The 144,179-nt window shown below is 43.7% G+C and overlaps 1 protein-coding gene across 1 annotated transcript; it reads right to left on the bottom strand.

Annotated features, from left to right (window-relative positions):
• Positions 1 to 25,338: 25,338 nt before the first annotated feature.
• On the bottom strand, positions 25,339 to 99,345 carry Zbtb38 (zinc finger and BTB domain containing 38). Its single transcript, XM_026385077.2, has 5 exons — positions 99,074 to 99,345; positions 97,712 to 97,794; positions 80,365 to 80,430; positions 65,410 to 65,514; positions 25,339 to 31,658 (listed from the first exon to the last, which is right to left on the bottom strand). Exon 5 carries the CDS (start codon positions 31,656 to 31,658, stop codon positions 28,074 to 28,076), a length of 3,585 nt encoding a protein of 1,194 aa, XP_026240862.1. The 5' UTR covers positions 65,410 to 65,514; positions 80,365 to 80,430; positions 97,712 to 97,794; positions 99,074 to 99,345; the 3' UTR covers positions 25,339 to 28,073.
• Positions 99,346 to 144,179: the final 44,834 nt, after the last annotated feature.

The raw sequence follows: 144,179 nt of genomic DNA, 5'->3' as shown, positions 1-144,179 counted from the left end.
AGGAAATTAATTTCTATGATTCAGCTGAGATCACTATTAGGTATGTGGTGCTACTTTCACAAATGTGGGGAAAAAAAAGAGAGAGAGAGAATGTTTAAAGTGAGAAAAAGCTTTTATTTTGTCATTAGAAAGGCTTGATGTAAGGAAGCAACTGTCTCTTCCTCCATTTTTCTCGCTCGTGGTTTCTTGAGTAGGCACTGCTGACATTTAGGCTGGGATACCAATTGTTGTCAGAAACTGTCCTATGCATTACAGGGTGCTCAGCAGTATCCCTGGCCTCTACTTTCTAGATGCCACTAGCATCTCCCAGCTGTGACAATCACAAATGTCATTGCCAGAAGGCCTCTGGGAGACAAAGTCACCCCCAATTGAGCATCCCTGCTCTGTATTAATGCATCTGTATAATGGCAGGGTCATTGGTCTTGATGGGAATTCTACTCTTAAATCTCAAGGAATGTAAATAAGACCCATGTAGGTAACTTAGGGCAGCCTTTGTTAAAATACTTTTCTTCTTATTTCTTCTACTATCCAGCAATGCCAGGACCCCATGTTCTCTTTCCCCAGAGAAATGCCCTTTCCTTCCTCTATCTCTGTCCTCCCACTGCCTCTAGATGCCTCTGGACACATCATGTCCCTTGCTTGCTACCTCCTCTTAAAAAGAGAAGCTTGTAATTTATTCTTGCCCTTTAGAATCTACCGGTGTGGCTTTGCCATTTCTACTCCTCTCATTCTCTTGATTTTGCATATAAAGTCCCACAGATCCGGCCTGGACCCTGCGAGCTCTTCTGTGCAGTTGTGTGTGGGTGGGTGGGAGGAACCGAGCAGCCCAGGCAGCACCCAATTTAGCAGTGGGGAGGAGGCTGGGAAAGGCTCCAGCACTTGCATATGAGCTACAGATTTTTTTTCAGGCTGCTCACAGATGTGCAAGAAGATGTAGCATCTTCATTTCTCTAAAATTGTTCTTCTCTTCCTCTGAGCTTCCAGCCACTGAATAGAGGGGAAACAGTTGGATGAAACAATTTAAACAGACAAGTTAGGTAAATGGTCCATCTTTTTAGGTAGAAAAAAAGAAAAGGAAAAAAAAAACTTAGTCTTTCAGATTTTTCCATCCTCTTTTTCTGTATTTTGGAGATGGTGTCTGGGTCTGCAATGGAGTTTTGGCTGATGGACTGTGTAGAGACAAAGACAAGATCCTCAGAGCCACTCAGTATCTTCTGCATTCCTTTGATGGGTGCTGTGGTGGGTGGTGTGGATTCTCCCTAGTTGCGCCTTTGAGGGTGAGACTGGTCCCATCCCTGAGAGTTTTGTGTGTACCTGCGTTAAGGCTATAGCCACCATATCTGTGATCTGGGCCACTTGGCTTGGAAGGACCTGCTTGTGTTCCCTGATGTCTGGGTCCCTGGTCTGACGCTGCTCCAGACCCTGCATCCTCCAACTGGCTCCTCCTTAGAACATTGACCTGACCTGACTCACCTTTCCCTCAGGATGGCCAATGCATGGAGGCCTGTTGGCCTCTACTTTGGTTCAGGGGGGAACTCCTGGGTCCAGTCTATTCTATAGGATCAGTGAGCAGCCTGGAAATTATATTCAGCCCTTGTCCCTACAAAACCATGCTTCTGTCACTCCCAGGATGGTGCCAGGTAACAGGAAGGGGAACTCCCAAGTCCCAAAGTCGAGGTCTTCAAGCCTTTGCCTTTCCTCACACACTCACCCATTCTCCTGTGGCTGAGGATCAGTAGGTGAGATGAGACTCACCTCTCAGAGCTGGCCTATCCCTTCTCTCCTCCTTCTTTCCCAGACAGATCACTAGGCTGGATGGGGTGGGTTTTATTCTTTCTCTTCCCATCTATTTCAGGACTTCCCTTCATAAAGCTCCCTGATCAAGGTGGCTCTTGATATGCAAACAAAAGGGGTACATAAACCTAGAACATTTCTCTCTGTGTCTTAGAAAGCCTAGCTTTGAAAGCTACTCTCTGGCTGAGAAGCCAATCCTATTTAGAAGCAGATAGTTTGCTCCCCCGACTTCTCTTTCTTTGACACTTCGATCTTTACATTCCTTCTGAAACAATTCTCAGCCTCCCTGGAGAAGTAGCAGAGAGAGTCGATATAAAAAAAAATTAAAATAGAGGCAGCCTGTTTGGATATTTCAAAATTCTATTGCCACCATGACATGCAGTGATAATTTATCTACCATGTATCACATTGCAATGTGGTTGCTCCATTGAGGCTACAGCCTGAGACCACATCACTGTGGGTAGATCTGTCTGTCCAGTCAATGGCCAGAAGAAGTGTAGGTCCACAGAAAGGAAACCAGAACTTTGAGGGCAAGCCTAATAAACAGGTGAAAGAGCACTTTGACATCCTGAAGGTCTGGAACATCAGAGGGAGGACAGTCACCCAGATGTGGGCTGATTTTCTCTCCCAATGAGAGCCAGGCCAGACTCTTCAAAGGGCATTTCTTCATTGGGTCATGCTTCCCCGACTCTACAATCTGAGAGATTGGTGTAATAAAATCTTTGTAATGGGAAGACCAAAATAGGAATAGAAATCTTTTATTTTTGCCAAGTAAGAATGCTTACAACAAACATCATTTATCTGTTTGTATCATCTATGTATCTTAGTGATTTTGCTTTAAGGAAGGCATCATTTACTGACAAGAGGGAAAGCCACTTGGGATGCCTGAAATGGCATGAGCTACAATCCGGATCAGAAGCAGGGAAGGAGACACACAATGTCTGTTCTTGAGGTGGTAAGTGGTATTCTCCTTGGCCTACAGGGGCTATGGGAGACAGGACTGAAAGGAGGTTGTAGGATGTCATGGGATCCTTGAGTGGCAGGTGAGAAATTAGAACATCATCTTAGAGCGAAGCTTCTTGTGCTTTCTAGCAAAGGAAACTGGTACAAAGAAAACAATGCTTGGGAATTTAAGTCCGAGGTTCTGTACAGCTTCTGATGGAATTCCTGCATTTTGAAGAAGAGAGGTTAGAAGAAGGAAAGCCATCAAGGAGAGAAAGTGTGGAACCTATTCCCACCTTGAGCTGAAGGGTAATATTTGGTGGGAGACAAAAGAGCCACTTTTTCTGTATCTGTTTGCTACTTCATCAATTGATGACTGCAAAGAAAGGGGTGATTTTAAGACTGCCACAAATATGTGTAGTAAACTAACAGACTTTTTAAACAGCTTAGACAATTTCTATGTCATCTTCACAGAACTTAGTGCCTATTTATGCAGGCCTTTGGCCTTGAGTTACCTTGTCTTGTGTCTGTAGTCTTATTTGGCTTGTATTTACCCTTCCTCTGGATCACTTACCACAAATTGGTTATTCTATTATCTTGAGCATTTCAATAATGTCTGTTCCTCACCGCCCCCCCCCATCAAACTGTAATGTGCATAAGACCAGGATCCACTGTTTTCCTCACTAGTATATCTCCTGCACCAAGCCTGGACCCCACATGTAGTAGGTACTCAATACATATCTGTTGTCTGAGTAAATCAGTAAATGAATAAACTCAAGGACCTCCAGCAGGAGTAATCGACATCATCCTCATCGAGTACTCCTTACCGCTTGTCTTCCTGTCGGCGGTCCTGCAGGGCAAGCTTCTTAAAGCCTCAATTAAACACAGACAGATGGATGCCCAGCACTGCTACCGGAAGTGGTCTTGGAGGTTCCTGACAGCTTGCTTTCCCCTGAAGCATGGTGCTAGCACAGTGCCACCTGTTGGATAAAACAGAGAATCCAATTTTTTGTACAATGTCATTTTCTCTTTACAAATAAACAAGAGTCCCATCGACATTTTGCAGATCTAGAATCTTCTTTGGCATTTAAAAATATCTACATTTGGCTTCATTTCCTCTGTTAAGCTTACCGTTTTCTTATTTTTTTGTCTCTAAAGCCCTAGTCTTATTTCACATCATTTCAGATAAAGGAATCATGATAACCTGTCAAACTTCTGTTACATAAAGTAACTGGTTAATGGAAGTATTAATAGACATACCTTATGTGCCACATAGGGACCTCCTGAAGACAGTTATTTATGACAGAAAAACTCTCTATGGCCAGGCGGGATTGCACACACCTGTCATCCCAGTGACTCAGAGGCTAAAGCAGGAGGATTGCAAGTTCAAGGCCAACCTCAGCAACTTAGGGAGACCCTGTCTCAAAAATAATAATAATAATAATAATAATAATAAATAAATAAATAATAAAAAGGACTGTGAAACTGATTCAGTAGTAATGCCACTCTGGTTCAATTCCCAGTACCAAAAAAAGAAGCACACTATTCAGTAATGGCATCGCAATGCTTTCATTGATGAGATTATTGAGAAGAAACTTCTAGAACATGCAGCTCAATTGCCATTATTGCAAAAATTTGTTATACTGGGAAACATGAAAATAATGGTCAGTAGACATGTGACTGAAGAGGCTACTGATCCTGCTTTTATGGGGCACATGCATTTTTAACATTACACATGAAATGCACAGGCCCATTTTAGGAGGAATGTTCATTAAACCACGTTGAATTCTCCCATCTCTCACGGTAGTCCCCTCCTGTCAGTGTTAAGGTGGAGTTTTTGTTGGCTTGCTCGTCTCCTCTTTTGGACAGATTACCAAACGGCTTAAAGTCCTGTGTTTTGGTTTTTGATATTTTACTTTTGCTTTTTCTCTGATTACTGGTTCCCTGTTGGCAGTGGAATCGCCTTATGATCCTTTTATCTGAGAATGTGGGGGACACTGTTTTCTTCTTACAGATTTCCAGGAAATATTTATATATCAACTACGGGACCCATTTGTATGTATTGTAACGTGCTGATATTGTCTCCTAATCGTGTGTGTGTGTGTTGGTGTGTGTGTAGCCTTGTGTGTGGTGTTTTAAACACCACAGAGATGTCACATTTTACGCTTCCATGCTCTGTCTTTGTCTTTGTGATAATTTCTATCATCACTCTGTGCTCAGAATACCCTTTTTGTTTTGGGTAACAAACACAGATATACTTGGTTTTAACTTTGTTTTTCTGATGTTTTGTTTCCAGACTTTCTAATTCATTTTCAGATGGATGTTTATATATTTGAACCTTGCATCACGTGTTGGCTCCAAGTAAGCCACAACCTTAATACCATTTGCTAAAAGGACTGTTCACTTTCCCTAGCTTTCTGTCTTTTCCTTTAGTACCAATGAATTAGTGTATACATGAATATAAATTTTATAGCTTTCTTTTTTAATCAGCTTGCTGATTATTGTTGCAATACCACATGTTTTTAACCACAATAACTACTTAATAACTTTCAATGTTCAAGTCTTCCTTATTACTGTTCCCTTGGGAATTTCTCATACCTATTCTTATTTGCTTTTTGCTTTTCTTTCCAAATAAACTATTAAAATCATTCTGCCATTTCCAAAATTACAACTTTTAGGATTTGATTCACCCCTTTCCATTCTATTCAGTAAGTGATTTTTTAAAAGAATTTAATGAAGAAGCTAATAATATTGACCAAATAAAAATGACAGCAACATTTAAAAATGAATGATTTCTTATATTTGCAAGGCACCTTAAATTTTAATGGATTATCTCTGTTTTTAGTATCCATCAAGGATCTTCAGAATACTTGAACCTAAGACAGCGAAGGCAGGTACAAAGAAAGGAAAAAATATCTCTAGTACAAACCAGGAGGGGATCAGGATGGTTTAGTACAGTGGAGGTTCAGAATCTCCTTAATTCAAATCAGAAAATTAAATGTTATGTAAAATGTTAAGGCAGAGATTGGGAAAGGGGAACCTGGGCTATTTAAAAAGTTATGGGCTTAGACTGCTTCATACTCTATAATAGGACACAGAAGTGTCCACATCTAATAGGCAGCAGTTTGGCATCTCAGTCAACTGTATCTGGTTCTGGGCCTATGCTCCGAGGATCTGAGAGCCTCTGGGTTGGATAACTAACAGCCTTCACAGAAAAAAAGTTTGGACATGATAAAGTAAATCTGCCATACTACTAAAAACTGCAGTTAAATATAAATTTTATGATCATAATGATAATCTGTAAATGTCTATCATTTACATTACTGGAAATAATTAATAAATTTTAAATAAAAACTATTAAGGTCCTTTAAGTTGGTGAAGAGTTTGAATATTGAGTGAAATCAGTTTGTTATATCTATAAGTTGTATTTAACATTTATTATTTCTTAATGAATTCAGCAGGACTTTGCATTAAATTTACAACTATTCTGTGACACAGGAATGCTTAAGAGGATCCAACATTAAATTTGTAAATGTTATTTAAATGTTTAAAGGAATTTTAGCTACATCAATTTGTATGAAGAGTTATTTGGTTGGGGAACATAATCTTTTAAATTTACCAGCTAAATTTAAAAGGATGGGACAAAATGATCATTCTTATTTTTTAAATATATATTATAAACTTTTTTTTTTTTAGATCAGTGCAGGGATTGAACCCAGGTCCTCATGCATGCCAGGCAAGAATTCCACCCCTGAACTACATCCCCAGCCTGATAACATACTTTTATATACACTTTGGAACAAATGTACTTATGAATAAAATAACTATATCTGTAGGTTGACTTTCTTTTCATGCTCCAAGGTCATGTTGGATGTTAGCTCTATTGGCAGCACGATGACTAACTCATTCAGATTGTCTCAAGACTGTTTCAGTTTAAAAACTGAAAGTCCTGACTCCCTGGGATCTTGGCAAGCTGGATGTTGGTCACCCTTACTGACCGACACACAGTCCCATCTGATCTTCAAGGAGCCTGTGGCAGCCTGCTGTGGAATGTGTAGGTCGAGACATCCTCCTCACTAACAGAGCAGCAGAGGGCTTCAGAGAAGTCAAGATGGCCTGGCCCATGCCATCCATTGGCTTTGGTTACCCTCCTTCCTTCCATTCTTTATCCACTCTGATCAGTTGATTTATTTCTGAGATTTTTCCCACCACCCATAGAGAGAAGAACTTCTTTTTGGAATGAATGTGATCATTTCTACTTTTAGGTTCTTGATCCCACCAGGCCCATGGCCCAGGATTAACTTTAGGAGAGATTCTCTATAAACTCCTGTGTAGAATCGTCCAGGCGGTGTGCCACAGCTGGTGCAAAATGCATGGAACTGGAAACTATGAGGAGGCTCGGGATGAGGATTACTGGACATTGTTATAATTTTTCTGATTATTTGAAATATGCTTCTTACCATTTCACTTTTATAACAGCTTTATTGAAAGATAATTCACATTTTAAGGTATGTAATTCACGATTTTTATACCGTATATTCAGAGTTGTATAATCATCACCATGATCAATTTTATAATATTTTCCCCATCCCCCCGCAAAACCTCTAGACCCATGAAACCACCCTCCATTTCCTTTACCCTCCTCTTGCCCCACCTCAGCCATAAGCAATCAATAATTTACTTTTTGTCTATGGATTTGTCTTTTCTGTAGCTGAATGTTATTCCATTATGTGTACATATCACATCTGATCTTTTCATTAGTTTATGGACACTTGGGTTGCTTGCATATTTTCATCATTATGAATAATGCTGCTATGAATACTTGTTTTCAAGTTCATTCGTCATGGGTATATACCTAGGAGTGGAATATCTAGGTCATGTGATAACTGTTTAATCTTTTGAGGAACTGCCAGGCTGCTTCCAAAGCAACTACACCATTTTTACATTGGCACTAGCAATGCACGAGATCTCAATTACTCTACATCCTCTCTCGCTCCTGATATTATCTGTCTTTTTTATTACGGCCTCTCTAGTGGATGTGAAGTGACATCTCATTGCAGTTTTGATTTGCATTTCCCTGATTGCTAATGATGTTGCACATCATGCGCTTATTAGCCATTGTGTATCTTCTTTGAGAAAAAAAAAGGTTTAATTTAGATTGTTTGCCCATTTTAAAATTGGGTTATTTGTCTTTTTATTTGAATCCTAACAGTGCTTTATACATCTAGATATGTCTTCTATCAGATATGTGATTTATTAAATGTTTTCCACCCTTCTGTGGTGGTCTTTCCATTTTCTTCATGGTGCCCCTTGAAGCATAAAAGTTTTGATTTTTGATGATGTCCAATTTATCTAATTTTTTTTCTTGTGTTGCTAGTGCTTATGGTGCTTAAGATTTAATTTGCTTTTAGAAGTTATCCTGAGCTGGGCGCTATGGCGCACGCCTGTCATCCCAGCAGCTTGGGAGGCTGAGGCAGGAGGATCGCCAGTTCAAAGCCATCCTCAGCAACAGGGAGGCATTGAGCAACTCAGTGAGACCCTGTCTCCAAATAAAACACAAAACAGGGCTGAGGATATGGCTCAGTGGTCGAGTGCCCCTGAATTTAATCCCCAGTACCCTCTCCAAAAGGTTATCCTGAGATGAAAATATTATTATGTGATACAAAACGAATATATTACTTATAGATATATAGAGCAATTTAAATACCTGGAAAATAGACATACACTCTAGAACATGTACACACACATAATTTTTTTTTCTCCTTAGCAACAAGAAGTCCAAAAACCAAGGAGCACTCCTAGATTCACCCCCACTGAAGGATAGAGGGACATCTTTACTGGACAGATTGCTTTAAAATGTCAGAGGAGGGTGAAGTGGGGCTGAAGGAGGAATTTCATCCATGTGAATCACACCCTGTTCCAATAACAAATACCATAAATGTGGAAAACATTTCATGAAGTTCTCTGATATGAATTTTTTTTTCCACTGGGGAAAGAGGTAGGAGTCCAGAAAACCCCATGAAGACATTTCTCAGGATTGGAGGTCAGGGGAGGAATTCATTGTCTTACTCAGAGGCACCATAAAACAGATTTGGGGAATTCTTTCAACCCCAGAAATTAGTGGAAGTTTGTTTTTCTGAAGACCGAACACTAGATGTCTCAATTTCATTACGTTCGTCATGAGAAATGCAGAAAATTACACACACGCACACACACACACACACAGGCACAGAAACATGGGCTATGCAGTGCTATATATGATGTAGCTTTTACATGGTTGTTAGAATTTAATTCCAATCAAACCTTCTTAGAAACTAGGATAATCTCTTTGAAATTCTTAACTAAAACCTCATTGAAATAAATATCCATAAGGTCCTGTCATTTTCTGGACGAGGAAATAGAAAAAATAATATTGAGAGATTTTTTTTTCTAAGCCATAGATTAAAGCACCATTAGAAATCAGGTTAGAATTCAAAACCTACCTCTAGAAAGCAGCCATTGCCAGTGAGTAATTTACAAGAAAACTTGTGTTAATGAAAAAATAGAAAGTGCACCAGATGATACAGATAGACACATGGTACAGAGAGAAAAGCATGGATTAGGAGCCTTAGGACATGATTTAATCCCCGAACCACTGCTTTGCTGCTGCATGATGCCATTTAAGACCCGGATCCACCCCCACATCCCATTCCCACCCCTGCTCTGCTGGGTCTAGGGTGGACTTGGTCCTGCCTGGATAACTACCGAGAAAGGACAGGAATAAAAGGCTCATTGTTAGTCCAGGAACCTCTTAGGTACATTTTTTTGGTACTTCCTGGGAAATCACCCTTTGCCCCCACCTCTGGCCCATTCAGGGTCATTGTCCACCCCCACAGCCCTCCTCACAGTGCAGTGCGTCCAGGCTCATGTGGGTGTGCTCTCGAGGTGGAGCTACAAGAGGAGTTGAAGGGTCCTCGGTTCTGTTCCCAGACTGCCTGGTTTCATTGAGAAGGAACAAATGACGCCTGTTTGCAGAGCCACACAATGAGCTGCTTTCTCCTAGACCCTGACCTTTCCCCGGGAAGAGGCCAAGCACACTTGTCAACTCTGCCTATGTGGTAAACAGAGCAAGAAGGCTCTCCTTGTTAGTGAGGGCATCTAGAAGCCACTGGAGCTCTTCGCACAGGGCCCTGGGTTGCCGGGTTGGTGGCCGCATTACAGTTTTACTGTAGAAATGGAATACTTAAAGTTAAAATGTAATTTGTTTAGTTGGATTTGGATTGGCCTAGATGATGGCCAATGACCGCCAACATGGGAGTCCTTCTGCCCTGATTATATATAGCCATTGAGTGACTGGGAATCCAGTATCCTTTTAGTGGCCACCCTCTGCCCCTTTGCCAGGAATTGGTCTTTGTGGACTGCTGAAGGCCTTTGAGGAAGGCAGAACATCCTTCTATGCTTTCTTGCTGTTTTTAGCCTTGTGTGAAGGTCTGAGGCTTGGACTGGTGTGGAATCTTCTGACCTGGAAGGTGGACATTAAAGACAGAGTTAACAGGGTGAATAAAGGCCCAGGTCCTTGTGGATACAACTGAGCTTCAGACTTGCCTGCTTTGGGATTCCTTGTATTTTTTCCTGTGGATTTCAGTCCAAAGCATCCTGACTGATATATAAGCTTCTTTCCCAGGTGATCCAACACTATCAGGCATGAGACAAATTTTCAGCCAACAATTTATAAAACACTCTGGCTTTATTGAGGTTTCAAGAAAGACTCGGGAGGATTTCTGAGGAAGTTTGTGTCATTACAACACAGACAAACTGGAAATTGCATCAGGCTGGAGGGCTAGGGAATCTTACTTCCTGTCAAGACAATCCTGTGTGCTTCAGAACAGACTTCCTTTCTTATTTAGTTATTTCTCTCCCTAGAGGATTTTAAACTGAGATCCATCCATCCATCCATCTATCCATTCATTCATCCATCCAGTAAATATCTATTAAACCCCATTCATGTGATCATCTACCAGAGTGGCCCTGATGGGGTCTCTGGGTCCCCTTAGCAGGGTCCCATCAGCATTGTGGTGACTGGGCAATGATGTGGGTCATGGGCTATGAATTCTTTGGTTCACAGCCTCCTCCTTTCATAGCTGGGCTTTCATGAAGGTGGTGTCGGAGGAAATCCTTGGGGGAACCCAGCCTAACAAAGGCTTATCCAGTGCCAATTATGCCAGGGCCACATAGTTGGGTGTGGGGTCAGAGACATACTGCCATTTTGATTCAGGAATTATTTCATCAAAACACGTGGAATGGGTGCTGCTGGCTTAGAAGAAAGTCTCTGGAAGAAGACAAGAAATTCTGTTTTACCAAAGTTCATTTGACAATGAGGACATAGACCAGAGAGGTTAAGTCACTTGACTGATGTATGTTAAAATCCATCAAGCTATACACAAGATTTGCACACTTTACTGTGGACATGTTTTATTTCAATAAAAAAGTAAAAGGGAACAAAAGAAAAAATGACCTTTAAAATTTCTTTTCCACCATTCAAGAAAGGAATGAAGTACTTTGTATAAGGAAATATGAATGATATTCTACACATTTTAATAATACTGGAACTGGTCCATTTAATTTGTATTTTTCAGTGTTCTTCTGCTAGAAGCTCTTCTAAGTTTTTTTTTTTCTCCCCATTCCTGGGTGGGCTCAAGCTCTTCTAAATCTTAAGTTGAAATTTCAAGTCCAAGGAGATGCTTCTAAGTGGGTTTTGTCTTCTGCAGATTATACCTGACAGGGGTATTGCTACCTGTGTTAATCTTAGAGTTCAGAATTAGGTCTTCAAATCCTTGGCTCCTACTCTAGGTTAGAAACAGTCGGTCACAAAGATTCGTAATGCTTCTTTGGAAACAACCTGTAGGTGCCTTTTGGGCATGTGCACCTTGCTTTGGCCAATTGAGTTTATCACAACTTAATCTCACGAAAAGGAATCCTAAGGGTAGCAAATGTTAGAATACCCATCTTATCCACAGTACCTATCTTATCTTATCCCACCTAAAGAGGCAGAGGAATGCAATTCTAATCAGCAAAAGGGGAGTTTGTTGGCTCACTGAAAACCCAGGAACAGAAGAAGCTTTAGGAATGGCTGGATCCAGGGTTCAAATAATGTCATTTAGACTCACTTTTCCTCTACCTTGAGGCTCTTCTGTGTCTGTCATATCGCAGGTCCCAAGTTGGACCCAGTCAGTTCTGGATTTTCCCTTGTGGTGGCAACATGGAGGCAGTACCTCCAGACTCTGCATTCCCCCTGTTCCAATGAGAAGAGATATGTACTGTTTCTCTTACAGCATTCCCAGCAGAGTTATTAAGTCCCATTGGCTCTGAGTGGGTCACATGCACTTTGCCCAATCCCTGTGGTCATGGAAATGCAATGATTGATTGACTTAGCCTAAGAATACTTCAATAGAGCTCTTCCCAAGCCAATGGACAACTTCCTTTCTCTCCCAAAGGGCTCCCTGGAGCCACTGTGCCTCTCTTTCTCCTCTGGTTTCAGAGGATCGTCACACCTGTGCCCAGGGGCTGTGAGGCCCTGTTGCCCAGCTGCCCTATGGCTTGGCTGCCTGGATAGGGATCAGGCCATGTGCCAGTGGCTCCTGTACTTGACATTCTTACCTGGCCTCTCAGGCTGGCAGCATTTCAGCTCTGTTCAATGGTGCTTAGGTCCCTACCGCTCCCTTCCCCATCCACAAAAATGCAAGGTTTCTTCTACTTTTCTCAGGTGGACAACCCTCGGGGGCATCCCTTTGCTCTGCTGATGGCCATTTGAAAAGCCTGGACAGTTGTCCATTAGATGGAGCTCTTGCTCAGGGCCTAGGGGGTGGCTCATGGAAGCTTCTTATTCTATGTGGTTGGTCCACAGGCACCTTCTGTTATCACCATTCTCAGGGCTGTAGCACTCCACCCCACACTGTATTACCCATCCCTCTTCTGTAGGGGTCTTTGCATGTGACCTCAGGCCACTGCGTGTGTGTGTGTGTGTGTGTGTGTGTGTGTGTGTGTGTGCGCGCGCGCAGCAGCAGCAGTGGGAAGGCGTAACCTGAACTAACTTTGGTAAGACCCAGGACTGACGCGGACTCTGAAGGTCGGTCCCAAATTACTGTTTGTCTTATTCTGAGTACTAACTTCATGTTAAACTCAATAACCTTTATTGGGGATATCAAAGGGTAGGTTCCACGAAGAACAGCTGCCGATGGCACTCGCAAGCTTGGTTAGTGCAACGTGACATTGATTTCCTTCAAAGAGGGATGCTGCAAGCAAGTTCCTGGAGAGGCAGGAGCAAGCTTATTTGGATGGGGCCACCGCCTGGCCCGTCAGCGCCCTCTGCTGGCAGGATTTTCCTTTGTGCTCTACACAGAAGTAGGAGTCCCCTCCAAAGTCTGTGGTTGGGGTGCTTCAGAGATGCCAAGAGACTGAGGTCCCGCAGGGGTAGGACTGACCATGCTAACACTTTCCTAGAAGGCTGGGGATTCCAGTCATCAGGAGTTTAGGCAAGGATCTTTATCCCTGCTTCCAGAGGCTTCTTCTTCTTTTTCTGGGGGGAGGAGGGAAAGGTAGAGGGTGTCGGGGATTTAATTCTGAGTTGCTTAGCGCCTCGCCATTGCTGAGGCTGGCTTTGAACTCGCGATCCTCCTGCCTCAGCCTCCAAAGCCGCTGGGATTCCAGGCATGTGCCACCGCGTCTGGCTTCCAACACGACCAGCTTGTTCACATTACTCGGATATATATTTTCGGATCCAAACATATTTCTTTTTTAAAAAAAAAAAATCCTCAAAAAGAATATGTCTACAAATAAGCTTCACTCCAACACGTCTATGAAATTTCTTAAAAAAACATGTTTATAATTTGACGAAGTGAAATACAAACACTCTTTGTCAAAATAACTTCATGGTTTTTGGTCCGTGTGGGGCAGGGGCTGAGGCGCCCTTTACAACCCCACGAATTCCACACCTCCTATCGCCACGCCTTCTCTAACCCCCCTAAATGTGAACTACTTTGCGGGGACAAAGCCTTAGCCAGGGTCTCTAAGTCAGGCAGAACGTTTTATTAACTGTGTGGCACAACTGTCATGGGAGACGCCAGGCTAGACGCTGGACAGTCAGTGGAAGGCGCTGTGCAGGCCCCCGAGGGTCCCGCTGGTGCAGAGCTGGTGACAGCTCTTGTCTACAGAGCTCTAGTCCCCGTGGGACCACGTGGTGGCACTTGAGAGCTTCTCCAGCCCCTGCCACTTGCCTGTGGGTGGGGCCTCTGCGGCCATCTTCTACTGTGGGGCTGTCCCCTCAGCCAGAGCTCACTGGAGGAGGAGCCAGCTCCTGACCAAGCGGAAACCGACTGTCTTGATGGATGGGGAGGGTGGGAAGCAGATTTTTTTTTGCTGTGAGGTGCTGTCAGGGTATCTTCCACCCACCGCAGGAGGCGGAGGGGCTCATCAGTACCAGAGAACCAAATAAAGGGGACACAAAGGGGACACAGAGATGAGGTGACATGAAGAGAGGGTTTCTACTTCCTGGTTCCAATATTTCCCGGTCCTCCCTTAGATTCTATCTTATCCTCTTCTTTCTTTCCATCTTGCCATTTGATGTAAGCAATAAAAGCTCACTAAGAAGTCCTGCTCCGTTTGCATTTAATACAGAGCAGAAGAATTCTGAAAAGTTTTGTTTGAGAGCTCAGAATTTGGGTTATTTTCATGCAAACTATCTGGAACCCTCAGAAGACAGTGGGGCCTCTGTTAATAGAATTTTCTGTTTCAATGAGAATTAAGCAGAAAACCATTTTTGTCTGTTTGTGTCCATCTTTGATATAAAAACCTAAAATGCACACACACAAAAGCAAAATATTGAAAACAACTGAAAGGCTTATTAGCAGGAAACTGGCTAAACATTTCATGCAACAGAACACTACAAAGCCATTGAAAGAACAGGACAGATCCACATGACCCAGCATGGAAGGCTATCTATGATCCATAGTTAAATAAACAAAATATATTGAGTGGCATGTGTCATGTGCTGTCATGCATATGACAAAAAAAGGAAAAAATACACAAGGTCATTTGCACTTATAAATATAAATAAATAAATACACACACACACACACACACACACACTCAGATTTGCATGGGATTATCTATTTGCTCCGGATGCTTAAGAACCAGCGCAAAGCATGCCTTCAGGGAGAAATCCAGGGACAGAGAGGGAGAGAGGTCTCTTTTTCTCTGTTCACCCTTTTGCACTGTGTGGAAAAAAAAAGTTTATTTCCCCCCATGATCATGTATTAGCTCTCTCAAAACACACATCATACAGATGCACACACAAATGCATTTTATTAAGTAGTGAGAACTGATTTCTCTTAACCGTAAGAGTTCTTGGAAGTTGAGGTAGATCTTCATTATTTGACACTCTTCGGGTCACTTTTCTCATGTTTGCTTTCATCTGTGAAAATGGTTGTGCAACCAGGTGAAGGCAGTGGAAGGGGAGGCTTCTTCTCTTCCTAGTACTGCAAGGTGGGGCAGAAGTGAAACAGGGGGGTGGCGGGGTATAGTCTGAGTATATTAAGTCAATACCTGAGGCCAAGGAACTGCCAGGAAATCATCTGGGGTTTCCGCTTCCTGTGTGCATTCTCAGAGCTCAGAACAGTGGAGTCTTTGGACTTGGACCTTCTGTTTCTGAATCTATTAAATGGTGAAAATGACACCTTCTCTCCTGGTTCTTATGAACAAAGATTAAAGCATCTGTCACAGCACCTGGCTCAGTCTTAGCTGAATGCAGAGTGTTTGGTGCCATTTTGATTGAATTTTCTTCAATATGTCCTAAAAGGAGGTACAAGTCCTGTGTTAGTAGAGATTAGGGGGGTCAGCTATGATGTTGGATGCCCTGGGTTTGAATTCAGACTCTGCTGTTTAGAGACTGTTAGAAGTATCTCTTTGAAGATTTTTTTTTTTTAAGAGTGTGTTTTCCTCTGGTTTGAAGAACTTTGTTCTACTCAGCATGGACATCTTTGACATCAACTGGGGAGAACCCATCTGAGACTGAGGCCAACACAGATGAAAGTAAGCAGAGCAAAGAGGAAGAGCGGGAGAAATTGAAAGGGAAAATATGTAATTTTTCTTGAACCCTTGGGTCCAGCTTCACTTTATAGCTGTGTATCCCTTTATGACAGATGAGCTCCGAGATTCATTATTAGGCAATTCTGTCATTGTGTGAACGCCATAGAATGTACTTACACAACCATGATATTGGTTGAATACTTGATGCGGCCTCTGATGCAGTGAAGAGGTGCAGTAGGCATGAGGCTAGCGCTGGCCTAACAGGTGATTGGTTTGGTTAACCATTTCCTTGTATATATAAGCAGGAGGCCATGCGAGCTGGTGAACATCTGCAATCCCCGCAACTTGGGAGACTGAGGCAGGAGGATCTCAAGTTCAAGGCCAGCCTCAGCAACTTAGCAAGGCTCTAAGCAACTTAGTGGTATCCTGTCTCAGAATAAAACATAAAAAGGGCTGGAGATGAGGCTCAGTGGTTAAGCACCTCTAGGTTCAATCCCTGGAACCAAAACAAAACAAAACAAAACAAACAAACAAAAAAAAACCCCCAAATTCCAGAACATACACATATGTATATATGTAGAGCACAGTCTAAAATAAAGATAAAAAGTACAGTATGATAGATAACATTAACCATAGCATAGTCATTTGTGATCATTATCAAGTTTTATGTACTGCTCATAATTATACTGCTGTGCTTTTTTGGGGCTGGGGTACTGGGGATTGAACTCAGGGGTGCTTGACCACTGAGCCACATTCCCAGCCCTGTTTTATATTTTATTTAGAGACAGGGTCTCACTGAGTTGCTTAGCACTTTGTTTTTGCTGAGGCTGGCTTTGAACTCATGATCCTCCTGCTTTGGCCTCCTGAGCCGCTGGGATTACAGGCGTGTGCCATCGCGCCTGGCCACTGCTGTACAGTATATGGCTGGCAGGGCTGTGGCTGTGTCTACGCCAGCAGGACCACAAACTCAAGAGTAATGTGTTGTGCTATACTCATGCAGTGGCCACGATGTCACAAGGCAACAGGAATCTTTCTGTTCCATCGTGGTCTTCTGGGTTCTCCGATGTGTATGTGGTCTGTCGCTGACTGAAACACGACACCTCACATGACTGCATGTCCCCACATGGTGAAGAGCTGGGTTACCGTCTCTGGAGTTGAGGGAGGAGGTCCTCCCCCGGTTTCCTCATTCTTGTGTCACGATGCAGAAACACATCGCACTAGAAACCAGGTCGTGTGTTGCCCACCCTCCAGCCACCTCTGATCCTGATTCCAGACATGCTTTGAAAACGGGCTGCTGGGAGAAGAGGATCAAGGGTGAATTCTGAGGAAATTTAGGCTCCTTCCATAGGAAAGACAGTGGAATGAATGGACATCATTTTCCTGGGTTCATATATGAATACACGAACCATGTAACTCCGCATCACCTACGACCACAAGAATGAGATCCTAATTAGAATAAGTTGTACTCCATGTATGTATAAGGTCAAGATCCACTCTCCTGTTATGTATATGTAAAAAGAACAAATTTTAAAAAAAAGTAGACTCAAAAATTCTGGGGGCAAATGCTTTGTGTGGGCAGCTGGCAGCTCTGTGATGAGCTGGGTCCCCAAGAGGTTTTTCAGAGAAATGAGGGAAGAGTGGGTCTTTGTGAACTGATGGAAGGAATTCAGTAGGGTTCCTGCAATTGGGTCTGTGGTTGCTCCCTCCATTCTCCCAGCCCAGACCTACTCAGCCTGGACAGTTGCCTGTGTGGCCTAGATGTCTCCTCACTGCTCAGGAAAGTGGACAGTCCCCTTAGTTGGTTGAGACTTGCTGGCCTATTAGTTCTCCTGTTCCAGTTGCCTCCTCTTCCAGAAGAGTCTCTTCCCATTAGGGTGACCAGTCATCCTGGTTTGCTAATGGGGCAAGTGGGTACACTTAGTAGATGACTCACAGTCGACAGCACTGTGCTGGTGCTGGGGGCACAGTACTAAAGACATCAGCTCTGGGCGTGGCTGGCGGAGCTGTTGTCTGACAGCAGAGGCTGTCAAACATGGGTTTTGCTAGAGAGAGGTGGTGAGGGCCAGGGCCAAGGCCAGTAGGTCTAAGGGGCTGTCTCGTGCAACAGATGCAAGACAGAGGCGTTTGAAGGGGTTTTGCATCAGGAGAAATGAGTCCCTGTGCTGACGGAGATGGGGTAGGAATGGACATTTCCACGTGGCGAGGAGCTTGTCCATAGGCAGTGTGGTGGAAAGTCAGATGTCTTGGGGAGTGGTGGCAGCTACTCACTGCCCCCCACTCCCAACATTTGCAGGGCTGGGGGCAAGCACACAAATGGAAGCCTGTATATCATGTGTCTCAATATTTAAAAGTTATCCAGTGGGCTTAGAGCTCTTAATTCAATGCTCTTAATCTATTCTCCTACACTGTGCTCTGTCTCTGGTTCTCAGACTTTGGGGGAGAAAGCAGCTGCTCCAGAGATGACTCAAGTTCATTCTAGCAGCACCCCCTGCTCCTACGAAGTGACTCACCTCGTGGAAGCAGACATGTCATTTCCTTGCCCTTTCATTAGAGGGGCCAGGACATGCATAAGGTAATGGAGGACCCAGATGTTCAGGCCATTATATCATATAGCAAGGGGGCACTGAGGAACTTGAAGATCCTTCCTGAGGCGGGTCTAGGGCTCACATTCTAACTCTCTCCTCCAAGCCTTAGGCTTCCCATATCTGACCTTTTTGAGTTGCTGACTAAAAGTTCCATAATTTAATTATTTATAAGGAAAAACAATACACACACAAATTTACATAGTCCATGTCTTTCTGATTTGATGGACAAAAGCAAAAGTAAGAGGTCTTCCATTTGCCTTGGGCCACATGAGACCATATTTTCACCCCCCCCCCCCACCTAAGAAAAAGCCTTGTTTAGATCGTCATTAGAATCTTTTTCCATTCATAATATTTTTAATATTTCTTCTCTCTCAAATACCTGACCAGGTAACTCCAGAGCCCTCTGGCTTTACTACTGGGCCCCTAGCCACTGTAACTCTGCCATGAGGAGCTGTGCTGTGGGCCCCAGGACCTTTTGCTTTTCTAGCAGGCTCTGGAGCTCAGCTCTCGGGGATTAGCTCTGTCTCTCAACTTACCAGCTGTGCTACCTTGGGTAAGTTATTTAACGTCACTGTGCCTTGACTCTCTCATTAAGGATTATCCTTTGCAGTAGCTCATCTGGAAAGATGCTGCCATCAGTTCCTTCCCTCCCTGAATGCACCTGCCGCTCCTCCATTGAGAAGGACAGTCCACCCCTCTACTCCCTTGAATCTGGGATGGACTCGGACCTCTTTGATGCCAGCCTGGCCAAGCCTTTAGGCAACTGCAGCCCTACCACCATCTGACTAGAACTACACAAGAGGTTGATCCTAGCCTAACCACAGAACCATGTGCGATGGGTGATACATGTGATACATGGGTGTTTTAAGTCACTAAGTTTTAGGGCACTTTACCGCAAAATACACCTGTAATAAACAAGGACAGCCTTCCTCACAAGCTTGAGGTGGGGATTAAATGAGTCAATATTCACTAGATGCTGAGAATAGTGCCTGGCAATGCTGCCTTAGTCAGATTTTCATCACCGCCACCAAAATAACCTGAGAAGAACCATTTAGAAGAGAAAGGTTTATTTTGCAGTACTGGTGATTGAACCCGGGGCTGCTTCACCACTGAGCTACACCCCAGCTATTTATATATTTTATTTTGAGACAGGGTCTTGATAAATTGCTCAGATTGGCCTCAAACTCACAATGCTCCTCCCTCAGCCTCCTGATAGCTGGGATTCCAGGTGTGAGCCACCAAGCCCAAGGAGGAAGGGTTTACCATGGATCACAGTTTTAGAGGTTCAGGTCATGGTCAGAGGCTCCAGGGCAAAAACATCATGGCAGAAGGCTGTGGTGGAAGAAAGTTGCTCAACTCAACTCGTGGCAGCTGGCAAGCAGAGAAAGAAAAAGACAGGAAGGGGTCAGGGACAGACAGTCCCCAAGGCTACTCAGTGACCTACTTCCTCTAGCCACACCCCACCTGCCTATAGTTACTACTCAATTGTCCATTCAAATGATTAACTCACCAAATGGATTAATCCACTGGTGAGGTTACAGCCCCTCATTTCCTAAAAGCTCCACTTCCGAACCTTGCCGCATTGGGGACCATGCTTTCAACACATGAGTTTGGCTGGGGGACTTCAGGTCCAAACTATAACGAATGCCAACTGCCATATAGAATATGTCGAATGAAGAAATGAGTGACCTCGGCCTCTGAGGGCATTAGACTCTCAAGCTAATAAACACTTATTCTGAGGAAAGAACTGTCTTGGTTACTCAGTAATGGTTCTTCCAAAAGACACCTTAGTCAACGTAGATCAGTTGATGAAAGTGAAAATAGTGTCCTGGAGACCAACAGGCTCAGAGTTGGTCCTGCTGTCTGAGCCTGGGCAAGCCCCTAACTCCTCTAGGCCTCAGTATCCACAGCTTCCAAACAGAGACAGTAATCATTGCCACTGTGACAGATGGACAGGAAGGTCACTTGGGAAAGTAGTCGTGGGGAGCTCTTCAGTCTTACTGAGACACCTCATCCTGACCCCTCCATTTATATTGTTCTGTTAGACATTAATCTGTGCTTCTGCCAGGTGCGATGGTGCACATCTGTAATCCCAAGAGCTGGGAGGCTGAGGCAGGAGGATCGTGAGTTCAAAGCCAGCCTTAGCAACCTAGTGAGGCCCTAAGCAACTCAGTAAGACCCTGTCTCAAAATAAAATATTAAAAAAGGGCTGGGGATGTGGCTCAGTGGTTAAATGCCCCTGGGTTCAATTCTCAGTACCAAAAAAAAACAAAAAAAACAAAAAAAAACAAAAACCCAAGAAACAAAAACAAACTAACTGTGCCTCTTTAAGTTAAATCCAACTTCCATGGTCCTTGTTGCAACCAATCTCTCAATGTCCTCAACTCTGTTGCCTACTCCTCCTTTGCTCCATCCCTGGTGTTCCTCAGACCACAGGTTCCACTCATAGGTGCCTTTCTCTGTATTTCTTCTCCCTTCGTAGCTGAGCTTCTTGAAGCAGGAGTTCTCACTCACTGTCTCCACCCTCACCCCTCCATCTGTTTCCTCCTGCACCACCATATTGGAGCACCCTTGCCACAATCACCACGGAGTCACAGGAGCAGGCTCGCACCAGCTCTCATGAGCCAATTGGAGGCCCCTCTTCCCATCGCCAAGTGCAGTGCCATCATGTAGGTGCCTTAAAACCGTCCACAGTGGGAGTGTTGACAAGCAGAAATTGGCCAATACTACAAACCAGGGCTTCCCTTCTCACTTAAGAGCTGGTTGTTAAACACTTACCAGCACAGCACTGCCAACAGCCTTGTAGTTGCTGGGTGCAAAGGGCACTTTCCAGATTTCCTGACCCGGCTTCATCTCCCCTTGAGACACTTGTCACTCTGAGTGGATCTCCACCTCTGGCTTCTTAGCTGCTGCTCCCCCAACTTTCTTCCTCCTCCTCTGGTTTCATCTCTGCCGCAGTCTCATGTATAGGTTTTTGGGTCACTCGACTTTCACATATTGGTATTATCTGGGATTCTGGCTTCTTCCTCAAATAAGCTGCATGGGGAACGCCTCACGTTCCCATAGTTTCAATAATTCTAAAACCAAAAGATGACCTTTGATCCCTTCCTAGCCTTCACGTCCCACAACCAATCCAACATCAAGTCCTGCTGATTTAATCTCCTACATCTCTCTCAAGCCCTCTCTTTTCTCTCCATCTTTACTACCACCACATAATTCAAGCCACTATCCTATCCAGCCCTGACCACTGTGACAACTTTCTAACGGCTTTAAGTTCCTTCCCTCCCTCGCCCTTTTCCTTCCCCCACCTCTTCCCTCCCTCCTTCCCCTCCTTCCTTCCTTCCTTTCTGTGCTGGGAAAGGAACCCAGGCCTCATGCTGTTCAAGTGCTCTACCACTGAGCTACATCTCCAGCCTCCGTGGCTCTCCCTAGCTGTTAGCGGACAGTCCAGATCCTCAGCATGACCTGGAAGGACCTGTGTGCTACGGCTCCTGCCCTCCAGTTGGATCTTAAACTCATGTCTCTTGTGTTCTGGCCACGACTGGCCTCTGATGCCCTGTGTTCTCTCCAGGGTAGACCTTGGTATATGCCATTCCCTCTACCTAGAAACCAAACCCTGTCCCTTTCCAACTCTTATTCTTCAGATCTCAGCTCAAAAGTCCCTTGAGGAAGGTTTTCCTTGAGCTTCCAGACCAGGTCATACCCCCATCAGAAGTCTTCCTAGCACCGCGTGGCTCTTCTTCATAGCACTATGGTGAGTATGATCACTTATCTTTCTGTGTTCTCCTCCAGGTCACAAGTTCTAGGGACTATCTGTTTTGCTCTCCTGTTGTATTCCCAGTGCTTAATTCAAGTGTGTTTTGAATGAATAAAACACAACTTTCAAATCCACATCTCAAGTCAGCCTCCTCTTCTGAACTTCAGTACCATATGTCTATTTGTCTGCTGTCCATCCTTCTTATTGCTCACACCCAAACCTGGAGTCATCCTTCATTCTTCCCCTTCTCATTTTTTTTTAACCCCCTGGAACTAAATTACCAGTGAAGCCCATCAAATCTATCTTCAAAACACATCCAATGTCTTAGCAAGATATTCTGTGCTTCCTAGTGGAAGAATATAACAAATAGAAAGTAAGTTGACTTGCTACTGCAGACACTGTGAACCACCTAATTTCTTTAAAACTAAATTGTAAAGGGAGAAAAATAGACATAGAGGAGAAGCTACAGATTAAAAGGGAGACATGCCATCTAATTGCAGTGTGAAACCTTTGTTGGATTCTGATTCAAGTTATTAAGAAGTTTTGCCAGGGGCTGGGGTTGTGGCTTAGTGGTAGAGCGCTCGCCTAGCATGCATGAGGCACTGGGTTTGATCCTCAGCACCACATAAAAATTAATAAAAGTTATTGTGTACAGCTACAAAAAAAATATAAAAAAAAAAAGTTTTGCCAGGCTCGGTGGTACACACCTATAATCCCAGTGGCTCAGAAGGCTGAGATAGAAGAATCCAAAGTTCAAAGCCATCCTCAGTAAAAAAAAAAATGAGGCGCTAAGCGACTCAGTGAGACCCTGTCTCTATAAATAAAATACAAAAGAGGGCTGGGGATGTGGCTCAGTGGTGGAGTGCTCCCGAGTTCAATTCCCTGTACACCTCCTCCAAAAAAAGGAAGTTTTAACTGATGGGATTTGATATCAAAGAATGACTAATTTTTAAAGTGTGATTATAGTATAGTTAGGTTTAAAATGCTTCCTTTTGGCCAAGTTCAGGGCGCACACCTGTGATGCCAGCAGCTCAGGAAGCTGAGTCAGGGAGGGTTGCAAGTTCAAGGCCTGCCTCAGCAACTCTCCTGTGTGGCCCGTGAGGCTCCAATGATGTGACCTCTGCCTGCCTTTCCAAGGTCCCCAACCCAACCCCAAGGCTTTTGGGATAGCCTACAATCCACCATGGCTCCTTTGTTTTAACCACTCCAACTTGGACCTGACCCTCTGGTGAAGGCCCAGCTCAATCTTACTTCTCTAGCTCAGGGCTTCATAAATATCTATTGCTTCCTCAATCCTTCCCTAGACTTAAGTTCCTTGAACACTCAGGCTACCTCTGTAGCCATAGCCTCGATAAAATGCTCAACACTCAGAATTAAGCACATTCTGAGTAAATGGGTCTAAATTCTACACAAATGAGCCTTGTTATATTGTTAAAATTTGTGTACAAAAGCTTCTTATAACAGGAGAAAAACATTTACTTCTGTAATTACTCAGAAATCATAAATTTTATATTTATTGAAAAAAGTCATCTTGATTTCCCAAGAAAACATTGAAACAAATAGATGTCTTAAGTGTCACTGATGAAATAATATACAATATTTCTGTTATAATCAGTCCTCCCATCTGTTGTCCAAATTTTGAGTGTACAGTTTTAAAAATTGCACACCAAGACATTTGCTGACTATCTTGTTTGAAGAACCAGGGTCAGAGGGTGCACACTATAAAGGGTTGCGTCTGTCTCTGGAAGATCAATTGATAGATGGACAAGATCTGAGGAGGGGAACGGTGAAGACTTTTTAGATATGGATGAAGTTGAAATAGAACTGTTGCCTCTGCAGAGAAACATGGGGACAGGAAGCAGAGATGGATCAGTCAATCAGGGGACAGCAAAGGACAGCAATAGGAACGAAGAGACCTGAACTAATTAAAAAATAGGTACAGGGCTGGAGTTGTGGCTCAGCGGTAGAGCGCTCACTGAGCACGCTCGAGGCCCTGGGTTCCATCCTCAACACCACATAAAAATAAACAAAATAAAGGTATTGTGTACAACTAAAAAATAAATTTAAAAAAAATAGGTACAAACAGCATTGCCTTGCATGATTTATTTTTATGCTTTTAATTCTGGTACTTTTCTCATCTGTTACAAGTTCTTTCAATATTAATTCTGTTATTTCAGTAGATAATGAAGTTAGTTTTAGTAGACAACAGTTATCAAAGTTTTGGTGAGTCTGATTTGAATTGCCCTTTAGATACAAAATTGATGCTAGGCCAGTCATCAGTAAGCCAGAAATGTGAATTATTTTCCCTGTGTTGGTAACGGATTGTGCTGCCTGAGCCACTGACACTGGCCATTAGACATTGGTGACTAATTGTATGCTTTTGCAAGATGATGAGCTAAGGTCGGGAACATGGTCTGTGACAATGGAACAGTTTTTTTCTTCATGTGAAAAATTGCTAGCTTATAATTGCATTATAATATCACTCCATAGTCTTAAAAAAATGTAAAAACTCTTAAAAAAACCGGTTTTATAAAACCAGGTAACATCCCTATAGAGAGAAGCCCGAGTCAGGTGATGCTGAGCTTATGGCTGCCTCCTTCAGCCTGCTGCAGAGAGGCCATGCCAACAACCACCCCTAAGGCTGCACTGCTTTGTCACGGCCTCCTTCACTCTCCATTCAGCATTTTTCTCTAAGATGTGGAGAGGTAACAAATACAGGGGCTTTGGAGTCAGGCAGACCCGGGTTGGAGTCCTGGCTCGCTCTGGCTGGCTGTGGGACCTTCTCAATATCATTATAGGAAGGAGGAGGAGGACTACTTCAGGGCGGGGTTGTTCATGAAAGAGCCCAGGTAAAGATATATGCCAAGCAGCTGGCACTCAATCAATGTAATTTGTTTCCTGCGGGCGAGCAGAAGACCTCCAAGACAGCATTTCACTCCCTGAGGCAACATTACAAGATCAGGCCTATTCAAAACCCTCCATTATCGGAAGACCTCACTATCTCTTATTCTGCTTTTCCTTTAAATGTCATAATCCATTTGCTTCCTAAGGATGTAAATCGGGACACCAAGAGGCACAAACAAGTTCGGCCACAGAAATATACTGAATGAACAATATGGGAGACAGAGCTGTGATTCACACAGGCGAAACAGCTGCACAAAAGGATTAACACTGAAACATTTGAAAAGAGACTTAACGTAGGAATAAGCTATTTTAATCAAGCAAAAACAAATTTATATTCATTATTTCTAAAAATAAAATTAGACTTTTCCAACCCTTAACATCTGCATTTAATAATATCTTCTAACCAAAATACAGATGCTAAAACAGCAAATTACAATATATCTTGTACAGCATACAGTATGTTCACTGTTTACACTTAACTTTAATTCTAGTTGGTCTTTATGTACTCGATGCATACTTAAACATCACTCATAATAAAATTTTCACAATTAACAAAAAAAGGTGACAAGGTTGTCTTAAAACGGCTCTGCTATAAATTGTATAGAATATACAGAATTACAAAGTCAAGTATTTTTTTATCAAAATATACACCCCTCCCTGAAACTAACACAAGCTATCAACATTTTTAACGAATAATACAATTATAGAAAATATTTGCAAAATTATTTTTTCATGTATAAATATTCTGCCATATTTACTTTGGTCTAGAATTATCAGCATACGAGTCCACTTAAAAAATATCCACATGTGAGGGCTGGGAGACTTCACTACATGTAATAATTTTATATTTATAGTTTTAAATCAAAATAACTAAAATACATAATTTATTGACTCATAATCCTAACTCAGATGAGAGACAAATCAGTGGATCACAGGGTTGCTTTTTCAGTATTCTAATTATCAATCTGAAAGTGATTTTCATAAGCCCTTTGTGACTATCTCCTTAAGAAAACCCAAACGGATGGTGCAGGTATATATATATATACAACATACAAAATAAAGTTGAGTTTGCTTGCGATTTCCCATTTTCCTCTACTATATAATACTGCATGTAAGTGAAAGTAGATGAACAAAACATAAATGCAGATACAATATTGGGGTTACTTAACAGCAAACTACTACGGTATAAAAAGGTCAACTTCAATCATGTCCTTTTCTGGGTGTTGAAATGTTTTCTCGCCCACCCAAATCCATACTAAGTCGTCTTCATGGACACATCACACTTGTCAAGAGAAAACGGAGTCCTCTGAGCGACTTCTTCATGATGATAACCTTCCAACCTCGGATGACCTTGGGTTTCCATCTGTCAATCCAATGAACATGGATGGCTGCTGGTCACCTTTGAACTCGATTCTGATTCTGCTCACACTGGTGATCAAAGGGTAGGAATGTATTCTCTCTCCCTCTATTCTGGCAGTTGTCAAAATAAGAATCGTTAAGTCCCAGCTTTCCAAAACCTAGTCCACATGACAGAATATCCTGTAGCGCAACTGGATTTCTGAGGGCAATGTTGGTGGGACAGGTCAGTGTAAAAGAACGTTAAAGAACCTACATGTGTTTTTAGCAAGGGGCCTAGGTCTCTGCAGATATGAACACAAAGCTTCTCAATTGGGGGATAGATTTCTGAGTCATAAAATTAAGGGGCAGAACTCTATACTCCACCTCCCCAACCCTCAAAAACAAAGCTACTGTTAGAGGTGAGGAAGCCTATCCTTTCCTCTTGCCTGCTCAAGTCATTCATGGGCCTGGGGGTGTCCTGCTGTCCTTCCATTTTATACTAGTATGGATGTGTGGGCTTATTGATCTCCAAGAAGGCTAGTAATCAGAGGGATTTGCTGTCACTCTCACCAGCACGTGTATGCCTGGCTACATCTCCTGGACACTCCTTTAGTGGAATGGGAAATGTCAGGTTTCCTTGCACCCTTAAGTCTATCTGGAACAGATCCCCACATCCATGGCCGTGGCCTTAAGATGGCTGGAAGACTGCAGAGAGTTTCAGAAGAATTTGACCCTCTCTCATTCTCTGAGGTGAGGCCATTGCAAAGTAAGGTACGGCACAGGTAAAATCACAGGTAAATTCTGGGAAGGCTTTCCCCCACAGATAAGGCATGACCTATGTTTTCTGTGACTTGATTAGACCAGTTCTAGTAACAGCTCAGCCATAATTCAAGGGAACAGCACAACATTCCGTCTAAAAGCACACGCATGCTCTTCAGTCAAGTCTACTCCTTTGTACACCAGTCCCCATCACTGGCAGATCTATTGCTTGTCAGAATTTTCTACGGGGGGGATATGGACAGTTCAAAGTTCTTGGGATTCATATATGTATTTTACAAGGTTTATTTGCAGAAGTCATTCTAGATACTGTATGAATGTCCTACTTTAGGTTCCTCATGACACACGTATTTTTCAGTTATATTGTGAAGTGTTTCCTGTGTACCCATTAATTTAAACATATTTTAAGAGTGTAGAAGCCAGATGGGAATAAATACTGTCATCGCTCATTTACCATTTCACATATTTTGAAGATGCCATCTTCATATCTGACCCTTATTTTCTCCAGTGATTAAAGACAGTTCAGCAGCCAGCTCTTATCAGCATTTACTATTAAGTTTTAAATTAGGCTAAAATTAAACTCCTCTTTCACTGGTAGAAATACCACAGCTAAGAACTTCATGAACTTTCACAAGATACTTGGGATGTTGGAGGATTCAGCTATTTTATTTTTTGTGCACTTTATGAAGTTAATGCTAAAACTCATAGAAGAAAGATATTAGGATCCTTTTTCTGGAGTTTTCACAAATGAGATTTTTTTTTTAAATACATTTCACTCCTTCATGACTGCTATTATGTGAACAAAAACAAAATTCTAAACTTAAAAACAATAACAACAAAAAAAACCCACAAAAAAACTTAAAAAAAAATCCCCACCAACTTATCTTTCCGAAGATTTTTCGAACTATTGCCACTCAAAGGACATTTTCAACAATGGTCTGTGCATTATCTTTTTGATCACCGTCTTCTGAATCCATGAGATGTTGATTCTCCGAGGGATTTGAGTTTTCCTGGCTCCCGTCCCCGGTTTTCTCCTGCTGACTTGGGTTTTTGAATAAGTGTTTCTTCTGGTGCATCCCGAGAGCTGCAGCTGTTTTGCAAATTTTGGGGCATTGGAAGCAAGCAAAGCCTTTCCCATTATGCTCCCGGATATGCCTCTGCTCATGATTCCTTTTCGTGGAGAGATACAGAAAACTCTGGAAGCAGAACTGACAGCGGTACCGCTTCTCCCCAGTGTGGATTCTCTCGTGGATTTTGAGGGTCTCGTTCAGTGTGAATGCCTTGTTGCAATACTGGCAGATGAACTCCTTCACCCCCAGGTGGATGCGTTCGTGTTTCTGTAAGTTCCCTTGCACTGAAAAGCACCGTCCACAGGTCTTGCACTGGTACGGCTTCTCCCCAGTGTGGCATCTCATGTGCATCTTGAGCGTGGAGGGGCTCTGGAACTGCTTGGCACACAGCTCGCAGACGTAAGGCTTGGAAGTGAGATGCCGGTGGGGCCTTCCGTTGCTTCCCGCCCCAGAGGCTTTGTCTCCGTCGCAGAGTTCACACTGCAGCTTGGGCATCTCTTTGTTTTCTTCTTCCTCAAAGGCCTTGTCCGGAGGCGACTTCCCCACGGCACAATCCAGTTCTGCTGGGAACCTACACCGGCTGCTTGGGCTTCTGCTGCCGCGTTCTTTCTTCCAGTTGACCTTCCTCATCTTTCTCAACTGTCTGGATTTCTTTTTGGGCTTATAGTTGTAGTAAGGGCGCCATGGCTTGTCAGTGGAATCCTGGTCGCTGGCGTCATCGAACACTTCATTCATCTCCACGCATTCGGATGGGCAAAGCCCCAGTGGGCTGTCTCTGTGGGTCTCTGGGTCACTCTCCTGGGGCAACACCTCCTCCTGCATCTGATACTTAGATCTTCTCCCTCTTTTGTAAAATAATTTAGATCCTAGGATGTGCCTTTTCACAATGGCTTCGTTCCCAATTTTCACTGTTATTTGGCAAAGGGGGGCAACATTGCTATTTGTGGAGGTGCCAGGCAGAGCAGGTTTTGCAATGTAGGTTTCAATTTTACTGGTTTCTTCAACGATGTTGGTGGTTTTGCTCAACGACCCTCCGGGGTCAGCAGCATATTTGGGTTCCTCTGGTACCTCTCCCCTGTTAGGTGGAATAGCTTTCTTTTTCTCCTTAATGCTTTTGGGTCTGCTTGCAGATCTGCCCATTTTATCCATCTCAGGCTTGCTGTCATCTTTCAGGGGCTGACTGACAGCCGGCTCACCGGGGACTCTGTGGTTGCTGCTGGCCATGGCAGCGATGGAATTGCTGTGCATTATCACTGATGAAAACTGGCTACTGTGCACGATGACAGAGGGTGCCGAGCCACTGTAGCTGATCACAGAGGCTGAGTTCTCACTGCCATTGCTCAGAGACGAAACAGGCGCTTCCCCTCCCTGGGGGTCAGAACTGACGGCATTCTCAGTGGAAGAAACCGACACCTCAGTTGAATAAAAGTTGTTGTCAAGATCAATTTTCAATGTCTCCTCTCCCCACTTGGTGCCCTCTGCGTTTTGTGCATTGGCAGAAGTGGGTGTGTCTTTACACGTAGACGTTTCCAAAGGGACCGCGGGACTGTTGGTCAAGGCGTTCGCGTTCTCTTGGAAATTCAACGTAGGTAGGTCAGAGCTGTGTGGATTCTGAACAACGTAGGTGCCAGGTGCAGACTCATTCACTTGACTGTTTTCTCGAGCATTTTCATAGGAAGAATTGCGGTAGCTCTTGTAAGGAGCTCTCTTGCACTTCATAGGCAGAAGCCTATAAAGCTTATATGGATAGACAGTAGGCTTCAAGCCTCCATTGGCTGTTTTTTTGCTGATGGAAAGTCTGTGATCTATAGCATGGAAAGACTTCTGGTGGTTTTTTAGGATATAGTAAGTCATAAAAGTTTCAAGACAGAAAATGCACTGATACCGCCTTTCACCTGTGTGCCAAATTTCGTGCCTTGTCCTGTACTCAGCCAACGCAAACACTTTGTTGCAGTAATGGCAAGGGTATGTTCTTCTCCATGAGTGGACATTTGCGTGTCTTCGGAGGCTGGATAAAGTCACATAACTACGCTTACACACGATGCAACTGTAGAGCATTTGCCCATTAACAAATTTAACCATGTGGTCCGTATCCGGCAAGGTACTTCCAGGACTGGAAAATTCACCAACCCTATTTTCAGAGAGTAACGGTTCTGGACCTGTGAAGGAACCTCCGTTCTGTCCAATGGTGGGATAGTTTTCTAAAAAGCGTTGGTTTTCTCCAGGGATGGGCACGTGGCTTGACCTCATACAGATCTGTTCGTGCCGATCCAGTCGGTTCAGGGTGGTGAACTGTTTGTTGCAATACTTGCATACCAAAGGCTCCTGGGTTGGCTTGTGCAGCTGCATGTGGGCGCTGAGCAGAGCGCTGCTGTCAAAGGATTTGGAACAACAGCTACAGTTGTAAACGAGTGGTGGGACCTCTGCTGCTGGCGGCCCAGGAACATCAGAAGACTGATTTTCATCTTCCTTGGAAAAATGGATGTCACCCTCCTTGCTGGGAGATTTGGAATGGGGGAGAACGGCAGCTGGCTGGGGACTTTGTTCCTGATGAACCTCTGGGGTGGTCACTGGAGGGGGTGGTATATTCTCTGTGGTTGAATCAGAATCCTGGGGTATGGAGAACGTCTTTGGCTTTCGGCATGTTTTCGGTTTTGCGGCAGGAACCTCACAATTGTCTTTACCTGCCTTGGCAGGTGAGCTGCTCTCGGGCTCCCGCGCAGGCTGGCTTCGGTAGGCCTCGGTGATGGAGGAGACGGCGTACGAGTGTTCGGCCAGCGTGCGCACAGGCTCGGCCTCCTGGCAGACGTCGGTCCTCTCCAGGCCAAGGCTGGCTGTTCTCATGGAGTCAGACACTTTTTTGAAACTGGCCCTCAAGTCCAGAGGAGAAAACATGTTATTACTGTTTTCTGTCTCGATGATGGAAAATGCATTGGTGATCCTGGGCCCGTTGGTGATGGCTGGTTCTTCGTGCCTTTTCTCATTTTTTTCTTCTTTGACCACTCCCTTTTCAGTAATACAGAACACATAAGGACCTGGGGAATTTGAGAAGTTGCGGTCGGTGAGATCTTCCAGGAACGATATCCCCAGCTTTTTCCCGGCAGCTGCAAGATCGGTGACCGTTTCCTGTCTCTTGACAACGACTGTGGAGCTGTAGATATAATTAAGTATTTCTGTGAACACTTCGGCTTTGAGATCATCCAGCTCCAGGACGTGGCTGGAAATACAGATTGTGTGACTCCAAAAGATGTTTTTGAAATAAAGGCTCGAAGCGGCCAGGACATTGCTGTGGGCTTTGAACTTGGTATCTTCCACAATGATAGTGACATCACATAAAATGCCCCGGATGCGCTGCTCATTTAAGATGGAGAGCACTGTGTCACTGTGAAAGTCATCCTTGAGGTCCCTGGAAAGGGACATGACTGTCATCTGAAACAAGAGGAGAAAAATGGTCAGAGCCCCTTCCACGAGTGGCTTATTTCTAGATGCTTCACAACTTCTGAGAAAATAAAATTTTTTAGTATGAAAATTCATTTTTTTAAAAAATCTCATTTTGAATTGAAGTCAAGACTTGGAGTCAACATTAGAGCTAAATCTTTCTCTCGCTCCAGCCTGTTCTCATACCATTGCTAATAGTTATCGTGGTTGGAAATCCTCCCAGAATGCTCTCTTTCCCCTTCCCCCTCCCAAGCTGTAACTGTGTATACGTGTCCAAATTTGTGGTGGTGGTGGTGGGGAGGATAGTGTTTGTTTTTCCAAATGCCAAGGGTCTCATAACCACTCTAGCATGTTGTACCGACCCCCTCGAGCTGGGCAATGTCCTGTTCTTGCCACAAGCCTCCAGTTTGTTCCCAAAGACAATCCTGATGATCTGATCCATTCATAAATTGTGAAGCAGGAAAATTACAATATAAAAAGAATTCTCCCTAAGCAAGTGGTCCCTATCTGTATGTGAGGGTGCTGTGTGCCCAGAGAACCAGCAAGAAATGAAGGAGCAGTTCTAACATGTGGCTCTGACAGGACTCTGTGGAGGGGTGGCTAGTCAGTGTGTCCCACTGACAGAGGCTTTTGTTTTATTTTTAATTGCAGAGATGATCTAACATTGGATAGTGAAAATACTGAGTTGTTGTTAACACGTTTTTTAAATGAAAGGTACTAGAACAAAGTACCACACATAGTCAGGGTATTTCTTTCATTTGGATCTCAGGTCACTGTGTACTGTGTGTTTCTTGGGTAAATGTGAATGTTGCCACTTTGGTCATCCCTCACTGTAATGTCACTTAGTAGGCTCTGGCCATCTCAGGCTCACAGTGTAGGATCTATATAAAGAACAACAAGGGGCTGGGGCTATAGCTCCATTGGCAGAGTGCTTGCCTCACATGCACAAGGCCATGGGTTCAATCCCCAGCACCACACACACACAAAAAAAAAAAAGAAAGAAAGAAAGACAAGACCCATCCCCACCCTACCTCACTCTGGTGTGCGCACGTGCACACAGGTGTGTCTGGTCTCCTTATAAGGAAAGTTGGGGGCTGGGGTTGTAGCTCAGAGGTAGAGTGTTTGCCTAACACATCCAAGGCACTGGTTCAATTCTCAGCACCACATATAAGTAAATAAATAAATAAAGGTATTGTGTCTAACTACAAGTTAAAAAAAATTAAAAAAAAAAAGAAGTAGTGCTTTGATTTGCCTTCTTGACACATGCAAAAGAAACAACTTTCATTTTTATATCAATTTTATCCAGCAAATATGTTAACACTGAACATAGTCACATGGTGCTTGGAGACTGGAGCGATGGAGAGGAGAGAAGCAAATGTCTGTTCTCAAGGAGCTCAGAGCTGGGCTGAAAGAGAACTGTCAATTAATAACTGGGAACCATGACGGTAGGCCTTAACAGGTGGTAAGTATAAAATGTTAAGTGACAGCCAGGCACGGTGGCACATGCCTGTAACCCCAGTGACTCAGGAGACTTATGCAGAACCTCAGCCACTGAACAAGACCCTGTCTCAAAATTTTAAAAATAAGTAAATAAAACTAAGGAGGGTTGGGGATATAGTTCACTGGTTAAATAAACCTGGGTTCAATCCCCAGTACAAAAAAAAAAAAAAAAAAGGCCAAGTGACAACTTATTTATGGGACCTTGGATTGCTGGCTTCAATGAATAAACAAACAAGGGTGTGGGAAGGATGTTCTGAGCAGAAGTAACTCTGTGGAAAAAAACAACCAAAAAAAAAAAAAAAAAAGCGATACAAGGGTTGACTGCACTCAGGGAGTGAGCATGGCCCGGGTGGTGGCAGGAAGGGTGCGGGCTGCCCATCCTGTGTCTGCAGCAGCCAGGCACATGGCGCCTATTGACTGAGGCAGGCTAGGAAAGGGAGAGTCGGACCAGAACAGATCCTAAAGGACTCCAGAGGACCCCTACAATAAAGTCTTCACTGTAGGTTGTAGGAAACCATTGAAAGTCATAATCAATTTGAATTTAAAAATAAAAAAAGGAAAAAAATCAGACTGGCTCTAGCATGCTCTAAGGCTCAGAGGGAGGCAACCTGGGGGTGTCCATCCTAGTGGTCCCTCCTCCCCAGTCGCAGGAAGAGCCTGGGCAACAGGAGATGGCTCTGCTGAGAAAGTGGTTGGATGAGGCGATGGTAGTATCTAAACTCAAAATTTACCTTAATTCTTTCAAAAAATATTTGCTGAACAACTGCTAAATAGAAGGCATTCCTCCTTGGAAAAAAATGCTCACTTCTGAATTCCTATCACATGCTCTTGGACAGTGGTTCCCAAACCTGGCTATGCAATTGAAATCACCTGGCTGCTTTAACACAATGCAAATTTACAGATTAGGACCCACCTCTCCCTGCAGAGATACTAGCACAGGTGGGAAGAGACCCTGGAATCCATATGTAATTTTATGACTTTTATTTTGTGAGTAACACGTTCACATGGTCCCAAACTGAAAAGGTATAGATAGGGTGAACATGAAGAGCCTCCTTCTCACCTTCTCTGTGGTAATGAATCAACCATCCAGAATCAGGCCAAAGGGCTGATACTAAAACCCAGAGCCATAAGAAAAACAAAAACTCTGCCCTCAAGGGCTTGTGAGGTAGCAGGGGAAATAAGATGTGTCCATGAAACAAAACAAAGATACCCAGGGAATGCAGGATAAGGCGGGCAGGGAGAAGGTTATGGGCCTTCAGAGGAGCCTGGCTGGGGAAGGGGTGTGAGGCAGGCAGGGGGGAAAGGCACGCCAACCTCTGCAGGATCCTCAGGGGTATGTAGATACGGACAAAGGGAGAAAAGAGTCAGAATTTCATGCCATCAACAAGTGTACAATCTAGAAGCCCATCTAACAGCTTAAAACAAAGAGCCCAAATCTGCAAATGCAAGTTGGAAAGGCAGCCTAACTTGCTGAGGATGCAGTTTAAAGCTCTAACTCCTCCGCTCTGCCTAAATCACCAAATTTTGTCACAAATGCCATCAGTGCACAGCAGTCCAGCTCACTAGGTGATCTCAGAAGGCGCTGTAGCTGAAAGCCACATTCTGTGCATCCCAAGTAGAATGAAGAAATGAGTTTGAAGTCTATGGGCCAGTGGATGCAAGCAGCGGACAAATTTGCTCTCCAAAGGTTCTGTTTTACCCCTATGTTTTGTGTTTCTTTTTTGTCCCCTCCACACCCCCATACTAGGGGATTGAACCCAGGGTATTGCGCATGCCGGACAAGTGCTCTACCACCGAGCCTCATCCCCAGCCTCCCAAGTTTTTGAAAAATTTAGCTAACGAATGTTGAAAACCTCTAAGGTTTGACATAAAAACTAAAATGTCCCTTCTTGAAAAACAGCAAGATGGGTGATACTGGGGTTGTTGCCTGCATGGCACAGACTGGCGCCCAGAAGCTGTGCCCCTATGCACACACCATCTGCCAGAGCGCTTATCGCAAGTGGCATCTCTAGGGAACACAGCCAGCCTGGCCTCTTCAGCAGGTTCAGTTTGCACGACTGATAAGAACAGGAAGTAAAATAACACTGGACCCGCAGGTCTCGGCAGAGGTACCTCAGGGTTATACCCAAATGAAAACTGAGACCTGGAGCTCCCGGGGGAGGACCACTGTCACTTTCACCGGAACTAGCACTTAAGCTAAAGCAACCTGCTCCACTGCATTTCTTCACACAGAGTAACTCAAAATGAAGCCTTAGGAGCCTGGGGAAAGCCCAGGACAGATTTCAGAAAAGGACTATATACATATACATATTTTTGGTACCAGGGATTGAACCCAGGGGTGCTTGACCACTGAGCCACATCCCCAGCCCTTTTTATTTTTTTAGTTTGAGACATAGTCTCACTAAGTTGCTGAGGCTGACTTTGAACTTACAATCTTCATGTCTCAGCCTTCTGCGCTGCTGGGATTACAAGCATGTGCCACCATGTCCAGCAAGATTAAAAGTAATTTCCAGGGGCTGGAGTGGTGGCTCAGTGGTAGAGTGCTCGCCTAGCATGCATGAGGCACTGGGCTCGATCCTTGGCACCACATAAAAACAAACTAATGTATCCACCTAAAACTAAAAAGATACATAAATAAATAATTTAAAAAAAAAGAAGTTAAAAAAAAGTAATTTCCATGTAGCTTACTTTAATTTTTACTACAAGGCAAGTTCTGTATAATTAATTCACTATTCTTATTTTTTTAATATTTATTTTTTAGGTGCAAAGGGACACAACACAATGCCTTTATTTTTATGTGGGGCTGAGGATCGAAGCCGGGTCCCACCTGTGCTAGGCAAGCACGCTACCGCTGAGCCACAATCCCAGCCCCTAATTCACTATTATTAATGCTATTACTGAAATGGAATAGATATGCATGAGAAAGGCTAACAAAAAATATCCTAGATAAAAAAATTTGGGTGAGCCGGTATAAGAAAACTACTGATTTATAGTTAGATAACATGGTCATCTGCCTTATGTTACTATCATCCTGAGTTAGTTACTTTAGCCAGAACAGCTTTTAAAATATACTTTAAAAATACACACATACATATGTATTTAGCCAAATGTATGTATAATGCATGTTGAATTTATAAATATATATGAACATATGCCACACTCAAATATATTTTATAATAAACACTGACATATAAATAGGGAGAACACATAATTCAACACCCAAAACAGGAAATTTGGGAAAAAAGATACAATGAATGCCAGGAAAATAGGTAAACATTGGGACAGTATCCCAGGAAGTCAGAATGAATGGTCATCCTGTATTGTAATATATATATACTTTAATATAAAAATTTGATATATGGAGCTGGGATTGTGGCTCAGCGGTAGAGTGCTCGCCTAGCATGCGCGGGGCCCTGGGTTCGATCCTCAGCACCACATAAATATATATATAAAACGAATGGAATAAAGGTATTGTGTCCAACTACAACTAAAAAAATAATATAAAAAAATTTTGATGTATGTCTGTGTGTATTAACATAAAATATAACTTGTAAGCATATAAAGTGCTTTAAAGAATTTTAGAAACACACGATAAGCATCCTTTATAATTATATTTCACACAAACGCCACTGGGAAATTCCAGTGAATCAGCACGTTTGGAATCTCCTGCTACCGTCTCCTGCATACTCCTGCCTTAATGAAAAATACCCACACATGCAATGCAAGCACGGGCACTAAGTCACATACTTTTGATGATTAAAATGACTATACCCCATCTGTTTTTTAGAATCTCCTGCACTAAATAAAAAAAGAATATAAATCTCTGTTCATGGTGAGACATCCAAACAGTACAGATGTGCGCGAAGGCAGGGAGCAGCCCTTGCTGCAGCCTGGCCTCCCTGTTCCCCAACGGGAACCTGGTACACATTCTTTTCATCCTGGGCTCCTTCTCTCAGGACTTCAGAAGACCTCTACATTCCATCTGGATCAGGCTTCCAGAGAAAACCGCCTCTCCTCTTGACAGTATCCTTCTCTCTTGATCCCGAGCACCCCTGCTTGGCAATCCTGAGATGTCCTCCAGCTGACAGCTCATCAGGACAGCCTTCCTCCTGGGGCATTTCTAGTTCTTGGTCCACACCATCATCCCAGCATGTGGTAGAATTCATTTGTTCACATGTATCTTTCCCTATGAACTCCTTGAATGCAGGGACAGTCTTACCTCTTTGTCCTCTCTCCACCTACAGGCATGGTACATCCTTGGCGACACTGATAGTGAAGAGGAACTGGCTTTTCAGACCCAGGACAGCAAGTGGCTTAAATTACATAATGTGCTTACAGCACGCCCTGATTTACAGCCTTAAAAATCAGACCTAAATGAACCCAGATTCTACTACAGACACAGAGAAATGACTAGGAAAATAAAAAATTCTTGTTGAGCTTTTTTTCTCCCTAGCATTCTTCTAATCTGACAGTTCTTACAGGGTTTCATGGACCTCTCTCTCCCAAGACCCTTCCCTACGTTTGTGAGATCAAAACTATTTTCACATGATACTAAGATATTATTTGCTTTTAATAAAAAGGATGTTGAGATGTGCAGGGATGTATGAGAGCAATGACGGGTAAAACCACTGGCAACTTGGCAGGTACCATGTCAGTCACACCCAACTGAAAGAGTAAAAATTATTCACTTTACTAAGTCTTGATCCTGGAAGAGATCTATGCATTTTAATATTCAGGGAGGTAAAGTGGGAGGGGCATGTGAAACACTTCTCGAACACATTGAAATATCACCATGGCTCTGCATCCAGCGAATTGGGGGTTCTTTGAATTGTGAGCTGAATTAGCTAATTGTTTTCATGGAACACCAATTCTACTTGAAAGAAGGACTGATAGAAAAACTATGTTAATTGAGATATGAATTTGCTCAAACATTTTCTTAAATGGACTAAGACTACTTGTCACCTCAAGGATACAGTTATTTTGTCACCAGTAAGAAGATTTGGCTTTAAAGGGAAAATTAAAAATTTGGAAACACCATATCCACCACAAGCAATACTTTCCAACACAAGTGACTTTTTTGATGAGGCAGAGGGTAATGTCAACAAATGTAAATTTTGGTTACTGTGTGATAAAGTTGAAAGATCAAATCTGCCTAACTCAATCAACCAATATTTTCCAATGACCAATGTATATTGCAACCAAAAAAAAAAAAAAAAAAAAGAAAAATCATGCCTAGGCTAAACCATGCAAAGAAACTAGTAGATTTATATGTAACAGAACATTAAAAGTTCATTGGTATGGTTTCAGATTCCATGTTGCAACTTACTTAAGAAACAACCACTTGTCAAGTTTTGGTGTAGTATCAAAAAGTATCTACAACCCAGCGAAGAGCCTATTTAAAAACTCCTCCTTTTCCAAATGCCTACTGGAATGAGGCTGAATTTTCTTCACATACTTCAACTAATTGACATGCTGAATTTGCAACTGAGTGTAGGAGCACATAAGAACCCAGCTGTTTTTCTATTAAGCCAAACTTAAACATATTTATAAAAATATAAAGTAATACCATTCTTTCCACTATTTTCTTTTCATCTTAGAGGATAGTCATTTTAATAAAATGTTATTTTATCTTGCAATTCGTTTTACCGTTGTCACTCTTCACTAGTTAAGTATTTTGACTTTCATTTAAAATTCTGAATACGATAAACACTGATAGATAAAACGTAGATGAACAAATGCTCTTTGGGTCATCAATGGTTTCTATAAGGGGGCCTTGGGACCAATAAATTTGAGAACTGCTGTGCTAGCCAATAAGAAAATGTTTACGATAATTTTTATATAGTTTCTGCCTCCAGCGAATTATTTTGCTCAATAAGTTGTCTATAAGCCTAAAAAGACTAAAGAGAAAGTGAATGAAAGTACAGTAAAAGACAACGCAGAAATTCCCAGGAGACAGATGGGGAGACCAAGGGACAGGGGAAACACACACGGACACACCCACTGTACACACAGACACACACTCTGTACCTGTCATTGCTCTGCCAAGTTAAGGTGATTACTAACTAGCTCTTGAATTTGAGCATGGCCAAATTCAAAGCCAGGTGACCACGGGCCTGTCCATACTATACTGAGGTGAAGATTGTTCTTTGATCTGCAGGGTGGCTGCCCATGATTCTGTTGGCACAATCTGTCATGGCTTGTGTCCTTGCCCTCCAAGTCTCAAGAACAAGCTTGTTCATAGTGCTTGTTTACCCAAATGAGTCTATCCACTCCTCTACTCAAATCAGCCCCGCTGCTGTGTCCAGAATGCTGCTTTTAGGCCTTGGTTCACTCATTCTGAGGCTGAATTTGAAAACAAAGGAAGCAGTTCTTGGCAATGATCTGACCAGCTACTTCCCAGTACTTCCAGCATAATTAAGCCTTCTTTCCAATTAGTTCAGGCATTTTTACTAAACTATATGGAAGTAAAAAAAAAAAATTAAAATGATAGTTACCACATAAACTTTACATACCTATTACGTAGCCCTTTAAAGGCTTATTAATAAAAATCCAGCATATCTTTATTAGCATATCATTAAGACATGACAGAGAGGAGAGTGAAGTAACTTTCCAGTGTACTTCCCTTGTGAGAACTGGAAGTCACTTACACTTGGCTCCTCTCCAGGGCCAGACTGAACCCCATTTTTTTCTAAACCTTCTGATCAGAGGACAAGGCCAAGAGCCCTCTCGCCAGTCCCCTGGCTGCTCAATTCCTAAGATAAATAATAAAACGGAATCAACAGAACAACTTCCTCCTCTCTCTACTGTGAGCCGTCCTCTATAAAAAGAAACTTAGAAATAAACCCTAACTAAAAAAAGAACGCGCTGTATTAGGATACTGACCTGCAGTCCTGCAAAAGTCAAACTCACAGTCCATATGGGGCCAGAGCGGGCCCTGTGTCGCAGTGGACTCTACTGCATGGGTCTGCTAGTCCTGCGGGGAGTTTTCTCACAGAGGACATTTTGCTTCGGGGAGCTGGCTGCAGCGTCCCACACGCATTTCTGCAGTACATTTGCTCACGGTCATGTTGGGTGCCTACGTCAGACCTCACGTGACAGGGTGTTAGAAACACATGCATCAGATCTCAAAAACAGATTACAAAACAGAAGCCCTTTATAGAGTTGAGCTGCGTCTAGGAAAAGGAAAATCCTCTTGCTTTTGTCTTCTAAATGGAGCCTGAAAGGGCACAGAGGAGCATGTATCAGGGTTTAATGCACGTAAGCTGTCAGATTCAAGAAGGCATTGCGTGCCAGGGGAGGTGTGTGGTTTTTTTTTTTAACTGAAACTTGGGTGGTTCTAAAGGGCGACATCAGAAGGCTTCAGAGCATGCCACAGAGAAAGAGCTGGCTGGGCCGACTTTACCCATTACCTGGAAAAGGTAAATACTTGGTCTCCAGGCTTGTGCTTGCGTGCACACAGGCTGTGAGAATGAGTATGGTGAAACTCATGAATGATGCAACGGGCCACTTAAATATTTTAGGTAACTTATTTGGAAAGATGTAAGGGGGAGAAGGTCCTTGGATTCTTCTTATTACATTTTTTTCATTTTGAAACACAGCAGCGTTTAAGGGTAGCCTGAGGACCTTGGGTTCATCTCATGATCAAGCTTGTCTGGACACCTGCTTGCTTAAAAAACCTGGCAAACAGGCTTGGAGAACCTGTCTCTGAAGACCTCGTATGCTGTGTCCTTGGTTCAACCAAATTCCACCAACAGGAGTTCCGAATGTAGGAGGCAATTTTCACTGGGATGTCTCGGGGACTGAGGACAGGATTCCTGTCCCTGGAAACTTCTCATTGTAGGAACGACTTATCATTAACAGATTGGTTTCAGAGACCAAATATCATTTTCTTGGGAACCTCAAGGGCTGGCTGAGTTAACCCTACTTTTTTCCCAGTTGGCTGCTATCCCCCGGGAAGGGCAGAGGAAGCCTTTGTGCATTCTGGCTTCTGAACTTCAATAAGGACAGGTTCCCCTCAAATGGACAGTGCACCAGTTGCCACTGAAGTGTTAAACAATCTAAATCCACCTCCTCACTGCCCCTGACCTCATCCCAGGCCCTGCACACTGGATTCTGTGGAGTCCTGCAAGAAGTGCATCACACTTCACATGGGTTCTTCCTGGATGAGCCAGAAACTGGGGAGAAAAGAGTGAATGGGGTAATGCACACAAAAGGCACTGAGTGCAGTGCTGGGTGTACAATAGTAGTTTGATGAGTATCAGCTGCAAGTAGCTTGAGCTTCACGCGCACCCTGCCAACTGGGGGCGAGGAGGGCACCGCTCATGCAGCCCTGCCTCTAAGCAGTATGCAGGGTGATTCTGACAAATGAGATCCATTCAGGCCCTGCTGAAAGCCCTTCAGGTGTCCTTCCCCCAGCCCTAGATAAAATCCAGACTCCACCCGTGGCCTAAGGCCCTTTGCCAACCACAGGTCCCCTCACCATCTTCAGATTCATTTGTTCCCTTCCACCCTACTCTTTGTGCCCACTTTGCCTACTGCACCTGCCGAGAGTCTCTTCTGGGCCTGGGGCCTCTGAAACACACTGGTTCCAGTACTGCCACAGCTGGCTTCCTATGATGCTGCACGCATGCTCCAACGTCACTTGGGGACATCCATTCCTGCTACCTGCTCCCTCCTTTACCTGCCCTCCAGTCATCATGTTTATTTCCTTCCTATTGCTTACCTCAAATTGCAATTACCACAATCCCCACTTCTCTAAAGGAGAAATACTCCCCAACCCTCGGTGGATGCCTGAAGCCAAGGATAGAACCAAATCCTTGTGTTTTTTCCAAGATAAAATTTCCTATGATAAAATTGAATTTACCAATTAGGAATAGTCAGAGAGGAACAATAATAATAATTAAATAATAAGCAATAATATAAAAGTCATTTAAAACTTAGGAACTATTTCTGAAATTTTCCGTGTATTATTTTCGGACTACAGCTGACCTCAGGTCACTGAGAGGGGTGGACAGTGAAACTTTGGATAAAGGGGGACTACTGTATCTGTCTGCTTGTTTCCTGTCCACTCTGCCTGCCAGAAAGTAAGTTCCAGAAGGGACAGGACCTTATTTATCCTATTCACTACTCACAGCTACATCTCACAGGTCATGGCTCAGAACCCTGTACCCACATGCAAAATGGAAATATCACTACATACTGAGGAATTAAATCAATTAACAGATTCAATGCCCAATATATGGAAGCTGATGGTATTAATGTGTCTGGAGTACAGATGTAGAAACTGAGCCCAGAGAGGTGACTGGCTCCCAGCAGAGCATGGAATTCCTGATGGTGGACCAGGAATGCACTCTGCAGCCTCAAGTGCACCTGCACACACAGCAGGGACCGAGGCAGAGCGGGCAGAACAAAAAGGCCCGCATAGAGTCCAAACTGCAGGCTTATTATGCAGGATCGCTCCTGAGGAAGCCTGAAGCAGGAATAGACTTATGCTGGTACTGAAGAGGTAGGCCCTCAGGGACAGCCTGAGTCACATGCTGAATCACTGAAAGATACTGAAGAATGCGCCAGAGAGGACCCCAGGAAGGGAAGCTGAGATGCAGAGTTAAGGCAAGCAGCCCCTGATCCCAGCAGCAGTTCCCAGGACAATCTGAACCCTGCTGGATGCTGCACTTTGCACCTGGAATCCTTCATGGCTGGCCAGATACACAACAGCCATGCAGCAGGTGTCCTCCAGGTACTGCCTGGCATGCAGACGGTCACGGCTTCTGTCCCATAGCTCAGAAAACATCCATACAGCCAGGTTGGCTGGTCTGAAGGGAACACATCAGGAAGGTGAGTGGTGTGCCTCTCCCCCCCATGGCCAGTATGTAGATCTACCCTCTCATTTAGGGCCACAGTACAGGCTCAGGCTTGTGCTGGGGACCAGCCAGTCAGGGTGCAGCATGAGAGCACTGGGTGTGAAGCGCTGGAGGAGCACCTGGGGAGGAGGCTCTCCTGGTCAGTAGGGAGCAGGGACATGGTTGGCGAGGCTCATCAGGACCTTACACCCACATACCAGTGTCCTTACAAAGGTTTATAAAATCCCCTGTGATTTGACCTCACTTCCTGCCATTCTAGCCCACACTGGGCCTCTGTTTGTTCCTTGGATGTGCCCAGGCCCTGCGCACATGCTGCTTCTGCAGCCTGGAGTGCCCTCTGGCCCAGGCAGCCGCCCACCCTGTCCTCCACCTGACCCCTTAGGTCCTTGGCTATGTACTCCCACTGCACTTTCTTTTCCAGTATTTATTGTAACTGCTGTTAAAAGTCACTTGACAAACATGTGCCTTACCACAGAGTAAAACTTCTGTGAGGGCTGAGAGTGCTTCCCACAGTTTCCCTAGCAATCAGCTCTGCGACGCTACGTAAGAGGTGCTCATAAACACTCCCAAGATGAATGCAGAACCAAAAAGCACCCCACTACCGATGAGCTTTATAGGAGCACCACACCTGGCGTGTTGGCAAGCTTTTAGGACCCAGCGTTAGGTCAATGTGAACTGCCCTGCTAATTCTCAACCAAGCTATCAATCAAGAAAGCCATCCTGGCATGGAAAAGCAGAAAACAAGAACACCGAGAACACCACGCAAATCACAAATCAACAAGCTCTCGTGGCTCAGAGCTGAGCTGCAAAGGATCTTACTGCCCAAACGAGTGACAGCATTGACACAGCTTCAAAACACAGGAATGTCACTCACTGTCACTGCTTGGGATCAAATGAGGCAAGGAACAGTTCTTCACATTCTCCTGATACACTGTGCTCAAAATCCAGGGATTGGGTCTTAGACTGAATTGTCAACCAATTTTTTAAAAATTTACCTTCTCAAATAGTAAAAATGAAAAGTTGGCAGCACACTGGTGCAGGGTCAGGCCTTGATGGCTTGGGAAGGACTTTGTGTCCATGTGACATCCTCCCTTCTGGCACTCCCATGGCTTCCCACTCCCTGCAACCACTTCTAAATTCCTTCCGGCTGCGTTGCCTCCCTCGCCCGGCCTCCTCTCCTGAGAGGCAGATCTGGAGATGGTGCTGGGCCTGGGATTTGCTTCTGGGTCACAGAACTATGGGCGCTTAAGTATCCCCCTGCCCCAGTAAAACACCCACTCCAAAAACACACATAAGCTCCCTTCTCCTCTCAGGCAACCCAGAGCAAGAGGGAAAGAGTGTGGTAATGGGCATTTCCCCAGTGGTTCTCAGGAAGGATTTGAAACAGGGTGACAGCAGACACTGAATCCGTTTTGGGAGATGGGTCTGGGCGGGGGTGCTTTTTGCATTCTGCTGTGTGTTTTACTCTCTGCGTCCTGCTGACAGTTCCTGAGCTGTGCAGTGTGCTAGCTGCCTGTGACTTCTGAGTACACTGTACTCAGTACATTGGGGCTGAGGTTGGGGCTCAGAGGTAGAGCTCTTAACTAGCATGTGTGAGGCAGTGGTTCGATCCTCAGTACCACGGTTAAAAAATTTAAAAAAATAAATAAAAAATAAAGGTATTGTGTCAACCTATAACTAAAAAATAAATGTTTAAAAAAAGAAAAGAAATGGGTTACTCTGTCTCCTGCTGTGTTGGAGCCCTCTGGGAAGCTCTTCCAAAAGTTACTTTAAATGACATCCACATCCCTCCACAAATGTGTCAAAGTCCATGTCAACTTATTCTTTGGCAGGAGGAAGATCATGTAGACATGTCAGCTATGCGCTGTACCCTGGCACTTAATGGGGACGTCCATGTACCTGGCACTGCTGGGCACACCACATCCAGTGGGCCCATGTAGGCCTCACAGCAATCTTATTTTCAGATGATAAAGCAGATGCAGAGAGGCTGTGGAGCTTGGTCAAGATGGTTTAGCTAGTGAGGAGCGGTGCTGGGATGCAGGATGACCCCAAAACCACTCTCTTTCAAGTTCAGGAGCCCCAAGACAGCACAAAGAACTTAATGTTTCCATCTCTGACCTACAACCCCTGCCAGAAGGGGACCATTTCCCCAAAATGTTCCTAAATGCCACATGCACCGCCAGGTACATTAAGGGCAGTTCAGTATTTTCCACAACATTTTCGTTTTAATTCATTTTCTTAATAAACTTCAATATAATGTAATATATAATTTAATTTTTGTCTACTTTTTGTTTCAAGATAATGTTTACTGAAGGCCTCGCCCTACGATTTATCAAGTGTCATATGTTAATGGTAACAGGGTGGCCGTTGGAAGGGGCACAGAAAGGGAATAAGATTAAAGCTATCAACCAGGAGAAGGAAGAGACCCCAAACACTGTACTAGTCCTTGCCTAAAACAGGGCTGAAGCTAAGGAGAACTTAGGAGAAGGCAGACAGTGTCCAGTCTGGAAAGGCGGCAAGAGCCCAGATCTCAGTGTCAGTGGCCCTGACTACATTGTGATCAGGGCAAGTTTCTTAAACTCTTTGCACCTCATCTGCCAAATGTAGTAACAGAAGCTACTAGCGTACATGAGGATGAATGATAAGACTTACACAGCGCTCAGCGGTAGATGGTATAAAATCAAGCTCCATAAGCATTAGCTGTACTATTACTATTATGACCAGTACATGATTATTATTAGTCACAAACATCAGTAGGAGCAAGTACTAGCTAAGTCTTGGCTCCCCAAATCAGGGAATGTAAAATTGCCAATGGTGGGGATAAAGGTTACCTCTCATGTGTGCTCAGAGTCCCCCAAAACCCTTCATGTTGCTTGATAGCCCTGAGGCGCTCACAAGCTGACCATTCTTCCACCCAAGACTGACCCATAGCACACATGGCACCTACTCACAAATATCATCTAAAGGGTTTTCTTTCATTAGGGACACTGTTGGCATTTGTCCTAAGCCTGTGAAAGAGACATGAACAATTTAAATAAAAATCTTTAAAGGTGACTCCTTATTAGCTGTTTGGGTAAAAAGCCTGGTAAGAAGGGGGCCAAAATAATCCATTTAAAATATTAACTTAGATCATCAATAAATTTCCGTTATGTGTGTTTTTCCTCTTAAGTCAGAAGGTCACTCGAATGTGGCTATAAATTGACAAGTATAAACAAAGCGGGGGTGTCACCTGTTTACTGGTCCATGTGCCTGTTGTGGGTGGTGACATTCTTTTCCCTTCCCCTGCACTCTGCTGTCACTTCTCTAGTCTGTTTAGACCACACCACCACACCTGCTCCTCTCTCTGCACGCAAAGGGATCTTTGGCATGCAAAGTCTTGGGTCATCCTAACTCTTACTCTAAAAGTAGGAACCTAAGAACATATCCATTTGGTTACAATTTATTTTAGGGAGAATTTTTATGGTTTTGGTTTTTTTTGATTTCAGAATTCTTTAAGTCTCCATGAATTCATGAGTTTTTTTTTGTTCAGTAAGAAAAAAAAAAAAAAACAACCTTTGTGTTCAGTTTTGGGTGCAGCATATTCATACGGTTTATTCTAGACCCTGATTCAAACTTCCACCGAAGTCCTTGATTAACATGATAGGCAACGCTCAGGTGTGGTCAACAGGTTCAAGCTTTCCTTTCCCCTGCTCTCCCAGGCCACCTTTTCTCTCCCTATGCAGCTGGTAACCTTTATTCTCTAAGAGTAAAGCAAGGCTTTTGCTTACAGTGCCTGGGCTCAAATTCCAGTTCTGCTAATGTACTAGCTGTAAGAACTTGGACAAGTTCATTAACATTCTAGACCTGTTATTTTTCAAAATCTATAAAGCAGATACGACAGTGCAACCTCAATCTTAATGAGGATTGAGTGAGATAATACATAAAAAATAGAATTTCAGTCTATTGCCCTTTTTCAACCTGATCAATTTGCATGAACATTCTAGAAGATAACACAGAGCAATACCTACAACTCCTTCCTCTAGCTCATCTTACGGTGATACTAGCAACCAGTCTAACGCTTGATGGTTGAAGGGGTACGAGAAGTAGGGTTGGTCTGTAAGTGGGTCCTTCCCTGAAGCTGAAATGATGAGGGGCCTGCAGAGCCCCAGGCTCTGAGAGTCTCCAGGAAGTCCAGGCACGATGAACTATGATGGGCTGTATAATCAGGACCTGGGGACTCAGGTCAGACTGGCCCCAAAAGAAGGGAAAAAAGTACTCAGGAGGTCTGGGGTTATAGCTCAGTGGTGGAGTGCTTGCTTACCTTGCACGTGTGAGGCACTGGGTTTGATCCACAGCACCACACAAAAATAAAAATCAATAAAATAAAGGCATTGTGTCCATTTACAACTTATATATATATATATATTAAAGTAGGAAAGGTAAGAGGAAGAACAAACATTTAGAAAATAGGAGACTATAAGTAATACAGTAAGAATTCCTATTTTAAGGCCTTGGGAGAATATGTGAATATTTTTCAGTACAGTGATATACTTAGAACACTTTCAAAGAATAGGTACATGCATCGCAATGTAATATTATGATAAATATAGTCAATAGCTATGTATTAATGATACAAAATTAGTGACTCTTCCGCTCCAGAGAGCCCTGCGTGCCCACTGAGGATATCACGCCTGTGTTCCTACTGAGAAGACTATCCTGAGGATGGGATTTGAGCAGCCAGAGAGGAGCCTCTCCCCCTTGCAGAGAGAAGGCCCCATGTTGGCCCTTCCCACCTGGGCGAAGGGACAGAGTCAGACTGCCCTGAGACCTAGGTTGGAGTTTTATCTGGTTTCTTTACACACAGAAACACCAAGGCAGCCAGTTTCCATCAGAATGCTTAGGAACTTGGGCTGGGAGTAGTGCTCTTCACACCTCATTCCTTTCCATCCTCATCTGGCGGGGAGGAGACCTTTATGCACAACAAGGTGAGTGACGCTGAGGGACATCAGTACCAGCAAGGAGAGAAGGCAGGGCAGAGGGAGGTCTGAGGATGGAGAGGTGAGGCTTGAGAGGGGGCCGTGGGATGCAGGGGGAGGGCAAGATGGAAGGGACTTGGGTCCCCCCCAGGAGGCCTTTGTACCAATGCATCCCTAGTAAACAGCCCCTGTAGGCTGCACAGCTCCTGGAAGTCCTGGCTCTTCCCGGAGTTGCCAACTGTCCCTTTTGCTCTTCTAGGCATCTTGGGCTTAATAATAGGGTTACAGCCATTAATGTCAGCTTCCCTGGCTTGGAGAGTAGGCAATCTCTCTTAAAAACATGATCCCTGGGGCTGGGATTGTGGCTCAGCAGTAGAGCGCTCCCTAGCACGTGCGAGGCCCTGGGTTCGATCCTCAGCACCACATAAAAATAAAAATATATTGTTTCCAACTACAACTAAAAAATAAGTTTTTAAAAATTAAAAAAAAATTAAAAAATAAGCACAATCCCTGCCCTGGTGGCAGCTTTTTCAGGGTGCGTTTTAGAGCTCTTTCACAGTTGGTGACCTCAGCCCATTCCCAGTTCTGTGTCCACAAGATGGTGCTGAATACACACACACACACTCACACACAGTTCTTGGGTCCTTAGGAGCCGGCAAATTCACTACCCAAACTGTTCCCAAAACAGTGGAGTAGATGAGCAAGCGCTGCTTTAATATGGACCAACCTTGGGGCGTTTTAGATAACAAGCAGCAAAGAGTGCTTGGGCTATGGCGGAGTGAACAAGCAAATCATTCAGAATATGCCACATGTGGATTTCAGAGACTGTTAAGATCAGGGATGGGACCACTCCCCCCCCCCCCCCCCCCGAGTGGGACTGTCCTCCTTTCAGGTCTTTACCAAGGAGTGATTGAGGGCCCTCTGCTATCCACAGCCCTTGGAGGGTTCACCATGTCCTTTTCCTGGGCTCTAACTCCTTCAGCTATTCCCCTGCAAATTTTACAGAGAAGCTGAAGATCACATGAGGTAACCCAAACAGGCGTCCAGACTTCTCTGAGCCTTACCAACCATGCTCCCCCAATGGCAGATGCTGCGCCCCCACTTACCGAATGTGACCTTGAGAAGCACCTGACCTCACTAAGCCTCAGTCTCCTCTATAAAAGGAAGCTAATCGTTGGGAGGATTAAATGAGGGCAGATGAGCATTTGGTAAATGCACAGTGGATAGTAGGTGCTCCATTATTCATTTTATTTTTAATATACAAACTTTTTGCAGGGGTGGAGAGCATGGTCTTCTCACTCCCTTCCTTGTTTTCTGCCTCCCGTTTTTGGCTTCCAAACTTCCAGGACTGAATTTTTTAAGCGAAACTCAAAAGTCCACTTATTTATTCTCATTAAATTTAACTGTGTTCCTTGGGTCCATTCTTTCCCCACCTGCTGAAATATTTCAGAATGTCAGTTCTATCATAAAATACATCTACTGATTGCTTAAGAGCCAGGACTTCCAGGAGCTGTGCAGCCTACAGGGGCTGTTTACTGGGGATGCATTGGTACAAAGGTCTCCTGGGGGGGACCCAAGCACTGATCCCTGCTCCAGATTAGGACAGTGGTGTGAGTGACCAAATGGCAGGACTGTAGCTGAATGTGTCCTTCTCACCCAGTTGAATCATGCTTCAAGATCAGTACTTCTGTACTGATGCCTACTTAGGAAATACTCTTTAATATGTTAGAATAAGAGAGATAAAGTCTTGGCGTCTTCCTTAAAGAAGACTGAACGCAAGGAACCGTGTCAGAACATGACCGGGAGGTGCAGCTCTGGCCGTGGTAACACACCAATATGTTTAGATACATTTAGAGTGGAGACTCTGAGACCACAGGTAAGTGACTTTGAGGTCAGACCAGAAAGCTTCAGAGCTGCTGGGAACAACCTAAGAGCAAAAAACAAGAAGCCAAGCTTCCTGGTGCTGATCCATAGCCTCTGGTCTCTGAGCATTTGCAGGTGACTCAATACAAAACCCAAACAGTTACACTGTCTCTGCTCAGTTGTTTCAATAAACACAGTTAGATTAACTTTTCTAACCATTCTGTTCCCTTCCCTCTTCCTCCTAAGTAGCTGGGCCCATTTGTTTTTCTCGGGCTCACGTCCCAGCATCCCTGTGCCCCACCCTGCCATGGAATTCAGACAGCCTGCCTTTGTTTCAGGCCCACATCCGCTTACCCAGCAGAACACCACCTTCCCATCCTGGCTCCTCCCAAAGGCTAACTTTCTGGACCCAGACACAGAACAAAGACAAGAGCACAGGGCCTTATTCTTGTTTAGTTCTGTACCCCTGACAAATTACCTTTACTCGCAGCACCACCTCACTCTCCTTCTTACTCTCCTTCTCACGACACACTTAAGGGCTATGAGATTATATTTCCATTCCAAAGACGAGACATTGAGTCTCAGAAAAATTAAGCTGAAGTCCCAGGACCATATAGCCAGCAACTGGCAAAGCTGAGTTTTGTTATCCTGATCTTGTGACTTTGGGCTTCTAATCAATCATTAACATTCTTAAGTAAATATTTATTTATTTATTTTAGTTTTAAGTGGACATAATATCTTTATTTTGCATTTATGTGGTACTGAGGATCGAACTCAACACCTCAAGCATGCTAGGTGAGCACTCTACAACTGAGCCACAACCCCAGCCCTTCATTAACATTCTTAAAAGAAAGACTATGTTTGTGTCATCTCAAGGTTAATAAATATAAACTACCGTCTCATCTGTTGACTGGCATATTTAATGTCTGTGCTTGTTTTATGCCAAATTCTGAGTGAAATGTGTATTGGCCACTGAAAGAACTACCTGTATTTATAATAAAGCAGATTTTTCCGGTCAGCACATGTTTTATTACCATACTGCTGACCAAATGATGGCTTATGCATTCTGCCTGGTGTTCCTGTCGCCTTGCATTATCTGATCACAGAGCATTTTGTTTAATTTATCCTGTAAAATGGGAATAACGGCCAAGAGGTTTACTGTGATAAACCAAGCAATGACCACAGAGACCTCAGCCAGTAACTGTTCAATTAATGGGATAATGGGATCACATGTGACCACCAGTAATACATTTTCAATATGTTCATTAAAGCCAGATTGCATTGTTGGCAGAATCAGAGAAGCCAACTCCTTCCTTCCCATTTCCACCACCTTCTGGAGCCCCCAGTCCAATGGAGGAGGCAGCCGTGCAGACCACTCCTCTAGGAAGATCGTAGTGCTACACTGGGAGCCTCTAGGGCTGTGGAGGGGGCAGCCTAAAACCCAATTGGGGTAAGAAAATTTGGGGAAAGGGAGCATGTCCTTGGAATCCAGGAGGGAAAGGGCATCTGTTCTAGGCAGAGGTCAACTCTAAGTAAAGGAAGTCTGAAAGGGAATGGAACACCCAAGGAAGGCCAAGGGTGGGGGATAGCTGCTACTCAGGGTGGGTGCAGGAGCTGCCTGGAGATGAGGAGGGAGATCAGCAGGGCCTTGATCAGGAAGTTTCAACCTCAGGCAACTGGACTCTACCCCGGGCCCCACTGTGCTCAGCCCCTCGCCGCATCTGGAATCACCTATGGGAACTTGAGAAGGCACTGGTGCTGAAGGCCCCAGCTCAAGCTGCTGATTTACTTGCTCTTATGTGGGATCTGGGTATAGAGATTTTTTTAAACCTCCAGGTGACTCTGATGCATAACATGGACAACTATAACATGCTTGAAAGACCTGAAAAATCTTCGTGAGACAAAAAAAATCTTGCAACAAAGTTGCAGACAGGTCATTCTGGGAACAGTTTGGTGAGAAGGATGTCTGTGAAGGTTCTTTTAGGAAGGCAAGACGACAGGTAGGGAGGGAAGATGATGATTTGAAAGCCATTCTAGTTAACTAGAAACTGAAGGGGACTGAGGGACGACGGGCAGCTGACTTGCCAGTTCTGTGGCCAAGATGTACCATGAACAGGGAGGGAACCCAGATCAAAGAGCTGGTTTGGGAGGAGGGTAAAGAAGTCTGTGCTCCCCGAGTGGAGTATAGGGCTGAAAGGAAGCTGTACAGTGCACTGACCAGAGGCGGCGGTTGCACACTTGAGCGTGGGTCTTGCCCAGGGAAAGTGAACGACATGCAAAGAAATGGGGTCAAAGATGGAGCTTCGAGGGATGGGGTGGACATACCAGCATCATGGAATTATTATGACTTTCATTTCTTGATGCCTCTCTAGACTGCCTGAATCAGCACACAGGGGTAAGGCCCCAGAATCTGAGTCTTCATAAGCTTTCAGGTGCTTGTGGATCGAGGCAAGGCTTGGACATGGTGCTCTTTTCCTGTGAGTGCTGTAACAAATTACCACAAACGTGGTGACTTAAAACAACAGTAATTTATTGTGTCATCACACCAGAGGCCAGAAGTCCCAATTCAAGGTGTCAGCAGGGCTGTGCTTTCTCTGAAGGTGGGAATGGGGGGATCCTTTCTTGCTTCTTCCAGCTTCTGATGGTTCATCTTTCCTTGGCTTGTAGCAGTGTCACTCCAATCTCTGCCTTTGTCTTCACATGGCTACCTCCTCTGTATGGGTCTCTCCTCTGTGTCTGTCCTAAGGATGCTTGTCATTGGATTTAGGGTTTGCCTGCTAATCCAGGATGATCTCATCTCAAGATTCTTAATTACATCAGCAAAGACCTATCTTTTTTTCCCCAAATAAGGTCATATTCAAGAGTTCTAAGTTCTAGGACATATCTTTTGGCATCCGCCAACCATCCCACTACAGGTATCACGGCAATAACTCATTGGATGAATGGAGAGGGGGGTGTGGATCCAGAACTCCAAGCTAAATTCTCTGACAGGGGCAAGAAAAGGAGAAGGAAAAGAGGAAGACAGAATCACTTCAGGGATTGCCCAGACACATGCTGTACTTCCTCCCAAGCCTTGCTCTGTCCAAGGGGCCCCAGGCCACTAAGAGTCCAGGGAAATGACCACCTGAAAGTGGAATGTGAAATGGAAAAAAAATCATCAATTAACAAAAAACTAGACAGACTGTTATCTATAAGATGTGGGCAAGAACTTTGAATGGCGGAAAGGACTTTTAGTTCATTTTCTAAACTGGATTAATTTGAAATAAATCCAGAATTTCCTAAGACATCGCAGCCCTTTCCCCCTTGAACCAGTACTGTTCAGTCCAGACAAGAAGTCACCTTGGCAGAATGGATTATTTCTGTCCTTCAAAATGTTTTCTTAGGCTGGCCAGGCGTGTTGGTACACACCTGTAATTCCAGTGACTCAGGAGGCTGAGGCAAGAGGATTGCAAGTTCAATGCCAGCCTGGGCAACGTAGCAGGACCCTGTCTCTGTCTTTAAAAAAAAAAAAACAGGCCTGGGGGCTGGGGTTAGCACAGTGGTAAAACAGCCCTGATTTCAATCTCTATACCAAGAAGGAAAAAAAAAATTCCTGAGAAGCAGGCACTACTGTTGGTCACTAATACTGAAGAAGTTTCACTATACTTCATCACCTACTGGGGTGCCATACATCTGCACTGAGAGTGAATCACCCACATTTTCACACCAATACCTGTTCCACCACTAAATTCCTACATTATAACTATGTGTGCGACAGTGCCCTGACACACAAAGGTTTTCTGTCCCTTTAGATAGGAATTTCCCTTCTTGGAAATCCTGTCGCAACAGTCTTCAGAATCAGATTCGTACTTGTGGTCAAAGTCACCCTATCTTACATTTATTTCTATGGCACAATTCAAAGACGCAACTCCCAGCCAAACATCCCTTAAACCAGTCCCCAAACACCTTCTAGCGGGCAAGCTGGCACTTTCATTTAGGCCAAAGTCTGCAGAGGCCGGTCTGTGCTTCTCCACGGTGCCTACAGCAGCATTCTACATACACTGATGTGTGTAAGGGGATCTCAGGTACAGCTTCCAGGACAGCGGCTCAGCACTTATGTTGGGCTCCCAAGTTAAGCCCTGCCTCCAGTCCAAGGACCACACTGCAGGCTGATGGCTTTTTGCTGGTCACCTAGTCCTGGAACAGACTCCTAGAATGACTCTACATCCTGGCCCCCTTTCTGGCCACTCCACATGGCATAAACTTCACAACCTCACCTGTAAAGCAGAACCTTATCTTTGTTTACTGCCAGAGTTCCAAGAGAAGCCCAACTCCTATAATAAAAGTGGGTGAATTGGACAGATTCTAGAAAGGATCTCTGTGTGTGGTCCATCTTCACCTATATCAGGTAGAGATTTTGAGGTCCAGCTAACCAAGTGACTTAAACCCAGTTTAAGAGAGCCAAGTTTCCTTGCCTCTGGTGAAATGATAACAGTGGCAATGGAGATGTCTTTGTTAGCAAAAGCTAACAATTACTGAGCACTTTCTACATGCTAGGCCCTGGGCTAGGAGCCACACAGACTTTTTTTTTTTTTTTTTTTTTTTTAATAACTTAGTCCCAAGAGTGCAGTAGAAGTGGTTAAAAGATAGTTAGGATAAAGGGAAAGCACTGTAGATTCCTAGGTGTGCAGAAGGTCAAGTAAGTGTCAATGGGCAGAGATAGGACAATTCACACATCCTTAGACGGGGTAGGTTAATACCACAGAGCAGCTCCATCAGGACATGCCTGCTATCCTCTGCTGTCACCCATCTCCTGATGCCATCCAGGTTAGCCTCAGCAGGCTGGGTTCCATTCTTCTGCCTCAGGAGTGACATGCTCAGAAAAGGCGGAGATTCTTTTGATGGGTTCTTCCTGTTTCGTCCTGGGACCAGTGCACCAAGCACTGAACAGCCCAATGGAGGCTACTGTGTCTGATGCCTCTCCAGAAGTCCTCAGACACATAAGCTATGTTCAGGGGCTGACCTGATTGACATAATCACTCTGCCCATGTCAGATAGAAGTAGTTTGTATCTGAAGTAGTTGGTTTATGTGCTATGACATGGAGAAGGTTCTACTGCCATTACTTTTCCTTGGGCTTGGGTTTGGTCTTGGGCTTGCTTGGAGAGCCTCCAGACCGATGTTCTGTAGAAGACTGTGCAGGTCGCCACCGTGGACTCCTGCCTGGTGGGACAGTCAGATGGTGAAGTGGCCCAAGCTGCATGCAGTCTTGTTAGGTTCCCTTGGTCTCTTAGAAAATTTGAATGTCCCCCAGATTTCCACAATCTAGCCATTTTCTATCTCCTTATACCTTAGCACATATTTAACACTCATATTACCTTCTTGCACCTGTATATATATGAGTTTTAGACTCTAATCCATAAAAGGCAATCATAAATCACTTTTAGAGTTTGTTCTGCCTATAAGTTTCAATCTCTGTTCAGTGATTCATTTTTTAAAGTTAATGATTCAAGCTCTCAAAACTACTCAAGTGCTCCAAATCAATGAGGGACAGGTGGTGAGAAGCCTTCTCATGGAATACATTTGGGTAACATACTTTTCCCTCAGGGTCTCTTCAGTTTGTTCATTCTCATAGGGAAAATTTCTCAAGACATGACTCCTAGGGGGTACAGTGCAGAAAGCGAATTCTTCCCTTTGCTCCAGTCATCCTTCAAGAAGGTGATAGTCAGCTCCTAGTTGGCAATTCATGAAACCATCACCCAGCCCCCCCCTTTAAAAATGAGCCCCGTATTCATCATTAGCAGGTGTTGTATAATGGGGAAGCAATCATTGCGGAGCTATGTACTGCTTTATTCAGTAGCTCCTTATTGGGTTGGAATGTTCTGAGAGGACATCATGCTCCACCACAGTGTCATGCAAACGTGAGGACCCAACAAAGATCAGAGGAATGGAACCTGGACTACCTGGCTATTGGGGCTTCAAAACAACCAGGTCAACAAAATAATGCATAGCCACCAAGACACAAGCACCCTCAAGAAATTCTCAGAACTGCCCTGGGGACTAATGGTGGTCAACCCCAGGAAGTACACTTTCTGCTCTAGAGACCTCAGATGGACACAGAGCGGAGCCCCCGTCTACCGGTCAGTCTTAACTTTGGTGGTGCAGGGACTCCCTGCAGGAAGGCTGCTGGTGCCTTTCCTAAGCTCTGCCCTTGCCTCCCGTCTACCATCAACAGCCTCACATTAGCAGTTGCTTCCTTCCTGGCTTCAGACACAAAATACCAACAGACTGTTTGTATAGGCCAGGGCCCTGGGATGTTTATTTAAATCTGTGTCCACACCTTCCCTGAGTGCACGGGGAATGCAGTCTCATTTCTCACAATTCCTCCTCCATATTTCTAGTCTGAAGCCACCACTGGTAATACTGCCATCTCTGGAGAGAGACCTGGCATGGCAGCTCAGCCCTCAGAGGTGAAAGCTACTGCCTCCTAGGGTTCAGGAGTGGCAGCTGATGGGCAAAGGTGCCAAGAAAGCCCATGGACAGGACTGAGGTCCAGGGAGTGGCAGTAAGGCTTTCCTATCATGAAAAGGCTACAAAAACCAGCCAGTATTACAAATGGATGCACGATGGTTTAGATAGAAGAGGTGGACTGGGGCAAACAGCTGCAGGGCAGAAGAAGAATATTAAAAAACTAAGTTCCAGGTAGCTTTTGCACAAGTTCACCAGGAAATAATTGAGTTAAAACAGAATACAGACTTCCGGCAGGAGGCAGTTATGCACAGAGCTCCCCTGCCCACCTGAGCTAGAGTGGACTCATCTGGGTGCAGGATGAATGATGACAATACAGAAGTTGTCTGCATTAAAAAAAAAAAAAAAAAGTAAAACACCTAAAACAAACCCCAAAACCCACTGCAAGATAAAAACCCACAATATGCTGTTTAGAAATATTATGCTTTAAATATACTCATCTAAAAAAAAAACAAAAAAAAAAATTGAAGAGCAGGCTGTGCCGTGGGACAGCGAGTTTCTGTTTCTGCTTTCATTTTAGAGAACAAATGCTCACGGGCTGCAGGGGGAGGAGCTCCCCACGGGGACCCAGCACACAGAAAATGGCCACCCAGTAAGGAACCTTCCACCGGACGCATAGGGCTTCCAGGGACCTGCTGGGAAGATGGGCACTTACCTTGCGCACCCACCATGATCGACATGCCCAGAGCCGTTCTTTTCGACCACTAACATGAATCAGGCCTCCAAAGTAATTTGTTTGTTGAATACCACAATGACTAATCGCCAGAACTTTTATCTTCCTCATGGGGAGCAAGGGAACCTCATGGGGAAAACAGGTCATTTTTAAAGTAAGGTGGTTGTTATGATTGAAGGTGAGATTCCTATTTGAATTTCATAAAAGGGAAAAAAAAGGACCTCAACAATTATTTCTTAAAAAAAAATCATCAGCAACTCATTATACACAGAGAGTCTTAAAAATAGATCATTCAGATGTGACAAAAAAGGCTTTTAATTGGTTTCTTGAAAATGCCAAAAATAAAAACAAATATTGAGAAGTTAAATGCACAACAAACAGGGTAAGAAATTCAATAAGCAGCATATTTCCATTTAGGAAAAAATGTCTGTCCCAGGTCGTTGACGGTGCTCTGTGCAGAAAGTCAACTTAGAGTGTGGCGAGGCTAGTGACACTCCAGGATTGCTAGACCTTGACAGGAAAATTTTTAAAGGTCAGGGTTTTTGAGTTTTACACCCTAATGAGCACCACAGCACTGGAGTCTGCTAGGTTGCTTAATGTCCCAGTAAACCCCATTGAGGGCTTCATTCTGTGCCACATAGTCACTTTTATAGTCTATCTTGGTGACTCTGCTTTCTCAAGGTAGTCCTCCTGTCCCCCTCCCATTAAAGTAAAGGTGGAATTCACACTGATCTAACAAAAGGGCTAAACATACCACAGGAGGGGTGGCTCAGCAAGGGTGCTCAGGGATGGGTGTGATGGTGACATTAAAACCCCTTCCACCAAAAAGCACCACAGACACAGCCCAGCCACCCTGCTCGCTGAGTTCACACCAGAACCAACGCATTTACGCAGGAACAGACCAGAACACCGCACCTGCTCTTTAAAAAAAGAAAATCTTCACGTGTATCTAGGAGCCAATTGCCATTCTATGAGAACTAACCAGATATCTTCTCACTCACACAAAAATATATATACGTTTGGGGAGACCGATTCTGATACAGGCCTGCCTTGCCTGACAAGATAATGAATTCAGCTCTGGTTTTGCTGAACTGGTGGGCTTATCATCTAACTGCAATCAACTCTACAAACACAACTTGTTCTAATGCATGGACAGGAAAAAAAACAACAACAAAAAAACAAAACAAAACAAAAAAAACAGGGGGCTGGGGATGTGGCTCAAGCGGTAGCGCGCTCGCCTCGCATGCGTGCGGCCCGGGTTCGATCCTCAGCACCACATACCAACAAAGATGTGTCCGCCGAGAACTAAAAAATAAATATTAAAAATTCTCTCTCTCTCTCTCCTCTCTCACTCTCTCTTTAAAAAAAAAAAAACAAAACAAAACAAAAAAACAGGGCCCAGAAACAGTATCTAACTCACAAAGCAGGAAGTGACAGCTGAACAAAGTCAGTCTCACCTTGCACAAAGCCTGCCTTCCTGGGCTGCTAGGATAATCCCAGGATGCCCTTCCATGGTTTAAAATGGCCACTGCATCGCTCATGGAAATGCACCCTAGGATGCACGCTCTGCTTGAGTTATGGCCAGCAAAGTGGCAAGGTGTGTGTGCTGGGTCCTCCTCTTCACAATCCTTGTGAAAATGTTTAGTTTCTCTCCAAATGAAGTTATTGTAGTACCGCATGGTAATTTTCATAACATAAGAATTTTTTTATGTTATTTTTATTTTTTTTTGGCACTGCTGGGGATCAAACTCAGGGCCGTGCTCATGCTGGTCAACTGCTCTACCACTGAGCTACATCCCCAGTCCATGGAAAAATGCCTTAAAATATGGAAAACAGACTTCTCTGCCTCTCCCAATTTAGAACAACATTTTAAAAAAAAAAACAAAAAACAACCTTTACTGGCAAGAATCTAAGAGCTTTAGCTAGAAATTCTGTGTCCTGTTGTTGCCCTAATGGAAGCCCAGCAGATATTACAGACAGCTTTCTCCACAAAATAGCGCCAATCCTGTCAGATTTTGCTGCTGGTTGCCATCTCCTGCCTGCATGGCAGAGTGGGCATGGGACACTTTCATCAATTGTGTGAACTTAAGCAAGTCCTATGACTTCACTGGACTTCTGTTTCCTTATCTGGAATGTGAAGAGGTTGGGCTTGTTTATTTCTGAGGTTCTTTTTAGCCATAAAATTTGAACACTGTGCCAGGCATGTTGGCACACTCCTGTAATCCCAGTTACTCAGGAGACAGACAGTGGGATCATAAGTTCAAGGTCAGTCTCAGTAACTCAGCAAGACCCTCTCTCAAAAAAAAAAAAAAAAAAAAAAAACCAAAAAACTAAAACAAAAAAACAACAACAAACCTATTCTTTTTTAAAATGGCTGGGGGTGTAACTCAGTGATACAGCACTTATATAGCACATGCAAGGCCCTAGGTTCAGTCCCTAGTACTAAAAAAATTTAAAAAATAAGTGTATTTCCCCCTTCCCCGTGTCATCTTTTGATTGACTCCCAGCCAGTCCCAATCTTTCTATAAAAATCTTCATTTCCTCCAAGCGGACATGTATATAGGGTAGGCTACGGCTCTGCCTAGCTATTATTTATATATCTATGAGGACAGTTGGAGAGAGTCATGAAATTGGGACCTCTGGAAGGTCTCAGGCAGAACCACTGTCCCCGTTTCCATATGCTTATTCCAGTACCTCTGCTTTTCTTCTGGAGAGGAAATGGAATTACTGCACCTTAGAGCAGGAAGAAAACTAAGTCACTATTCAGCTGAATCTTCTCTGGTTACAGGTGAGGAAACCAAACCAGCAAAATCATCACTCTCTTTCTCAATGTTGCACATTGGATTGCTTGCTAGGAAAGAGCCCCAGGCTTTTAATCTCTCCATAAACCCACCTCTATGGGGGCTCTGAGCTCTTTTCCAATGCTCTGTAGAGACCATCAGACCTCAGTGCGTAACCAACAAGTATTTACTGAGCACCTCTGGACGAGTGCCCTAGGAGCTGTTTTAAACTTTCAACTGGCACAGTGACTCCGGGAATATTTAGCCCAGCACAGCAATCATGACAATTATCCAAGACACCAAATGATTGATGTTATCAGTGCAGAAATCCATTGGTGTTTTTAATCTAAAAGAAAAGCTTGTAACAGCACATTGATAGTAAATAAGAACAGGTTAGTAAGAGAGGGAAGCCTCACGAAGGGGGACCCTGATTTGATATCTGGTTTGATATGTAGCAAATATTTTTGAACAAATTCAACTTATTGTACTTATCTCTGCTCCACTTTCTTGTCAAGAATTCTGAGGTTAAGATAATAACAGGGATGAGGGTCTCTAAATCTCTGGCCTAAAATCAGGAACATAGTTATTTCATACCCTCACTATATAGCCAGGGGCCAGCCTGGGGCCTAGACAGAAGAGGCTGGCCTCTGGAGTCGCACAGAACAGGCCATGAAACTCAACTCTGCAACCATGGCAGCTGCACTGTTGAGCATTCCCTTGTGACAAGGTGGCCTGAGTTCTAATAAGGTGGCTGAGGTGATGCACATCAGAAATGCCCAATCCACTCTCTTCTTCAGGGACTGTGTGCATAAACAGGGAAACCCCATTTCTAGGAAAGTTTCTAGGCCATCAGCACTCTCCTCCAAAAGAAGTGAACCATCAGTGAGATGCTGACATGCAGAAATGACTCAATTTAGTTTGGGTTTTATTTATTTATTTTTTAGTTATAGGTAGACACAATATCTTATTTTTATGTGGTGCTGAAGATCAAATAAGTGCCTCACCCATGCTAGGCGATTGTTCTACCTCTGAGCCACAACCCCAACCCTGCAATATAGTTTTTTTTTTTTTTTTTAGTTGTAGATGGACACAACACCTTTATTTTGTTTATTTATTTTTATGTGGTGCTGAGGATCGAACCCAGCACCTCACATGTGCAAGGTAAGTTCTCCAACACTGAGCCACAACTCCAGTCCCTCAATATAATTTTAATAGACATACTTCCATTGTGCCATTAGATTTGGAAAGCATATGCGGATAACATAAAACATAATTCAAGATGCACAAACCAAATGTTTTATATTCTCCATACACAGCTTACACACCAAACACATATATATGTCTGCATTCTTTGTTGTGAACAAGCAGAGAGCTAGCATGGGGCAGAAAAAAAAAAGGATAAATTATTTTTCATCTAATGAGGTTGGGATAGATGAAAAACTTGAACTTTAGCCTAAAAATTCTATGACTCTAAGATACAGAGGATGAGAGAAATAATATAACAGCATGTTTATCCATCAGAAGACAGAGAGTCAGACAGATAAATGTATCAATGTATTTCAACTGCATGACAGTGAATATACTGTTGCTAACAACTAAAGTTATACTGGTTTTGCAAACTCCGGGCACAGGGACAGGTGTCATCACTCACTCCACAGCATAAGAAACTGGTTTGAGGGCTATGTCACCCTGCCCTGCTGTGGTTATGCTAAAGACAGCTATGGGAAGGTACAATAACACCACCAGTCATTGACTATCTGGAATCCAATAGATGATATATGATTACAAGTAAAATCCACACACACGAATGATACAAATTGAAAGCTTTTGAGCACAGACATCTAATGGAAACAGAATTTGAAATCAGCATGCCAAGTCTCAGGTTGACCCTCCCTTCTGCTCTGCACTTTAACAAAGTGCTATTTGTTCGTCTTCATCAGCAGTCAGGGCAATACTCATTCAAAATGCAGATTTCCAGGCCCCGATCCCAATCCACTAAATCAGAATCAGGGCCTGGGAATCTACATTGTGATAAATTCCCCAGGTGCATCTTTATCCATACTAAATTGCTGCTCACCTGAACTGACACAGGATAGAATAGCCTTAATGGGAGGTATGCTCGCACTTTCCATGACAAAATTTGTGCATTCAAATGAATCGGTACAGATCAAACTGGTACAGATCAAGCTGTGCATGTAAATGCACCCTCCTCCTATAGATTCTCATATCTACACAGGGTTGTGAGGGAAGAGAATCAACATTTATTAAATGCCCATTATAGTTTAGTTTTTAACAAACTGTCTTATCACTCCCTCTTCAAAATAAACCTATGTGAGCTATGGATGGAAAAAGTTAGGCTTAGAGGAACTGTTCTACACTCACGGCCTGGAAAATGGCCCAGTTAGGTTGTGAAACTGGATTTATCTGACCCCAGCCTCCTCATTCCATTGTACTAAGCTCACACACACATGAGAACACAAAGACTCGCGTCATACCACAGCCATAGGGTAGGAATCAATGCAATTAAATTACTTTTAGAAACTTTTCGCATCAACAGAAATGTAGCTTTTAATGCACTCATTCTATTAAGAGGGATTCTTTGGTCTGTTTGCTGACAGTGGAATGCAGTGTCTGACCACTATCACACCATGTTGAACAGTGAATTTTAGTAATCAGAAGTATGTTTGTGGACATGTTAGAGTCAAATTTAACAGAGACTCTTAATTTGTGCAAGCTATAAACTAGTACAAAATGAAATCACTTAAATTCGCTCTGTACCTCACACTACCGTACAAAGGGAAAGACTAACAAATTTACATCTATCACCTGTCCTTCTGATGGTGCTCCCGAGCCCACCTCTCCTCCTCTGGACCCGACATGCTGGCTCTTTCCATTGGGAAACCCCATCCATGGGCTTTTGGAATCATGTTCCTCTGGGGTTCTTCTTTGCTCTCCCGCCAGAATTCTCTCTTCCTCCCTAGGTCCTTTCTTTGCTTAAAAGGCTCTGTCCTCAACCTTTTTCTCTATATACAGTCTCTGCTGGAAAATCTCTCTTCCACCTCTTGACCTTTTCTTATATACTAATGACTCCAAAAGTAGCCCTGACCTTCCTGTGGAGCCCAAAGCTGCATCAGCCTGGGAGCACAGCATGCTTCACCACTTCTGACTCAGCGCCTCTGAAATACAGCATCTTGCCTCCTCCCAGGCTTCCTCCATGGCACTGCGGCTCTGGGAAGCTCAGGATTAGCACGAGCTGCTCCTTCTCTCCTGACCATCTGATTCTGTCAGTTCTTCCATTTTCCTCTGCTCCATTCCATTTCACTACCCTCATCCTCAACGGATGATCCTCCACTCTGGGCCTTCCTTCTCCCCCGCTTTCCCTTTGTTGACTGCAACAGTCTTTCCCTGCTTCTCCTCCCAATGTCCCCCAAACCACATATAAGCACTTGCTCCTAATGCAAAGCAGGGGTTAATACATTCAAATTTCCTAGTTGGCATCTGAGGCCATTATTGTTCGGCACCAAATGTTCTCCAGCTTTCTTTCCTACTGGATGCCTGTACAGACCAGTTCTAATTCAGCTAGCTGCACTTGACATTTTTCCCTGAATATGCTCCATGCTTTCCCCATCTTCCTCCATTCCTCCTATGTCAAATGTCTCCTCAAGTTACCAGAATATCTTCTTTTAACATTCATCATATAGCATTTCTGTATATTTTGTTTTCAGCTGCATAAGGGTCTGATGGGAAAGATTCTAGGTTGTTTCACCGCTGAGCTATCCATCCCTGTTAGCACAGCGTCATACTTACAGGAGGCACCCAAATATTTGCTATATAACACTTACAGAACTCCTAAAGTTTACAAAGCATTTCACATTCAACATCTCATTTGTTTTTATTTGGGACTAAAGTTATTACAAGTAGCATTCAAGCCTTGCAATCTGATTGCTATTGCCGAACACAATTCTTGCACAGATTTCTAACTTACTTTCTTATAAATCAAACAAAGATATTTCTTCAATTTCTTTACTTTTGACCACCTCTAGTCCTCTCACTTATGAAGCTAAAAGAGGAGAGCATTTTGAACCAAAGAAAGCCCCCTTGCCTAATTGCCTTTTCCTCTGTCTATGAATAAATAATACAAATAAAAAGGCCCCCATGAGCAGGAAACAGTTGTGGAAAAATAAAAATTTTTATAAAAGAAAAGTGACAAATTCCTTTCTAAAGATTTTAAAAATAGCTCTCCTAGGGGCTGGGGCAGTAGCTCAGTGGTAGAGGGCCTGCCGAGCACGTGTGAGGCACTGGGTTCAATTCTCAGCATCACATAAAAATAAGTAAATAAAAAAATAGCTCTCCTACGAGAGTCAATCTCCAGCGTCCTTACAGCTACTAGTCCACCATAGTAACAATAGAAAATTGCTAAGAGTTGAATAATTCCCTGCTAAGAAACTGGACACAACAATTGTAAAAACATAATAAATCGGTTTGCAAACCCAAGGGCCTTGTAGGAGCTCAAGAAATAATTTGTTGAGTGAAAAATAAAGGAACTCAGAAAAGGCCTTACTATTGTTTATAAACAGCATAAATTTAGTGGATGGAAATATATGTTAAGGTGCGGGGAAAAAATGAAAACTGAATTGAGAGGCAAGAACTTGGATATGTCCATTACTCTGGTCTGTTCCGGTGACAGATGCCACTCAAGACTGCTGGGAGCTGGGTAAAGGAGAGCCAGCCGGGCAGGCAGTGCCCCTCTGATTCCGCCTCTCTGGAGTTTGGGTGGAATGTGGGTTGCAAGCTCCTGGAGGGCAGACACTTTGCTTTGAACTTTGTGTTCCTCACATAGCACTTTGCATATAGAATAAACTCCATAAATGAAGCATGAGATGCAAAGCCCTCCATGACCTGTGTTTTCACAGTTCTGCCCTTTAACACCTGTTCTGTTTTACCTCCCAGGGGTATTGTAAGGAGGGAATAAAAATACCACTCTGAATGTCCTCAGTACACTGCCTGGCACACATACACACACAAGTGCTTGACAAATGGAAGTTGTTACTGTCACCATCTGGAGCTTTGTACACGCCTCCAAGGCAGGGCTGCCAGTTCCTGGTTACAAGAACCCCAAGTGTCTCGGGGAGGGTTCTTCACGCTTGTATACTGGATGCCTGGCACCATGCTCACCTGCAGCAGGCCAGGAAGCTGGTTGTAGGACTGAGCATCAGGGATCCACATTCCAGTCTTGCTTTGACCCCAGTCTACTGGGTAACTAACCCTCAAGAGTCACTTCAACTTCCCAGGCCTCAGTGATGTCTCTGGGTCCCCCTAGGTCAGAGAAGCCACTATCTATGAAAAGATGTATAAAAGCTCCCATGGCAGAACTGGAATGAGAAACCGGTTATCCTAAAGCCCCGTTCCCTCATTCCCCTTCATCACAGAGGCCTCACAAGTCACGTCTCCTTAATAACTGCTGTTTGAGAGTCACGGACACTTTGTAATCCCCAAACTTGGGATATAGCTGTCATAAATCATACAACCCTTAGGAGTTCTCCAGTTCCTCGAGAACAACCATTTTCTATTTCAAGTAGACTAAGGAGAGATATAAGCTTCGTTACCTCAGTTAGAACGGACCAGCCTTAATAGAGTTAGCTTTCCGTGCTTTGGAAGAAATCACTTGGAAATCGTTGGTACTGAGTCCTCCATCTCCTCCACATCAAGATCTAAAAAAAAAAAAGAAAAGAAAAGAAAAGAAAAAAGTGCAGTGTCCCATGAGTTGCTGCCAGGATTTGATGCTTCGTGGACAACAGGAATTGCAATTAGCATATATTGAACACCAATTGTAAGTCAAGGACTGCACAAATGATTGCCACGTGAGGCCTCCAGTTTCATAACACTTCTCAGCTATACAGAGCATGCACCCATTTTACAGACGTAAACATGCAGACTCCAGCCAGATCATGGAATCAGTTCAAATTCACACAGCTGATTTGAGAGTTGGGACTCAACCCCAGGTTCAAATGATTGCAAAGCCTGGACTATTAACCAGTAAGTCAGGATTTCAACGGCTGTTCTGACAATGACCAGCTTTTTGAAATTTTTTAATTACATTATATAAACTGAAAACCAAAAGTTTCACAAACAATGATTACCCTTACAATGTGCAATGCGCACTATTTTCTATTCTATTCTTTTCTATTGCACTACATATTCTAAACAATCCCCCCCCCACACCTCATTTTTTCCCCCAGTAGCAACCCACTAAACGGATTCCACGATCTTCTAATGGGTTCTCACTCTCTGGGAAAATCACTGCACCTCACCAGAAGTTTCTTTGAAACCACGACAACCCCCGCCCCCATTCTTTTCAACCATGGATAGTTCAGCTTCACAATTAGAAGAAGTGTTTAACCTTTAAAATATACAAAAGGCACCATAACACATGCCATCTATAATGGATCCTTGGAGTGTACGTTCATTTAGGGCCGAAGTCCAGAATGTATTAGGCACTTACCTACAGCAAAGCAGAAGTTTTAAAGCAGATTCGCGAACAAACTAAAATCTCAGGTGATTTACTGGATACTCTGCAAATAAGTGTCTAAGAGCAGGCGGCGGTGGTGTAGCGACAGAGCCCACCTAACTGCTGCAGGAGCAGGAGGCTGAGATTGCAAACCCCTGGGGTCAGGGCCCTGCCTTTGCACGTCCCGTTCAATTGCAGGGGCTCGGCGTTGCACTGGAAATCACGTTCCCGGAGGGCCAGGACTGGGGTCCCGTTCCGATCCCGGGGAGGGGAGGTGCGACAGTCAGCGCAGCGCCCGAGCCCGCTGGACCTGAGCCCACTGTGTCCCCGGTGCGCATTTCTCCCTCCGGCTGCCCTCTGGCCCGCCGCGCAGCTGGGCCACGAGATGCGACGCCACGGCCCGACTCGGGCTGAAGGCCACCCTCCGGGGCTCCGGGCGCGGGACCCTGCACCTGCGGGCGCTCGCTCGCCCGCCCCCCGCGGCTGCGCAGCTTCCCGGCGTCCACGGAGCTCACAGCCCTGCAGGAGGCTCCCGGCCGGGTTGAAGGCTCTCTCTGGAGGAGGAGCTGTCCGGCCGGCCGAGCCCGGGGCCCGCAGGCCGCGCCTCGCCCACCCGGCCCGGCACAACACCCTGCCAAGGGCACTTACGGGGCTCGGCTCCTCGGCCGCCGGCGCGCTTCCCCCGGGGGTCCATGGCGTTTCCGGACCCGCGAGTCCGGCCGCGGCGCCGCACAGCACCGCCCAGAAAATGGACGCCGGCGGCTCGGCTCCGCCGGCCCGGCCCGCCCCCGGCGTGGGGCAGAGGACAGAGCAGCCCGGAGAGGTCGGCCCGACCCTCAGCCTGGCGCGCCGGAGCCGGGGGACCGCCACGCGCGGGATGAGGCCTCGGGAGGGCGCGGCCGGACCCTGCACCCTCCTGCGGGGCTCCAGGAGCGGCGGGTGGGGGGGCCCTCAAGGCCGCGGGCGCCAGCCACCGAGGGCAGCGGCCTCAGCTTCCTCGAGGAGGACGGGATTCGGAACTCGCCAGAAGGGCAGCGCAGTTAGGGCTTTAGGGCCACACAGCCTCGTCATCGTCAGAGCGAGGCCTGGGTCTGCAGGAGGGTCCTGGGCACGGGATCCAAACTCTGCACACTTAACAGACGCAAGACTCAGAAAAAGTACTGTGCAGTTTTAATTGCGTCAAATTCTCAGGAACAGGGTGTCACCTGTGTTTTCCCAGGCCTGTCAGGGGAGGCCTAGATTGATTTCCCCAACGTGGTATAAAAAGTACTTCACACCAAAGACCCAGTCTGCTTCCTTAAATAAAGGGCACTGGCTGCCTGCTGGAATCCTCCTTCCAAGGGCTGCGCATTTGAGTGTTTACTGAGGGCCTGCGGCAAACTGCCTTGTGGAGCTAACAGGCTAACGTGCGCGCTTGCGTGTGTGCAGGTGTTTACTTGTTTAAAAAAAAAAAAAAAATCCTTCGTGTTCCTTGTGTTCTGATGGTACTAAGTCTTATTTCTTCAGAAAAGATTCACTCCCAGGCTACAACTTGGATTAAGAAGAGTCTGTTCTTTGCATGGCCTGCAGCTGCTTTTTAACTAGGAATACTGGCTTGCATCTCTGCATCCCCGTTCCCAGCCGAGTTTTAATAATGTGATCATTTTGATGATTTAAGTAGATTCTGATATTAACTCAAAGCCAGTAAAGCATTTTAAGTGATACAGGAAAAATATATTGACTCCGTGTCAAATTAAAGAATCATGTCATTTAAAAATAAAGGCAGAGTTTTGAAGGCTGACAGGTTGGGTAACATGCATACACATGTACCCCAGCAGTTCCCAGCCTCTTCAATACCAAACACCCTTTATACTCTCTCCACAGGTCACGTGTTCAGAAAGATCCTACTCCACTAAACAGCATTTATTAAGTAATGATTCATCTTCCCACTTAAAAAAAATGCATTGTTTTTGTACATATAACTGCCAATCAGAGCTTTCCTGAAACCTGAGCTAACCTGTTGGTAATGGTGGATTCCAACCTAAAAAACTCATAGTCTAATTGCATGTTTACATGTTTTCGTTAAGGCCTTTGGAAACTGAAATTATTCAAAGACCTCCAAGAGAACTGAGGCTCACAGATTAGAAGAGGGGCTGGGAAATGCCAGGATGCCCTATCACGCTCTGGGCTTCTCTGCAACGGGAAGGTGGGAGGTGGGAGAACAAGGCTATTTGGCTTCCACGTTTTGTCTGCCTGGGTATAAATCCCAGTCTTGTTGCTTACAAGACCACTTTAGGCAAGTTACTTCACCTCTCTGGACCTCAGCTTCCTTATCTGTAAAATGGGGCTACTTTTATTATTTGTGCATATTATAGAAGCTGAGAATTAAATGAGATAATACTCGTGAAGCATTTACAACAGTATCTGAAACGTAGCAAGTGCTAGTTGCAAGCTGTTGTGGCTGTTGCTAATATTGAAAGTTAATATTCAGAGTTGTTTTGTATTTGTTTGTTGCTGGGGATTGAACCCAGGACCTTGCACATAGGCTTTACCACTGAGCTATACCCCCCCCCCCCAATCCAAGTAGTCAGAGTTCTAAATTCCTCCCATCCAAGCAGTGAGAATCAGCCACTGTGTGTGTGAAACAACCTTTATACTCTAGAAATTTTCCATGGGTAATCTGCTAGGGTCACATGATGAGTGACATAGGGGATTTAAGCACAGGTCTGACTCCACAGTCCACTTTCTTGCTTCGCTAACTGTTCCAGGTGGTACCTTGATCAGATGCTGTCAACAGCTTGTTACTGGTGAAATCGGCTCCGGCTTTCCTAAGAGGCTTAGCAAGTGAATAGCTCCTTACAAACACTTGGAAATTCACAAACAGTGGCATTTCTTTCTCATTGGAGCCAAATGTTTTTCCAGAAGTGACTAGATTTCCCCAAATTGTTATTAATAACTGAACTATCACGGCAATAGTGTTAAACACCGAAGCCTAAAACTTACATAATCTGCCAGGCCTTCAAAATTTTCCATCCTTCCTCATAACCAGTGGCGCAGAGTTTCTCTTAATCATTCTTCTGAGTATGGGGAATAATCTGGAAATTTCCAGGAACATCCTACCTTGTCATAATTATATTCTTTTCTGTAAAGATTTGTTATTTTTAAGATAACTAAATGTGATATATTTTCTATATAATTTCATTTCAATACCTTTACGAAGAAAAAAAAAATTCCAAGAGCACTTTCAAGCATCTCCTCTCTTAAATCTCCACCATCTCCGCAGCGTGGCTCCTGAGCCTTTTCCAGAGGCCTTTTTTTAAGAAGCTGCCCTTGTTTTCTACCTCATGTCATTTACTGCCCATGCAATTTCTGTTTTCCTGGTACTGCCTGCTTTTGCTTTCTGACTAACACTACTGGACAATTCTACATTGATGGCCACCTCCTCTTTCTATGGGGCTTTAGGATCCTCATAATATCATATAAAAAGACCAAAGCGTTGTCTCTTAAACCCACTTGCTTTCTTTGTTTCCCGCCCAGATTAGGAATTCATAACTCCTACCTCCTGTGCCTACAGCTCTGTTAATTGATGGTTTTCTTTTCCCCATCGGGGCTCTCACCAAATTCTATCAGGACTCCCCTCCTGTGGCTGCTTATCCCTTTCCTTTTAAGCATTTTAAGGAAGTCTCTTCCATATCATTTTCTCTCATCTCCGCCACATTCCTGAAAGGCCTCTTGTGTGTGAGGTCCTGTTGACATCCACCACAGACTCTGAAGAAGCATTGTTTAGAACTGGGGTGTCAACTAATGTGGCTGCCTGTGGGAGCCTGGCAGATAACCTAAGTGGTGTGAACTGGGGCCTACAGAATTCCCATCCTACCTAACTAGCAGTGGGAAATGGGGAGTGGGGGTGCTCACTGTCCAGCCTTGGGCTAATCATTGCAGGTGGGAATGCCAGATTGGCAACATATTCCAAGGAAGCAAAAAATTAGGATTTTTATGTAAGTTCTATGAAATGTCAACTACTAAAAAAAGGAAGAAGCCTCAATCTGATCAAGCCTCCAGGTGTAGCTACCAGTTTACAGGTAATCTCTAAGACTGAAACTGCACTAAGGGATGCATTCATTTAATTTCTGGTTGGGGGAAACTCTAAGGTCAGAGCGTTTTCTCAACATTTATTTTTTCTTTTAAAATAGCAATAGTAAGAATAAAAGGAAGAGAGGGAAACCTGTAGATCAAATGGAATTTGAGAGAATATCAGTTGCACTGTATGGGCCTTATTTGGAATTGTGCCTTGAACTAACAAATTGTTTTGTTTTGGTACCAGAGATCAAACCCAGCGGTACTCAACCACTTAGCCACATCCCTCGACTGTTCTATTTTTTAATTTTGAGACAGGGTCTCACTAAATTGCTCAGGGCCTTGCTAAATTGCTAAGGTTGGCTTTGAACTCGAAGTCCTCCTGCCTCAGCCTCCTGAGCTACTGAGATTACAGGTGTGCACAATCATGCCTGGCCTTTTTTTTTTTTTTTAAATGACCTAATTAGACAAGTTCAAATGCTGACTATGACAAGTAATGTTATTAAGGAATTATTGTTTCTTGTTGGTATGATATGATAGTGTTATTTTTCTTTTTTAAAAAATATTTTTTCTAGTTATTGATGGACTTTTATTTTATTTATTTGTATGTGGTGCTGAGGATCAAACCCAGTGCTTCATACATGCTAGGCAAGTGCTCTACCACTGAGCTACAACTTTATCCCTGTTGTTCTTCTTTTTGAGTAATCCATATTTTTAAATGTATTTTTAGTAGTCTACATTTAAAAAAAATAATTTAGAAATATTTTAAACTCAAAGAAGAATTGCAAGAATAGTGCAAAAATCTCCTGTGTACCTTCAACCTATATCTTTTCTTTCCTTTTTTCCCTTTGAAAGCTGCAGACATCATTCCCTTTTACCCCCAAAGTATCTTTCCTAAGAAAAGAAGTTTTCTCTCAGAACCTGTATCTTTTACTGAATTGTTTAGAGATAGAATGAGATGAGGTCTGGGATTTGTTGGGGGGGGGGGAGGTTCATTAAACTAGTTTTTCTGCTTCTGTGTATGTTTAAGATTTTCATAGTGAAGTTTTGAAAGATTATATTCATGAAAGACTTTAAAATGATATGAAAGGACTGACACTATGATATTAGGAGGATAGGAATTTGTCTACAAAACATTGTCTCAACAAACAAAAAAGTCACGTTGCCCAGACAAAAGACTGCCAAAATGTGAACTTGACAGTAGGTTGATGTTATTTTTATAATAAGGAAAAGGAAAACAGGTATATATGGAAAATTTTTTTTAAAATAAGAAAAAAAGGATAAAACTAAAAATTTAGAAAACAAAAAACCCTGGAAACTAATTAAATTAAAATATTTTTACAAGTCAAACAAAACACATATGCAGGCTGTATCTGGCCAATGGATTCCCAGAGCAGCAAATTTTGATTTTAAAAATGGTTCTGCAAGGGGCTGGGGATGTGGCTCAAGCAGTAACACGCTTGCCTGGCATGCACGGGGCGCTGGGTTCGATCCTCAGCACCACATAAAATAAAAATAAAGATGTTGTGTCCACCAAAAATTGAAAAATAAATATTAAAATATTTTTAAAAAATGGGTCTGCAAACTACAGCCCTCAGGTCAAATCCAGCCTGCCACTTATTTTTGTATGGTCCACAAGCTACGAATGGTTTTTACATTGTTAAATAATTAGGAAAAAAAAATCAAAGGAAGACTATTATATTACATAAAATTGATATTATATTACATAAAATTTGTATTTTATAAAATTCAAATTTTAACTTCCACAAGTGAATTATTATAGAGACACAGCCACAGTCCTATTATTTTATGAATATTATATATTATTATATTTTGAAACTCATCAATACAAACTTTGTGGACATTTACTTTCTCTTATATAAATACACATTCAATATCCTCAGTTTTGCCGTAACACCTTAAATAAAATTTATGGGAGTCCATTGATTTAGAATGAACTACTACTCTGGACCCCAACAGACCAAAACTCTAATGGAGTCACTCATGCTAAAGCTTCACATCACTTAATTGGAATTAAGCTGTTTATCTGACCTTCTGAGAAATCAGAAGACAAATCCCCAAACAGGCCAGTTTTAGCGGCATGATAAGGAAGTCCCCTCTGCTTTAATCCTTATAAGGAAAATAACCTGAAGTAACCCTGCGTGAACCAATCCGCTTTTTGTTTTATGCTGTTTCCTTGTTCCTGCTCAAGCTACTTATAGACCCCGATTTTTCTGCCAGGCCTCACAGTGTGCCTTTCTCGTTTTTATAGATGGGGTGCTGCCCGGTTCACGAATTGCTAGTAAAAGTCAATCCAATCTTTAAACTCAATTTGTTGAAATTGTTCCTCTTGACACTGCAAGGCCTAAAATATTCACTATCTGACCCTTAACGGAGCAAGTCTGACAGTCCCTGGTAAGGGACTGGGCTTCCCCTGTGACCCAAGAGCAGCTTGGTTTAGCGGAAAGAGCACAGAACTGGGAGTGAAGCCCTTAACTCTCCAGAGGACCTCGGGCAAGAACTTCTCTGGCCACAGTCTCCTCAGTGAGAGAACAAAAGGGGTCTAACTGAAATTCGTGGTTTGAATTCCCCAAAGAGCTGGGCAAGGAGTACAGGGACAATGGCAACACTAAGTGCTACTGTGCCACCAGGCCTGACCTCCCTGGAGACCAGAGTCCCCATGGACACCAGGACCAGGATTTGCATAGGCTCCTGCTGAGCGAGCAAGCAAGAAGGCAGCTTTGGGGGCTCCCAAAGCACCTCACTGTGCCTGCCGTGGGCAACGTAACTTTGAGAAAAAGAATTCCTCAAATTTGTAGCTTATGGCAGGTGGGTTTGGGTAGATCTTCGATCTGTGCTTTGTAGAAGACCAAAAGCGTGCCTAAAAGGGCTGCTCAATTCAAGTTCAATTCAGATCTAGCAGAGCAACAAGGGGTGGGGGCACTGGTATTCTCAGCAGGCAGAACAGGAACCCTGGCATAGGCCTGGAAACTTAGACTCCAGGATAAATCACCTTTAGGGGCATCAATCGGCAAGCCCTGCACACAGGCAGTGTGGGACACTTAAGCAACAAGGTCAACATTATGACGAAACCAGACAGAACATCACAGTACCCGGTCTCTACAGTCTCTACACAGCCTGGCAGCCTGCACTCGGGGCTCTTCCAAACCTTCTTTTCCTGTCCTCTGCTTTCACCCGCATCACCAGCTTCAGGGTGCGGCAAAGCAGCCACTCCTTTTTGCTATCCCTTTGTTCCTTCTTTCTTAGCTCCTGTGCCCCCACCTGCCCCCTTGCTGCCCTCTCCAGCCTATGCCGGTTCCCCATTTTGCTTCCCAGAGGAGCACCCCATTCTCTTCCACGTGGTTTCCCCAACACCATGTGCACGTTAGAGAATCTTTCTCTACTAAACGTCCTCCTTTTTCCTTCCTTAGCTCAAGACACAAGGAAAAAAAAAAGTGTTTTTGGGGGGGATTACAAGGGCACTGCCCTTCTGGGATTTAACCACATTCTCAGCTGGTGGCTTTTGTTTTCTCGTCTCACTGGCTTGTAAGGCCCTCGGGGCAGGCGCTGTGCGTCATGCTCAGCACTGGGGAAGATGGGCAGCACTGTGAGGCCTTAATTAGAGCAAGGCCTCAGACCGGGAAGGAGACTTTAGTATGCAAAAGGGAAAGAAATTTCAAAATATCTATTTGGCAGCCACAGGGTAAAGAAAAAGGTGGTTTTATTATGAATGCCTCCATCACCTTTCTCTCAAACACAGAATGAATATTTATAGTGGTGTTTGAAAAACAAAACAGGACCAGAAAACAAACTCCCTCCAATGACCAAATGTACTGAGTCTGCACTCAAGATCTGGTCTCGAACTCTGAGCAGAAATAGCTGCAGGAGCAAGGAAGCCGTTAAAGGAAAAGATGCAAAATAGTTGCAAGATCGAAAGAGTCATTTTTCGTTCAAGGAGCTGTTTGGGCCATGGCAGTGGTACCCTGGGATCACCTAAAAAACGACAAGGGATTTGGCAATGGGTCCCTGAGTTACCTGCTCCCCAGAAAGCCTACTTCCTTCTGCAGGACAGTCAGCTGGGAGAACCCCACCCCCACCCTGCTTGTCAGCTGGGGAAGGTAAAAAGCAAAAGCATCTTGCCTGCATCACAAATTCAAATTTCTGCATTCAGGGGCTTCTCAACTTAACATCTGCTCATGAATGCAAAAGTGGCAGCCGTTATTGAGGTCACCTGGCAATGCAGGCAGACCAGCTTGGAGAAGGGCAGCCAGACATACGGTGGCTTATTAGGAGCCAAGGCATCTTGAGAAGTGGTGAGAACAAAACACAGGTCCAAGAGAAGAACTGTCCTTGTCATGGGCTGATCTGCCCCCAATTGAAGACTAGGCTTCAGGGAATAGTAACAAAGACCACCAAGAAAACTGCATCCTATTCATTTCTTTCTGCAACAGGGAAGACACACAATTGTGACTGTCCACATCATGCCCTAGCCTTGTGTGGGAACCTGGATGGACTCCCATAGGCAACATGTCAATATTCCATTCTACTTAGATTATAGTAGTGTCTGTCACATAGTAGATGTTCAACAAATACCCCAAGAAATGAACCAAATGGTTGAAGTCCTCTCCCCTGTTGATAAGCAGCAAGGTTCTACTACAAAGGACTAGAAGAAGCTTATCTGCCTGTAGTGGGATGATTTTCAAAACCAAATGAAGTACAAGGAGACAGGCAGGCCATCTCCACCATGCTAAGCAAAGTCTGCTAAATTATAAACCAATTCCAGAAGTGCTTCTGGAATATCCAGAAGGCTCTGAAGACACCTTATGGTTTGTAACTGGTAGAACAAACCCATCCAGTGTTCTCTGACCTTTGTTAGCTGACCAGCTTAAAAGGCATGAAAGAGTATTGGTTCTTAAGAATGTTCTTACCAGGGGCTGGAGTCGTGGCTCAGTGGTGGAGTGCTTGCCTGGCATGTGGGAGGCCCTGGGTTCAATCCCTGGCACTGCACATAAATAAATAAAAGGTCTCACTTTCTAAAGGCTTCACCACCTCCCAATGACATCACAAGCTGGGACCAAGCTTTTAACACATGAGTCTTTAGAGACCTTCACGATTAAAACTGTGGATTTCAAATGTTTTTTTTTTAAAAAGATCCATTGACAACTAAAAAGTATTAAAAAAAAAAAAAGAAAAAAGGAATGTTCTTAGCATTGTTTGCTGTGTGGAATAGAGAAAAATCACGCTAAGGAATAAGGTCTTAAAACAAAACAAAACACCCACAGGCCAAGATGTCTGCCGAGCTGGAGAATTTTGGTGAAACCTGAAATAAATCTCTCTGGTGGGGGGCACTCTAGGATAGAGAGAGCTTCTCGGTAAGATGGGACAGACCCTTCTGCCATTTTGCCTTTTAAGAAAATTCAATGGCTATCTTCATGCTTTGTTGTGAGTTTAAATTCTGGAGCTCTTATGTAAAACAAAGCAAGAAGTTTCCCAGAATTTTTCTTGTTCCAGAGAGGCCTTTCTTGGGTTGGCATAGAATCTGTGCCAGGATTTCATCACTACCCAGGCCTGCAAGGTCCTGAGTTTCATGGTACCTTCACCTTCGTAGGCATTTTCAGGGTAGTGACTGGGTCAGAGGCAATGACCTCACTGGCACCAACCTCTAGGAGTTTGTCAAAAACCAGCGCCTGGGCCACTCTCCCACTGAGGGAGAGCTTACCTAAGTAAGGCTCAGTCGTGCAGTGGTCAGACCTGGCTTTGAGAGAGCCGCAGGTACACAAAGAAAGAAGAGTCTGAGGCTTTGAGCTTCAGTCCTCCTCTGCTGGTGAGGCCCCATCAAACCTCCACCTGGTGGGCTCCTTGCACCAGGCAGCTCTCTGCTCAAGTGCTCCCGCCCCAGGGAGACTTTCTCTGACCCGCCATTCTCCAGTGGCCATCCTCCCTGGAATGGATTGTGTTCATTTTTTTAATTTCTTATTTTATTTTTCGTTTTTGCACTTTTCTTCTTTAATTATTTATTGGCGTATTTATTTTTGCCTACTTCTCCCACCTCCTATCCTGCCATAGTACAGACAGGCCCATGAGAAGCAGGCTCTGGTCTGTCTTGCCCATTGCTATCTCTCTCTGGCTTGTGGAATATGTCTGATATATAGTAGGTGCTCAGTAAATGTGTTAATTGTTTAATTACCAAGAAGGCTGTTTAGAATAGCACTTCTCTTTGAAGGAAGCAGCTGGAATGAGCCACACATTACCGGAAACCCAGAGGTTAGCATGATTTAGTACCAAAGAGAAAGATGCTGGATCTTTTCCTAGATCTTTCTCACGTATCAAAGCAATAAAGATACTAAGTCACGGTCTGACTACCAGCCTGTATACGGGGGATCGGTAAAAGTGGCTGAAATAGCTCAACCTCACTGTAGTAGCAAGAGCTGAAATCCTGTACTCCCACTGAATCAAAGCTTGGAAAGAAACGTTTCCTATTCTCCAAATGGGGTGAGGGGGGAGAGTTGAGAATTTTACACTACAAAGCATCCAGGCAGAAAACCACACGTTTGCCCATTTCATTTTGGTGACAACAAAGCCGTTGTTTGCACATTCTTCCTGTCCCACCTGCTCTGGCCTGCCCAGTATAAACACCTTAGCCAAGAAGTGTGAATGGGGTTAGCATAGTCTTTCAAACATCCAGGTTTAAAGGGGTAAGTGCCATCTTCAGTCAGCAAGAATCATTTTCTGCTAATCTAGGAAATCCAATAATAATTGTAAATGGGTAAGTTTAGAAAAGCTTTGTGCCTTGTAAATATTTCTGTGAAATATGAAGGCAGAGTATTAGGCGAAACACAACAAAGTAATAAATAATAATTACTCTTCTATTCACTGGTCTATTTATTAGAATAGTCTATTTATTAGAATGGTACAATACACTTCCCAACAGGCTTTATTTGGCTTTCTGGCTCCTCAAATTGTATTTAAAATTCTTTTAGGCACGACCAAGAGCAACCAAAATGAATAATGCCATTAAAAAAGAAATCATTAGGTATGAAAATCTACAAGATGATGCAACCATCCCTGAGTTAAAAACAAAAGGATCGACATCTATAAATGTTGAATCTCTCAGGCATTCATTTTATGGTAAAAACAATTACATCGCATCCATCTAATCTTGTAATTAAGATTCAAATGGGTTCAAAATGATTAATTTGTACTGGCCTATCAAAATAGAAGACTTTGTAGTTGTAATCTTCCTGAATAGCAATGGTGTTTTAATTACAAATGCCTGGCTCGCTATTTGCTCAAGAGCAAATGACAATTAGCCGGATCCTGCTGCAACTGTTAATGCTACTGGTACTAAAATAAATGGCAATACTGAATCAGGTTTCTGACATTTCCCTTCAGTTCACGATCTGATGGATGCTATATTCGAAATGTACTTAGTCATTTTAAGTCACAGGCAAGAAGGAAAATGGCTTCCAAACAGCTTTAAAAAAAAAAAAAAAAAAGGTGTTGCAGGAAGGATATTTCGTGGGAAGCCTAGAGCACAAAATCACTCTGAGATGAATCATGTTCTAATGTAATTGAGCCAGAGACAGATTCCAAGCAAACTACTTTAGTTGGCCTCAAAACAACACAACAACAACAACTACCACCACTCTGGAGCCCACAAGAGGCTTGATTGTACAGATAACGTAGGCAAACTGCTAGAATAAAGCACCTATTTACACAGATGCCCCCGAGTCTCCACGTTCTTCACTGGGAGCAAACCTCCAGGAGGTTCAGGCTGCTAGTCTTCCTCCTAACATACCTACTAAGATGCTTTATAGAAGCTCAACGTGCACTTGCCATTGCGGGGGTAGGTTTGGCTTTGAGTCCTTCACTATTCAGAGCTCAGGGGTCACCAGTGGAGGGATGGGGAAAAACAGGAGCACGAGCATTTTCTGATTCTCAGAATTTCTGAAATATCTTTTGTTTCAGAGGCGCTGGTGAACTCGTGATAATGAAACTACACCTCTGTGCACCAACCTTGACCTGCACTCTGGAGCACAGTACAAAGGAAACCTTAATTTTGAAAGTACTGAGCACAAAGGAGGAAGAAGAAAGCTTGTCACTGTGCAAGCCTTCTCTATATATTTAGAAATATGGTTTAATCTGTAAGGCTTGAAGACCGCATTTTTAAAACGTCTAAAATCAGATCAGGTTCTATATGAGAGGAAACAACTGCACAATGATCATTAAATATTTGTTTCCTTTAAAAACACATTCTTTTGCATATCTGTTATTGCATTTTTAAATACGCTTTGGTTACCAAGGAAACAGGTTCCGGCCCAGTGTTAATTTGAAACTAAAATATATTTGAGAAGTTAAGCTGAAAGAAAAGAGCTCATGAAATTATTATTTTTTAAATGACAAAATTTGGTTCTTACAGAGCCACAACTCCATGGTCTGTAATGAGCCATTGTAGGGGCTCCATTTCACTTAGTGAAGCTCTATTTCTTCTAAGAGGGCCATCTATATTTAATATTTCCCCCATTAAAGACTGTAACCCCTCATCCCCCTAAATGATATGTACATATCTAAATAGTGTATGTGACCTTATATACTATCCCAAATTGGTTTTGGAAGCATATAAGTTTTTATTTTCATCTTTCATATAACACGTTTTAAGACCGCTTCTTAAAATTTTAATATTTTTAATGTTTCTTATTAAGCTTATTTGCGCTCTTTGAAATTATCTCTAAAAACCCTTTTACTTTTAGTTTCAAGCAAAAATGAAGCTGAATCATCAGACTTTTCAAAAAATTCTTTTGTTGTCTAGAGGCGCCACACCTATCATATAGCTGATTTTTTTTTAAAAAAAGAATCATCTCACTTTTGTAGCAGAATCATTTGATAAGCTCTACATTTATATAGTATCTGAATAGACAGGCTATCCAGTTTAATACCCTTCCCCCAAAAGACTACAGCTATCTTATTTTTTTATTTTAAAAGTCATATTTTAATGCATCTAATGATCTTGCTGCATGGCTCAGAAAAATCTATAAAACATGCAAATTTCAACCTACCTGTATGTGTCACTTAATGCAGTCCTAGCATGACAAAACACTCAGCCATTTTTATAGAAGGCGATGGAGACCAACTGATTTCTCCGTCTTCTTGCTCACAAGTTTTAGATGCAACTGCCACACACACCAAAAAATCATACGCAGAACAGCTTGAATGTGCTGTGATCACGGGAACTGAATTTATCAACAGGAAAACAGGACTGAAAAGAGAAGTTTCTCATCCAGGGTTTCTCTGAGGCTGCAACCAAGGAGGTGATGTGTTGAATTTTTTTTTCCCCCTTGCTCCTCTGAGAGTTCAAAGCTCGGAGCTGACCACTGCAAAGGCCACTGTCACATTTGCTGAAAATCAAACCACTGATACCAGCACTGAAAATACAAATTTGAGAACCCAAGTTGCTTGCACAGGACGGAGTGCATAAGAGTTAAAAATAGCTTCCACCTTGCCTCCTACCTGCATAATAAACATGTAAGTTTCAAGTGTTTAATTTGATACTCACATTAATTAACAATACAACATACATTATTTAAAAGACAGAAATGCAAGAAGAAAGGGGAGACACCATCTGGTAGCAGAGTTTTGTTGTTGTTGTTTTTGGTTTTAGGGTTTTGTGGGGTTTCTTTAGCTTTGTTTAAAAAGGAAGGTAAAATCGTATTTTGAATGTAATGAAAACATCCAAATGAATCGGAAATGAAAGGTGATGTCGAAATACCTAAGGCTGTAGAGGAAAAAAAAAAAGTCTTCGCTACCAGATGATATGGCACACAGAGCATTTACATACTCACATCTGAAATACTAGGCAACGTGTAATGAATTCTGTACACAGCATGCACACAGCACAAGCCCGGCTAATCCTGCCTGCCATCTTAGGCTCGCAGGAGCAAGATACGCAATGCATGCAGCACACGAGCACCGGGGAAGGAGGAGGCAAGGGACAGCTCACCTTAAATGCAGTATCTGATTAATGTTGTAAGTGACATTGCATATCAGCCTCAGAGTCTTGGTTCAACTGAGTAGGAGGGAACAAAGAAAAATGTCATCAACTGCTGATGCAAGATGAGCCCAATCACTAAACACTGTTTAGCAAACTCCAAATTCTGCAACCAGACAGTAGAAGGCATTTCACACACTTAAGCAGAGCTGCTGCACACTGCATGTGTCCTTCTGCCTCTGAGAACCAGTCCTTTTGCTAAGGAAGAAAATAAGCTGGAACGAATACAGTCATATCCTCTTCTTGAAGAAAGCTTTCAATACAGTATGTATCTGGTCCGGGATGCATTTTATAGGCTGTTAATTTCATAGAATTGCTAACAACAAAAACCAAAACTGTTAAGCTATTGCAAAACACAGGATGATTCTGATAAAGGGTATAGCATTTCTAGATTATTTTTCAAAATCCTAAACGGTGCCGGCAGGCTTGCAGAAGAATGCATGATCAGCTGTCTGTATCCGTTCTATAACCTTTAACCACAAGCAGCGTAAATGTATCCTGCTGAATGTATCTGCAGTACAGAACGGCAGATACCGCTTCAGACCGAATTGTATTGAGATGGGAATGAATTTTCTTAAAATGAGCAGCAGAAAAAAAAAATCAGTACAGAAAAATAAATTGATGCTGAGTTCCTTGGGATGTATAGCTGACCATGGTGAACAATAAAAGCTATCTTTAGGATATTGACCTAAATAATACTAAGACTTACAGCTGCATACTGTACGTGTTCAGAACATAGAAAATGCAAAATGATTTTCTCCTCCCTCCCCCTTCGAAAGCTAAATTTAAAAGTAACAAGCCATTTATAGGAATACCGAAAGGCTTTAGACGGTACATACTGTAGGAGAAGAAATCGTGTTGTGCTGAGAGGCAATGTTCTTTGTTTTACATTGAAGCTTATTTTAGCTACACTTCTACGATGACATTGACATCAGGTCAGGGCCGACGCTGGGTTGCTATCCGTTTTATGAGTGAAATGTTTCCCGAAAATTAAATCTCATCTACTCAAACACCAAATTTCATGTCTTCTTCAATACACCTCCCTACCCCCACTGCTCAAGATTGATGGGACCTAGTTTGGCTGTGTGTAATAAATTGGCATCACTTTCTGCAGAGACACCAATACAGAATTGTGAAGAATTAATTTTTTAAATAAAAAAAAAAAACCTTCGAGAATTCTTATGCACATCCCCTTTCATTGCTTCCTATCAACACATACACACACACACACACACACACACTCACATACAAAATTGAAGCTCAAATTGCAATGAAATGTTTAACATGTGGAACAAAAACTATTGAAAGAGCTGCTTATTCAGGATTTTTAAGAAATGCCTAATAAGCAAATACTATTTTGCTACAAAACCAGTGTCACCATGTCCCCAAAGAGGAAAACAGCGTAGCTTGCTAGAAAAATTTTCTCCAGATTGTGCCGGCAGGTAAAAAACAAAACAAAACAGAAAAAGCATTTCATTTACCATGCTATATAAAACAAGCAGTCATTTATTTTAAGGAAACAGAACATGTTCTTTTCCACTCTGTTTCTTTAGTTACAAAGAAGCCATACCCACCCCCACCCTTAGAACCTGGATATAAGCCAACATTTTTTATAAAATGCTATGAAATGGATTTTGAATATGGAATATTTACATTTTTTGTCTTCTTATCTCCCCCAAAGTCATTAATTGCCTATTGCATCACTGCATATACTAATGTTAATTAATTTTAATACGTGCAAAAAAATGAATTGGTATTTTCTGAGGTTGCTCATTTTCCAGCGTCTCTCTCTTCTGTAAGAAATGGCTGAAAATAATCAGGTGAACCAAACATTCAAGTTCCCCAGAATTTCTTAAAGGAGAGAGGGCATTTGGACATCTCAACATAGGTACTAGGTTTCACAACTGGATCTTTTGTTTCTAGCTCACTTCCTATCTCCTTCCCCAGAACAGAAGTGATTTTTAGCTGAATGAGTGGAAAGTACCCTGCCCACCTCTAGCCCTTATGCTTTAGTCTCTGAGTTGGGTTGTTCCCATGGTAGGTCATACCTGAGCTACAGCAAGTCCTCTTCTCCTTGGAGCACATCTCTCTCACAACTACTCCAGAAATAAATGTGGCTCTAATGAACACAGTAGCTCCTGATCTAACACCAATGGTGGAGCCATCTTCCCCACCCCCACATCATAGCTCTATGAGCTCTGGCTAACAGTGACAGCGACAGAAAATTAGAATGGAGTGTCCTCAGGCCATTCCTCCTTTACCATGGGGGCCAAGAATTCAGAGAGACTATCACACTGAGTTACAAGCCACGGGTTTCATAGAAGGCCATCTATAAAGCAGGGTCCTTTGAGTGGGTTTGGAGGAGGTTGGCAAACATCTAGGTATTTGCCACTCAATATCCATTGAGAGAGTCTCCATTAAGGACATTTGAAAGCTAGACCTTCATGTTAAACATTCACAGATTATTATTATTATGTAGGCTAAATATTCACAATTATGGAATCTGACCACATTGAACTAAGTCGCTGCTTCCTCTGTCTGGGATAATAAATGACAGTGACAATGACAGTAATCCATATCAAGCTCCCTGGAGATGGGTGTATGATGTTATGTCCTTTTATAGGGAAGGGTGGTCTGGTCTTCTACTGGCACTTATAAAGTAGACGCCAGGGCAAGCCATTTCCAAACCTCCCGTGGGGTTCCCTATCTCTCCTTGGTCAAATCGAGCTGAAAAGCCATACATTGGTTTATTTTGTGATGTTCCAAAACGCTCAACCAGCACATCTGGTATGTTTGCCAAACCTGCTAGGGTTAAACAAACATGTACTATGGCTGAAAATATTCAGAGGGACGAGCTTGCTTAGGCAGATATTCTCGACTAGTAAATCCTGTTTTGTACTTAAAAAAAAAAAATGCTCACACCTAAATTACTTCAGCTTTGTCATGATTACAAGTGGCAAAGATATGCATTCGCTTATGATTTTTAAAAATTGCGTGCACCTCATTAACCTCCTCGGGGCGTAAGCACAGACATTAACTTAAAAGACAAATCCCTTTTCCCCAGTGAACATTTGAGCCTGCTTCTGCCACTCTGACGAGTCAAGCACGAGGTATCCAAAATAATCTGGCAAGAGCAAGCTGGAGGACAGAGCTAGCCAGCAGCGAGGGTTGAGTCTTTCACTTTGATTAACGTTCTTACTTGCTCTCCGTCTCCTTGTTCTGCTCGCTGAGCTAATTTTATTTTCTGTTCTATGGGTTAAAGTTAAATTACATGGCTTATGCAAAGTACATAATTCAAGTATGAACAAAGCTTGACTCTCTACGTTTTTAAAAGAAAACATAAAGTCAGGGCACTGAGTCCCAGAGGAATCCTTGGTTGATAAACATTTGGATCGGTTTGCACATTTCTTTACGCCATTCGCTACATTAAAATTTACAGCTGGTTTCTTTTTACACCTAGTATAGATGGTCAACTTGTGGGTGCATCTGTTATCAGGTTAGGCTATTCTAACTGAAATTTTAAAATTAAATATTCTCCAGATAAAACACTTTGATTTAAATTCTTCAAATGAAAAGGCTTAGATTATTTTTTTATGAGGTTGGTTATTACATCTGTCTATTGCTGTATTCATCCCTGGAAACCATTTGATGATTTAATGTATCAATGACTGAAAATACCTTTGGGTGATATTTTAGCTGAAATTTTTGGGAAAGTCCAATCCTACTTTGAACATCTCTGTCTTGCCTAGAGATCTGGGCAGAAACTTCTGCTTTCTGTTGATCAGAGCTGAAAGTCTGTACTAGCTATCAATTATGAGGAATCTACTTCCTATTCAATATTTTAGCTTATTTAATTATTTTATTCATATTATAATTATTTTATTTAATTCTAATGCAACAATCCTGCAAAGTGGGTATTAATTAATTTTTATAAAGATTACTAGTCACATAGTAAATAGCAGAACTGGGATTCGAATCTAAGTCTAATGGATTCTAAAGTTTGTCTTTCTACCAATCATAGAGGATAAAACTTCCTCCTATGTCCACACTCCACTCCTAACATCAGTAATTTTTTTTTATTTGCAGATCCCTGGTGGAGGGGCCCCTAGCTTCTGGGAATTAACAAGTTCTCTAGTTTAGATGAACCTGTGTCTACTTTCTAGGCTCTGGGAATTTTGAGTACCCAGGATGCCACCAACCAGAAATTTAAAAATTAAATATTTGCCAGATAAAACACTTTGATTTAAATTCTTTGAATGAAGAATTTAAGATAGGCCAGACTTAGCAGGCAGAAGAGACAGCAGAAAAAAGGAGGAATCAACAAGTTTGGAGAAGTTAAGGGTAGAAGATCAGATTTAATGATTTGGGAGGAAGATTGTCATAATTTGGAAATGTTTTATGTGGTAAAGTAGGTGGAAGAAGTTTGTATTTCCAGACAAGCCAAGATTTCAGCTAGTAAAGTCCAGTATTTCCATATCGAAGATGAGGAAACTAAGGCTGAGAGAAAGATCTGGTGATTTGGACAAGATCACACCCTTCATGAGTGAGTTCAGCCATTCACTGTGTTCAGAATTGTGGCTGGTTTCCTTTCACACCTAATATATTCAGTAGTTGTAAATGTTTAAAATTGAGTTGTTTGACTATTCTAATCTAAATTACAATTAAAGAAAAATCAATGCAACAATCAAGACTGACCTGCTTTGATTCACAAACAGTATTTTTCTCTTGTATGAATAACCTAAGGAGGTACTTCCCCAATATGTTTTAAAAATGGACTTTTAATTTTCTAATTAATTAATTGATATTTTTCTGTGCTGGGGATCAAACCCAGGCCCTTGCACATATAAGACAAGCATTCTACTCCTGATCCACCCCCAAATGGACTTTTAAAAAGCCTAACTTTGGGATAACAGATTTTTCTCTGCCAAATTTAGTTTTTCCATGTATCATTTTAACAAATGATTCTATATGTTAAAATCTGTTCATTTTTTCCCTGTCTAAGGTCCCTTCCAGCTCTGTACGTTTGTGATTCGAAAACATCCAGCCCATCCTGCCTTCTCAGGTTGGATAGGCCAAGTGCTGGACTCCAAGTCTCCGGCCTCCTGGTGTTTGTGACCAGATGACTGTGTCACTTCATTGGCAGTAATTTTATATGGCAGCCAGATGGCTCTCAAAGGGGGTTTTCTAATCAACCAGCTCCACCCTGCCTGGGAATATGAGAGGATTCTCTTGCTCAGTGCTTGTGAGGTGTAGACATGTCAAACTCTAGGACATGTCAGACTCCAGGAAGCTACCTCCCATTCTTCAACATTGGCTTTCTCACCTCCGTCCATTAGCATCTGTGAAAGATGTGGGAAAGGGTGTCAAGGTTTGGGCAGCAAGCCTAGGGGACCAACTGAGGTTCACTCTCCAGGAAAAAGCTGGAAGAAGAAGGAAATGTGAACTATGTGGTTTTCCATAGAGAAAAAATGATAAATGACAGAGCTTCAAGGGAGGCTGTGGTGGACAGCTACCCTAACCTAATTCAGATCCTCCTGTGGGGCTGCCTGCAGCAGGTGTCCTCACCAGTATGGACACCACTACCTCAGTTTGAGATAGAAATGAAAGAGTTCCTGCTTTCATTTCTCAGTGCATTTGAAACATGGCACTAAATATGACCTTGAGTGCCCTCAGAGATCAAGAGCTTCCCTACGCGCCTACCCACGTGCTCACCAGCTGCTTTGACCTCTGGCCACTCACAGAATGAAGAACAACTTAAAAACAGGGTTGTCTAGATCCTGAATTAGCAAAACACACATTCAGCAGAAAGTTGAGATTTTTCTTTCCAGAGAGGCTGATAATTGCATTGAAAAAGGAAGGTAGGGATATAAATGAAGGGGTTCAAGGAAGCATTTGTACAGATCCATAAATCCACCTCTTGTGAGAGCAGAATCCTCTCCTTGTGTCCTCCTTCACCTTGGGCAACAAATATTCCCAGACTCAACGTAAACAAGTAAGGAACAAACTTACTTGTTTTCTCCTCTCTGAGATAAATGACTTCGCAGCTCACAAGAGCCACAAGCACGCTCATCTTCTCAGCTAGAGCTGCTTAACAAACCTCAGTGAGCCCTTCACTCCCTCTGGACTCAAGATAAAAGCACAATATGTTTTTGTTGTATTGAATTATCCCCCTTTACTCCTGTCTCTGCTTTCCCCTGGGACAGCTTCGTGTGTGCCATGGCACTGAAGCCTTGAGCAATGGCAGGCCTCACTGGGGGAAGCTCTTGCCTCCCCCCACCAGTGGCATCTTCCGGCTTTGGGTTTTGAAGCCACTTCCTAAAACCTGAGAACTTGCTGGGTGAGTTAGGGAATGGCCCTGGGGCTGAAAACCCCCATAGAAGTCTTTCAAGGACTTCGCGGCTTGTTTACCAAGGGCAGCCACACTGACTGGCAGGCAGAGCACAGTGCCGTGTGCAAACCTGTCCTTCCTGGAACAGGGAATGGAGAGCCGGAAATGAGAGTGGCCTTCCAATACCACCAGGGCCTCTAAAATGTGCCTCAACATTTCCTCGGGCCCTTGGTGGCAGAGTGTGTTTCCTAGAATTACAGGATGGGGACAACACCATCTATGCCCTTTTAATTTTTTTTCCAGTACTGGGGATTGAACCCAGGGGTGCTCTACCATTTAGCCTCATCCCCAGCACCCCCCCTTTTTTTTGAGTAAGGGTCTTGCTAAGTTGCTTAGGGCCTCGCTAAGTTACTGAGGCTGGCTTTGAACTTGCAATCCTCCTGCCTCAGTCTCCTAAGCCACTGAGATTACAGGTGTGCACCACCACACCTAGCCACCCATTTTATTTTTTATTTTTTATTTTGAGACAGGGTCTCACTAAGTTGCCCAGGCTGGCCTCAAACATTCAATCCTCCCGCCTCACCCTCCTGAGTAGTTAGTATTACAGGTACCCAGCTATACCTTTTTTTTTTTTTGAGGAAGAAGAAAATTGAGTTCAAAGACAATGTCATACCTGAAGACCCTAGCAGCCAGGATAGAAGCTATATTCCTTAATTTTTAGTATTCTGCTCTTACATACACTGGCTCAATTAAAAAAAATTCCTGTCACTTAGATATTTAATAAGTAGTTATTGATTAGATAGTTAATGAATAGATGCCTGTAGAGAGGGTTTATAAGATGTTTCTCAATCCCTCTTAGAAGAAAATGTTATGGAATACTTGATTTTTTAAAAAGCACAACTCAAAGTAGTTTTAACCAAAATAGTAAATATTGGTAAAAAATTACCTGGAACCAAGTATCACTTAAGAAGAATTGGAGAACTAGGCTTGACTACTATTTTAAGTCAATAAGACTAAGTTTAGCCAGCTGAAGTTACATTTATTCTATTTGGTTTGCAAAGAAAAATCTCATGAGTTAGCATAAACAGCTAAAAATAAGTTGCAAGTTTCGTTTTACATTGTTCAGTCTGGTTTTGAAACCAAAAGGTGCAAAACGAGGAGATTCACCAACACCTACGAAAGTCAACCATTCAAATTGTCACCTTTCTAGCATGTTGTCCTGATGGCCAACTTACCTCCTGCCAAGAAATTTACACCTCTGTCCTTCTCACCATGGTCTCTTGAAATGAGTCCCCCGAATAAATAAGGCCAGTAATGGAGGAACAGTGGCTTGTACGTTAGTGGATTGTCACGTCCGGACAGGATGCCACATAGGCCTCAGCCCATATGCTCAGTGTTGGTCTTAGGTGATGCTGGAGGCCCTTCTGCAGAGCAGAGGAGTAAATAAAGCTCAAATCTCATTAAGAAAGGGCTCTGAAGGTAGTGAGCACCAAGAGTTCCCCTTAACCCAAATGCCCGTGGCCTTGTGTAATGCTGAACTGCCAACACAGGCAGCTCACGATAAATTTAATTTCAAAACCTTCTTTCCAGGGCCAAGTCTGGCAAAAAGGTGTTGGACAGAGGCGTCAATATTTTGGAGGGGAGGCAGCCACCTCATTGGGTAGTATACAGCTTGTGGCATCGGGCACCCAGCCTGGAGAGAGGTGCTGTTACAAGAAAGCCCTCAACTGAATGCGAATGAAAGGGGCAGAGAAGGGTTAATCTCCCTCCATTAGAGGAGGGGCCGTTTGACGAAGGTGAAGAGAATAATCTGTGTGAAGGGCAGAACAGACAAAGAGCCATTCCAGAAATGAAATTACTGCGCAGGGGCTTGAAGGATGATTTGTCCTCGATTTTCACTGGGAGACCCTTTCTTAGATCTCTAGATCTTTACCCAGCTTTGAAGTTACAGTCTCTGGGAGGGGAAAGGGGGCGTGTTCACACTCCGTGCTGGAATCCTGGAGCTTTGATTCCATCAGAGGTGGACTAGCTCTGAAAGGCAGAGGGTCAGGCCCAAGCCACCAGAACCCTGTGGAGGCCCAACCACAAATTAGGAGGCGGCAAAGTAAACAATAGGAGTCCCATCCCCAGAGGTGGGGAACTCCCTCCTCTTTTTCTTAAGACTTATTTTAAAAAAAATTTTTAAAGTTGCTTTTGAAACTCTCTTTTAAAAATAGATCCACAAGAAGTCACACCAAAAAAAAAAAAATAAGTACAATAAGTATATGCTTTATTGTTCCCCTCAACATTGTCTAAACCAAGCGACGGATACTGGTACACTCTTAGGTCAGGCAGAGATCTTGCCTGATTTCCCAGATTTAACGTGCTCTCTGTAAGTGTCTCTGTGGTTCTGTGAAGTGTTATTGTGTGTCTACATCGGTCATGTAGTCAGGTCATAGAACTACGCCATCATCACAAATTCCTGTGCCACCCCCTAGTTGCATGCTTGCCCCAGCCCTGAGCCCTGATCCCTATCTGTTCCTATCGCTGTAATTTGTTATTTGGAATTTTCCTGTATGTAACCCTTTGAGATTGGCCTCCTTCCTCCCAGCATAATGCTGTTGGAATTCATTCAATTTGCAGGTGAACAGTGAGCACTTTTTTTGGATGAATGGTGTTCCAAGTTCTGGATGTACCACAGGTGGTTATCCACACACTGTGGAAGGATATTTGCCTTGTCACCAGTTTGTAGCTATTAAAAACAAAGCTGCTATGCACGTTCATGTACAGGTTACTGCATGAATGTCCACTTCCGCTTCTCTTGTATAACTACAGAAGAGGGGAACTGCTGGATAATAGGTTAAGTATATGTTTAGCTTTATAACAAACCATCAAACCGTCTCAAAGAGTGGCTGTGCATTTCCATTACCATCAACAGGTTATGAGAGATCCATCCTGCCTAACACTTGTCAGTATTTGACATCAGTACTTTTAATTTGAGCCATTCTCTTTTTTTGATGATCCACAGTCAAGACTGGCTTATAAAGTTTGGGGTCTGCAGATCCTGGGGAGTTGGCCTCAGATATCTCCCACTGTTCCTGGTAGCTGTCTACACAGCATTTTGTGCTGACATCTAGATGATGGGAAACAGGAATGGTCTCTTTGGATATGGTAGGAGCTTTCAGTTTTGCCCAGTTGCTTCTGACTACTGAGGTGGCACATCGCCTTCAGGGGATGCTGGCCTCTCAGAGGTAATGGCCTTGGCCCAGCAGGCAATGGCCCTTGGCCCAACACGCTCCTATGGGAAGGGGTAGAGCTTGTCTGAGCCAGTGCCTTCCTGCAGCTTTGACCTAAGATTATATAAATGCTCTCCCCCCCCCAAGATTAGTTAGTTAGTAGTTAGTTAGTTAGTGTGAGGGGAAGTGGGACTTGGAGTCAACATAAACAAATAAAGGTGGGAACATCAGTGGCACTTGCCAGATCACAGAACCCACTGAATACGTTTTTGCCTTTGAACTTCCTGCTTTGTGACCACCCAATATTTTCAAACAGGATCCAGACACCTTGTCTGCATTTCATGGAGCTCCAATTTCTGCCCTCAAAGGGTTAGATCTGATGGCACATTGTCACAACATAGACTTTCCTGGCTGGGGATCCAAGTCCTGTGAGTAATCAGAACTTCATCTGAGTATCATGAGGAGGTGCCTCAGCAGAGGACATTGTTCAGGACAACATGGACATGGGCTTTGCACAAGGCAAACCGTAAGGACTTGAACTGCCCGTGTCATTCTCGGGCTTCTATCAGTTGTACCTCTGATCTAAGGAAAACTGTTGACATTGCCAGAATCTATACTTATTGTGAACCTGGATTCCCCAGGTGGATGAGTTTGGGATGAATCAGGAGAGGAGCCATCCTGAGTGGGGACAGCCACGAGTTAACGGCGGCACACGCAGAATCAGTAAAACTTGGTGATCATAGGCCAACTCCCTGGTGCCTGAGCATGGAGGATGGCACAGGTGGGGCGTGCCTGGGGAGTCTGGCTCTAATGCTTCCCCGGCTGTCATGGCAGAGCGAGCCACGCAGGAAACTGACAGGTGAGTTACAGAACCCAGACACCAATTGGGGACTCTGGGGAGCTGAGCTGTCTGTGAAGGCAGAACCTGAAGGTCAAATGATGCAATGGGGGCCTTCCAGCAGTTGAGGTCATGGAAGGAGAGGAGGCACTGGGGCCCTCAGATACCAAGCATGACTGGTGGATGTGGCCTGCTGGTTTCTGCTTGTTCCACAGGCAGGAGAGAGCGTCACACTTCCTCTTAGAAGGTGAGGAGGACCTCTGGTTGTTTCGACGATTGTTTTCTAAATTTCCATTTTCAGTCCCTGCCCTGAGGTCAGTTGCTGTCCCCTCCCTGTTGTCCGAGGCGGGCCAGCCACAGAACCTTTCCGCTTTGGAGAGGAGGCCCTCCTGTCCGAAATTCTGCTACAGCTCCCCTCCAGCCCTGGCTTTCCTTCTTCTCATCTCAAGGCTGCCTTGCCTGGAGATCTGCCCAGGTGTTTTAGTCTGGCACTTGCCTAACTCCGTTCTGCTCTCTTGGTTTCTGACTCTGGACTCACCCCTGTGCTCTGCTCTTGTGGTTGGACCTCCTGGACACCCTCTGCATGGCTGCCCTGGGTCCTCTTGCATCTAGTTTAGTACTACCATCTCAGGGCGCAGGGTGCTGGTGGTCTGGCCTCCTTAGGTGACTAGGATAGATACCTGGGTCCCTCCTGGGGATGAGGGGATGGCTTCAGGAGTGAATCTTCTCGTTGATTCCTTTTGTCTACTACCCAGTGGTTTGTGTGTCTTTGTCTAGTTCAACCTCCGTCACTGAATGTCTGGGTGACCACCCAGGAAGTAAATGAACCATGTTGACCTCCGTGATCTCATATTTACAATAGGTTTCCTGGTTCCCTAGCAAAGAATAAGCTTTTTATTATACCATACCAAAGGAAATCCCAAAATGCAGAATCAAAAAAAAAAAAAAAAAAAGGCTTCAAGGTAAACTCTGATTGAGAAATGTGCTATAGCGTGGGTATGGTTTGTCCTCTAGGACTTTATATACCAGAGGCTTGGTTCTCAGTGTGGTGTGTTGAGGGTGGTGGGACCTTTAAGAGGTGGGGCCTGGCCCAGTGAAAGGAAATTAGGTCATGGGGCACATTCCTCAGAATGGGTTAATATAGGCCATGTGGAATGGGATTCCTTCCTGTGAGGAGGATCGTGATGAGACAGCCTGGCACAGCTCTAAGTCCCTCTTCTGTGTGTGCCACTTCCTACACTTGCATGTGATTCTGCCTTTTATCATGAGGCCCTCGCCAGAGCTGAGCAGATATTCTCTCAAACCCCCAGTGCTGTGAGCTAAATAAATCTTTTTTCTTTATGAAATTCTCAGCCTCAGGTACTTTGTTATAGGAGCACAAAAGAGGCTAGGACAATATACTAGTTTGGGGTTGCTTTACTTATCTTATTTTTTGATTTTTAAAAAATTTTTAAAGTCTTACCATTTTTTTAAAAGATTTCAATTTTTTTAAATACTTTTTTTTAGATGTTGATGGAACTTTATTTTATTCATTTATTTGTACCCAGTGCCTCGCACATGCTAGGCAAGTGCTCTACCACTGAGTCACAACCCCAGCCCAAAGTTTGTACCATTTTGATCTTTATTTATTGATATGTGGTGCTGAGAATCGAACCCAGTGCTTCACGCATGCTGGGCAAGTGCTCCACTACTAAGCTACAACCCCAGCCCTGCTTTACTTATTTTATATAATAAATGTTTGTCAAATTGAATGTACATTGAACTAGTTGAATATGGCATGCTACTGGTTGTCAGTCTTTAATGTGCGTAAGAATTGTGAGGATGAATTAAAATGCATATTTTTGGGATGCCTCTGATGCCACTATGGCCTGGGAGCCTGAATTTTACTTTGAGAAATAAAGGGCACCAAGGTTTGGAAATAGACACTGAGATCTTTCTGGAGTCTATACACCAGTGCTCATCAGGAGCTCTAAAGCAGGTCATTGAACCATGTGTTCCAATTTCTAAGGACTTAGTTCCTAAGATGTCCACAGGATTTATCTTAAGAATGTTTATGTATGTATAACAGTGCAACACTGGCGGTAATCAAAATGTCCATGGAAAGTTAAGATGTATCCATACGATGGAAACATAGACATTAAAAATCATGTTTTCAAAGAGCATTTAGTGACTTTGAAAAATGTTTGCCACATGTTAAGTAGAAAGTGGAGCAAAACCCGCCCCGGCTACTGGAGATTGAACCTTCTAATTTTGAGACAGCTAAATTGCTCAGGCTGGCCCTAAATTTGCAATCCTCTTGCCTCAATCTCCTGAGTAACTGAGATCATAGACATGTATCACTGCACCCGGCTCATCTCAATAATTTTTAAAAGAATATATACAGGAAAAATTAAAAAGGATTTCTTCATCAAAATATTTACATTGAATTGTGGCTTGGTGTTAGTTTATTTTCTTTTTGATATTTTGTATAATTTTCCAGGTTTTATATAGTTATGACTCTAGTAAACAGATAATTTTTTCAAACAAAAGAAAAAGAATTTGTCTTATATAGAATGAGAAAGAAGGAATAGGGGTCTCTTAATAGGTCCCATGCATGGGCTCAGTCTTAAATTCCTCCTTAGGCAAGGTACTTTGGTATAGTTGATGCCAAGGAACTTAGGTCAATGAAAGTCCTTTCACTACTTGCCACCTCCTTGTTGAGTTTTAGGATGATGCCTGTCGGATCTGGAACATGGAGGGAAGTTCCTCCATCACCCTATGTGGGCTGAACTCATGATCAGAGGCTCTCAGACAAAGAGAGGAGGCCCTACTCAAGGTCGATGCTTTCATGAGTGGTTTCTAAATTTCCTTTTCCCAACATACCAGGAGCCCCCAAAGGTTTCTAGGAATCACCTCTTGGTAGAAAGGTGACTCATCCATCCACCCTGGAAGATTTCAGCAAATCCCAGGTCAAACATCTCACTGAATGAGATTAGCGGCCTCTCAGTCAGGCATCTGGCCTAGAGTCAAGCTTCCCCAAGTGGGCACTGGAGCCTACCCCATGTGCTTTGGCTGATTAGGAGTGGTGCTAAGGATCCAGATGAAAGAAAATTAAGAAAGACAATTTTTTTTTCCCCAAAAACAATGATTTTTGGGGGTGGGGGGGCGGGGCATTGGGGATTGAATGCAGGGGCTTCCACCACTGAGCCACATCCCCAGGCCTATTTTGTATTTATTTAGAGACAGGGTCTCACTGAGTGGCTTAGCACCTTGCTTTTGCTGAGGCTAGCTTTAAACTCATGATCCTCCTGTCTCAGCCTCCCAAGCCACTGGGATAAAACAATGATTCTTTTTTTTTTTTTAAAGAGTGGGGGAGAGGGAGGGAGGGAGGGAGGGAGGGAGGGAGGGAGAGAGAGAGAGAGAGAGAGAGAGAGAGAGAGAGAGAGAGAGAGAGAGAGAGAATTTCTTAATATTTATTTTTTAGTTCTCGGCGGACACAACATCTTAGTTTGTATGTGGTGCTGAGGATCGAACCAGGGCCGCACGCATGCCAGGCGAGCGCGCTACCGCTTGAGCCACATCCCCAGCCCCCAAACAATGATTCTTAATAGCAACATCAAAAGCCCAAACACTAGTACTGACCATAATGAAGGTGATTACTTTCATTGACTGGATGTGGACTTTGCTAAGTTGCCCAGACTGTTCATTTCAGGCATCGACCTTACTTGTTCTAACAGAGCCTCCACATTGTGTTTTTCAGAAACACCATTTTAGAGGAGGGAGGAAGCATTAAAAGTCTGATGAAAACCAGAGGCTGCTTGAGTTAATAACAAAACTCGAAGTCTCCAGTGTGGTGTTTTCCAAGTTGGTTCTTGACAAGAAATTAGGGGATTTCAGCGTGAGAAATTACAAAGCCCCATTACTATGAATTCTTAGCTTTGGTGAATATGACGCGGGCTTATTGCAAAACCCTCTAAAAGGAACAGGAGAAATTTTATAATGCTGACCCAGGGGAAGGGAACACTTCTGCGCTCTGACAATTAGAAAACTTCTGGGTTAGAACAAGCAATTGATGTAGGCGCAGCCACATGAGACTGCTGTGTTCCTCCACATCTGCTCAGCGCAGACTAAGACTTTCAGAGGTCTCTCTGCAAAGACTATGGTCTCTCAAATGTGAATGATACACCTCATGTATAATGCAAAAAAATAATAAAACCCCAAATTAAGGTAAGTTCAAGAGAGTCTAGCTTCTTCCATGAGACCTACTTTGATGTTTTATTGGGGAAAATGTCAGATACTAAAATATTTATAAAATGTGCACTTACATACAACCCTGCCTGGATGGCGTTGTCTGTGAGTTTACCCTGTCAAGTGGTCATGGGGATCTGTGGCTTTCTTTCAAACACTAAGTGTCAACAGCAGTGAAATTCTGGTTATATGAATTCGTGGTCACACCCCTCTTCCTGCTGTACTACGCAGCCGAAAATTAGAAATCAGGATGTTGACCCCTCCCCCACCCAGCTACCACTCATATGTCAATTCCAACGCACTATGAGCTTTGAGGAGTCCTGTCAGATGACAGCTGAAATTATCGAGCTGTGCTTAGCCTGTGTGCCCAATGCACAGACACTGACATCTTTCCTCCTTCACTGGGGCCTTGGGCTCTACCCTTCCTGGGAGACCCTGTTAGGGTAGGACTCCAGCAACAGATCATCCCCACGTGGCTCCAGCTTTTGAAATCTGGTACTTGTTCTCAACTTACTTCTTTGGCTTTCTGCTTCTAGAAGGCACCACAGTCCCCCCATTAACCTGACTTTATCTTTGACTTTCTCTATCGGCAGAGTCAGTTCCCAGCTCAGGAGATATTTTCAGTCCCTGGGCAAATGGACCTTCAGAGGTGGCAGTATTTTTGCCAAAAATCAACTTGTTATTCTATTCCACTCCTCTTCAACCCACTCCTGGTATCAGGGGCATGAGCAGAGTTTAGGCAGCAGGACTCGGAGAGCAGACCAGGCACTGGGCTCTGTCGTCAGCTATCTGAGAGGCTGAGTCAAACTGGCCAGTGACCGACCTTTTCATACAATAGACAATGCATGCTGTTTAGGGTGTGGATGTGGGTGCCAGAAATGTCAAGTCCAGTGGCAACATTTAATCAGAAACCAGACTGTTTAGCTAGCTATTGGGGACAAAATGAGAGAAGTAGGTACCTGGCAGCTCAGACAAAGGCTCAAGTTTGTTGTTATTGGAGGCCTTTACATGAAGGGCATCATAAGGCACCTACCATGTGGTTACTGAAACTTACCAGTGAGCGGAAAACTCAACCCAGATCAACAACAGTTAAGAGGCTACAGAAAACAGAAAATGAGCCAAGGGTTCTCCAAACAGGGCTAATAACCTCACATTATTTCAGTAAATGTTTTGAAACTTCCTGAACAGAAAAAGTTAGAGTTATGTATCAACTCCTTTGGGGTGACATATTAATATCTTGTCCTAAGCCCTATTCAGCCTTCTTTAAAATTTCTCTAATAATTTGGTTTGAAGGTTTCTCCTTAGGGAAAATTTCCCCCTAAGATCTGGAACAGATGAGGTACAATAATCTCTCAAAGTCCCCAGGAACAGACAGAGATATGTGCTAAGGAAAACAAGGAGACATCCAATAAATCACTATGGCTCATAGTTGGGGAGCAGGATTCCACTGAATAATTTCAGATGGTATGCTTGGATCCAGAACAGGAAGGAGATCACACCAGAAGGATCCCAGAGCAAGAGGCTCTGGAAAGAAAAATAGGGGAAGAATGCTCTTCCTGTTTCAGTGGCCCCCCAGCAGCAGGTGCTCACCTAAAGTCTTAGGGCCGCAGTGGACAGATGCACCTTGAGAAGCCTCACTGTTCCTTGCCCACAGGCCAGATGTTATCTAAGAGGGTCAGTTAGAAAATTCTAAATATCTGATAAAGTTTCATTTTTCCTGTTGCTCCATTCTGCAACCTTATCCTAGAGCATCTCCAAATTCTCTCATATTCTATGCCAGATAAAACAACTTCTCCAGAACTCTCCATAGTTGTCACTATGAAGCGGTTGCCTGACCAAGAGACTACATTTCCCAGACAGCTTTGTGCTTAGTTATGATCACATGACTGAGTTTTAGCCAATGAAATGTAAGGAGATATGAAATGCTATACTTCTAGTCTTGGCCCATGAAAATTTCCCTTGTGTAATGTTCCCATCTGCCCACCCACTGCTTTTCATACTGGGGATTGAACTCAAGGGTGCTCTATCCCTGAGCTACACCCTTAGTCCTTCATTTTTTATTCTGAGACAAGGTCTCAAAAATTGCTCAGGCTGGCCTCAAACTTGCAATCCGCCAGCCTCAGCCTCCTTTGTCTCTAGGATCACAGGCAAGGGCCACCATGCGTGGTCCACATGCACATTTTCACACTCTCTTCTTCCATCCAGGAGTGAAGACACCCCAGGTAACTGTGAAAACCACATGTTGCAGTAGGTAGAGCCTCTCTCAATCAGTGAATCTCAATTTTTTGTTGTTGTTGTTGTATGGTTGGTTGACCATTCCTTATGCCCATCCTGACCCATGGTGCTGGGATGGATCTGAGGGGCCTGTGTGTGCCAGGCACGTGCTCTACCACTGAGCTGCAGTCCCAGCCCTGATCGGAATGAATGCATTGAAGAGAGTTGCTCCACTGACCTGTACTGTTTCATGAGCAGGAAATAATCTCCTATTTATTGTTTTTGAGCCATTGTACATTTTGGATTCTATTATAGCAATTTGTCTTTCCTTAATACCAGTCCTTTTTGATATACCTGCAATTGTCAAGTGCAGAAATCTCTGGCCTTTTCCTCTTTTCTTTAAATCTTACCCTAAAACAAAAAAGTAGAAATAGTAGACTTGAATTTAAGCAGCCACTAGGGACAAATAACACTCACCAAATTAATGGTCACAGCATTCAGATCACGCAGCCAGAAGAACAGAAGTATGGCAGGGCCTCACTTTGTGACAAACTGATCTACTAAAAAAGAAAAAAAAAAACAAAACATATATTAGAATGTGGTAGTTGATTTCAAAGAGCACTAGTTCACGAAGGAATTCACCACTGTTTTCTTGTAAATGACAAGCTTCTCTATTGCCTGTAAAATAAGACTCGTTTTTAAACCACCCCCACATCAAATTAACGAAGATTTTATGCAGAACACATTCACTGTCCTAAGTAAGCTATACAAGACTAGATGCTGACTCAGGGGATGACTTCAGAAGCCAGGAAAATCATCCTATGTGCTTTGTAGTTCTCATGTGTGCCTTACTATTTTTTTTTTTTTTTTGCAGAAACTTAAATTTCTTGAGTAGGAACTTCTAGAACTCATAAATTATAGGCTATGCAAAGATGGAAGAGTTTTTGCACAAAATTACAACAAACATTGAGTTTAATATCATCTCAGATGCGATGACACAAGTTGGAATGAAAATAAGCCCTCTGAGCCCGGTGTGGTGGCGCACTCCTATAATCCCAGCTACCTGGGAGGCTGAGGCAGGAGGATTGCAAGTTTGAGGCCCACCTGGGTAACTTAGTAACACCTGTCTCAAAATAAAATAAAAAGACTTGGGATGTAGCTCAGTGGTAGAGTGCTTGCCTATCATGTGTGAGGCCCTGGGTTCAATCCTCAGTACCGCCTGCCTTGACAAAAATGCCCTTTGTAAACAGGGTATGCGATAATGAAGGTGCACACACCAGGACCACCAGAAAACGCTCTGTAAAACATAAGTGCTGTAGACAGTTTCCCACCAGGGCTGCCATCTTTTACCAGGTTAAGTGTGGAAATACCATTTGGTTGCACAGGGCACGTATTTGCCTAGAACAAGGTTTATTTTTATGTCTGGCGGGTCGGTATAAGATCCAGGAAGCAAACAGTCCAGAACTCTGCACAAACATTCTGGCAGTTTGAAACAGAGGCGTGGGGTGGGGAAGAAAAAAGGGGAGACAAAACAAGAGGTTTGATGGGGGGCTATATTTTTTCCAGGGTTTCAGTTTCAGTGTGTATGTGTGTGTGTGTGTGTGTGTGTGTGTGTGTGTGTGTGTGTGCGTGCGTGTGTTTCCCCCCCACTTTCTTGTCTGGTCCAGTAGGGGAAAAAAGAGACCAGTTCCCTTTGGACCTGTATTGAGAGGGTCTCCCAAAGGCAGTCCCCGCTCCCCCCTCTAATCTGGGCCTGCCAGGCCTGGGGTGTCAGGGAACAAGATGGCGCCCACAGTGAAGGGCGCGGAGTGAGGGGGCCAAGGGTGGGCCTTCACTTACTCAGAGGCGCTGGCTCCTCTGAAGCCCAGACGCTGCCCACTCCCTGGGCTCAGGAGGTACCACCGTGTTCCTGCTGTGGGTCTTCACTCCAGGTCCAGACCGGCTCCACATATTTTTCTGATGATGTCACTCATTCTGACTTCCTACGTTTGGAAAGTTGATCTACAAGTAAAACCTTCCATGAGGTCTTAAAAAGAAGAAGAAAAGAAAGGTGTGCTGTGGGGAGATGGAGAGGAGAACGCAGCGGCCTCCTTATTTTGAGATTTGCTGCAGCTGTGAGTGCCACTCCCCAGCCGGTTTCCTGGCTGCCGAGGGAGGCCAGTGGCCCAGCCTGGGTGACGTCAGGGCCTGGCCTGAGTCATCGCCAGCAGCCGGGCTGCCCTGCCACTCGCAAGGGGACAAAAGGAACCTTTGATGTCCAGAGGCCCTCCTCTCGGCACACTCTCCCGGGCCAGGAGAACATTCCTGCTGCCTCCCCACCCCCTACTGCCCTTCCTACTTCCGGAACAGTCCAGACAGATTCGACAAGGCCTCCCCAAAGGACATCACCTTCCTGGGCAAGAGAGCCATGGCTGCTCTCGGTCAAAGACAGAAGCAGGGAAGAAGAGTGTTTTCCCCTCTGTCCACTGCCTTCCTCCTTGTGGTGCCCACCTGACCCAGGAAGTCCAGTGGTATTTAGAGATGTGGAAAGGTGACACCATTCTTGTCACAATCCCTGGGCGGCATCCGTGCTTGGTCGCTCTTCTCTGCCGCATGCTAGGGCCATAGGCCCCAGCTCCCTCTCTGAGTGTCAATACCAGCCAGCTCTTCCTAGATTTAAGGGGGTCCCCATGTATGGCAGGAGACTCAGCTACACAAAGAATGAATAAATGATCATTTTAAAATAAAACAATAGAGGACATACATTGAATTCTTACAGTGGGATGTTTTAGCCTCCATGTTAAGTGCTTTATGAAGAGTATTTATTGGTTTATCACGACAAAGCTATGATTCCTAATTCTACAGAAGAGGAAATGGATGCTCAGAGAGGTTAAGACATTTCTCTAAAGCCTCACAGATAGTTCGTTTCAGAGTCTGGACCGTTTGATCTCCATCCACATTCTTAACCACTATGCTGTGCAGCTGGAATGAATGAAGTGGTATTCACCACGGCAACCTGTCTGGGAGAGTAAGATAAAAACAAAGATAGGACTTGAAATCAGATCCTATCAGGAAGCAAATCAGGGTGTTCTATCTAGGTGAAGCTGGCCTCTTGGCCTCTGGATGGTCCAACACTTGGCCTACTTGGCAAGTAGGGGGCTACTCAGGGTGGATTGGAGGGCAAGTCTATCCTCAGGTCTAAGAGGGGAAAAGAAACTAGAGCCAGGAGAAAAAGATCGAGTGGACATGGTCTTGTGTGTGGTGGATTCAGGGTCCACAAGCTGCAGTGGACAGGACCTTGGAGGGAGCCCAGGCTTAACTTTGTTGCCCTGGGCTCATGGATGCCATGGGTGGGAGGATCTGTGAAAGGAAAGGGTAAGTCTGGGGACAGCAAGAAGACCAAGGGAAGGAAGACCTGGTAGCCTTCTCAAAGGCATCCAGACCCGGGAAGGTGTGGGAGGAAGGTGTGGTTCCGGGTAGGAAGAGAAGCTAGGAGCAACGGGGCAGATGTAGACCTGGCAAATCTAGAGCAGTCTCCGGCCCTTCGCACTGTCCTGCCACAGACAGCTGCTTCCTGGTCTGAGTGAGGGTCCTGACAATGGTCAGGAGGGGGATGGTGAGTGGGGACCATCCTTGTGGGAGAGATGTCTGGGCCCAGGGCGAGGGTGACCTTGGAGGTACCCTCTCCCACTGTGGTGTCTGATTCTGTGGGTGGTACTTTTCTGTGATTCTCCTGGGGTTAAATGTCTCCTGCCAAAAAGGAAGACAAAAGCCAGGGACTTCCAGCCCCTCTGGGAGGGGAGTCAGGAGATATTGGCACCCTCACTAATGCTGCCCCACAACCTTCCCTCTCATTCTGGGGTGGGGTGTCTGGCCATGGGGACCCCTTCTTGGCTCAGGGAGTCGATGTCTCTGATGACTAGGGACACTGCACGGTTACCTCATTCCCAGGAGCTCTGTCAGTTGCCATTCTGGGGAATTAAATTGCTCTGCGGGGTCTGAATCCCTTGGCAGGTGGAATTAGCAGAGGTGAATTTCCTAAGAGAGAAAGCCACAAGCTTCTCATCCAGGGAGCAGTGGTACCGATCAGGGATCAGGTTCACTATCAACATCCACACAGAGCCTGACCTTGGGCTGAGGAAAGTGCTTTAAGTTCCAGGCATTTTTGGCAGAAGGATTGTTTATTCTTTTCTTCCCTCTCTGCAGAAAATGCCTCTGGGTGCCTCCCGGGCTCTGTTTCCCCAGGGCCTGGTGGCCTTGCTTGCTTCATATAAGCAGGTATTTATTTCTCTGAGAGGATGAATAGAGACTGATTAATTTTCATGTTACCTGGTAGCAGCAGGGTAATGCAAACAGGAAAAGAGCAAATAAGTTTAAGACCCAGATCCTTGCATTATATACACTGGGGTTGACATGAACAGTGACATGAACCCCACGAGTCAGGCAGACCATGCACTTGGGGATAGAGAAGGGTACCATAGCACCTCCTCGCCCGTACCCCATCTGGAGCCTTGTCTCCCTACAACAAATGCAGCTGTGTCCTGGTAATTTTCTTAAAAACCTTCAAAAGTTCAAGGAATTCCTCAGAACACTTGTCTAAACTTGTTGCATCTACCTTCTATCATTTCATCCAGTCTTAAAGAAAAAAGTGAAGATAAAATTCATATACCATAAGGTTTTCCCACATAAGTGCATAATTCAATGGATTTTAATATATTTACAGACTTGTGTGACCTCTGATCTAATTCTGCAATATTTTTTGTCATCCCCCAATAAACCTTGTACCTATTAGCCATCACCCCACCACCAGCCCTAAGCAACTGTGAATCTCTTTTTCAGCTTAATAGATTTGCCTTGCCTGGACATTTTGTGCAAATAGAATTATATCATATACAGTCTTTTATATCTGGTTACTTTCACTTAGCCTAATTGATCAAAGTTTGCCATGTTTTGGAATATTTTAGTACTTCGTTCCTTTCTTGTGGGGGCAGGGTACTGGGAATTGAACTCAGGGGCACTCAACCACTGAGCCACATCCTCAGTCTTATCTTGTATTTTATTTAGAGACAGGGTCTCACTGAGTTGCTTAGTGCCTCGCTTTTGGCACCCTCACTAATGCTGCCCCACAACCTTCCCTCTCAGCTGAGGCTGGCTTTGAACTTCCAATCCTCATGCCTCAGTCTCCTGAGCCCTTGGGATTATAAGCATGCACCACTGTGCCTGGCCTTTTTATGCCCAAATAATATTCTACTGGGTGGATATATGGCATGTTACCTTTATATCAGTTGAACATTTGTTTACTTTTTGGCTACCATGAATAATGTTACCATGGTCATTCACACACCAGTTTTTTGGTGGACTTTTATTTTCACGTCTCTGGGGCAGAAACCAAGACGTAGGGTTGCTGGGTGACATGGGAGCTCTATCTTTAATATTTTGAGGAACTGTCAAACTGTTCTGCAAAGTGCCACGTAATTTATACCCCACCAGCAATGCATAAAGGTTCTGCTCTCCCCACATCCTAGCCAGCACAGGTCCAGTCTGCCTAGTGGGTGTGGTGTGCTACTCCTTGCGGTTTTGAATTGCATTTACCTGATGACTAAGGACGTTGAGTGTCTTCTCATGAGCCAAATGTCCATTTGTATGCCTTCTTTGGAGAACTGCCAATTCAAATCTTTTGTGCATCTTTTAAAGGGGCATTTTGTCCTCTTGTTTTTGAGTTGTAGGAGTGCTTTGTGTATTCTGGATACAACTATTTAACAAATATTATCTCCCTGTCTGTGTGTTGTGCTTTCACTTTCTTGATGGTGTTATTTGAAGTATAAGAGTTTTTAATTTTGATAAAGTTCTACTTATTGGTCTCCATTTCTATCACTCGGGCTTAGTTAAGAAACAGTTGTCTGACTCAAGGTTATTTACACCTGAGTCTTCCTGTAAGAGTTTGATAGGTTCCATTCTTACATTTAGGCCCGTGTTCCACTTGAAGGTAATTTTGTTTCTGGTATGAGGTAGAAATACAAATTCATATTTCAATGTGGATAACTGGTTGCCCCAGAATCATTTGTTGAAAAAAATTTTCTCATGATGATTCTGTACATCTAAAATTGTTCTAAAATAAAGCTTATTTAAAAGATAATCTAGCTGGGTATGTAATCCCAGTGGCTCAGGAGGCTGAGGCAGGAGAGTCTTCCTACAAGTTTAAAGCCAGCCTCAGGAATTTATGGAGGCCCTAAGCAACCTAGTGAGACCCTGTCTCAAAATGAAAAATAAAAAAGGTTGTGGGATGTGGCTCAGTGGTTAAACATCCTGGGTTCAATCCCTGGTACAATAAATAAGTAAGTAAGTAAATAAATAAATAATCAATTTGTTCTTTCCTCTATTGAATTATACTGGTCTCTTTGTAAAAAAAATCAATAAATATAAGTATTAGTACTTATTTCTGGATTCTTTTTGGCACTGGGGATTGAACCCAGAGGTGTTTAACCACTGAGCCACATCTCTACCCCTTTTTAATATTTTATTTAGAGAGAAGGTCTTGCTGAGTTGCTTAGGACCTCGCTAAGTTGCTGAGGCTGGCTTTGAACTAGAGATCCTTCTGCCTCAGCCTCCTGAGCCACTGGGATTATAGGTGTGTGCCACAGAGCCCAGCTATTTCTGGATTCACAATTTGATTCCATTGATCTAGATGTCTATTCTCATGCTGGTAACACTCTTTTGATTACTGTAGCTTCATAATAAGTTTCAACATTTGAAAGTGTGAATCCAACAACTTTGTTCTTTTTCAGGATTTATTTTTATTTTTATGTGGCACTGGTGATCAAATCCAGGACCTTGAGAATGCTAGGCAAGCATTCTATCCCTATTATATCCTATTCTATCTCGAATCCTTCAAGAGTGCTATGGGGCTCAGTGGTAGAAGCATTTACTTAGCATGTGGAAGGCCCTGGGTTTGATTCCAACCCTGCAGGGGAAAAAAAAGTATTTGACTAGTCTGAATCCCCTGCAGTTCCATATGATTTTTAGGATGAGCTTCTCAGTTTCTGCAAAAAGTCCAGCTGGATTCAGATGTTGTGTTGAACCTACAGATCAATTCAATAGGATATCTTCTTATCTTAATAATATTGTCTTCTGACCTTGTAGCCTGAGAGGCTTTTCCATTTATTTAGATCTTTAATTTATTTGACAATGTTTTGCCATTTTCAGTGTAGCAATCTTGCACTTACTTCTATTAAATCTATTTCTAAATATTTTTTTTCTTGGTTGATATGGTTTAGAGTGGAAATCATCTTCATTTGTGGATCTGCTAAGAGCTTATCCTTTGGCTATTGAAAAACATAAATCCCAGCCTGGCTGCACTATTGATTAGCTGGATGCCTTAAGGTTACTCTGCCTATATCAGCCTTTTCTGCATCTGAAAAAAGAAACAAGAAATTATAATACCACCCCATTAGTTTATTAGGCAGATTAAATAAGGCAATGCGTATGTACTACTATTGTGATCTTGAATCCTGCGGTGCTGTCGTAGGGTGTTGTTGTGATCCAGTCACCAAAAAGAAATTTTAAATTAGCTTTTATTCAATACTTGCACCTCTCAAACACTATGCAGACCCCAGTGATACTTATTAAAATCTTCTATGCAAACCCCATTGCACCCCACAGCTCTGACTCCACTTCTTCTCCCCAACCTTCCTACAAAGCTTTTTTTCCCAGTCCTAACCAATATACCCTGGTCTTTCTACTCCTACCAAGTTCTTCTGCTGATGGGGAAAGAGAAGAAACTGAGCTGGAAAAATCAGGGAACAAACTTAGGTCCCTTTACTCCTATAAAGCGCTTGGTACAGTATCTGATATACTAAGGACTCAATATATGTTGATTTAAAAAATTATGTGGTTGCATTATGTCCATCTAAACTTCATCTGAATGATGTGGGGTTTAGATCATGACCCCCTGAGAATCCAGCCTGGGGGCTGCTACCCAATAGCCCACCTCACTTATTTAGGTACATTTAGAAAGTTTGAATTTAGAATTGTTGTTCTTCCTGAATCATGGGAATCAGCCCTTGGAAAACTGTGAAAAGTTCATGCTTGAGGCTCCCTGAATAATGTGTGGTAGCCGAATCTCTTCCTTTGTCCCCAGCTGAGCATGAGAATCTCATGTTCCCTCCTCTTTTCTCACAAAACCTTCTAGTACCATGATTTTGAAGCTCCAGTGTGGGGCTGGGGTGTAGCTCGGTGGTAGAGCACCTGCTTTGTAAGAGCAGGTCCCTGGTTCCATCCCCAGCACAAAAGGAAAGAAAGAAGGGAAATAATCTGCAGGTCAGGACCCATTATTTAGTGGGCCAGCTTTGGTTTCAAGTGACAGAGTGAAAGAAGGCAAAATAGAAAATATCCAAGTCCATTATAAGTAGAATTTTTGTTTCAACTTTATGATACGTATGTGAGCTGGGTCTCTGAGAAATGTATTCTCTACTGTGGCTGAAAGGTTATTTTTTTTTTTAATATTTAGGAAACAGAACTGAAGTAGAGCTTTTATTAAGGTTTGTTGTTCTTGTTTCTTTTCCTTTCAGTACTTGGACTGGAACCCAGGGTCTTACATACTCTAGGCAAGCGCTCTACCACTGAGCTGCATTTTTAGTTCATTTTTAAAAATTTTATGTTGAGGTGGAGTCTCACTAAGTTGCTGAAGCTGTCCTTGAACCTGTGACCCTCCTGCCTCCATTTTTCAAGGAACTGAGATTAGAGGAGGGCACCACTATACCCAGCCTCATTCTTGTGTTTAAATAACCGGTAAGGGTGTGAAGAAACACTCAGCAACCATCTGTGCATTCTGATGGGAAGGGTAACTGAGTCCCAGGGATGAAGTTCCATCAGTGGATGTGGGTCCATTGAGGCCTCTTCCTGAACCTGGCAATCCTGTGCTGTTGGCCATGTGCCTCCTCTCAGCCCTCCCCTCCTCTCATTCCCGCAAAGTCTGCAAATCCACATGCTGAACCTGTGCAGGATTTTCTATTTTTAAGACTCATGCATTCCATCTTATTTGATGCTCACAACTCTCCCATGAAGTCCCTAGGTCAGGTCCAAATCCCCACTGACTACCTAACTCACTGAGTGACCTCAAGCAAATTGCTTGAGCAAACTGGCAAGGCCAGGAGGAGAACTGGATTTTTCACCCCCGAGTCTAGCTGCCCCACGGGCTCTCCTCACGGAAACACGTTGCTTTTTTTAGAGGTATGATTCATCGAACTGCCTTAGGAAGAATGTTTAAAAAGCAAAGACCATTTTACTCTCCCCCCATCAGATCTAAAAACACTGATTTTTATGGCACAAAACACAAGATAAATAGTTGGTCAAGCCTTGGGAACAGGCACTGTCACTCCCAATACCCAAGAGTATTTAGTTAAGACTGGGTCATCACAAACAGAAATAAGCCAAGGAGCATAGGAAAACAAAGTTGTCTGCTTTTGTCCTTTGTGTGGCAGAGTGTCCCCTCTAGTGGCTCTGGAGGAAAATAGCCTCTGGAAACAGATCCTGTGTTGACGCAGTTAGAGAAGCTTGGTGAGCGCTGGCTCTGTATGTCCCCTGAGGACAAGAGCAGGGGTTCTCAACAAGGACAGACTTTGTCCCCCAGGGGATTTTTGGCAACATTTGGAGATATTTTTTGTTGTTGGATGAGGGTGTGTGGGGGTAAGTGCTACTGAGTGTGGAGAAACCATGGACAGCCCCACCTCATCTAGAAAGATCCAGCCCAAGCTGTCGGTGCTAGCCAGGTGGAGATACCCTGGGCTACCGAAAGGAGAGACCAGCCCAGGGAATGGGTGGCTCCTCCATGGCTTATGCCATTCTCTTTCTTTTGATTCCTCTACAAACTTTTAAAATTAGAATTATTCAGAATTCAAAAGTAATACATGCTCATCAATAAAAGCAATGTCATAAAAGACTTTAAAGGACTCTCTGTTCCTTTACCTCTTCCCAGAATCAATGTTGGGCTAGGGATGTCGCTCAGTGGTACAATATTTATCCCTCAAGTCTGAGGCCCAGGGTTCAATCCCCAACATCATGAAGAAAAAAAGAGTTAATATTCTTGGTGGTTTAGGAGGTTGAACTGTACTCCAATTCCAACTTAAACCATTAGACTTATAAATCTGGAAGTTTCCCATGGCTATACTTAAGATGTTCATCCCTAAATCCAGGTACCCAGGAAGACCAGGGTCAACTAGGACAAGGAGAATTCTTTTGACTTTTCTCACTGGGATTTAACAACATACAATACAATTTACTTTTAAAAGTTCAACGAGTGGAACATCTGTTCAGATTGAAGATAATGATCTCCTGCATGTTCCCAGATGTTCGGGATGCTCAGAACTGTGGGCTCCAAGAAGTCAAGATGACCCATGATGATCATTAAAGGGAACCGAGTCACGTGTCTCTGGTGCCTCTCTGATGTTTGAGGTTTCATCTTTTTATGAAGAGCTTGGTTCAGGATTAGAATCTTTCAACATTAGAAATTAATAACATTGCTTTGTTGTCTTTGTATCAATGATTATAGATACTTTCTATTATACAAAGTAAGGCAAGATTGGTTTTTTTTACTGAGCGTGGGGGTGTACAATTTCAGTTTATAACAAATTTATATAAAAACCAGAGACAACTCCAGTAAAAGTGTTCTAATGGTACAAGATTAATTAGAGTTTGGAAGGAGTTATCTGACTCATTCTTGGTATGGCTGATTATATGTCATTCAATCATTCTCAATTGATAAACAAATAAGGTTGTTTTTTTTTCACCCAGGAGTTGTTTTAAAAAATTGCTTTGCTGTTAGAACAATGTTGCAATGAATATCCTGACCCTTCTACTTTTATACTTTGATTTGTATAGAATGCATTGTCCAAAGTGAGGTTTCCAGCCCAAATTATCTTGTATACTTTTAGTTTTAAGGATTGTTTCCAGATCATTTTCAAAAATGTTGAAATGTCATACTCCAATGAGCAATATATGAAATGGAATATTCTCTCACATCTTGGATGTCACTGGAGTTATCATTCTTTTTAAGTCTTACCAATCTGATGGGGTAAAATTGGCATCTCACTTTCCCTTTAATTTGCATTTTTCTGACTAAGTCCAGTTATTAAAAGCAGTTACTCCGAATCCCAAACCTTGGGTTTGAATCCAAGACTGCCACTTAATGGCTGTGTTTTCTTGGTTAAGAGTCTAAACCAAGACTTTAATGGACATCATAATGGTGTCCACCCCTGAGAGCGGCTGCAAGAATTGGGTGAGTTGATGTGTCTAAGAAAAGAACCTGAATGATAGGTGAGCTTTACATCAGGGTTAGTGTTTCAGGTAAATTCAAATAATTTCTGTGGGCTTATTGACCATCAATGTATCATTTGTTTACCCTTTTCTATGGACTCGTTCATCTGTTACCAGTTTGCAGGAGTTCATTGTGTATTAGGATATTTAGGTCTGTGTGACATACGTGCTGTGAATACACACTTTTCTTCACTTTACAATTGGTCTTTTAACTTCAACTGTAGTGTGTATTTTTTAAAAAATATTTTTTAGTTGTAGATGGACACAATGCCTTTATTTATTTTATTTTTTTAATGTGGTGAGGATCAAACCCATGTCTCACACGTGCCAAGCAAGTGCTGTACCACTGAGCCACGATCCCAGCCCCTGTTGTGTGTGTTTAAATAAATAACATATTCACATTGGTGTGAAGCTGAACACTTCTCTTTATGGCTCTTAGGTTTCCTATATTGGCTGTGAAGATCTTCTACCTTTATACAAATGGACTTTGAATTTTTTTGTTATTAGAAGCTCTACTCCAATTCTCTGAGGATTTAGTTTTAAAATTCCCCATAGTTGCCTGGACTGATGTTAGCCATATTTCGATAGTTCTGCAGTGTGGCAATGACTGACCTACCACCTCTATGGGAAGACAAGGGACAGGGGATTGTCATTATTCAACCCTCCCTGGCTTCCCTTGACCCACATCCAGTCATGTAAATGCTTTGTGTCTGCTGGCTGCTTGGTGGAACTTGAACGGAAGGTTGGATGTAGGTACAGGAGTTCACCAATCTGGAAGGTCATCCAAATACCCAGACTTCCCTCAAACCTGGCCTAGTCCCTGATCCCACTGTCCTTCCTGAACAGGGCCACCTCAGCCCTGTTGCTCTTAGGTGAGACAGCCCTTAGGCTGTCCCCCTTAGGGACAGCCTCATGCAGGCTGGCCTGAGGCCTCTCACCCGGTGCCACAGGTCTAGAAGTGCTGTTCCTCACCCCAGTCCCATCTACCTGCTGCACAAGAAACCCTTCTGAACCACCATTTCCTCCTTTCCAAGGCTTAGCCACACCCGCTTCAGTTAATGCTGCGGACACTCATATGCTGCGGACACTCAAGTCAGGTTTCTAGCAGCTTCTCTTTTACAGTGATGTCATCAGTTCCAAACCTCTTTTGTTAATGCCTTTGGCCACTCCACCCCTACCTCCAACACACACAAACACACACACACACACAAGCCAAGTGTTCACCCATGAAGCACAGAGTGGCAGAGAAGTTAATTGGTGTTGTGGGCTTTTTTACTGCTCTGGTTTTATCAGCAAAAAAGAGCGATAAGGCCATATTTTTTTCCATACCCTTGAGTCCTTAGTTCTGGACTGGCTCCCTTTCCTTAGCAGGGGAAAAAAAGCCCTTTGTACTTTAAAGGCTTTAAAACAGAAAATTTCCTGGGTTCCCAGGATAAAGTCCCTCCACTCAGATCTTTGTTTGAAACCCAGACCTTAAAAGACTTCTTCAGGATAGTAGAGACAGTCGCTGTGATTAAAGGAGAGAGTGTGGCCCAGCCCTACCCCTGAGTCAGGGAAGTCTGTGAGTGCTGGGGAGCGCGTGCGTGTGCATGCACACACACATGTGTGGAGGGGAGTGGGTGTAGGGTTCCAGGGTGGCCAGAGTCTGTGTCCTACCACCTCCACAGGAACACAGATGGCTGTCTATGGAGGCTGGCATGGAACACTGCGGTTTGGAGAGTCTGGGTAGGGGACTCCATAAATGACAACCTGTGGCCAGTGGAGATGGGCGTGCAGCACAAAGAAGCCCCTCCAAGCTCCCCCCTAGGGCCTGCCTGGCCGAAAATCTAGCATGTGCAGTAGCCAGGATATAGCCACACTCATAGCAACCTCTGTGATCTGTGAATCAGGATACCCCCGTTTCCCTGGGCCCATGGAGGCCTGGGGCCTCTGCACATTCCCAGGGAGGGGACAAAGAGAGCCAGGAATCATGGCACTGCATTCTTCCCCAGTCTTGGAGAGTGAGGAAACTGAAGCTAAACTGAATGCGATTTTAGACAAACATAGAAAAGAGACATTCCTCATATCTGGTCTGATGGAGCCATTCTTACATCTCTCTCTGTGATGTCATCTGTGAAATTTCCCCAAGAGAGGGGCTCCTGCATTTTGTCTTTACCTCCCCTGTAATCTCTACCAGTTAGAAAGTCTCTCTTGTCTATACAGCATGTAGAGGTTAGCTTATAATATACATATGTTACTTTAGGGGAAACACGAGGCCTTAGGATCTTGCTAAATGCTTCCTCCACATTCTAAAATAATGATAGAAATGGGGTCTGCAAGAATAACTAGGCCTAGATCTAAGCCTTGATTAGGCTGGTTAGTCTCCCAGTGCTCCTCAGGAATCATCTGAGAAGCAACAGGGAAGTGAAGGCCTTGTGGATTGGGTTATTTTTACTCAGACTTTGGAAGTAACATCACTGTGCAAAAAGCAATGTGTTAGGTAATTCAAAGGCAGAAGTAAAATATATGGGTCCTTCCAGAAGGATGGTATTGCCTCTTTGGAGAGAGATATTGATAGGCCATGAAATACACAGAGGGGCTGGGCTGACCATTGGCAAGCTAACGTATGGGGAGCCCAGATGGTCACAAGACAGGGCAAGCTGGGAGGTCTCCATGGAGGAGAGGCCCTGGGGGGACACTGCCTAATTTTGCTCATTTGCTCAGTCAGCTGGATGAGACAGGTGGGGGGCCAAGAGGGGTTGCTCCAAAGAAGGGGAAGGGACTTGGACAAGGGGACACAGATGAGAACAGTCACTGCCTGGCTGGGAGATAGCCCACGGGTACTGGAAGGAATGGGGAATTAGAAGAGCCGGGCCTGAAGGGCAAGACCAGCCAGAGGAGGGGCTTTCAACACTGGGCAGAGGAGTTTAGATACAAGGCAGCTGGGTTTTCTGCATGGGAATTCCATAAGGTTAAAGGAGGATTAGCAGGAAGCTCCTGTGGAGATAGCAGTGTTGGGGGTTCTGTGGGCTAGCAATGATTTCTCTGTAATGATGCTTATGGTATTTTTTTTTTAAAGTTGACTTTGAGCTGGAGGTATTGCGTGTATTTTATGTAGAACTTCTAAAGAGGTTTATACATTGATATGACTTAATCCACACTATTAGTAAGGGATTATTGATTTATAAATGAACAAGTCCAATCAGGAGGATCTGGGTTGAAGAGATTTGGAAGACACACAAGTGTTGACTTCATAAGGTGGTTATGAGTCAATGCAGAAGTTGGCTGAGGATCAGGTTGTCCTCCAAGACCACACTCACAGCGTCCCTGAGGATAACTAGAAACTGAGGATAGTTTCCAAGAAAGCAGCTCAGACGGTGGTGAGTAGTGAGCCAGGACAGTCCCATGACACCTGTGGGCAACCCCATGCATTTGACGCCTTATTTCCCATGTTCATTTCTTCATTTATATTTCTAAGACTCCATGGAAGGTGTGGTCTTCAGCAATGTGCTATGTGGTCTCCATAAGCCAGTGGGAAAGGTAGGCGCACACACAGACGATGGCACTTCACTGCCGTTGTTCTTCCCTCCCCACACCCCATTCCCTCTAGAAAACCGAAATATCGGTTGTATTGGTAGATGATGCGTTCACAGCTTTTCTTCCAATGTCAACCTTTGCTTTGTGGTTAATGATCAGAATAAAGATGTTCAGCAAGAAGCTTCTAGAACTCTTCTCCCTACCTTCCAAGGGGAGTGACATGGAGGAAGTTCTCTGATTTGGCTGAGCCGAGGTTAGGGATGCAAAGTGGAAAGTAAGGGACTAAGGGAATCAACCTGAATGAAGAGAAAGAGTTTGAGTTTCCCTGAAATGAGAAGATTTGGGTTGGGTTGGGGCTTGAAGGTTTGTCTTGGAGGGAAAGAAAAAGAGGGAGGGAAGAGAAAGAAAGAAGTACAGAGAAGGTGGTAAAGACAGAGATGGGTGGGGAGAGGAAGAGAGAAGGTCTGAGTCTGAGCATCCTTGGAGACCAAAGGGATGGGGGAGGGACCCTTCCCTATCTGGAGGAAGTTTTGCTGGTGCCACGCTGCTACTTCCCAAGGCTTTGGTGTGGGAATTGGAGAGAGGCTATGGAATATGTCCCCTAAAGTTTATGCTTGGAAATTTAATTCCCAAAGCAATAGTGTTGGGCCTTTGGGGAGGTGTTGAGGTTAGGCCGGCTCTGCCTGTATGGATGGATTAATGGCTTGATGAAGGGTGATGGGCTTTTTTTTTTTCCCTTCTGCCTTCCACCATGTGAGGGTACAGAGTCTTCTTCTCTCCAAGGGAACACTGTGCTCAAGATACCATCTTGGAGGCAGAGAGCAGCTCTCACCAGATGCTGGCACCTCGATCTTAGACTTCTCAGCTCTCAGAACTGTCAGAAAGACCTTCTGTTCTTTATAAAAATCACCTATTCTGTGGGATTCTATTGTAACCGCACAAATTTTAGTGCAAACCATTACTAATACTGAAGACGGTTCAGTATATGTGGGTGCTGTGTCACCCTCAATTTTGCAGTCAAGTTTCCTCAGATGGCTTTGTCTGTGTATGTTTGATAGCTGAGCTCTTTGTCCTGTGAGCTTGTCATGGCCAGGGATGTGATTTTCATGGCTTCAGAAGGGAGTGACCTAGTTCAGCAGGGCCACTCTTCTAGCTAGGAAAACATGGGCTCCACCCTCTTCCCTGCTGGGAGAACTGCTTCGTGGTAAATATCATCCCTTTCATCTGTCCTCTGGCCGACTCCTTTTTCCATGTATTAGGAAAGCTGGAATTCATTCTGGCTTTAAGTCCTTTCCCAGTTCCCCCCCCATAAGCACTATCACCCCCCACTTTCTTAGTCACTCTTTCTGCAAATAAAGGAGGTAAGACCAGAAGGGACAAATGTAGGCTCCAGGAAGCAGTTGGATCCAGTAAAGACTCTGCTATGAGAGAGCAATCTGTCCAAGCAGGGGAGGTTTCAGGAGCACAGAAGAGGATTTGATAGGAATATGTGACTACAGAAAGAGATTAGATAAACTTGAGGGACGAAATAATGGCAAAGATTCTCAGGAAAGCAAATTCAAACTCCAGGGTCAGGGGAAACCCAAAAAACAAAAAGCTTACAGAAAAGAAATGTAATCAGAATGATTACTAACTCTACATTAAACAACATTTTTTCATGGCCACAATAATATAAACCCTGTTACTTGTTTTCAACTCATAGGATAAATTATAGAAAGAATAGAAAAGACTTAGTTTTGGTTGCAGAACAGATTTTGAATATCATAGGGGATCTTTTCTTTTTTTAATATTTATTTTTTAGTTTTAGGGGCCACAATATCTTTATTTTATTTTTATGTGGTGCTGAGAATCGAACCCAGTGCCTCACGCATTGTGGGTGAGCACGCTACCACTTGAGCCACATCTCCAGCCCAAGGATCTTTTCTTTATCTCTGATATATAAATGTGTTGACTTTATGCCTAAGAGATTCACATCATTCAGCTGTGAGAAGTATCATCTCTTTTTCATTATCTATTTTCTTTTTGTGTACCAATATCCTGGATTAGCCCTCTGTGAGTTCAAAGCTTCTGTTACACACACACACACACACACACACACACACACACACATACACACACATACACACTTTACAAATGTGTTTTAAATATCCATGGTCTCCATAGTTTTTCTGGTATTCCTGTTTTCATTGAGTCCTGTTCTTTCATGATGCAACATCTTCTTACATTTCTCTTAGGATGCTATCTAGGAGTTTCTTTCTCCCCTCTGTCCTTCTGTCTCCTGCCTTACTCTTTCTTTGGGTATTCCTGTGTTTACTTTTAACCTGTATTTCATGTTCTAGCCTTTCTTCAAATACCTGGTCATCTTCAGTTGTCTTTACTTCAGAATGAGGCAATACGATTCTAACTTTTGTTTTTGGTATCTGTTGTGGTTTGGATATGAGGTGTCCCCCCCAAAAAAATTCCTATGTTAATACAGGAATGTTTAGAGTGGAAATGATTGGATTGTGAGGGCTGTAACCTAATCACTGCACCCTAGTTTGAATGGACTGACTAGGTGGTAACTGCAGGCAGGTGGGGCATGGCTGGAGGAGGTGGGTCACTGAGATTGTGCCCTGGAAGGATGCATCTTCTCTATGACTCTCTCCCTTTTCTTTCCCTGCTTCCTGGCCACCATGAGCTGAGCTGCTTTCTTCCACCACACCATAATGTTCTGTCTACCTTGGGCAATGGACTTGACCAACCACAAACTAAATCTCTGAAACTGTGGGTCAAAATAAACTTTTTAAGTTGTTCTTGTTAGTTATTTTGTTCACAGCCACACAAAATTGACCAACATGGTACTTAAATAGGGTTTGTTACTTGGGGACTTTACCATGAGGTGATTTATCTCTGCTGGTTACGAATCACTCTATGCTTTAGTTTCTTCCTAGAGTTTTTGAGTGCATTCAATGAATTAGAACATAATGAATTCATGATGGTACACTATAATCATTTGCTGCTCCTATTACTTTTACTATAGTAACTTGGTGGGGACCCAGCTGTTTAGCTAGGTATCATAGTGGGTCTTATCTCTGAGAGGGTGCAATGTTGTTGAGGGCTTTTGTTTTTTCATTTTTCTTTTGGGTAAGGTGGGGAGAAGCAAATGAGGGCTTATCTGGTTGTCAGTAGGAAAGGAACCAACTGCTCCTGTGTATTTTATTAATCACCTTAGTATCAGCTTCACCGTTCACCCAGCTGATGTTTATGAATTTCAATTTTGTGTTGTAAAAGCTTTCCCCCCAGTTCTGACCTCTCTAGCCCTCACTCATGAAGTATAGGTTTGGTTTCCTTTATCCTCTTCTACTATCACTCCTCCATCCACCACCAACCTTCCAGAAGTCACCATCTGCTAAGAGCTCCTTTACCCTTGCTGGATGCTCATCACTTTTCAAAGGCCTTCATTATGATTTCCATGGGGGTTTTAGTGGGGACAGACCAAGCACACTTTATCTGCCATCTTTAATCAAACACTCATGTACTCTCCCATGGCTATAGGGATGGGTTGCGTGAGTTTTTCTCTTGGTTTTCAGTCTTTTAAGTGTGGGCAAGATGAGGAAGGGAGGGGAGAAGGGACTTTGTAGTCACAGTGACTTGCTTTCATTGAGAGCGCTTGGGACATGGGCTGCTAATGCATTCACTTCAGATACAGTTGATAGTTGATTCAAATTTGTAGTCAGAAGGAGAAAATGATTTTAGGCGAAGGCTCAGGAAAGACATTGTATGAGTAATGATAAAAATGAATTACTTAAAGAGGGAGAGATGATTACTTCCAAGTTCCAAAGTTATTACAAGCGTTTATTTTACTCTAACAACTACCAGATCATTCCTCCATGACACATAAATTTCTCTTAGGATGCTAATTAAGAGTTTCTTTCTTCCCTTCCAATACCAATTGCCGGAAATTGGTATGTACGAGATTTCAAGAATGGATGTGGGCTATTTCTTAAAAATAGAGTGGAAGTTTCATTATGAATAACCATCATTTATTGGCTTACGATTCACTATTTCCATGACATTTATCATGTGAGCATATTGTGTAAAATTAAGCCACTGCTTTGAGCTCGTGTTGGTGGAAGTCATAAGCATTTATGACATTTAAGCATTTTGAAAGTTAACTGGCAAGTAAATACTTCATTAAATTAAGAACTACCCTTCACAGAATAGACATTATGATTGCTGTATGTATATAGGTGACTCTATGACCAGTGTGATTCTGAAATCTGTACAATTAGAAAAAAGAGAAATTATACCCCAATGATTCAAATGTATGAATTGCCAAGATCATTATAATGTCATGTGTAGCTAATAAAAAAATAAAATTTAATTAAAAAAAGAACTACTCTTCAAACAAAGAATTAGAAATAATAAGAGATTGGCAACCACAATCCTGATGAAGGTATTTGCTAATAGCTAATCCACATTAAAGGAAAATGAATTTAACCATGTCAATGTGCCAGTCAAGTTCTAATTAGAGCAGCAGAAACCACTACATGTGTACACCACAGGGAATTTAATATAGAGAATTGGTCACACAGGTGACAGAGAATAGGAGATGCTTAGGGAAGTGACAGCAGGAAGTCACACCCAATCCTGGCTTAAAGGAACAATCAGATCATCACTGGGGTCACCCTGGCAGCTGGAGTGGGGCGGGCCTTTCTGGCGGTGGCTGGAACCAGGCCCCAGCTGCTATCAGAGGCACCATTCAAAGCTGAATGCTTAGGAAAGGACACATGACAAGGCCTTCCCTTTCCTCCTTGGCATCGGCTGAGTCCAGCTGTAACCTACGTGACCTGGAAGCCTGGGAAAATGGTTCACAGAGGTCAGTCCCAGGAGATAAGAGCAGAGCAGGCAAAGGGTAAAGGATGGATCTGAAGCAAATACTGTATATGTACAATATAGACATTGCATTCTACACAATACGGACGTCTTTAGGTTAAATATACATAAGGGACTACATATAAATATGTGTGCATAGCTCTGCAGCACTGTTTGAACTGAGGTCAAATGAGCCATGAGTACTGTTAAGATGGCTACCAAATAAATAATGTTTAAAACATCTTAAACCAGGAATCACATCAATCAGCCACCTTTGGATGTGTAAACCATTTCCTTCTTATTTTTGACTCTAGTCTTAACCCTGGGGTGTACACCATTCCCACAACTATGAAGTGTCCTGTGAGCCACCCATATATGACTCATAATGGCATCTGAGTTCCATATTCTTTAGTAATTTTCATGAGAATATAAAAGAATAACATTCTGAAATCTAAGAACAATTCTTTGGTTGTTCCTTTAAAAAAGCTAATGATGGAGGTCCGGTGCTGTCTGTCCTCGTTAATTTTCTCCTAGCGGATGGCAGAATGAAACATTTGAGGTAGACAGCTCCTTCTCTGAGAGATTCTGGAATCCATAGGTCCTGTGGAGAAGGCTGGAGGCTTGGCCTTCTTAGATGTGAGCAGCAAGCCGAAAAGGAAACACAGAGAGCGTGTGAGGCAGCAGGGCACCTTGGCCTGTGCTTTCTAGAAGGTCTGATGCTGGCTGGGTGGGCTGGGCTGGGCCAGGCCCAGCTGGGCACTGATTCATCTCCTACCTAGTTCCCCTCATCCGAGCAACTCTCCCTTTGCTCAGGAAGACTTGAAGCCAAAAGGAAATAAAAATACGGAGCTGTAGATGGGGTTGCCTTCCGCAACCTTCGGCTTTTGCGTCAATGGTGTAGAATTAGGATGAAGGGAAGAGAAGTGTATGATTCATTCTAAATAACGACAAAATTGAATAGAAGGGAGAGAAGGAGAAAAATAAATTAAAGGATAAGTTAAGGGACAGGGCTAATGAGGAAGCTTCCCCACCGATGACTCATCTGCCCATTCCCCTGAGCTTACCCCTGCCCAATTTGTAGGTAAGTCATGGGACCTAATCCTTGGGGTGTTAAAGTAGCCAGATGGCCAGGACAATTGAACAGACTGTTTGAGGTGAGACCTGGATCTCAGTATTCTTTAAGGGGCCCCTGTGATTTCTGTGTGCAGCCAGGGGGGGGGAATCTCCGAGGTGAGCCCTCACTGGGCACAGCATGGCCAAAGGTTGACAGTAGGAATTCTGGAGAGAGGTAATGTCTTTTACTGCTAAGAAATCACAGGCACTATTTGGAGCAGTGAAGCCCAAATGGAGGTTTTTGCAGGAAAATTTCTTCTGCCTCCCTAAACCAGAAACTGCTTCTGCACCCCTGCTGGGGGCAGGCTGGGCCTTCTGCTCACGCCCCTCTGAGCAGAGGTTCTGACCCCTGGGGGCCTTTGAGAAATCTGTGGGGGTGTTTTTAGTTGCCATAACGATCTGGTGATTGAGGACCCAGGAGGAAACTGAGCTGTTAGAACAGGCCAGGGAGAGACAGGGAAGGAAACTGACAGTGGGAACCTATTACATGTTAGATTGTTTCAGCAGGCACTTAAGAGAGGTGAAGGGCTCCCAGCTCTCACCCATCTCCTGCCCCACACATCCCCACACTCTTTGCAGTCTTTTTGAGCTTAGGAAGAAGTAATGTGCTCCCACAGGGAAGCTCAGAGATAGGGTCCAGGGAGAAGATGGAGAGTACTCTCCCTGCATAATCAGTCCAGGATAATTAGTTCACAACAAATGGGGTCAAAGGTGAATCATCAGAAGCACTCTGAATCTTACAGGAAGATGGAGGAGAAGGGAAAAGAAGACTATCCTCGCAGCATGGGATCTGCTTAGCTTTTCATATTAAAGGAAAGAATGAGCTGGGGGCCAGGCAGAACCTCAGTGTTCTTTAATACAATGTCCTTGAATCCCTGAGGGCCTGAGTTTACCAATTCCCTCTTGGGAGTCCAATACGAGCTGTCCATGCATCCATTCCCAGAGGCAGCTCTGTGGCATTACACACCTGCATGCCCAGGCCTGATCCTTATCAACCCTCTTGAAACCAGCTTAAAAAAAAAAAAAAAAGTTCTGCCATCCAGGAACACTGGGTCTTCCTTTCCCACAGAAACCACCACTCTCCTGCAGAATGGGTGCCCTATCTTTTCAACCCACGTGAATACCAAGTCTGATCCAGCTTCTTTCCTTGCAATGGTTCTCAATATCAATCTGGGTAAGGCTGATAACTCTTAGCAATATACAGTAAACCTAGATCCTTTCTAGAAGTATCTAGAAATGCAACAGGCCTGCCTATCCTCTTGGGAAGATGGGAATTACTTTATTTCTTCCCTAGGATGTATAGGAGGATTTCTCGCCATAGCAGCTGTGACAGACAAAGTAATGCTCATCAGTAAAGATGTCCATGTTGTAATCCCAAGAATCTGAGTGTGTTACCTTACATGGCAAAGGAGCTTTGCAAATGTGATTAACATCATTGACCTTGAGACTGAGAGGTTGCTTGGGTTATCTAGGTGAGTATAATGTAGTCACATGAGTCCTTGGAAGCAGAGAACCTTTCAGTAGAGGACCACATGGCAAAGGAAGAAGGATCCAAGAGATGCAACTTGACTGGCTTTCAAGTAGGAGGAAGGGGGTCATGAGCCAAGGAACAGGGGTAGTTTCTAGAAGCTGAGGAGGGTTTTAGAAACCCTGCTAGAAACAGCTTCTCCCCTAGAGCCTCCAAAAGGAAACACAGCCCCGCAGAGCCCTTGATTTTAGCACTGTGGGACCTGTGTTGGGCTTCTAACTATGGAACTGTCAGATAATAAATGTGTGTTTTAAGCCACATGGTTTGTGGTGATTCTTTATAGCAGTGACAGAAAACTAATTCAGTAGCTCACTAAACCACGGCTGAGGCTGACCACAGAGGGAGGATCTCCTCCTGCTGTTACTGGAACACCAAGTCCACCTGGGTTCCTGGGGTAAGGAGGCAGCATGGGATAGCTTTTGTGCATTGTTCATGCTGTTTAGATCCAAGACCCTCAAGGTTCTTAGGATCCCAGTTTTCTCTCCTCTTCCCTTAGAGATCCCTGGGTAGAAAAACTTGAGAATCACTGACAAGAGAGTGGTGGCCTCATTCTTGTAATTTACACAATGGAACTTGTCACTAGTGCCTGAAGACAAGAGAGACAACTCCATTAATATGAGCCATGTAATCATCTCAAGATTTTTCAAAGCAGAGATTTTGTGGATATTTCTTTATCCAGAAAGAGGGTTATGCTTTGATCTCTGCCCAGTCCTAGCTCCACTGAAGTTGCTCAAGACACTGGTGCATTCTCTGTGACCGTCACAGCTGATCTGGAATATTCAACCAACAGGGGATGAGGATAGCTCCTCTGCTGGTGTAGACAGGAAGACAGAATTCCTCTGTGGACAAGAAGTCTATGCATGGAGTGACAGCATTAGGTACCATGCTGGAATCTTGACTACCAAGGGAGAACATTCCACCTGCTCGGTTTCCTTTCCTCAGAGTATCACCCCATATCCTCTCTCCCCCACTTCCTGGAGGAGCCCAGCCCTGTAGCCGAGCAGCCAGAAAGGACTCATGTTTAGCCTCATTACATCACCTCACCTCCCAGGACTTGTGTCTGCTCCTTGATGCTCCCTGCCACAGTGATTGTCATGACATAACATCGAGCCCAGAAGTCCCCAAATGATGCCACCATCCTGCTCCCTTGGATGGAAACTCCCTGGGATTCTGAGGTGGTCAAAAGATTAAACTGGAGTTTGGCCCAACTATGGGTCTTGGTTGCTGGGAATAGCCCACCAATTCCCTGAGTGCAAAGTGTTACCGCTATACCTTTCCTGGCTCCCCTGTGGTCAGCCGTTCACTTCTTTGCCCTAAACTTCCTCCAACCCAGCAAACCCCACACCTGGTGTTCTCTTAACCGGTCCTGACACTGCAGCTTGTCATTCCTGAGGTGCAGGAGACAATGGAAGGTGGCTCTGTGTCGGACTTTACATTCACTCTGGTAAACAATCCATGGGTGTGTGTTTGTTCCCCATGGAGATGGGACACGGCTCCATGGACACATGCAGCCTTCTTCACTTTCATTCAATTTTATTCCCATCGAATAATTCCCTGCCACCCCACCCCCACCTGTGTTTCTTTTTCTTCCTGAGCTAAAGGCCTTGCCTGAGATTTTCCTTCTATCCCTTGGTGAATTGTCGTTTCTCTAACCGCCCTCAGTCTCCACCTGCTCCCTGGCCTCTTCCCACTACCTGTGCACAAATCTCCCTTTGCCCTTGTTGCCTCTCTCTCTTGCTCTCCTTCAAGGCTGAACTCCCTCCTCCATCAAATCCCCTGCAATCTGGGTGGGGTCCTCCTCTCCACTTTGTCCCCAGGATCACCAGGCATCTCCTCATTGCCTAATCCATGGCCTCTTTTCAGGTTGTGGATTATTTTAGATTTCCCAAAAGTAGAGAGAATAGTATAATAAAGACATACAGGGCTGAGGTTGTGGCTCAGCAGTAGAGCGCTCGCCTAGCACATGCGAGGCCCTCAGTTCGATCCTCAGCACACATAAAAATAAATAAATAAAGATATTGAGTCCAACTACATCTAAAAAAAAATATTTAAAAAAAGAGACATACCTTCACTACCTGGATTTAACCATTGTTAGCTTTCTGCCATAATTATCTGAATCCATTTTTCGTTGCGTTATTATAATAAATTGCAAACATTCTGATATTATACTCTGAAATATTTCGGTATGCCTTGCTGGAAAATAATGACATTTTCCTACATATATATGGTATCATATCACACCTAACAAAATCAACAACAATTCCATGATATCAGCCTGTACTTGCATTCCATAGTATTAGTTCCTTTTAATTGTCCTGAGGTGTCTTTCCACCTGGAGTGTTCAGACAGGCTGCAGTAAACAGGGACTCACTGTGTTGGGGGGTGTCTTGGTCTCCACCCTGGCCTTACTGCAGCACTTGCCTCTGTGAAGCAGATCCTTCTAGAAGGCCTCCCTCATGTTCCATAACATCCATTCTTTCTTTGTGGTCCACTCTCAGCCATTAATTTTTTTCACAGACCTTTTCTTGCTCTGTATCTTTTCAGTATTTGTGCTTCACAGGGTTCAGCCTACTCTTCATTCTAACCTAAAACTTGCTTCCCTAAGCAATTTACCCATCACTAGTTCACTGCATGCCCCTATCGTCCCCTGATGCCTCTGCCACATCTTGTGTATCCATTCATCAGTTGATGGATATAAGGGTGGTTTCCATTTTTTTTTTTTTTTGGCTAAAGTTGCAGTGAACAGTATTGACATACAATCGTTTGTATTCGTCTATAAGCTCTTTATGTTTTAATTTATCTTGAGTACATACTGAGGAGTGGAATTGCTGGGTCATGTGGAATGGTCTAGGGAACTGCCAATACAATTGTATTGGTTTACAATCCCACCAGCAATGAATGAGGGTCCCTATTTCACCACATCCTCACCAAAGCTTTATGTCTGTATTTTTGGTTTTGACCATCCTAGAGGGTGTGAAGTGGTATCTCACTGTGGTTTTGATTTGGATTTCCCAGCTAATTTGAATATCTTTTCACAGGCCTTTAAATCACCTGTATATTTTTTTGGGGGAAATGTCTACTTGGATTCTTTGCCAAGTTTTCACTTGGGTTGTCTTTTTATTATTGAGTTGTAAGATTGAGTATTTAAAAATTGTCTAGATTCAAGTTTCATTTAATATGTTTGATTTTCTAATATTTTCTATTCAGTGAGCTATTTTAGGATGATTTGTAATCATTCTTATATGCATAGTTTCCAGCATAGTTTTAAGCATTCGATATTGACTGAATTCAACTGAATTCTTCACATGTCTTTAAGACAAAGTCTTCGGTCATCTTTTTCTCACCACACAACTTCTGCTTTATCTCTTACAACAAAAGAGAAATACAAATAAAAATGATGAATATGAACAATTTGGATTGGCTATATGCATTATTTGTTAGTCAATTTTCTGTTACTGTAACAAATGTCTGGTATAATCAAATTATAAAAAGGAAAGGTTTATTTTGCCTTACAGTTTTGGAATTCTGGTTCATGTTTGGTTGGCTTCCTTGTTTTGGGGCCTGTGGGAGGCAATGCATCTAGGCAGAGAGCACAAGCTGCTCATGGTGGTGGGAAGCAGAGAGAGTGTGAGAGAGAGAGGAAAGGCCTCAATGTCAAGGGTACACCCTTAATGAATAGAAGACCTCTCACCAGGACCCACCTGTTAAATTTTATACCTCACCCCAATATCACTGTGTTGTGGACCTTGCCTTTACCACTTGGACCTTTGGGGGCATTTATTTTTGGCACTGGGGATTGAACCCAAGGGTGCTTAACCACTGAGCCATATCCCCAGCCCTTTTAATTTTTTATAAACAGGGTCTTGCTAAGTTGCTAAGGGCCTCGGAAAGTTGCTAAGGCTGGCCTTGAACTTGTGATCTCTTGCCTCAACCTCCTGAGTCTCTGGGAGTACAGCATGCACCATTACATGGTGGCCTTTGGGGGACATTTAACATCCAAGTTATAGCAATTTAAAACTCTGAAGTGTAAGTGACTTTTAAATAATTGACTTTAACAAATTACCTAATCTCTCCTGGCCTCATTTTCTTCAACTATAAATTAGATAAAGGTTTTGGAATTTGTGCTCCATCATCTCTAAGCTTGCTTCTTCTCTAACATTTAAGAAGCTTAATAATAACAGAGGTCAAGGCCATTCCTGGTGGCATGCAGGGCTCAGAGCAAGCCACTTAGAATAATCATTGTCTGCTTTCTTGCTGCCGTATTCTCAGCACAAAACACTGTGACCTTTACAAAGTAGTTAATAAACTAAATACCCATTAAGCTTATTAAGTGCCACGCTGAAAAGATCATCAAGATGTTAATGACCCCCAAATTTGTATCTCTCACCTGGACTCTTCCTGATAGATCCATTAGCTGATTCAATATTTCTATCTGATAGTCTAATAGGCTTCACAATTATTATGTGTCAAAAACAGAACTTCTAATTCCCAGCCCCTCTGTAAACTCACTCCCCCTCTCTCCACCTCACACCAGGCTTCCTAGTTTTATTAAATGGTCTCACATCCAATCAGACACTCAGGCTAAAGTCTGGGAGTCATTCTTCTGGGCTCTTTAAAGATTATCCAGTTCATCAAAAAGCCTCATCAGTTCTAGCTTCAAAACACCCACATCTGACCACTTCTAATCCACAACTTATCATTCTGTTCCATCATCTTCTCTTCCCTGGATTCCTACAGTTGCCTCCTGCCTGATGGTCCTGAATCTCCTCTACCCACCTACAATTTTTTCTCCACATACGAGTCAGGATGATTCTCTAAAAACTTAAAGCAAGTCATATCATTCCCTGTTCAAACTCTCCAAAGACTTCCCACCACACTCAGAGTGCACAGTCCTAAACATGGGCTCAAAAAGCACGAGTGACCTGGGTCTGGTGCCTCTCTGATCTTAGCACTTTGCTCTCTGCTGGGTGACTCCATTCTGGCCTTGCGGGCCTCCCGTGTTCCTTGAAGGAACCAGCATGTCCTTCCATGGTGCCTTTGCCTCATCTGATCTCTGCCACACTGGTTCACCTGGGATTTCACTGGCTTACTCCCTTACTTCATTCAGGTGTCTGCTTGAATGTCACACCTGGGGGACAAGCAAAAGCCCCTCCTGCTACTCATTGACCTATTGTTTATGTTCAGTTAATGTCCCCTAAATTGTAGTATTTGTTTGTTTGCTTTTTAACTGTCTCCCCAACTAACACGCCAGCTCTGAAAAGGCAGAGATCTCACCTTGGTTTACTATTGTACTTCTAATGCCAGGTGCCATTCCCAGAACATTATAGACACTCCATGAATATTGTTGAGTGAATAAATTAATTGCTGGCATCATAGGTTATCATCAGAGAGCAAGCCCTGGATTTGTATGGCTTACCTAGGGTAATCTCTCCAGGTCTCAGTTTTCTCACCTATAAAAATCCTAATTAGAGCCATTGTCAATGACAGTCAGGAGGATTTGGAAATAAGGGATGAGGTTTCCTGACCCTAGGTGCTCAATTCATAGACCTAGGATCCCACGTAAGAGAAAACATCTTCCTTTTTTTTAAAATTTTTTATTAGTTGCTCAAAACATTACAATGATCTTAACATAGAAAACATCTTCCTTTATGCTTTACTCAGTTGAAGGAAAAAAGGGATCATTGCTACAGCTTAAATGTCTCTTTCAAAAGTTATCCTGAAATTTAACTGCCACCATGACAGTATTGGGAGGTGGAACCTTCAAGAGGTGATGAGGTTATGAATGGATTAAAGCTGTTATCATAGGGGTGGCTTTATTATAAAAGTGAGCACTCTCTGTGTCCCCCTGTGTGCTGGCTTGTCCTTCCACACTGTCACGAGGCAGCACTGAGGCTTTTGACAGATGCTGTCACCATGCACTTGGACTTCCCAGCCTCCAGAACTAAGACGAGCAAAATCAATTCGCCCAGGGCATGTGTACCCCATGGCCCACCTGGTAAAGGCTCGGTCTCCTGAAAGGCGCTGTTTGGGGTGGTGACCTCTGAGAAGTGGGGCCTAACGGGAGGTCTTTAGCTCATTAAGGGCATGCCCTATGGGGATCCTGGTAGCCGGTCTCTTTTTCCTCCTATTGCATGCAGGCCACGAAGGGAGTGATTTCACCCCAACATGTGCTCCCGGCCATGAATGTGTTGCCTTGCTACAGGACCCAAAGCGACATGTCAATCAGTTATGGATTGGAACCTCCCAAAATGTGAACCAAAATAAAACCTTTTTTCTAAAATAAGTTGATTATCTCAGGTATGGGTGGTTAACTTTTTAAATATTTTTTTAATATTTATTTTTTAGTTCTCGGCGGACACAACATCCTTGTTGGTATGTGGTGCTGAGGATCAAACCCGGGCCGCACGCATGCCAGGCGAGCGCGCTACCGCTTGAGCCACATCCCCAGCCCAGGTATGGGTGGTTAGTAACAGAAAATTGACTACCACACTCAGTCTCAGGTATTTTGTTACAGTCAGCAGAAAATGGACTAAGACAGGCATCAAATCTACTCTTAGAACCACAGTTCTTGACTTAAAACACCATGTTAGAGGCTATGGAAGGAAATGAATTCACTGCAGCGTGGCAGACCCAGAGAGTGGGCTCATATACCAGCTGGAATACCCAGACCTAGGGACACAGCATTTTAACTCAAGCCCAGACCCTGCTTTGTCCTGTGAAAAGCAGCAGGGCTACAGGGGATGATTCAGAAATGAGCTCAGCTTTTCTCTAATCTGGTCCTGTGACCAGACCACAGGCAGCTCCACGTTTAGAGTAGTAGTTTCCTTTGTAGTTCTCTACTAAGAAACCCATTGACGTGGTAAAATACAATTAACTTTATTTTTATTTTTATGTGGTGCTGAGGATTGAACCCTGTGCTTCACACATGCAAGGTGGGTGCTCTACCACTGAGCTACAGCCCCAGCCCTAAAATATACTTTTTACAGAGAAAGAGGCATATCTATGTGTTCTGACATGGAAAGATCTTTGACACATATTTGGGGGGTGAAAAACTCAAGTTGCAGATAAAATGCATAGTACACACATATCCACTGTACTCCATTATACCTGCAGACAGGATTTTCCCCCTGTGTAAACATATATAAAAGGGGTGGGAGGGCTTGAAACTGCGTAGTTATATTCTGATGCGGGGAGCAACAGAAACTGAAAATGGGCATCAAAGGACACAGATTTACATATAATATTTGTTTGCAAAAAGAATGTATTACTCATATAATTAAATTAATTTTTTCAACTACTCAAGTGAGATACTAGAACATACCACATTTGAGGTAAAGGGAAGCAATTTACCTCCCTCCCCAGCTAGAGGTTCTCAGATGATTATCTTATCCCTCAGGTGTTTAGAATGCCAGGGGGCTTTTTGTTTTTGTTGGGACAGGGAGCTACTGGCATTTAATCCCACAGGAATGGGGAAGGTTAAATGTCCTTTCTTGTGGCAAAGTCCCACACTAGGAGACAGCGTCCTAGCCCAGATGCTAACAAAGGCCCTTTTGGGAAACTGCATAAATCCTTTGACTTTTTAAGGTACTGGGGATTGAACCCTGGGCTTTGTGCAAGTGCTCTATGACTAAGCTACATCCTCAGCACCCCACCTCCTTTTCAAAATTTTGTGATAGGGTCTTACTAAGTTGCCCAGGCTGGCCTTGAACTTGCAATCCTCCCGCCTCAGCCTATTGAGTTCCTGAGATTATAGGCATGCACCATCATGCCCAGCTTAGGTTGGTTGAATTTATAAATTCATCTCTGGCTCACAAATAAGAATTGTTTTCCTGTCCTAGGTTTGAACTATTGAGATACCCAGCCCATGTTCCATCTGAACATATAAAATTAAAAATCGTTAATTTTAGAATTGATGGTCAAGAGAAATAAACTGAAAACTCTGCCAGTTGCTCTTGATGGGGGTTAATGAGTTTGAAGGGAGATATTGGCATGAGTGTGGTGCCTCCTATGTTATCACATATCCTAGAATATATGACTATTTCTGAGAATAAGGCTTATCCAGGCACAAACCCCGCACCTCTGTACTTAGCCCTGCTGCTTTCCACAGGATGAAGATAAATGTCCCCCTGGCCAGCTGTCAGGCAAGACAGAGAGCCTTCATGGGAAGTGGGGAGGGTCCCTTTTCCATGGTTATCGAGTCCCACACAGCACAGTCTGCTTGCAGATCAGCACCTCTTAGGGGCAGCTCCCAGCTGTGAGAGATAGAATGGTACTGATCGTTAAAACAGAAAGAATGAGTCCTTTTTCCCGTTCAACCCCATGGTGTTTGATGCTGTCACCAAATATTTATTGAGCATCTACTTTGTGACAGGCACTGTGCCGGGAGCTGGGGTGTAACAGGGAAGGAGACACATGCTGGCATTCTAGGGGAAAGACATCTCGAACAGATGTACAGAGATTGAATCATTTTAAATAGTGATAACTGCCATGATGAAACAACGGATGTAACATGATTGATAGAGACGCCTGACACCAGCATGTGACAGCATTCGGCAGAGACCCCTGGAGAGGTCATCAGAGGAGGAGAATGTGCAGCTGGGAGCAATGGTGGCAGCCATCTGAAACAGCACGTGTGCTCTAGATCCTGTGGGCTGTCTGGGCTCCTGGGCAGGGAGAAATGATCACAAGTAACAGCCGCACTTCTTATTTTGTCTCTTAGCCCAGGTGTTCAGTTGCATCTCAGGCCAGCATTTTACTGAGGAAGCTGCTTCATTTGTTTCCAAGGTAGCAGATTGGAGGGTACCAGGCCTAGGGTTTCTAACACTATTGTTACTAAAAACACTTATGATTACTTTGTATCAGGCACAGTTTGAAACACTATAAATATAAAGTCCTTTACTGCTCACAAAAGATCCACACAACATGGCTGTCACTATTACCCTCACTTTGTGCACCACGGTGCTGGGGCTGTTTCAAGGTCTTCCAGAAGCACTGACCCAGTGGTCTGCAGCATGGTGCTGGCCTACAGGCACTGTCAGCACTGGGTGGGGAGGACACAACCGTGGTGGCCTTGGCAGCAACAGAAATGCAAACTTGTAACCTGACTCGAGCTACTGAATCAGAAACAGTCCTCTCATGGAGGTTGAAACCAGGGGCACTTAACCACTGAGCTACTTTTTTATCTAGAGACAGAGTCTCACTAAATTGCTAAGGCTGGCCTCAAACTTTCCATCCTCCTGCCTTATCCTCCAGAGTCACTGGAATTACAGGAATGTGCCATTGCACCCAGCACAGACAGTCGTGTTTGAACACCTCTGAGCTAGTCCATTTTTCGTTCTTGGAGGGATAATCTGAAAGATTAGGCTTCTCTACCTAGCTATTGTACAAGATGAGGGAGAGTTCTAGCCGCATGCACCCTTCCCCCTCCTCAGTTAAAGTCCGCCTCAGGTAAGGAATCAAGCTCAGTGGAGTTAGGATCAGCCACTGATCCTAATCCACTCATTGGAGCAGGATGCAGGGCATGCAAAGGGCTGGGATGGTGATGGCTGAGGTTGGGGACACTGCAGACCACAAGACATTGTCCCTACCTGAAAGAGTATCTTATCCTCATATAGAGGAAGATGTATAAGCACTAAAAAGGAGGGGGACAGATGGGGGTGCAGTCTTTTTACTATGGCATCTAGTCCCACTTACAACTAACATCAATTTCACCCTGTATCATTGGCAGAAAGGAAGGAAGAGAGAAAAGAAGGAACGGAGGAGGGGAGGGAGGCAGGGATTTAATGTTGTAGGCATCTTTCCCACATTCCCTGAGGAGATGTCAGAGGGCACCCGCATTTTCCCAGGGCACTCAGTTACCATAGGCCTTTGTGGCATGTGGCTCTCTCTAGCCGACAAGGGACCTAATACTTAATTTTCATAAAACATGCTCCTGAGAACAAAACGACCACATCGCTTAGTTTTCAACCAAAATATGTTCTGTCCTGGTGCTGAGGAAATGCTGTGTTAGCCTTACTGAGAGAGACGGGTGTCCGTGAGTATTTAGAGCGTTTTCAGGACACATTTTGATTACACGCATCTCGCCGAACGTGCTGACTATGCTTGATGGCAGATGCAAGTGCACAGTGCATGAGGCCTCATGTTTCCTGGCTTCCTCTCGCCAAAGCCAAGAAGCCTGCCAACCAGACTCTAATCTATGCAGCAAATTCACGCGGTGGGGAAGAAACTCAACTGTGGCTCTAGGAGGAAACGAAAGCCTTACAATTGTCAGTGGAAACTGTGACCATATCCACTGCAGCATCGTGGTGCCACGCAGATGTGGGTGCAAAACCCTGCTTGCTGCAGAGCCAGGGGGTTCTGTGGGTGAGATATCGCAGCGGGAATTCAAGTGGCCTGGGCAAGCTCATTGCAGGCAAAACTCTTTCCACACGACAGTTTTTTTTTTGTTTTTTTTTTTTTTTTTTGTATTCTGCATAAATGCCCACACTTGGTCCAAATCCTTCCTTTCCTGATGATTTCTCTGGGCTACAAGGTGCACTTGTCAGTGATGGGTATGAATTTCCTCTGCTGTCTATTATGTTGGACATAGAAACAACAGTGGTGTCCAGTGGTTTTCAAATTTTGGGCACAGCATCCTTTTTTTAAAAAAAGAAATTAAATTAGCATTTCTCAAAACCTTGATACAGAAGAGACAGACTGAGCAGACCTCTGGCTTTTTTCTCTCTGCATTCCCTAGTGCCACCTGCTCCCTCTAGAAGCCTGGGGCCCTTGGAACAAGCATATAGGGCATGGCTCAGGGCGGCAGATCTTTTATCCTTAACAAGAGCAAACATCGCAGAGCACGCATGATTACAGCCTGACCCAAGCCCTGGAAATACAGCAAAGTATAAAATGCTTCCCAATAATAAAGAATAGGCAGGCCAGATAAGACGAAAACAAGCATGAACCGGAGCCTGTGCCAGCTGGGAAGGTGCCATAAGGGACAGCCAGGGCTGCAGGGCGCAGAGACGGGAGGAATGGCCTGGGGCCCTGGTACTTGGGGAAGGGCCACTGAAGAGGGGGGACTTGAGCAGGACTTCACAGTAAGAGGAAGTCAAATCTGAGGGGTGGAAGAGGTAGGTGCACCCAGACAAGAAGAGAGACTGGAGCAAGGGTGGGAATGTCCCAGTGTCCTCAGGGACACTCCGGGTTTGGTTGGAGTTGCCGGGCATTTCAAATCAGAAAATGGGAAAGAGCCAAAGTCTGAATGAGAGGCTAGGAAAATTCAGCACATTTCAGAGACCATCAAGAGCCCTGAATGATTCAACTTGGGAGAGAAAAAAAATTCCAGCAGGAAGAGAAAGGAAAACAAGAGCAAAAAACGAGACATCACGCTGCTCACATGTGCTGGTGACATGGACTTGCGGGAAAGGCGAGGGGCGGGCTGAGGGGCCGTGGATGACACACTGCTCCAAGCTGCCCCTCCCTCACCGGGACGGTCACGAGCCTTCCCGCTGGTGAAGTCAAGCGGCATTATCTTCCATTTACTGGGAGCATCGAGAAGCCCGTGACTCATCTGAAGTCACCCAGCTGAGGACTCCCTGGGGCCCTGACTCACAGGCCTTCCCAGAAGAATCCTCTCCGAGCAGGGACACATGATCCATCAGCAGACACTGGCTCAGCGGCCAGTGAGGGCAGCGTCCCAAGCAGATGGGGGCTTCTTCTGGGGCCTTTCTCCTTCCGCCCAAACCCAGGAAGGGAACCGAGAGCTCTCCCCAGCTCGGCCTGCTGGGCCACTCGCACCGCAAGGGCTCCAGAGTGGGATGGATTGACCTTCAAACCCCTCCTAGCCCCCAAGCACATGCGCAGACAGTCATTCCTGAAGCAGCTGTGAGGTGCTGGGCTAGCTGGGCCTGGGAAAGTGAGCATCCTGCTGGGAGACACCCGTGCTGCCAGCTTCCAGGGGGAAGATGGCCTATGACAGGCTCCCTCATCAGACACAACCACATGGTGACCCATTTGGGTTCGCCAGCTCTGTCCCTGTTTCCTTTCTCTGTCTTACATGGTCAGTGGCCTGACTTTGTCCAGTGGTGGCCTGGAGAGAACTGGATTCTCCAGGTGTGCCCCTGACCGAGGCCTTTGCCCAATTGCTGGCCTCTCAGCTGCAGGCTGGCTGTAAGCCATCTGGTTCTGCAAGGCACACATTCCCCTCTGTCGCCATTGCTTGGATGTACATGCCAATACAGAAGCAAATTAGGTTTGACACCACTCATATGCATGGGGTTGGAATGGGAGGGATCATGAGCAAAAGTTCAAGAGATGCAGTCACCAAGAGACTGCTGTAGCTAGCAGGGCACTCCACACATGTCCTCTCTTTCCTTCCTCATAGGAACCCAAGACATGGGGAGGGGTGGTGGTAGCAGGAACAGGGGTACAAAGGCACAAGATCCCTGGACAAGATGAAGCCTGGCCCTCTCTCACCCTGATCCTTGAGTTCCAGAGACTGTTCTTCCCAATGATTCCACAGGGCAGGTGAGAAAGACATCATCAGAAAAGGGCACGGACAGGGGTGAGGACAGCCACGGCATGTCCCCATCAGTGGAGGAAGGCTTTCTGGTAGGAAGGCTGGGCTGGACTTCCCAGGACCTGCTTCAGAATTTCCCAGAGTTCATCCCTGAGACGCTGGGGCCAAGGCAGGGGCGACCTGTGGTGCCTGCCAGTCAGCAATGTTTGTCAGCCACAGTTGCAGCCAGTGACTCAGCTCTGATGGGAAGGCCAGACGTCCCCTCTGGGGCCACTGGCTGCCATCCACAGGATTCGTTCACCAGAGGATGGAACTCTTACAGCCTCTCCTGGGCCTGTGTCCCCTCTCTCCAAAGTAAACATGCCATCACCCCTTCAGTGTTTGCCTAGCCACCGAGTTCCACCCACAGCATACACACAAAACCCCTCAAAACAAAAATTAAAAACAAAACAACAAAAAAAAAGCTTAAATTGGTAGGAGGTCTTGAGGGGATGGAGTGCATATGAGTCACTTTTCCTCAGCATTTTGAAGGCATTTCTCTAATTCCCATGACTGAGCGGCATGAAGGACAGGAGAACAAAACCAGGACCTTCTTTCCTGTGTCTAGCCATATTTTCTGAGCAGCGACTGAATACCGAGCGCTTTGGTAGTACTTACGATTCATGAGAACGTTCTGGCCTTCCAAGGGAGAAGGCCGGAAGATCAGATGGTGTGTGAAGAGTGGATGCTCCCAAAAGGCAGGGATTTTTTTCCCCTCTTTTGCTCACAATTGCATTTATGGCATTGAGATGAGCTTATCACTGAAGGAAAGAATGAGTGCAGAGCCAGCACTGAGCAGGGTGGAGGGAGGGTGGGCAGAGGCTGGGTGTGGCCCCTCAAAGAACAAACATTAAGGAGAAGCTCGATGGGCACTGCCTCAGAGAATCCCCAAAGAGAGTTTGGGTTGACTGTGGAAGACCAAAGAGGAGGAGAACGTGGGAAGAAATTGGGAAAAGCACACCTGTAATTCCAATCACTCGGGAGGCTGAGGCAGGAGGATAGCAAGTTCGAGGTCAGCCTCAGCAACTTAGTGAGACCCTGTCTCTGAATAAAAGAAAATAAATTGAAAAGGGCTATGGGTGTGGCACAGTAGCAAAGAGCCTCTTGGGTTCAAGTCCTAGTATTGGGGTGGGATGAGGGGTGAGAAACTGGGCAGGGAATTCCCAGTACTTGGGAGGAAGCAGAAGTGAGTTTGGGAACATGGCAGCAGGTGTGGAATGACATCTTCTTGTTAGTGATAAGAATGACAAGAAGGGGTAACTCAGTGTGCCAGGCTGAGAAGCCCAGATTTGTCCCAGAGGTGACTGGGGGTTGTCAGCCCAGGAGTAGCCTGGTCAGGCCTGTGTTGTAGAGACAGCCCTGTATGGGCAGCGTGAGCGGAACAAGGGGGTCCCACTAGGGGGCTGAGGCTGTCTCTGTGGTGAAACACATGACACTGATTAACGGACTGAGGTTGGAGGGCAAGGCCCAGAAACACTTAAGACCTAGAATTTATACAGTATGGTGGTTGAGAAGCTTTGTGGAATGGACAGTTAGCCCAGGGTAAGTCCCTGATCTGAGTAGATGAGGGAGTAGTGAGATCAGTGTGGTGGTGCACACCTGTAACCCCATTGACTTGGGAGGCTGAGGCAGGAGGATGCAAGTTTGAGGCCAGCTTCAGCATTTTAATGAGGCCATATAAAAATTAGCAAGACCCTATCCTAAAATGAAAAAATAAAGAAAAATTCAAGGATGTATCTCAGTGCTGTGGGTTCAATCCATTAAAAGAGAGAGAGAGAGGAATTGAATAAAAAGGAGTATGGGGCTAGAGGTGTAGTTTACTGGAAAACCATGTGTTAAACATGCATAAAGCCTTGGGTTCAACTTTCACTCCCTCCCCAAAAAAGAGCAGTGGGTTTAGCAAGGTTGGAGGGGGACTGAGCACCTCTGCAGATTTGCTGTGCATTCGGGAGAGCCCGGTGGACATGTCAGGTGGCTCTACTTATAGATCAGAGAACTGTTGGCAACCAAGCAGTAGAGGAAGGCAAGGGCAGAACAATGTAAGGTGTGATGTGTGGAAAGTGTGTGAGAGATCCCCTCGGGGTGGACAGACACAGAGTAGTCCAGGAAGGAGACAGGGGCAGTGACCTGGGTGAGAGGAGACTGCTGTCTTGATGCAGAGGTACTTGAATAAATGGTAGATATATGTACTGAAAGCTTAATGACCTTCCTCTTCTTTCTGGTTTTCCCTTCTTGAAGTGGCTTCAAGAACTAGGCTGCACAACTAGAATGTGTCCCCATTAACTCTGGGTGATGGCCACTCGGGGCACAACCCAGTTCTGGATGTGGTTATGAAGTTTCTCAAGGGTTTTCAGGAAATCTTAAAAGTGGCAGAGTCTTGGTAGTTTTTTAATCCATGGTTTCCTTAGCTGTTAGTGTTTTTATTTTTTTTTAAATAATGTTTTTGTTTTAGACTAGTTTTAGATTTAGAAAAAAAATTGAGAAGATAGTATAATGAATTCCCTTGTACTTGACCCCCATTTCCCCGATGATAACATCTTACATTAGCATGGGACATTTGTTATAACTAATGAACAAATACCAATACAATGCATTATTATTAGCTGAAGCCTGGGCTTCAGCCTTAAACCTTGGTCTTAAACCAGTTTGTCTGTTCTAGGAAACCATCTTGGTTATCACCTTAGAGTTGAACTTAGCTATCATGTCTCCTAAGCCTCCTCTGGCTTGGCAGTTTCTCACATTTTCCTCATGCTTGATGACCTAGACAGTTTTGAGTAGTAATGATCAAGTCTTTTCAGAATTGCTTTTTTATCGGGGTTTGATGCTTCCCCCAAGGTCACACAGGGGTTATGGGTTTGGAAGAGAGATCACAGAGGTGCCGTCTTGTCACATCCTATCAGGGTCCAGACTGTCAGTCTGAGTTATCTGTTGACATTGACCTTGACTACCAGGCTGGTGTAGTGTTTGTCAGGTTTCTTCTAGTAAAGTTATTCCCCCCACCCCTTGTCCACACTGTCCCCTCAGGAAGGCAGTCACTATGCACTGCCTGCACCAAAGCAGTGGGGGTTCTGCTTAACCTCCTTGAGGGGAGGCAGAACATTTTGAGTCTCACCCTGCCTCCATGGGAGAAAGCTTCTCTCCAGCTCCTTCTGCAGTCTTCCAGCAGAAGGAGAACTATTTAAGAACACACAGGCCTGTCAACCATGGATCCTGACTTTAAAGGGATCTTTCATGGTATATAACATGTTTAAATGTACCTAAATATGCAATACCTCAAGACACAACATCTCAAGACTAAAATGCAGGTAAAGTGACTTCCACTGAGACATAGAGATCCCTGTTGAAACAAACCTGGAAGAATGCCTTGTATGGGGCTCATCTGGCAGAGCCTCATGCCTTATCCACCTTACTGACTCTATAAATGAGACCGGCTTACCCATGAAGTCAGGAAGAAGTGACCCTTGCCCCCCACAAGAGGGAAGAATCAGAAAGAAAGTATCTGAAAGAGTAATGCTGTGTTGTTTAACATAGATAAATAAAGTCCTAGTTTGTTCCCCAAACAGCACTCATGCCTATAAATCAAGAGTGTGACTATAACACACAACACACTCAAAAGTTTTTAAGTGCTACCTAAAAAAGTGTGGCCCTGAGTTTCACACTCAAGATTGTGGAAAAGAGGATTATCTTTAAAAACAGGCCTGAACTCCAGGAAGAATAACTGCTCCATGAATTAGGAAACATAGCACTTGTGTCTTAGCATAATAAATTTTTATAATTTAATAAAAAATTATTATATCCTGATAAGATAAGCACCTCCTTCCAGTGGCTGTGTCGCCACCCTCCTCTCCCTGGGAGGAGCAAGGAGCAAACACACAGACTGCTTTCTCTCTCACTCTCTCTTCCTTCTTATTGCCTGGACTTTGAAGCCTAATGTCATATAAACATTAACTTGCTTCTTAAACAAAGCTACAAAGAGCAAACTGTCCTCTGAGCATATGATTTACTCCAACATTTTCCCATGAGCTCTAAGGAGCCTGACTTCTTCTCTACCAGAATGTCTCTATCTCATAGAATCAGTTTCAAAATAGTCTTATTATTTGGTTACTGAAGTGTTTTCCCCCTAAAATTTAAAAAGCCTACTAAAGATGATTTTAGGTATCGCTACCCACCATTTCCTTTTAAATATTTTAAGTCTAAAAACTTTTGATTTAAATAAAAATCATTTCTAATAGTAAGCAGTCCAAGTGGTCAAAGACAGGGCCAAAATAATCATTTGCTGGTGACATCTGGGACCCATTAACCGATTGCCTGCACCAGTTTCCCAGGTGAGACTGACAGCTCATGAGAAGCCTCAGTCACCTGATTTCAACACCCACAGCAGCTAAGAAAGCACACGTGTTCCGTTACACTAGTCGCCAGCCATGGTCCACCTGTGTCACCAGCACAGTTGTGCTGATGGTGACAGTGTGAACTGCTCTGGCAAAACCTTCAGCTCGCTGAGCCCCATGCTTCCTTAGTGTAATGTCTGCAAAGCTGGAGCCAAAGGGGAGGTTTGTCTGAATTTGCTTTGGAGATGTTTTTAGATTTTCTCCTAGGCTACATTTTATGTTCCCCAAATTAAGGTCCTATAAATTTATGGTGAATTTTCCCAGGATTGACGGCTTTAATATATGTTGCTATCTGGGTTGCTGAAGAAGTAATCTCTTAGTCTTAAGAGTTTGTGTAAAAATTATACATCTTGATTGCTTTCTTCTTCCTCCGCTGTGGTAGCATGTTCTTTTGCAATGTGTGTGTTCTTCAAAGTCAGCTTGCTGGACCTGAATTGTGTAGCTGCACCACCTCAAATAAATGAAAAACTGATGCTAAAAAAACATACTAATCCCCTTAATCGTTTCTTCCTGCACTGAGATGTTTTTCCTTGACACATGATTAAATATTTCTGAGCATTTGCTGAATTACTGTGCGGTTAATCTCTCTCAACAGCAGGAAGCTTAGATATTTGTAAATTTCCTCAGCACACCATTTCTGATTAGTTGACCTTTCCTAAGTTCCAAACGGACCAGTTGCAGTCAATTCTATCACCTCCGTGATCAGCTTGCATTTATCTGTAAAACATCTGTTTGCCAACTAAAAGTTGAGTTCTTTTTGGTTGTTTTAATTTGCTTTTGACAAGTAGCATAGATACAGAACAAATGACTGGTAAGGTTACAGAGGTTTGAGTTTTTCCTGAAATATGACCACTCCTGTTCTAAAGAGTACATTTTTTTGTTGTTGTTATTCTGCTTGTCTACTATCATTTTATCTTTATAAACACACTTTTCATTTTGCAAAGTGCCTTAAATTGCATACTGATTCTAGGTGTTAGCAATAAGGTGCCTAATTAACTTTGAAAACAAGACCGTTATTATCATGTTATTTCTGGATAATACATTAATGCTCCTTCCATTCACACCCAATGGCAAATCCTTTTTTCTTTCTCTTCCACCCTTCTTCCCTCCCTCTTTTCTTCCTACATCAAACATTTATTGAGCATCAACAAGTAAGACACTCTGTTATATGCTATGGAGTCAGTGACAGATAAACTTGGTCTCCATGAAGCTTGGCCTATTGATTTAAACTCTTTCCTTCTTGCCTGTCCCAAAGGACATTTATAGAAAATACACTAATAGAATCCATGGAAAAGAAAGCTAAGGTGGACAGCTTTACTAGTTGGAGGAAAAATCTATCACCCACCTGTAGCTGTTGCAGAGTGATCTTCTTCTGGGACTCTGGCTATATCAATAGTCCTTCTTTTCCTCAACAACTGGTTCTGGGGAGGTCATTCTTCCTTCTGCAACATAAACAACCCTGGGTGGAGTGTTTGGATGGACACCATTTGGGTGAGACCCAGGGCAGCAGGACAGGCCTCCTAGAAAGCTCAAGTGCCCACACTCATCTGGTGTGGCTGCCTGAGGCCTCGGCTAGAGAGCTCCTGTTAGAAAACCACAATGCACAGGAAATTGGGGAAAATCAGATAAAGGCAAACCATTAAATGACACATGTACAGAAGGGAAACAGTTAAGAATTAACCCAAATTAATTTAAGGCTACAGGAGCGAATGGTGCAACGGTTTAGTTAATAAGAAGCTAGTCTCCAAAGGTAAGGTATTTGAGGCAAATGACTAAGGGCTTTCAGGGCTATCAAGGAGCAGGTGGCTGGACAAAGAAACCTATCACAAAGAGCACGACAAAACGCTGAGGGAACTAGGAAAGCCCGCTGTAAAACGGATCAATACAGATTTGTTCATTCACCTGTCTAACCACACATGCATCAGCTCATGCATTTATTTGCTGATCCATTCACCAAATACTTACTGAGTCCCACTGTCCTAGGTGATGGACTGGGGATACAGCAGTGAGCTTGCCTTCATGGAGCTCAGAATTCAGCAGTACGAAGGAGACATGTCAAATAACCAACTGGAATGTAGGCAGGGATTCTGCAAAGAAAGACGCAATCTTGAAGCTTGGGTCTGCTGAATGTGGCAAGTTTCTTTAGAATACAAGGCCCAAAGAAACTTCCAATGGGACAACAAGCTGTCACCTGCTCCTTCATCCTTTGCCTAGTCTGTAAGACCATGTAAGCATCTACATTTGAGGTTCAGGCCATCTGTACTTACTCCCATTTTGCCCTCACAAGGAGCACAGACCCTCTGCTGTTGAGACTTACCTAGGAATCAGCTTCTTGAATTTTTTATTTTTTCATGGCTTCTGGCCTCTAAATATTGGGTTCATGTCCCTGGATTATCCAGCTGGATATTTACTATCAGTCTACATGACCCCATTCAAATCCCCAACCTTGTTCTGGAGAACTGGGTCAGGCCGCCAGCTGAGATCGTCTGTTTAGAGTGTCTGTGAACACAGGTGAGCAAACCCCAAAGTGACGTGTGTTGATTATCTCGAGCCCAGGTCAGGAGGATTAGTTGATAGGCATCTAGGTCTATAGGAAACACATTGCTTCTAGTAAACTCTCCCAGGGATAATTCTTCCTGGCTTATGGTTTGGAGATAGTTTAGTGATGAGAATTAATGTCCCTTAGAAAAGACATATGACATCATAATTTCATTCATTCATTTGTTCTCCTAGTTTTGTTTAGTTTTTAAACACATGCTGTATGTAGCCTAGATACTACAGAAAGTAAATCAATAGGTAAGACACATCCCTTCCTTCTTAGAGCTCCTAGTCTAATGGGAAATGCAGGTATATAAACAACTAATCAAAATACTTCAGTTCAGGGTTTCTGATATAAGGTTCCTTGGAACCTCAGAGCACAGTAAACCCATGGCTTCCCAGAAAAGCAAAAGAAAGGGCTCCGTGGAATGCAACCTTTCAGTGAGTCCTAAAGAACAAGAATCTTTCCAAGGTAGCATTATTTTTTGGTCTTCACTTAGCTCTTCCTGATGGAAAAACTTTGTTGAGGACTAGTCTACCGTGAGTATTTCAGTCTTCTTATTGTTAACCAGTGAATCTCAACAAATTACTTAGAATCAGTGTGGAAATTATTTGCTTGGATCTGAATTTAAAAAGTTTTGAATTCACCAAGCCAAGGACCAAATCCTTGAACACAGTTAGAAGACACGGTAACTGAGGGACCCAGCCTGATTTGCCGGGCATCATTCGCTTTATAAACCAATTCACTACTGGTAACTGGCTCAACCCAGGAACTTTTTAGAGGGGTGGAAAATGAAACTTTCCATTTCATACTTAAGTAAAAATGAATATGGGGGTGTAACAGAGACTCTTTCACACTTATGGAGTGTTGGGGCAGATCCAAATGGCTCTAGTTAGGTTCCCTCACAGAGGCTTATGGCGGGCTATGTTATGTTTTTATTATGTAGCCAAGGCCATGAATTGGCTATGTTATGGTTAGTGTTTAGTCAAGCTCAGACACACTCTGATTCAGTGCACATACTTGAGGCCATAAACATTTGTGAGCATGTGCCCACCGATATAGTCTATTGGCAGTGTTTCTTTGTTTGGACTGTATATAAAAAGGGAAAAATATGGAATTGATGCTGTTGGGGGGCAAAATGGAACTGGCTGGGGGCTAACACTGAAGCTGGAAGCTGTTGCCACTTCTGAATAAAGCATGTCTAGTATCCTAACTGTATCTTGCATCTTCTTCCACTGCCAGGATCTCAAATCTGTTTCCTGGGTCAGAGCCCCCGCACAACAAGGGAATATTTCCAAACAATCCCAGTGAGAGTTAACCAGAAGACGTGAATTAATATCTATTTTCCCAAGGCCCCAGCCTTCAGACTTGAGGGCTTGCATCAGTTTTCTAGGGCTATCAAAACAAAATACCACACACTGGGTGGCTCACACAACAAAAGTTTATCTTCTTATATTTCCGGAGGTTGGAATCCAAGATCAGGGTGTTGGCAGGGTTCACTTCCTTCTGAGACTTCTCTTCTTGGCTTGAAGATGGCCATCTTCTTGCAGCCTCTTTACATGGTCTTTTCCTTTGTGCCCACATCCTTAGCACGTCTCATGTGTGTCCAACTTTCCTATTTTTTAATATTTATTTTTTAGTTGTAGTTGGACAGAATACCTAACAATAACTTTATTTATTTATTTTTATGTGGTGCTGAGGATCGAACCCAGGGCCTCACGCGTGCTAGGCAAGCACTCTACTGCTGAGCTACAACCCCAGACCCCAACTTTCCTTTTAAGGAGACCAGTCATATTGGATTAGGGCCTACCCTAATGACCTCATTTGAATTTAATCACCTCTTTGAAGTTTCTACTTCCAAATACACTCACGTTCTGAAACACTGGCAGTTAGGGCTTCAACATTTGAATTTTGGGGAGACACAGTTCAATGCATAATAGCATGCCCTCTGCATATTCCTGCTTTCTGGTTGCCCTGTGATTCACTGTGTGGGAAACTGTCTGAAGCAGAGAGAGCTGTGGACCAGAGGGCACTCTGCTTTCTAAAGGAATACCTACTTGAAACCGAGAGGCTCAGGACCTGTACCCCTTAAGCATATCTGCACTCTACTACACAGACAGCCTCCTTACTACCCTCCCAGAAGGTGGAAAGGCTTACTGAGTTTTGAGAGAAAGAAAGTTCCTACTAAAGACAGCTGAAGTTTTATTTTGTACCTTAAGATGCCATGGGAAGGGCTAGGGCTATAGCTTAGTTGGTAGAATGCTTGCCTCACACGTGCAAGGTCCTGGGTTCAATCCCCAGCATCAAAGGAGAAAAAAAATCATTCATGGGGAATATGAAACTAGTAGGCCATGAGGCTTGAAACTAAGGAGCCTTCAAAGCTCTAGGACTGGCTTTCAGAACTAAGCTACAATGTAATAACGGAGCCTCCTTGAGAGGAAGTAAAAGAACTATGCAAGGCACAGTCAGTATGACTTTGAAAATCAGTGTTTCCTGTTGCTAACAAACCTCATTTTTCTCCAGGTGCTTTGCTCAATCTTAATGGGTCCTGTGTGTCAGTGGCCAATTGCTTCCATTTCACATTTGTAGTCTTTGCCAGTCCTACCCCATCCCTTCCTGGTTGTCTCATCAAGTTTCTATAGTTGTTGTTAATCTGCTCATTCGTTCTCATTTCTCCCAAACCTGCCAAGTGCTTCTTGGTTCCTCTCCCTCACCCTCCATCAATTCCAAACCCCTCCCAACCCCATGATCCCTCTTTACATTCCAGTCCTTTAGTTCCTCCCATTCCCACAGGCCTTCCCCTTTTTCCCCAGCTCCCAACTACCTCAAAGGTAACACCTGCATTTTAATGTCGATAAATACAGCCAAACTGCCTGCCACAAACAATGTACCAACTTACATTCACCCTGACTTTAAACTCTACAAAAGAGCTGATCTCAGATACATGTTCACTAATACTATTTCTCTTTTTCACTATCGGACAATATTCTTTGTGAAAAATAAACATCTTACTGTTGCATTATTTTGCACTTTCTTAGTTATTAGTAATGCTGGAAATCTTTCCATGCATGCTTATTGCTTATTTCTGATTCTGATTTGATGTTCTTTGTTCATATTTAATTATTTAGACTCTTTTAATCTTTTATAAATATTGTGAATATTTTTTCTTCTAGATGTCCCTTATCTTCTAACTGAATATTAGAAAGGTTGAGACAGAATATTGAGACAGACTGAATATTCTTTAAAATGTTATGCAGACATATTAGCCAACTAAAACTTTGCAGAAATATTTTTAAAAATTGTTAAAAGAAAAGCATTCAGCAACAAAGGCTATAAACTTTATAAATATGCAAGACGGGAATATGGTGGGTTGATGAGGAAATAGGTCTGCTTCTTTTATCAGCATATCTGCCTAAAATACCTCAAGGGGTGACAACCTTTCTTAGTTTTATATGTCAATTTCCCCCTTGTAGTCATTATTTTTCTTTTTTAATCACACTGACAGTGTTTTATTTATTTGGAAAATTTTTAAATACACATTTAGAGAGACAACTGAGGAAGATATTTTTGTGTATGACTACCCAATGATCATTCCCCCTTCTTCCATGTTGTCAAAGACTAGGTTTTGTTCAAATATCCACTTAAGCCTGTTCATTGGACTCCTTTTGTAATTTGGCTACTCCATTTGTTCTTTTCAAAGAAAATTCCACTAAGAGAAGAGGAAAGAGAAATCAGGCAACCCTGCTCTCATAGGCCCAGGCCCTTCACAGAGAGGGGGACTTTGGAGGCACACTGGGTGACCACACTGGGAGAGGGTCCCCTCACTCAGCCTGGTGTGTGGGGCCTGCCTTTGCACTTGTTGTGGGGTGCCATTAAAAAATGCTTGTAGGAGGTCCAAAAAAAATGGTTTTAAGTGATTCTGAGTAAGGTTGTTTGCAGAACTGGTAGACAACCCCTACTAGACATCTACTATTATGAGGGATTTAGGTGAAAATCTGGTAGACAAAGACATATAAGATAGACATCTTGCCTGATTCTAAGACAGATGCAGAGGTCTTTTCATGAGTGACTATATTACTCAGCATTTCATCACTGAGACCAAAATACACAAGAAGAACAGCTTAGAGAAAGGCTCACAGTTTCAGAGGTTCAGGCCACGGTTAGCAGACTCCATTGCTTTGGGCTTGAGGTGAGGAAGAACATCACAGCAGAAGGGCAGCAGCAGAGGAAAGCTTCTTGCCCCATGGCAACTGGGAAGCAAACGGATAGCAGGGAAGAAGCCACAGGGAAGATGAACCCTTTTAGAGAAAACCCATGACCTACCTCCTCCAACCACAACCCATCTGCCTACAGTTTAGTCCATTCAGACTAAGATGGACTGATTAGGTCACTACTGTCATAATCTAATCATTTCACCTCTGAATATTCCTGTATCAACACAGGAGCTTTTGAGGGGGCACCTAGTTTCCAAACCACAACAGGAACTTTGTATGCTTCCAACTGAGAGCATTTGCAATGTGATGAGACTGCATATGTGGCTAGATGTCTGGGGACTCTCAGGTTACAAGGCAAATATATTACAGAGACAGACTCAGAGAAGTGTGAAATGTGCACAAAATTATTTAGAGCCAAACAATGCACACGCAGGCCCAAAGTACCAGATGTTTTTTTTAAAATCTCTTTAACTGTTTAGCTTAACACAAGACAGCTGGATTCCAGTCCATTCTGATGTTTTAAAGTACATGAAGAAAAGAAAAGGAAGGAGTATTTTAATAGTCTTTTTAATGTAATTGTGGGCATTCTCTTTTGATACTACACTAAAATTCAACAAATGATAGCTTTTTAAAGGTTAGTGGTAATGTGAAATCTAGAACTACATCAATGAACTTTTTGTATTCCAGCGCATTAAAAATCCACAGGACTGGATTTTAGAATAGATTTTCTTACCCATGCATTATGTTTTTGTAACATGATGCATAAATCATTTGGAAAATTCTGATTCCCTAAGTGTAGTGTTTTAAAATATGTCCAGAGATCCTTTGATATTCCTCCCTTTAAGAGGTGGAGCCCAATTCCCCTCTCTTTGATAGTGGGCTGCACATGGTGACATGCTTCTAATAAAAAGATTATGTGGTGGAAATTACTGAGTGTGACTTCTGAGATCATAAAAAGACACT

This window comes from Urocitellus parryii, chromosome 2 (assembly GCF_045843805.1).
Source record: "Urocitellus parryii isolate mUroPar1 chromosome 2, mUroPar1.hap1, whole genome shotgun sequence".
Lineage (NCBI taxonomy): Eukaryota > Metazoa > Chordata > Mammalia > Rodentia > Sciuridae > Urocitellus > Urocitellus parryii.
Note: the sequence above shows the minus strand (reverse complement) of the source record. Positions and strands in the feature narration are given on the sequence as shown.

Excerpts from the sequence above, each read along its gene's own strand:
- Zbtb38 (XM_026385077.2), bottom strand. The coding sequence starts at position 31,658 with ATGACAGTCATGTCCCTTTCCAGGGACCTCAAGGATGACTTTCACAGT.